Genomic DNA, 144179 nt, shown 5'->3' on the forward strand with positions numbered 1-144179 from the left:
TGGAATGGGTCACTGCAGCACAATTGTGAGTGATGGCCTTACAAGACAACTGTACTCTAATCTGAATCAGTATGAATGGGAAAGAGAGAGGGCACTTGTAGTGGGTCCAAAATATTATAGTAAATTTTCATTTGCTGCAAATAAAAAAAAAACTGAGTTTAAGTGCCTGTTATTCTTATGTTACAATAAGTTAGACCTTAGCCTGTGCCACACACACAAAAACAGTGAATGAATCTGTGCTGCTGTATTGCTAAAAAATTCCAATCTTTTTCCATTTGTTCTTCCTTTACTGGAATGTGGATTGTTAGCAGTGAAACATTTAGAAATTACTGACCAAATTATGATTATTATTATTATTATTGTTGTATAATAGACCACAAGAGCTGATTGCATCAAAAAATCTTTAGCATGCAAATTTTGCAGGGTTTTTTTTAAATAAAAGACCTGCATGTCGAGTTAATGTAATCTTATTGTGCTCTTGAAATGTTTATTCTCGTGGTGACTTGGCTCATTGTCCACAAGGTTGCATGCATTAGCATCAAGTTCACAGGTTTGATAACCACCAAATTAGTGTCACCTGAACTCTATTAACCCCATTCAGTGTGATGGCCTTGCTGGGTGACAGTTGGTATAGGAGTGCTGTTGATGGACCACAGTAAAACACTAAAATCTTAAATGTTTAATGTAAGCTGACCATGAAACTGTGAGGCTAAATAATATTCCTTCTGACTGTGTGCCCCTTTTCAGTTGTAGTTATTCATGCTGGAGGGCCAGGAGGTCCCATGATTGAATGAAATTATGAACCCTGAGGGTCAATTAAACTGTCAATTTGTTGATACTGTACTATAGCAGGAAACTGAACTGTGGTTTCATTCATATAACACATCTTAATTAGTGGATAATAAAAGTGGTTTTAGTTGAAGTCTGCTATAACATCTTAATGAATGGCTAATAATAATTGAAAGAAAGAAAGCATTGTAGCAAAACAGCAGCGTCTGGATTTATTTTGAGATTTTCTTTTTTCTTTTGTGATAAATAGTTAAATAATTTGTTGTCCAATAGCTTCATGGGGCCCACTTGCCTCTAACTACCCCCAAAATGTACCAAGAAATATCTTTTCAGCTAAGAGCAGGAAACTGCTCTTAGCTGCTCTGAGTGGTACCCAGCGTCTTCTGGTATCCTTGTTGCTGTAGCCCGTTTACTTCAAGATTTTATATGCTGTTGACAATGGTTACATGAGTTACTGTTTCATTCAGGTGCACATTGATTAATTGCCTTCAGCTTGAGAAAGTCTCTGCATATTTTCTCTTTTTCGGGTCATTTTAAGGATATGCTCATTCATTTTATACAAGTTTAATTTAATCCATTCAGAGTTTCATTTTATATATTTATGCTTTCTTTTTATTTGTTCATGTTTTACTTTATATTATACAACCTCTGCTTAAAGAAGTGTCTGCATGTTCAAGGACAGAAAAAAGCTGTGGTTAACAAATCATACAATGAGCTATTTATTAGTTATTATGGCTCTGTTGACTGTGTGAAAGTGCATGCTCATATGACCTCACAGACCAATATGAGGTCTCTTATCAGTGCTGTTTCCAGTAGCTGCAAGCAGATATGTTTTCTTTTCTTTCGTTTTTTTTGGGTTTTTTTTTTAAGAAATCCTCTGACAGAATCCATTGGACACCACATACCAACAGCCATCAAGGTCAGCAACAGTCTTGTGAACACAGTGGGGCATTTAGTAGGGAGAAAAAGAAAAAGAAATATCTCCCCTAAGAGTTGGAGCAGAGCAGGGTGAACATTGGGTTATATCATTCAGGTGGATACAAACAGGGCTTCCAGTGACTGGTAATGTGTCCCACATCTGTTAAGTGTAACAAAAGAGCGCTACCCAACGCAAGTTTTAGGTGTGATGTCTACTAGATAATAGAAACAGATGGTTAGGGGCTAGGAAAAGATGATGGTTACAATGATAGATGTAGTGTTGCTCTAACTGAGAATGTTTTTTTGTGAAATTCAGGTTGTTTACTAATCTTTTATTATTAAAAAGTTGCAGCATTTCCTTGTTCCTTGTCAGAACTTGTGATGTTTCTGTTAAGACGGAGAGTTTTTCAGAGTTTATCCGATGCTAGTGCTCCAAAACATTAATTGCTAGCTTTTTGTGTTATCAAAGATGTCAGTCCAAGGAAATGTGAAAATAAGAAACTGTATCAGTGGGAGACTGAACAAAATAGGAGAGTTCTAAGGTGAAAACCACTACTGACCAAAACGAACACAAAGAGTCATTTCATATTTGCCAAGACTTATTGGGGATCACAGAAAATATGATCCCCCCTAATAAATTAGAAAATACAAACAAATGTTTTGAAAGGTCCTGTTACATCTGACATAAAATTAACATGAAAAGAACATCATACCAACAGTCAAACATGTTTCTGGTAGTGTGATTGTCTGTGGAAGCTTTGCTCCATCAGGATCTGGATGATTTGCTGGAATTGATGGAACCTTGAATTCTGCTGTCTATCAGAAAATCCTGAAGGAGAATATCCAACCAATTTGTACCCTGAAGCTCAAATGTTCTTGTGTTATGCAGCAGAACAATACCAAAAATAAATACCAGCAAGTCCACCCTGAATGCTTTAAAAAGAACCATTCAGAGTGGAGTGGTAGAGTCGAAGTACAAAGAAGAGTGGGCCAAAATTCCTCCACAGCGATGTGAAAGACTCATGGCCAGTTATCACAAATGCTTGATTGCAGTTCTGGGTGCCAAAGGTGTCACAACCAGTTATTAGGTTTCAGGACCAGGTAGGTTTTGTCTAACATAAAAAAAATTATTTGATGATTTGAAAAATGTATTTGTGAAAAAAATTCGAAGAACTCAAGAAGGGAGCAATTACTGTTTCACAATGGTGTGCGTTTACAGCAAGCTACACAAACTCTGGAGAAGCAGTCTCCATCCAAACTCCTGGGTGGGAGATAACCAACATGCACATGCTCAATGTAATGTTTTAATTTCTGGTAACACAAAACTATTTGAATGTTGTAACTCTCCAGATAACATTTAAAAAGTTTTAGATAAAGTAAAACTTTATGTAATAGGTTATGTTTAAAAGCATGTTTCCACTGTGGCACTAACTATAGTTTAATAGATAAACATTTACACATCTTCTCACAACCCCCACCTTAACAACACCATGTTACATAAAGAGCAAACTTAATATGAATACTCATCTAATGTGAATATGATTACATAATACAGACTGCAGTCAGAAACCCTCTGAGACAGCCAAAATGCACAACTACAATCAAAGTCAACGCAGAAGTTGTATACCACATTGGGCAACAAGAGACTGAATTATTTGGACAATCTGAAGGAATATTGCTGCCTTTTGTAGAGTTTTACATTGTGTTCCATAAAGTTTACACCCTCTCAACAAATTAAGAGAAATCATAAATATTCAGTGTCATCTTGTCTGAACAAATGCTAAACAAAAACACTTTAAGTCACCACAGCAGGATGCAAATCCTCCCCTCCCTAAAGTATTCATTTAAAGATCATAAATTCAGCATTTAGTCAGAGGAAAGCAGCCAGCCAGTGGATCACGCTGTGCATTGTGGTAGGGGGGTGAAGACTGCACAGCGACAGCTTGTCGTTGTTTTTTCCTGCCTAATTGTGGTTTACTAACTGATATGTAGAACAGACATCTCTGCTCATCGCTGCTCAGCCCTGCTCTTGTTTTTCAAGGAGGTAAAGCAGAGCTGTAAATGCAGCTCTATAAATCAATTGATGGTGGCAAAAAGCTGCTCAGTGTCTCTTAATGGGAAAAAGAAATAAGTGATTTTGAGGTAACGTAATATTAAGAGCCGTATGAAGAAAACATGTTCACTTAAAGCAGCCATTCTGTTCTCTATACAGCAATCAGCCATTTATAGTTTGGACAGCAGGCTGTGTGATCTGAAGACATGGCACCGTGACGTGCTGTCAATATATGTCACTTGGGATTTCTGTGAAGGTTTTTATTATTATTAACAGCTAACAAGAATGCTATAAAATGTGAAGGGCTATAGAGCTCCAAGGCTTCAGATCTTCCTGGGTCCCCCTCAGGCAAAACAGAATGAAAGTCTGCACAGGCAAGCCAGCGTATGATCGCGGCAGTTTAAGGAACTGTCATCTATGTGATGATTAATCAGACAGGTTTAGCAGGTCTTTGAATATGCTCGAGAAGGAGCAAAACACGGCGGTAACAAATGCCAGCTTGCCTTTCCCCATCAGGCAGTGTGTTAAATTGTTTACAGTGAAAAATGCTAAAGGTTTATTTGAGGATGTTTATCTGAGTATGAATTCAGCCCTTTAATGAGGTTTATACCAAACCGTCATGTGACAGAGGAACAGAGCAGGATGCAGGCTTGGGCCCTAGGGTTTTACTTCCTTTTGTCATCTCTGCTCCTCTGATCTCTGAAGTCTGTGCCTGCAGAGCTTCCACCTTGTCTTTCGTCTTTGTGGCATTTTCAGCAAGAGGACTGATCGGTGAAGGATTGAATGTAATAATTGGAGCTTTTAGCTTATTTGCAGTAAAAACCTTCATACATAGCCCAATGCAAGACTGATTAGAATAACTTGTTTCCAAGGCTCACACTTGAAGAAACAATTTCGTGCCTATTGTGTGGAGGTGAGGGGGGTGGGAGTGTGGGTGTGTGCATGTGTGTGTGTGGGGCGGGGGTATTCTTCAAACGCTGTTGCTGAATGTGTCAGTATTTGAAAGTTAGCACAGCAGTATTCACTTGGAGAGGGAAATAATTGGCTGCACTGTGCAAAGGCGTACATGTCAGTCTTCCTTGGTGCAGCCATGGATTTGAAAATGCCTATGAACTGTGCCTATTTCAGCACGGACTTTGTTTAGATGCAGGTGTACTCAATATACAATGAATCTCTTAATGAAAATCTACAACCAAAGAGCAACTTTTTCATCGTTTCTCCTCAGTTGAACTTTCCTTTTAATCGCTACTTGATTTTGTTTATGCGTGCAACTGCTAATAGTCGCTGAGACTTCCATTAGTGCCATTTACATTTCTATGACGATAATTTGCCATGATTTAATGCCCATATGAGGACATCAAAGGACAATGTCAAAAGAGACGCTGATATGGGAAATGACAGGTTGCAGTATTTTGATCCCAGATGGTAAATCACCCTTTGCAGACTTGTCTCACTCGCTTCCTCTGATGTTTTTTCACGCTTCCTTGGTGCTTTTCACTGTAGGGGAGAAAAGAAGGGGAATAGTTGATAACATTTTTTTTTTGCTTTATGCAAAAGCAGAACGAAAACTGTATGAGAGTGAATGTGGACATTCTGTGTGAGCCCCTGGCTCCTGTTTTGCTTTAGAAGAGACAAAAGACAAATGCTTTTGAAGCATACATTAGTTTTGAAAAATGAAACTTTTCTCATTCTTATTATATCAACCTGAAATATGAATTCAACCAGCCTTTTCCTTCTCAGTGGCAAACTGTCAGCGGATACCGTTTTTAATATCCACCTACACATTAATAATACAAATTACAATCACCGCGGGTATTGAAGCATAAATGAAGATATGGCCCCCATAGGTTTCACTGAAAGCAGAATTTATTATTTTTCAACATAGTTCCAATTGCTCCTCAATGGCACTTTCTCACCTAAAAGTGCACGGTGGCTTTCCACAGCTTGTCATACTGTCATATAGGGAAAGTACTCACAGCAGCAGCAGCAGGACAGGAAGACACTAATAAGGTGACAAAATACAGAGCCAAGCATTTTCTAGGGGGAAAATGCTGCCACCATGATTTCTTATGGAAAAGAAAATTAATGTGCCGCACTACTCCAATCCTGAATCTTATCTGTCCCCTCAGAATTTTTCAATAGTTATTGCAAACGAAATTGTTGGATTTCTCCGGGCTTTTTAGCGACAACAACGACCAAAAAAAAGTCAATGTGATATGCACTCTGTTTGCAGCTAATGCATAATGATTGGGAAAAAATGCAAGCGCAGTAATATTCATCTTGTTTTGACCAATGGCTTTTTCGGAGGTTTATTTCTGAGAAGCGAATGCTCAGCCGTACGGAAAACTGTGTGCTCATTGTGCTAATGAACCTGTTTTCAGTGGCACCCATAACTGTCACTTTGATTCACAGCTGTCTCCAGCTTGGCACAGAAAATAAACATTCTATACAACGAAGGCGTAAGAGAGAACTTCTCTAAAGGGCCATATGAAACACCTGCGCAGCCCACTGCACCATCCATTAGATATAAACTAGTCTCAGATGGCCTATTCTCAATTGGACAAGATCATTAGTTTTGCTTGAGCCCCTATCACTACATAGACTTAACCGTTACCTCACAAGGGACTCCCACCTGCAGTCCTGTGCATTGCTTCCCGTAGCCTCCTTCGCTTTTTACATTTCTTCCCCCAGTCATCAAACTTTCATCCTTTGCCTCCCTTTTTAAAGCATTCTCTTCATTTCCACTATATATCCTGTCATCTCTTACCAAAAACCGACTAATTTGTCTTTCAGTTTCCTCATCCGTGTCTTTGTTGTCCTATTTTTTTTCTATGTACAGCTTTCTGCTCTACTCAATCCTCTTTCTCCACCCCTCATCCTGAATTCACTCTATTTGTTCCCCGCTCCATCATCTCTGCCTCACTGTTTCCTACCTCCCCCCTGTTCCCTTTTCAACCCATCCACTATTTTCTCCTGTCCTCTCCGCCTTGCTAAACAGAGTCCCACATTATCCCCCTCCTGCTTCTATCAGGGGTAGCTAGCCTGTCAGCCCCAAGCCTTAGTTAATCACTCAGGCAGTCGGGCAGCACGCTGCTAGCTCCCTGGACACTAATAGCAAGACAAGCAGAGAGCAAAAGAAGGGAGGGGGGTTGGGCAGACTCATTAGGAATACAGGTATTTAAGGAAATGGTCCATTTCGAATCAAAAGATAATTTGTCTTTTGCTCAAGCAAAGGCTTTTTTTTGTCATACAGACTGGAGTTATATTAGGTTAGATACAAATGTGTTGTGCTGCTGGCTATGCTGAGGCTGGCTGTTGACATTATCAATTTTAGGCTTGATAAATACTTCCTGTGTTTAGATGGCATATTTTATTCCCAAAAGAGAGGCTGGGTTTGCTACCCGAAAGCGTTTTTTTTGTGCTGACTCCATGTTGCTGCCGGACCGACGGGGCAGGACTCGATAAAGTTGAAATATGACCTCCATTTGCACAATGACATTGCTTCAAATAGAAAAAGGTTGCTGTCAGGTCTCTGAGCTGATCAATGCCTTTCAACAAATCCCTCATTGCCCATTTTGTGTTTGCATGGCCAAATCAATATGAGTACAAATAAAAAATTCATACCTAACAGGCAAATGAAACTAAGAGGTGGATGATAATATTTTAAATGCAATAAGACGAGGTCTACAAGATGACATCTCGTCTCACCTTTGATAGATATGTTCTTCAGTATCAAAGTTTGAAGCCATAACAAAGGATGCATTAAATAAAATCTTGAAGTAAAACACAGCTAGAGTCTTTCTGTCAAATTTGCAAGGCCGTTGATTGGTCATCTTGTATAAATCTTATTCATTTCAAACTATAATGTGTGCATGAGCTTTATTTCCACTAACTTTTAGCCATAAATTGATGCAAAGTACACTGTGTTGCATCATTTGCATTTTAAATTACTGTTTGCAACACAAGTCAATTAAGAGAAGCAAAACACAGCAAAAATGAAGAACCCAGCATGTGATGCGGAGCAGTGGAGGAAAGGCAATGTGTGTCATTTGGTGGTCTTAGTTCTAAAATCATGAAAAGAATTTATTCTGTACCAAAAAAGTAACTGCTAAATTGAAAAATAGCAAAGCCAATCTATTCGGTAAGGCCCAAGAAAAAGGCCCTTGTTGAGATTAAGAATGAGAAAAAATGAAATTGTCAAACTACAAAAGACAAGTAAAAGGAAAACTAATTCATACAACTAAAAGCAGACCATTATTCTCAATCCCACCTATGGCAATGCCAATAACAATAACACACACACACACACACACACACACACACACACAGATGTGATAGAAGATATTTTAAATGGTATGCTATGGGGGAGGGAGTGGAGGAGTGGAGAGTGAAGGACAAAACTACTGCTCCACTGCCACCCCAAATGCATAAAAAGCGAAGACCAAGGCTGTGAACTGTTCATTTCTCCAGCTTTTTTTAATATATATATATATATATATATATATATATATGTAACCCATGTGAAATACAGGGCTGCAAAATCCCTTTTTGTTATTTAAGGCTATAGCCTGTTATTATCACAAGGGGGTGCTGTGATGCAGTCTTGTGTTCTGACGACCTTGCGTCTAGTGCGCAGGAAGTATTACCTGTCTCTTCCTGTGAGATCTTCCCTCTGATGGCGATCAAGTACGTGTCGGAGCGCATGGAAAAAGTATCTTGGCGATGCTAGCTGCTAATAGCTGTTAGCCACCCCACCGCCCGAAGCCATATTCCGATCGGGGAGGTATTCAGATAGAAGCACTAGCTCTGTATATATTAGAATGGTTATGTCTTAATAGATATGAGCATATTACAAGTTTAATAGTATTTGCATTGTGAATTAAGTCACATTTGCTTGTAAGCCTTAAGGATCAATGTCACTTTCATTGCTATGTCTGTTTATATTACTGTTTAAGCTGCTGATGTTCTTTATTGTGATATAATTTTGATAAAATAGTTGATACTGGTACAAACAAGTTACTGTAACCCTTGTAACTTGGTAAAGCTAAAGAGAATGCCATTTGTTATTAATACATTTGGAAAAGAAGTTAATGAGCTCATGTTAAGTACACAAGATGGGAAAGAAATTCATTGTTCTGCACTGTTTGTGTAGATTGGTTTTTTGACTACCAGAAAGGATTCTGGAGAACCACTGACGGCGAGAACAGCCCAAATGAGATCCTGGATGATCGTGAAATGGTGTGGCCAGCCATGCGATCGGATTGTGGAACTTGCCTGAGAAACTGATTCAAGCAACCCTGGATTTCAGATAAGCCCTATGCACTACTTTTCCTACCCGGATAATAGGGTCTGCACACTGACAATTCCCCTACAGTACACCTGTTTGGGTTTCAACGACTTTAAAGGACAATTCAGACTGGACAATTCAAACTTCACAAGAGGAACACTTTAATCTGTTTCATTCATTCAAAAGAGCTCTGATACAATTCAGTATAAGTCTTCCATTTAATTGTCTTTATTTTATTTTGTTCTGTTTTACATCTATTCACCTTCAAAATGCACTGTTAGTGTGCAATTTGGTTTATTGTGTTGTACATGTTTACGGATGGTACTGAGGCAATAAAGGTCCCAGTTATTCACTTCCAAGCCAACTCCTTTTGTGAGTCTCCAAAACAAAACCTCCTTCTGAACCTAGAAAGATGTCTAGGGTCTCTATTTGAGGTGAAAGTGTACTGGTCCTGAGTAGAGGCGCTACATATATATATATATATATATATATATATATATATATATATATATATACTCGCCATACACACTACACCTGTTTACCTGCTCATTAACACAAATATCTAAACATCGAATAACAAGGCAGCAACCTAATGTGTTTAGAGATGTATACATGGTCAGAAAGATCTGTGGAAGTTCAAACCAAGCATCAGAATGGGCAACAAAAAAACCCAAAAGTGACTTTGAACCTGGCGTGGTTGTTGGTGGCAGACGGTGTGGTCAGAGTATTTCAGAAACTGCTGATCTGTTGGCATTTTCCCAGACAACCATCTCTAGGGTCTATAGCAAATGGTCTGAGACAGAGAAAATATCCAGTGAGCAGTAGTTTTGTGGGTGAAACTGCTGTGTTGATGTCAGAAGTCAGAGGAGAATGACGAGACAGCACTGAGCCCCATAGCAAGACAACAGTAACTCAAATCACCACTTGTTACAGCCAAGATATACAGAAGAGCATCCGTGAATGTGCAACACATCAAACGCTGAAGCAGCTAGGCTGGAGTAGTAGAAGAACATGTACTGGGTGCACCTTCTGACAGCCAAGAACAGGAAACTGAGGTTATAATTTTCACAGGCTCACCAAAATTGGAAAATAAAAGATTGAATAAAATATTGCCTGGTCTGATGAGTCTCGATTTCTGCTGTGACATTCAGATTGTAGGGTCAGAATTTGGTGTAAACAACATGAAAGCATGAATCCATATCCTGCCATTTATTAACAATTCAGGCTGCTGCTGATGGTGATGGTGTAGTAGTGTAGAACACTATTGCTAAAAATAGTAACACCATCACTAACGCCGGGTGATTTTTACCCAATATAATATACCCAACAAAAAGTACTTGTCATCAAAATATATAAAACATATGACAACACATGACGAATTAGAGTGGTTTTCTTTTATTTTCAGCTGTGCCATATCTAACAAAATGGAAAAAAAGTTTCATGGGGGGACCCTAAAAAATGCTCCAAAATTTCTGGAAAATTAGCAGTTGGAGAACAAAACAAATCCTAAACAAAAATATAATGATGCTGGAAACTTGGTCTTTGGTCCACCCATTCCTGGGATATTTGAGTCTTCCCTGGTGAAGGCACAGTCTCCTTGACACGCGAACAGCTGCAGGAGAGAGAAACAAAAAATGGCATTTTTTGAGTGGGTAAAAATGACCAGTTGACTAAAATATTTTTTTTTACCATATGAATTCCCTTGGAAATCACCACTTGTTGATATTTATTCATAACCACTGCACTAAATAAGGATAACATGCAAATTCCAGGACCACTCTTACTTACCTATTCCTTACATGCAGTCAGTACACACAGGGTAGTAATGGCGTGGACACACCGGTCGACGGCAGACATGGCACCTGTATCGTGTCTTCCTGTCCAAGCCTGAGGGGCAGTCAGCACACCTCACTAAGGGACCACTGCTTTCTGCTGCCACTGGTCCTGACGTGACAGATTTGAAGAGGGGAGCCTCTGCTCTGCCCATGGTTTGATGAGTGCCAATGCCAAAGCCTGCATGTAAGGCCTCCTCTGCATTTGGTTGTCACCTCTCTTCATTGCATTCTCATTGTGAATGATCCATGAGTTTATCACACCAGCATTCATCATGCCATAGAACACGCAAAGGGGCCATCTCTTAGATTTTCTTCCACAACCATAGTGAGCGCACATCAGGTCAAAAGTATCGACACCTCCCTTTGTTTTGTTGTAAAATTCAATCACTTCGGGCTTACGAGTGGGTCCTATGCTTGGTTGTGTATGCATAGATGACAGGAGTAGTACAACCTTCTTTTTTGAAGCTTTGTCAGGGAGGAAGGACACCAAGGTTAGTTCTTTGGTAAAGAGAAATGCACTGGAGCCTGGTGCATGATTTTCTTTAACTTTCATCACTTGTGGGATCTCCCTTTTGTTTGCTTTTATTGTCCCCACTAAGGTCATGCCACAGTTCTGCAGCAGATCAATCGCCAGTGGCACAGAAGTGAACCAATTATCAGTGGTCACATTCCTGTTTGTATGGTGATATTGTTTGGTCAGCTCCTTGGTGAAATGCTGGCCAAGACTTTGTCCATCCTGTCATTGTGTTACAAGTTTCTCCAGGTATGGTATTCCTGTCAGCAGGTACTTGCTTTGGGCATCATTGGCAAGGACAAGCTTGATACCATATTTGGCAGGTTTGTTGGGGATGTACATTCTAAATGGACACCTCCCTCTAAATCCAAGCAACTGTTTATCTACAGTTATGTTTTGACTGGACACATACAACTTTTTACAGTTGTCAATGAATATTTGCCATATATTTCTAATGGGAGCAAATTTGTCCATGGCCTGTCTTTCTTGCTGTGTGTCAGGGTCATCAAATCGGAGACAGCTAAGGAGGAATGAAAAGCGACCCTCAGACATAGCAGCATGGTACACAGGTGCAGCAGTAGCAGGGTTCCACATTTCTTTAGTAGACAAATGGTTGTCCATCTGGCAACCACTAAAGATAAAAATCCCTAGCATTGCACGCACCTCTGCTGGGGTTGTTCTCTGGAAAGTACCTGTTATCTTCCGATACTTCACAGCTTCATCATCAATACGGATGTTCGTCCATGTCACAATTTTGTCGATGATTTGGTCCTCAAAAAATAATGTGAAACACTTCTCAGGGGTGTCAGCATTTGATGCTTCTGGTGTTGGTCCTGGTGTAAAAGCAGGCATGATATTTCATGCAGCTGTCCTGGTAGCTGCCAATGTCTGAGGCCGAGAACTCCACTGAAAACCAGAAGTACTCCTGTAAGACTTGTTTTGGAGTCTCACAATATAGGCCATGTCATCATTCACATGGCGGTGTCCTCTCCCCCTGTGACCCACATCAGGCGTGGCAGGGACCGCATCAGGCGTGGCAGGGGGAGTAAGATGGGCAGTAAACCTAGAGGCAACAGGTCCTGAGGTGGGAATTTGTCTGGTGGTCAGTCTACTTGAATCATGATGTCACATTTTTTTCTCTGATGACTTGAAGTGCTAGGCTCAAAGCCATCACTATCACTGTCATCATCACCCGGTTTTGGAATGTAGTCCACGTCACTGTCGCTGTCATACATCTCTTCTGCTTCCACATGATCAACATCTTCATCACTGCTTTCCCTGAATAGAATCTCTTCTATTTCCTTTTGGGTCAAGTACTTCAGTGGTTTCCTTTTTGGCATTTTTTCCCCCTAGAGGAGTGCTAGAACTTCACCAGCTAGCTATCTTGCTAGCTATTTGCTGAAAGAAATAATGTGCACAGTTATCTAGCTAGCTACATAACATAGCTTTTAGATAAAAAAAAGAAATCTAATCAGCTAACAATTGCCAAGTTAAACAAACCTTACCTATGTGTTAATCACTAGCTGGGATGCCAAAGACACTGAACCTGCAACAGGGTGACAGCTGTAGTTGAAGAGGGACAGTAAATATGGTGAGCCTGAATGTAGTCACCCTTGAAATGCGGCAAGATCGCCTGACTTTATACACTAACACTATCACCAGGTGAAATCCACCCAAAACCTACTTTACCCTCTATCACTATTGCCGGGTGAAATTCACCCGAACACATGCCTGTAGGAAAAAGCGGGATTTGGGGTAGGGAAACACCCACGCCTTCAAAGACGTCAAAGACAATGCTGAAGCTACCCAGGGACCCACCACACTCAGACAAACGCAACATATTGAAAATTATGTAAATACATTTGCTCGGGTGAAAATCACCCAGCGATAGTGTTCTAGGGTTAAGGTCTCTTTTTACTGACTGACTATCATTTGAATGTCACAGCCTACCTGGATACTGCTGCTGATCATGTCCATCCTTCTTCTGACGACTGGTTCCAGCAGGATAACCCATCATCTCACAGAGCTCTAATCATCTCACATGGATTTCTTGAATATGATAGCGAGTTCACTGTACTCACATGACATCCACAGTCACCACATCTCAATTGATGCAAACTACTCTACATTTCGCTATTTGCATTTCAAATCACTGTTTGCAACACAAGTTATTATATGTACAGCAATTAAGAGAAGCAAAAACAGCAGGAATGAAGAACACAACATGTGATGCATAATCAGTGGAGGAAAGGAAGTCTGAAATGAACAAAATGTATATGTAAATATAATGTATGTAATGCATAATTAGTGTAGTTTATATAGTATGATGTACATAACATATATAATGTTAATGTGAACCAAGCCAGATCCAAGAAAGTCGGGGTTTGTTACAATATACGTATTGTGACTTTGTAGTAGGCTACTGGTAAGTTACTCAAAGTACGTTTTTATATCTTAATATTAAACTTTCATTTTAAAAAACTGCCATAAAAATGAAAAACACCATGCAGAGCCATACCACAATATTATGTGTGCAATGTGGAGATCAGCAAGCTCACCCAAAAAAGGACTCTTCCTATGCTAGAGCCCTGAAAGCATTGATGCCTGAAGAACTTTTTAAACACAAGGGTCCAGTGCATACCTGTCAGCAGATAGAAAGCACGGAGTGTTATATTGGGACATGATGTCCTGTTGTGGTCCCCGCTCCACACATGCATTGGTGACCTAATGATGACATCTTTACAGTAACTGACTCAATAAAATCATTGGAGACAAAGAGAATGTTTTGACAGTATTCTGGTGGGCACTGTCAGGCTGTACAGTCCCTCTCTCAACGTGTATAAATTCACACACTGAATAAAAAAACTTCTCAGAAATTAAAACTAGACTTGTTGCTTTGCTCAGGTGTTCTTGTTATTACGTCCAGCCTATTTACTCTTAAATAGATTAGTCCATTACCAATTAACAAAGGAAGACTTGCTTTACAAAAAAAACAAAAAACACACACAAAAAAAACACTGGTACAGTGAGTGCAGAGGAAGTGGACCTGTCACTGTGCTGACATCCTTGCTATTAGAGGAACATTCTCAGGTGCAGTGGCTGGCAGTCTCAAGTGTTTACCGGGGAGCATCATTAGCCTGGCGTCTCACAGCCTTAAAATGTCATATATCCACAGTAATGAACTGTGAGAGCACGCACTATTCCCAAACTTCCCCCTCTACAGCACCCACATTAATCCAAATGCTCAAACTCTGTAACTTGAGTCCCTCCACTCATTAACAGTGGCAGATATCAAGATAGGAATAATGAGGAAGTGCCCGCAAGTCAGGACATATATTAAAGAAATAGAAAGTGCAGGAGAGAGAGACAGACAAAGAGAGGGAGAGAAAGAGAAGGAGAGAAAATCCTGTCACAAATGGGAAAATACCCTGGGGAAATGGCCCAGGCTTGGATGACAAACAGCATGCATTCATATTGTTTGGTGATGGTGACAGCGTCTTCTTCCAGTGCCAGAAACATAATCATAAGAACGTATACAACCCATGTGTATGTCTAACAAAATGCACAGTTTTAACAATGTTCATAACATTCAGCTGTGGATACAGCAGCATTTCTCGCACTGGTTTTATAGAGAAAAACATATTTATTAAAAACAAATCTAGAAAAAAAGCATTTCTCATTTCCCAATATGGCGTGATAGAATAATACTGCTTATGCAGTATGTCAAAATTAAGGAGAACAGATACACATATACAATAGATAGAATTTCACCACTGCAGCACTTCTACATTTGAGCTCATTTTTATTTATTTGTATTTATTTTATATGTGCAGTTCTATTAAGAATGTAACTGTAGATTTCAAGGACACAAAGCCAATGCAGCAATGTGTGCACATGAATATAATTTCTAATGTCAAGAAGAGAAAGTGCAAATAGGTTTTAGGTCTATACCAAAGAATGAAATGTAATGTACATTTTAGCTATTTTCTTTAAGAACTAATTGTGCTATTATTTGTATAGTTTAAACCTAAGATTCAGTAATTACAGAAATTTTACATAAATGCAGTTTTATGGTCCTGATGATGAACTGTTGCTATTTTTGACCATTCACGTTTAGTTTAATGGACGTAATATGATAATTTATTTAAGTCTGACGTCATTAGCCATAATGCCAGGCCTAAACTGCGCTGCAGGTACCTATGTCAAACGAACACTGCAGCATCACTGAGACTTAAAAACTGTCTAAATTCTTTCATATCAATAAAATGATCAGTGTTGCTGCTCTACCAGGTGTAACAATTAAGTTTAACATCCAGGCATCCATGAAAACAGAATTTATGAAATTTAACGGAGTTGGAAGTTAGCAGGAATTTAGCTCGCTAGTTTCCACGTAAACATGATATACCATGTTCTGAATGAGAGATTTCTGAAAAATTCAAATGTACAGCTCTGCTATCACTTCTGACATAATCGAAGACAGAAAACTAAACAGCAGTGATGTTTGAAGGGTTACTGAAGTTTGTCTAGCTGGTATATAATGATGTGCTACGTGATCGCTAGCAGCACAGCTATGTTAGCATAACATAAACAGTGAAGCTGGAGGATGAGCGCTTTTTCCACTCGATAAAAGTTAACGTGAGGGTTCCCGGTGGTTAGGGACAAATGCAATCGCATGGCAGGATGCTGTAAACGGACCAAACTTCAGTCAGGAGAACAACTGAGATAATCCATCCACAATACGAGGTTAGTCATTAATATATATTGCTTGTTACCTGGAAGCATTTGGTTCTGTGTACTATACATGTATGAGGGCTTAGAAAATGCTAAACTACAGACCTCTGCTACATTCCATGGTGATTTTTTGCTAAACCCAAGAACCAAAGAAATATATATACAATACATATTTAATAATTGTGTTGTGTGAGTGTTGTGGCTCTTTTCACTGACACCACTGGAACTTTTTAGATGGTCATATAAAATGGCTCCATATACACTGTGGACACATTCAAAAACTGTATAGGGTAGCAAAAGCAAAGTGTCACCATAGTCTAACATCTTTAACTGTAGCTTAGTTTCTTCTCTCTAATTCACATTTTTTGGATCTTATATCATAAGCCTTTCTAATTAAGGTCATTACTTATAGTCTAGTAGTAAACTTCTAATGCGTTCACTAATACTGAAATAAGTGTTTGCAAAATCATTTGTGGAATGCAGCTTTCAGTCAGTTAATATATGTAGGCTGTAGTTTATACATTTCAGAAAAAGCAAGAAAACTCCCAAAACAATTTATGAATATATCATTAATCATCAAAGCAATATATCATCAAAGCATGAATTTCAAAGAACAGGGAACATTTGAATCTTACCCAAAACACACCTTTTTTGGTAGTATGATATGGTACCAATTTGAATTTTTAGGAACTTTCATGTGAAATGTGAAACTCATAAATATGACTTTATTTTCTTAATCGCAATCACTGTTTAATAATTTCATCATCAGCACTTTATCATAATGTTACTTAAATTTAGTGTAAATTATTTTTGCCAAGTTCATATTATTATTTTATTTATTACCTTGTTACATGCACTAATATTTAATTGATATTAATCAAATGAATTTAGCCAGACATATCCAGGTTAGTGATACTCTGGCGGACTACTAGGGGACTCCAGTCACACCCAGCAGGAAGGGAAGTGGGAGGAGTAATGTTCTAGTTCTAGGAGATGTTTTGCCACCTTGTGAAACCAGTTGAGTGAAGCTGAGATTAAAGTTGGAGTAAAATGTGTAAGCTCTCATGTGATCCTTACCTGCACAATACTGACTTTTTGCATTTGTTATTAATTCTTTTTATAGCTCTTTAACCAGCTTTTGATGATTGCCGTGTTATTTTTCCAAACTGTGATGTACAGTAAACAGCTTCCAGTTTCTCATTATTCAAAAATGCTCTTTCCTACTTTCCCATCTTGTAATATAAAATACATTGACGGAAAATTTATGATAATAAAAACAATATTTTGAGTAGAATACAAAAATATGTTGCTTTATCTACAACATTTTTTTCTCCAAGAGTCTAAATTTGTCTAAATGTAAAGAGTCCAACAGAATCTAGGCAGCCAGTTCAACCACACATCAATGCCAATGTATTTAATGCCTTCATGAATAATTGTCTCTGAATTTCAAAGTGTCATCAGTTCCACCGGCGAGTTCTTATTACACATCCATCCATCACCGGAGGAGATTATATCAATATGAAAACTTACCAAACCAATTAATATGCAGGTATTGACTGAATATTTATTTTTAGTTTTGCAGCTTCACAGTATATTGCAGCTCACTACAGTTCTCCAGATCGCATTTCGTGCTGCTCATTGTTTGACAGACATGAACGTCAAATTGCATTGACTCAAATAATAATAATGTATACTTTATTGATCCCCGTGGGGAAACTCCTATCTGCATTTAACCCATTCACTCAGTGAAGCAGTGGGCAGCCATTGGGCACCCGGGGAGCAGTGTGCAGGGATGGTACCTTGAGCAGGGGTACCTCAGGGTAGATGTGGAGTGGATTCGAACCTCCGGCCTTCTGATCATGGAGTCACCACTCTACCTACTGAGCTATCCCTGCCCCTGAACAGTCTTCTATGTGAAATAAATGTAACAATACTAGTTAAATTTGACTTGTTTCATTGTCACCTATTACAGAACGTTCAATCCTTTTTTGACTAATAACTGTACTCTAAGTTTGCCCTACCTATGTATATCAGAATCATGAGAAGAAAAAGTAGCCTTTTTGAGTAATCAGTTGAAGACTGAATAGTTTAAAAAAAAAAATTCCATTAATTTTAAAACAAGTTTTATGAAGAGACTTTTCCATTTGATTACATTTTGTATGATGGATTATGCAGAAAAAGTAGAATTGGGCTGAAAGATCTATCGTTTTATCACCTATTCAGGTTGTAAATTGTGTTTTTAAAAAGTAACTAAGTAATTAATTACTTTTGAAAATAAGTAATCAGTAAAGTAACGGGATTACTTTTTTGGGGAGGTAATCAGTAATTAGTAACTGATTACTTTTTTCAAGTAACTTGACCAACATTGCTGCAGAGGGTCATCAACACAGCCCAGAAGATCACTGGCTGCTCTCTGCCCAGCCTGGAGGTCATTGCAAACTCTCGGTACCTCAGCAGAGCTGGCAATATCATCAAGGACCATTCTCACCCCAGCAATCAAGTGTTTGAACTATTACCATCAGTCCGACGGTACAGGTCACATAAAACCAGGACAAACAGATTCAGGGATAGCTTCTTTCCCAGAGCTATCACCATAGTAAATAAGCACAAAAACAATTGAAACTGCTTAGCTACTCCATACTGTCACCGTCAATTATTATGCTGCTATTCTTACTGTCATTATATTAATGCTGCTATCCTGTATATATTGTACTTACTATTGTTTGTTTTATTGCACCTTTTATATTTTACATTTATATTTATTATTGTATTTTTGCACCAAGGGAGTGGCACTCCAATTTCGTTGTACCCTGTACAATGACAATAAAGGCTATTCTATTCTATTCTACATGTTAAGGAAAAAAGTACCAAAGTACTAATTGGTACATATAATTATAATGTCCAACTTTGAGTGACTGGAGAGAATAAATACAATGCATTGAGCATTACCCTGCCATCCTTACTATTACTTGCTGAAAATCATTCTCTTTTTCTATTTAATCATCTACATTTAGAAAACTCAAAAGAACATCACAATTTTGCTCAACTTGGAAACTTCTCAGCACAGGTATATAAAACCATTGTGCCAGCAATATCTCATTGAGTCTTTCCATTGAATTGTTTTGTTTTTGTACCTTCAAAACATTACTTTTCTCTTCTCAGTCACAAAGGGTCTCCTCCCTTATGCATTTAGTTGTTATGTGCAGAGATGTGTGCTCTGACATTTGGTTTTTTAATTTTCAGTACTAAATCATGGACTTGTGTGAAACTTTGATGGTGATACACTGTTTTGTTTATAGGAAATGAAGTGCAAGTTATCCATGATTCAGCAGGAAATGAATGCGCTCTATTCACGTATTACCAATGCATGAGAGAGCCCATTGTTCAGTAGAGTAACGATAAATGTAATTATACCAGTGAAATCAGTAAGTGCAACGTAGTTTGAATAGGAACAGTGGGACAAAGCAATTTGCATTATTTGGTTCATTTTGTGGGAGGTGTGCGTGTGTTGGGGGTGAGGGACTAGGTCTGGTAAGTCAGGCTGGGTTTAGATCAAATAGAGGTCTGATCGTTCAGCGTTTAAGTCAGAGCAGTCTTTAAATATGTGGGTTTGAGAATTGAGCTGGTACGAATCCAGGTAACTGGCACAATCCTACCCTGGGGCAAGATATTCATCCAACTGTTTCAGTGGTGATGTACTTCCAGGTTCCTGGAAATCAAGCTGGGAGGCTTGCCATCTGCTGGAACAGTCGATGGTTGAACCTTCTTCACTGGCTCTTCTCCCGTTAAAATAAAAGACCTGACCTGCATTTAAAGATATAGTCCCCATTCTGCTTTGTCTCCTATTTGATCTAATCTTTCTCTTTTGTTGTGCTGTATTATATTCAATTGTGACATTAAAATCAGTTAATGCTCAGTGTAAATACAAAGGTGGTACTTTTTAACTTAGCTACTAATTTCTCAAATTCTTTTATTGCATATTACATACTTGGCATATTGACAAAATAGACATGAGACATTAAAAAAGATTTTTAATGAAGCACTTAAGACATGCAAGATCTTTATATCCATCTCTTTTTGTTAGTGAATGTGTTTTTTTAGCTGTTTCATCAGATAAACAAAATAATTTTGACAATAAATTTGACATTATTTCACTACATTTTTCATACATTGTACTATTTTATTAAATACTGCTTCAGAAAAAAAAAATCACGTCTTTAAAATAGAAAAAGAAAACACTCCAATGCAGTCTCTTTTAAATAGCAAATAAAATGCCCATATTTTCTTGGCATAGTTATAAGGCAGATTAAACAAACAGATTAAACAACTGCACCTTAATTTAAAAAAAAAAGCTTCTCTCTTTGTCTTTCACCTTTTCATATGAAAAGTAGCACGTTGTCAGTACATACAATGTGTATGTTGATTATTTGTTGAGGCAGATAGTTCAATAGCTCATTTTTGAGAAGATCCAAGTTCAAAATTACTTGCCCAGAAATAAGAAAACCCAAAACCTGCTCTTTTTTTCCAATAATTCTCTTCCACAGATACCCCCAAACCCATACTCCCACCTACTTTCTTTACTTACATAGAAACTGAATGCAGTTCATTGTACCCAGCTGGATGAGCCACTTTTTTAACCACTGTTCTCTGCTGGAATTATGTTTCAACATTTTTAGGTTACATTCTATCCCATTTGCTATAGTTTCAGACAAAGGCCCACAGTTTATCTCACAGGTATGGGAGGCTTTCACTTGGCCTTAGGGGCACAAGCAAGCTTGACATCTGATTTTCACCCTCAGCCCATTTGGGGAAACAGAATGCAACCATAAGCAGCTCTCCATCCCTGTGTGGCCTCCGCAAACCCCACCCTGGACACATAATGCACTGATTCATTTGTCCGCCTTTGAGCCTTCTCTACGCGATCAGCCTCCTCTTTTCCCTGAGGTGAAATAGCTGGTCCCTCCATGCAGCTACAGCACTGTAACATCTGGAGAACCACTAATGCTGTCCTCCCGAGAAAGACTGAGCAAAGTAAATGTTTGGCTGACTGTCACTGACTCCCAGCCAACCAGTTTACCTATTCTCTAAGGATGCTAGTAAAAACTGATCTTAAACAAATGTCCCCCAGAATCATTGAGACTTTTGAGGTGGATCCTTAGAACTATGCAGATTCATGATATTGTCCACATGTCTCACGTCAAGCCAGTAACAAGCTTCTGCAAAAAATGTTTACATTTTTGACAGGATGACAGGATGTATGCAGGGCACAAATATGCCATACACAGAGGCAATGTCTGAAGGCACATATTGTTAATGTAATACATTAGTAAGCATAGGATATGAATGTGGAGAGCAGTATCTGCAAGACCACTGCTATAGGCGACGACAATGGAAAATATAGGGTGTATTTCACTGACTCTCTGACCCACTGTGGGTAGTGGGTAAATGTCAGAAGTGCGTGAGGGCAGGCTTAAAAAATGCCTTGTTTTATGCCCCCATACATATGCCAAGATCTTTGTCGTACACTACTCTCTGAGACAGAATTAATTTGTGGAGTGTTTTTCAAAACACCATAACTCCCATTTTATTTGTAACGAAGAAATGTGTCAGCGTGTGCAGCAGTATGCCATGGTGATGTTTTCTTAATGATTTCTGGATAACAGTGGAGCAGAGAAATAGTTTTAATTAGACTTTAGACATAGCCAGAAGATAAATTCATTATTATCCTTTGTCTTTTCATGGGTTTTGTTGACAAATGTGAAAAAATATCCATGTTTTTTTTTTTTTTAAGTGTGTGTGTATGTGTTTGTGAGGGAGATTTATCCCAGATTCATTAAAGTCAGTTTCTGATCATCATTATTGAATAGGAAATAACTGCCAGTCTTAGAATATCTGTTCTTTGTGAAGTCAGGATTACAGATATTTAGAGGATAACAGATATTATTAAAATACAAAGTCAGTGGGGTTTATGCAAGTTAAATCTGAAATGAACAAATTTTTAATTTGCTTGCCAAAGATAATGGTAATTATATTATTCATGCTTTATTTAGCAAGACCTCTGGTCTGAAATATGGCTGTCACAATTAGATGTCATGCTAAAGGCCACAAGGCTTTTGTGTGTGTGTGTGTGTGTGTGTGTGTGTGTGTGTGGTGAGGGGATGGGGGACTTTTGGATCTCTGTTCATGAAGTTGAACTGATTGTAAATGACATAAGCTACTTATGCAGACCATTTTTACACCCTATCTAGACTCCAATCAGTTTATCTCCCAGCCGCTCCTCACACTGACAAGTTGTTCTCTTATCTCTCCAATACTCAATCTCCTGTGTCTCATGTGGCTGGAGCAAAATAGACTAACATTAATTTACACTCAGGACAGCATTCATCAGTTAACTTACTTCGATCACCAAGCTGGATTATTGTAATGAGCAGAAAAACTAAATTAACAATAAGAAAAAAAATCTCTTCAAGTGATTTTTTTCTTCTTTTTTTTTTTTAAGAATTGCGGACACATGTCTTTGATGATGGAAAAGGTTCATTTTGATTGTGACACATTGCTTTTTTTTCTCATTAATCTGTTTAAATTCACCATACAGTGATTAACCAGCTGATTAAACCGCGTGTCATAAAAACATAAATATCTTAGAAATTTGCCAAAAACTTGCTTGTTGGTCAAATAATAAACAGAATTAATGTTTTTTATCTCCAAATTTGAACTGGCTCACCTAACTTCTCTGAGAAATCTAAAATTAATTATCTGTAACATTTAACCACTAAAACTAATTTTCTGTTCAGATATATAGATAAGGGTAACTTAAATTTTTTATTTAAAAAATATATGCTTTACTATTTTTCTGCTTTGGTGTTTGGTCTAATAAATTTGTACTATATGTTCCTAACGTAAGTTCCTGATCTTCTAGCTAATGGCAGTCTCGAGTGCTTGAAAAGAAAAGAAAAAGCATGCCCTGTGGTCTTGCATTTCATCCAAGTGGCTTCATCAATTTTAAAACAACTGATAGAGAGTCAAAGGTTTTAACCCCGAATGGTGGCTGTCCCTCCTGTGTTAGCAGCAGGTTTGCTGTCATGTTAAGTTTGTGTTCCATTGGTGGGAGTCAAAGCGTAAGGACTCGTGTCTGGGTTTTTGGTGAATGTTAATGCTGAGGCTTCTGTCCTCCTCAATAAGCACAACACATTCCAGGAATAATAACCTTTTTTCCTTGAACTTGATATTTCTATCGACTGTGTTCATGGTTTTATTAAAAGCCTCTACCTCCTGGGTTGACTTTGACCCATGTTATCTGAGCACCTGAGCCAGTGTCTTAGTGCTGTTCAGTCACTTTCCTGTCCAATTCCTCCACATAAAGGTTGACTACAGTAGCTGACACAATTAAACCCATGGCACATCCATGCTTTTGTCCGTATGCTGTCATGGTATTTAAAATAGGATTGCAAGGCTGAGTTCTAGCATCACACAAATCTGATCAAGGATGAAGCCGGTGCAGCTCTATGCGCAGCTTCATGCTGTAGGCATTTTCTGACAGTCTCCACTGCAACAGTTATTCAACTCTTAATCAGCTGAGTAGAGAACAATGGTGCACCTTTCTTTACCAGTTGGTAATAAGATGATCCTTTGGTCAATACTAAGGGAGGGATTAGCGTCCTTTTCCTGAATGGTGAGAATGGAAGGAGGTATTTTTACACTAGAGAAGAGCATTGATAACTTCATCCTACTTTGTTCTACTTCAGACTGTGCCAATTTATTCATTCTTATTGCTGTCTCTGTGCCTGTGATGAGGTCTACAATGGGCTGATGATACAAAGATATAGCATAATTGGATCATTTGGCTAGAATATCCCTATTTGATAAGTTGATAAGTACACGTATTTATCCTGGTGGTCTGTAGTGATGTGTCTGTAATGTCTTTTTGCTGTGATCCAGATAGTATGGTTGAACAGAAAATCCTTGATTGTGGCATTTTGAACTTGAAGTTTCTTTGCCTTATATATGATGTGCAAACTGTGCCCTTTCCATGAAGACAGAAACTTCTTGTAAGATGGAAGAAGGTTGTCTGTTCGAGCAGGGTTTGGTTGATCTAGTCCTGGAGTACATCTGTAGTAAAAGAGACCTGTCTTCTCCTTTTACTTTTAGAGCTGATTTTGTGCTCGTCATAAGATCTGCACAGCTCCATGTCTCTTGACTGTGGACTCGAGGCACAAGCTCTTGGAAACCAGTGTGGACCGTCTGTACTTTAGGTTAAAACAGAGCCAGCTTCCCTGATACCTTTTCATACTTCTACATGAATTGAACAGTGTTTCTCCCAAAGTACAACAGAATATGTCTGAGTAGGTTCTCAGTAATCCAGGGCACGGTAGTCTTGATAGCTTGAAAAAAGGGCAAGTTGACTTCGTTTTGGTTCACAACTATATTTCATCTCTTTAAGCTAACATAATGGGATGCTCTAAGAGCACTATATAGGGTACAGTAATATTGATGGTCCATTTAGAAAATTCTAAATGGCAAATAAATAAACAAGATGTGTTGAAGAATAAATAATTGAACAATTTCACTGTGGAAGTTTAAATTCATGTAACAATTTATATCTTACCTGTTCTCAATGTGACATTCAACCATATGATTTCATCATCAAACTGAGAATCTGAAGGAATGTGTGTACACAAGGTACAAGGCATAAAACCTCAGATAAGTAGCAGGCTGAAGCAGCAGGTATCACAACAGTGCATGGCTTCCTTTTGTGTTGTTGCCTAGCCACATCATCATTAGAAGCCGAGAGCTATCGGTGGGTTTCCACGTAATAGAGTCCTCATTAGAAAGCTGGAGGAGTGACTGTGTCTTAAGTTAGTTTCTGATCTCAGGGGCTGAGTGGTTCGTGTTTTTGAGTGCTTCATTTTTTCCCCTCCTTGCTGATTAGTTTTGTTTTCACACTCTTTTTACGTTCACTTTCACTCTATGATTAGTTAGGTTTAGGCACCAAGACTACTTGGTTAGGTTGTTGCAGAAAACAGAGCTGACTTCTCAAGGACTGAGCTCATTTAAGTTGGTCTGAGGCAAAGTGGAAAACTGTCCTGTGGTCTGAGAAATCAAAGAAGCAAGCGTGCATTTCAACTTCAAAACTGCACTGCTTGGTCTCCTCAGCTCCCAAACACTTCCAGGGAGTTATTAAAAGAATAAGTGATGAAACAAAGAAAACAAAACAAAAACAATCCCATATTGGTGTCATCAAATGAAAAATGAAATTCTCAAAATGATAAAATTTCTACATTTCATCGCTGAATCATTTTGGTTTTGACTTTGGAAAAGGGTTCATTTACTCAACAGGAGCTAAAAAGTTTCACTCTAGCTATGCTAGGTATTGTCATTTTCTTTTCCTAATCTTTCATCCAAGACAGTGGATGAACTGAAATTGTGTTTTTCTTTGAGCAGTTTTGAGCTTCTCAGAGTTAAGCAGTAGTAGGGCATCAGCTTTGATTGCTTCTCGGCCTGGAGTGGAGCTGCAGATCCACACTCGAGCCTGCAGTGGGCAGGTGCAGGAAAAGGCCCTGATAATTGGCTGGCTAGTGTGGCTAGGCCTCCGGTGGGGCTGGGCTGTGACTCCTGAGGAAGACACACAAAATGAGCTACTGCATCAAAAATTGAGGTTGGCAACCTCCGTGCACGTCCGGGCGATTTTTCAAATGAACATTTCTCAGCCCCAGAGGAAACCATGGCGCTCCTGCTATCATAAGCAATTTGAATAGAAATGGACACAAAATACTTTTTTTCCTGACATGCATTAGTAGGTTGGGCAAGAGGGCAAGCTGTGATATTCAAAGAGTTGTGGATAAGAGAGCAGGAACAAAAAGAGACGTGTTTTATTTTCTAAAGAAATGAGGTTAGCATATTTTGGTGACTGTAGTATCTCTTTTAAGCCTCACGTTTCCTTTTCCTCTTCTTTAAAGAATGAAAAGAGATCAGAGAAATGGGCTTTGAGTCCTAATAAGAACTATAAGGGCTGCGTGGAGCATTTTGCTGGCATTGACAAGGAGCTTTGAAAGCCCAGAGCAGAAATAGCTCAGTTTTAACATCAGAGGTTCTAAACCTCTTATTAAAGTTTGATAAATGTTGCGCTAGACATGTGTGTTATCAGCTTTCTTTAATCCAAAGCAGCTATAATAACACAAAGGTCTGCATTGTTTTTCTGCAGTTGCATATTTAAAGACAGAGTGAAATGGTAATTTAAGATATGAATATATTTCAGGTGGGAATTCATCACATTCTTCAGAGATTTGATTTAATGCCTCAATAGGGCGTGAGTTTGAGGTGACACGGACTCTATGGAGAACCACACTTTCACCAACACAACAGTGACACTAAAAAAGCAGGCGAAAGAGAATGAAGAAGACAAAACAGGATTTGTAAAAAGATTTTTGCCCCAACTTGAACAAATACTGTGTCTTACAAATTATGTTTCTGTAGAACTAAATAGCAAAAGCAAAAAGGGAGAAAAAAATAATTGTGGTCGATTTACAGTAGGACAACTCAGAAATATATCCGTTCTCGATGCATGAGTTATATAATCACTGTTATATGTTTGTATTCCACCAAAAAATATCTGAACTTTTAATACACTTGCATTTTGTATTGAATTGTACTGCTGCTTTATTGTACTGTAGTAATGAAAGGATTATTGTTCAAGACTTTGTGGCCAGCTTGTTACCTACGTTCATATTACCACCACAATTCCTGACTGAACCTGAACCTAAACCATAGATAAAAAGTCTAAATGTGAGAGCTAGCTTCTAGAATGAGAGTTAAGAGCTTTCTGTGTCTGCAGTCTGAGGTACCCCTTGCCCACTTCGAATGTGATGCTTGTTGAGTAAACCAATATTTTGCCCACTGATGTGACCTAACAAGTAATTCATATATTTAGACTCGGCAAGCTAGTATAGCAACTCCTCAGTGGAGTTAGATGGATGCCACACATCAGCTCGACTTGATTGGCTTGTGTATTTCTAAAAATTCCATCTGAAATTACTGTATTACACATAGACTTCTTAGTAGACTTCTTTGCTCCATAAACTTTTATATGTCGGCTAGAAAAGATTTTCAAAGCAAGCAACCCTGAGCAACCTAACAGACATTGGTGGGTGTAATGGATTCCAATGTATTGCATTGCTGTAATCACATTACATTTCTTTTCTTTCTGGAATGGAGCAATCCAAGACACAATGGTACTAAATTCAGTAACCACACCAATTAAATTATGTATTATGTAACATCTGCATGCTAGGTGGACAGAAAAAAAACTAAGAAATCAAACATGGAAAAAAAAGTGATGGTCAGTGGCCGGAGGCGAAAAAATAGTAAAATGATCTACACCTTTTGTGAAGTGGAGTTCTGAAAAAAAGGACAAAAATGTGGTGGTAAAGTAGAAACTGCACCTCAGTCAGAAACCCCCTGTTTTCTCCTGCTAACACATAGCATGTGCAAACCATTAACCCAAGGTTGATTTTCAGATAAGCATTTCTATCTATACACGTTTTTAAAGAAGAAATTTTTTGACTACAACATATTCTCTGTGAAGTGTTCTTTGAGCTGGTTTTCCACTGTTCTATCGGCCTTGTGTTGACAGTTAATTCAATTCAATTTCATTTCATTTATACAGCGCCAAATCACAACAACAGTGGCCTCAAGGCGCTTTATATTGTAAGGTAGACCCGACGATAATACATACAGAGAACAATCATATGACCCCCAATGAGCAAGCACTATGGCGACAGTGGGAAGGAAAAACTCCCTTTTAACAGGAAGAAACCTCCAGCAGAACCAGGCCAGGGAGGGGCAGGGCCATCTGCTGCGACCAGCTGGGGTGCTGTGGAAGAGAACCAGAGACTTAAACACTAAAAGAAATATCTTGTGTGTGTCCTCAATATGACAGAGATTTATGTCAGTGTGGGACTGTAGCCTAAAATTTATATTGATAAATGATAAAAGATTGATTTCAACTGGACGATTTTTTTTAAATTGGAAGACAGTGGAAACAATGCAAATGAGAGTGCTAGGAATAAACCAAACCAAAACAGTGACTGTGTTGCATCTCTTTAGGGGGTAGCTTCTAACTTTACCTTTTATAGCTAATTATTTGCTGGATTTATTAACACTTGTTAGTTCTAAACTCACTAGATTGCTGATATGAGAGCTTGTGAGACAAAACACAAACAACATCAACAATAAAAAGCAATGAGCTAAAAAGGCCAAACTTTTACATAGAAGAGGTGATTAACAATGCTCTGTGTGTCCATACAAGCAAACACTTGTACACATCACATTGATGCAGCTTCTATGAGGCAGAACAAATACAACTACAGTTTCTCAAAGCTGAAAGTTTAATTTTTCTACCCCATTATCCAAAATATTCTATTCTCCTCCAGGCTACCCTCAAATCTGATGATTTGGGGGAAAAAGTTTGCCTCAGATCCAGTTTGCATGTCACGCCTGGACAGAACTTGGCAGAGCTGATTGAGGAACACATTTGCATTTGGCCGACCAAATCAGTATTTTTATAGACCTCTTTCACAATTACATATTCTCAGTGTTAATGTTACTTTCAGATGGAATTAGTTCTTTATGTGCTCCGATGCTTGTAGTCCATTAATTTAGTTTTATTGCCGCTAAATTAGATTCACTTACTCCCTCTGGCAAGGAAGTGGAATGTGCATAAAAATAACTTATACCCCTAAACATTTGTTCTCAAAATATTCAGCTCAAGTGCAGTGTAGGTAGGCCACCTGCATGTCAATAACCTTCAAAACTCTTTCGTGTTTTTGACGTTTATTATATGAACCGAATTGCTCGCTTTCTCTTTTTTCTTCTTTTTTTCCATTTGCGTCTTTAAAGCAGTCACAGGCTGTCTCTTGCCAAGCTAGGACATCATGTCTCACCGCCCACTCAACTTTCCGAGGGAATGTTTCCTCTAAGGATCTGGCATCAAGATAATGATAATATTGTCACCTTCACCCACCACAGTCGGTGCAGATGGTGCTCTTTCCTTTTCATCCTTTAACATTATGCTTTAGTGCCACTATTAAGGCATTATGAGTTTGCAGTAGTGTTTTCTTTCTGCTGGAGAAAGGGCTGTGACTCTCAGGGTCACTTTGGGATTTGTTTCTGATTGCAGCTTGTGTGGTGAACTATGAAGTACATTTTCAAAGAGCAATGCAGATTGTTCTGGAGCCAGAAGTATGCCGAGGAGAAACTACATGACAGTGAACAACAAGCAAAGGAGAACAAGCTGGTGAGAATATTTCGAGTCTCGAAATCACAGAACACCTGCCTTTGGAGAAGAGAAATGCTGCTGTTTGAAAGTTGAAAGGGCATCATGTAAAGAATTTAACGTAAACCTTTGAGTTTGCAACAAACTTCATTTAATATGACAAAGAAGCTGTGGACCACAGTTTTGGGAAACAAAAGATGATTTGAATCTTGAAGGTATAATAATGAGTAATAATGTCAGTAATAATATGTAGATACTAGGCTACACTAAGGCCAGATAACATACCTGTCATCTTTACATAGTCTAAAGGGATCAACAAATTATAAATAAAATACATTTTTTCTTTGTAAACCCCAAACCAAGTGCACTAAACGATGGTAGTGCACAATATGTAATTCTGTTAATTAGACTATAAATATTAATGTTCAGGGTTTTTGCCAGAAGAGTTGTTAAGCCAGACGGCTACCCATCCACCTACTGTAACACAAATTGTGCAGCCCCGACGGCGGAACAGTGTTACGTATGTGCAACTCTTGCTACATTTGTAAAAATACAAAGAGACTAGGGACTTCATTTTCTACTCCTGGTTTGAAGACAATGTAGTGTAGTGTATACCAGCAAAAGAACAGTGAATCACAATTAACCTCCTTCACATACAGCAATTAATAATCTAATTAGAGGATATGCAGTAAATGAACAGCTATCATTACTTAGCATTACTGCTATATTTATGTACGGAAAAATGAGGATAATCAGGCAGGATACATAACCTTATTGGCCATACAATAAACCTTGACCTTGACCGTTAATCCTTTCAAACTATACCCCTGAATCAGGTGGCTGTTTTTCATGCCTGGCTACTACAGTCTGTGTGTCAAAGTATGCACTGAGCCCCAAGTTGGTCTTGATGCATTATTTGAGTGAGTGTCAAAAAGCTGTTGTATGAATGTGCAAGTAAAGAGGGGAATGAGGCTTTTCATAGTGCTTTTCTGCTCTGAGTAGAAAAGGACGATGAAAGTGCCGATCCATTTACCACATACTTGGAGGTATTGTAAAGTTGCTATAAGTGGTCAGACCTTTGTGTCTGAAAGCTGTATCACTAATGGTCTAGCAAAGCTAAATAAGTAGAAGACAGACAAGACATTTAACGTGTTTTTCACTAACAAGCATAAACTTAATTTACACGAAAAAAGAAAAATTAAAGTGAATCTTACTGTATTTTTCTAAACTGTTACTCAAGAAAAAAACAAGCCTCTTTACATGACATTTTAAACATTCCCCACATGCAGTTGCTTTTCATGAAACTTAAAACAGTCCTGAAAAGAATGCTCAGCTCATTTTTTTTACAACCTTCGTTCAAGAAGGCTGGAAAGCTATTTGCTTTGAGGACCTTTAGAATGTAGCTTTCAGGGCTCTTAAGCTGTGAGTTCATTCAAATGGACAAATTCTGAAGAACCTTGGAACAGCATGCAGCTTATATACTGGAACTTTTTCAATTTTTTTTATTAAATATCACTGCAGCTTTGTTAGCGCCTCAGAGTTGAGCTGTGGTGGAGCATCAAGTTATTGCTCTTTGAGCCTAGAGGGGAGCGCACCTTAACATTTCATACAGTCTGAACAGTTTTGTGGTGAGATAGTTGATTGTCTTATTTAATTATTGTTTTTTTTTTAAAGTTACAGTTTTTAAAATGATTATTCATTATAAATGCAAGTTTTTTCATGTCAGTGCTTCCTTAAATCTCTGTGGATATCCGAGATGACTGTGTGTGTTGTCTAAGTGACTAAGACCAAGACTCTTGTCTGACTCTTGTTAGCACAGACAGAAACACCATATCATCATGTCTCAAGTATCAAAGGACTGCTATCAGTAAGCTCCTGTTTGAATATCTCATGATCAAGTTGGAGAGAGTCCTTATCACATAACAGATTAAAAAAACGTAATTTGAAAGGTTTTCGTGGTCCAAAACACATCACAACAAAATCTTTATGATAATAATAAAAACATCTAAGTTCAATATAAGATAACAGCACACACTTAAAAGCACTTGGTTTACTGACCACCTGCCCTCAGCTCTCATGAACACTTGAAGTTCCTTAAAACTATTTTTCCAACTGGTTCTACATTTCTCACAATTACACTGATGCGACTTTGTTTCTGTCGAGAGAGAGAGAGAGAGAGAGAGAGAGAGAGAGAGAGAGAGATTTTCTGACACAGTCGTCTATCCGTCACAGTTTGGCTCTTTCAAACTCCAAAATCCTTATACTTGCCCATTTTTTCTGCTGCTAACACATCAACTTGAAAGACAAAATCTTCTTAATACATCCTTTACTAACAGGTGCCATGATGAAGAGATAATCAGTGTTATTCAGTTAACCTGTCAGTGACCATTATGCTGTAATTGCTTGAATTAGGTTAATTTGCCTATAAAGAAGTTCTGCAAAAGTAATAAAGGAGACTGGTGTGATTTATGGGTGTTCAAAGCCTGAGTTAAGGGTTTTGTGAGCCTAGATTTGGATGCAGCCATAAATAAATACTAGGTTGGTTTCAGAAAGTAAGCATAACTGTTTTTACCAACAAATTAAACTTAGAGCAATGGGTTCTGATATTCAAATCAAAAACTCTTTATTATTAACAGCTTGTAAATTGCAATGCCAACTACAGTTACCATATTTGTGAACAACTTATTTAAATGTGTATGTCATTTTGGAGTGATTCAATGGCCACTCATGGTACTTGAGAAAAGAAGTAACATTTAATCATGCATTCATGCAATGGTTGATTTTGAACACGTCAAGCATTTTATCTGGGTCACATCTAAAGTATGGCCAGTTTAGAATCACCAGTTCATCTAAAATGCAGATTTTTGAAATGTGGGAGCAAAACACATTATAAGTGTATAAGGGTATAAAACTGAGGACATGCAAAAGCTTTTCCTTTACTCTTCCTTAGAGATACAGTACAACTTTTCCACTTTTTTAAAACTTTGTTTTTCTTGATAGAAGCATTCTAATGATAGTCCGACGCATGAAAAAATTAGATTCATGCTATTGTCTCTTGGAGCTGCCGTTTGTGGAAAACACATCACTTTTATGTTAAACGAAATAGAAGTGGCTACATGGAGTAAGAGAACATTACACACAGGGGTTACTTTGATTGTTGTAATGCATGGATAATTTCAAGCCAAATAACTATGCAGAAAAATAATGACAAACGCAAAATACCAGACAGTCTGGTGCATGTTGGGGCTTACGCTATGTTCTATTAAATGTTGGAAAGCATAAATTCCCTGCTGCTATCGTATAATTACAGTATTAGTATGTTACAGGAGTTTAGCTCAGATATGAGAAAACAAACGCGTGAAGCATTTTATGCTTGTGAGATTTCATCTAACTAGCAAATATGTATTCTTTCCATGCAATGTTACCTTGTGTCAGGGTTATATCAGAGTGTTTTTGCAAGGTCCAATCATCCACTGATCTACTCTTTCTACCAGTGCAATCCATTATATAAGTAAAGCAATGCTAAGATTCATATATTGAGTAATTTATCACACATTATCGTTTGGTGGCATAGCTAAAAGTACGGCATTGTTAATTTTTTAAGCCGCCTTAAGCTTAAAAAGCTTTAAGTGGTGCGAAATGTGACAATCTTTAAAACTTGTGGTTGAAAAAATGTATTTAGTTTTTATCCTTCTGCTGTTCTAGCAGAAAGAAGTAGCTGAGACTTCTAGCATAAAAGCATCACTGCCATCTAAACGTGGGGAAAACTCATGCGTTCATCTTGTGAAATAGATACACACACACACACACACACACACACACACACACACACACACGCATACTACAGCATCTTTGTGTGTTGGGGTCAGAGCTGCAAACTACGCTAAGTACAAAGCATCTAAAGGATCTGGAGTGTGAGGCTTTTATTTCAGCTTGGAGTAAGACATAAACCCTGCAAATTACAATAGACTGCAAACCACAGGGAGAAACACCTGAGATATCAGGCTTTGATGCTGTGTCTTCCCCACTGCATCAAACATCAATGCATGAGAACAAATCTAAAGCCTAGAAGAGATCTTAAACCCAGAAATTTTCTCCTTATCACTACTGACTATTGCACATATTGTTGCATTTCTAAAATAAATCAAACAGTGGCACATCCTCACAGGAAAAACAATGCTGGACACTGCTTGCTTTTTCACCTATTTTCAAACTAGTCAGTCATTATCTGACCATTTTATTTGTTAAGCCACTTAAAACTGACCTATAAATCATTTCAGCATAATAAAAGACACCTAACTCAAGGTCTTAACCAGAGTGATGTTTACACTTAACAGAAAACTGTCATGTTTGCTAAATGAAGATTCTGAATTCAGACTCCATACACTGAAGGCAAATTTTAAAAGATTTAATGGGAGACAAGTTGTTTACCGAGGATGGGAGCAGAGCTTGAGTTATGCTTAACTCAGTGATGGACTGCTGGAAGCTCCATGGAGGGGAATAGAGGGTGGTCTAAGGCTGACATTAATGAGAACAATCTTACTTGTGAATGGGACTGGTTGGATCCAGGAAGGGGTTTTCTGAGGGCAGGTGGAATCCAGAGACTAAGAGTGCCTGTGGTGGAGAGTGTGTAGGTGGGTGAGTGTTCCAGGTGAGTCCTTCTCTTTCAGGTACCAACAGAATTGAAGCTGAAGGCAGTGTAGAACTCCTCAGAGCAGCAAACAGGGGAGTGGAGTAGGAATCCAAATGAGGGAAGAAATCACTAAAACAGATGGAGCAACAATATTAATTCTCAGGGAATTCAGATCTTTAGTGCAGAGAACCTGATTACTGCTGCTGAGGTGAATACGATCTGGTGGAGATCTGCTGTCCGTCCAACCTTAAAATACTGCACGGTTGATTGCATAACATAAATATAAAGGAATGACTCAAGACTTTTGCACAGGAATGTATGTTATTATAAATCTCACAATATTGAAGTTCAGGGCTGCAGTAGGTGTAAAAATGTATTTGTTACTCCTCTGATATGGAACTATTCCTGCAATGAGTGTTTCTCATCATGTAGTCATGTTAAAAATGTTGTTGTAATTTTGTTAATATATTTGTATATATATTCATTGAATAGAAATATTATGGGAGGCAGTGAATAGTTAGTGATTCCTAACTGGTAAATTCCAAACAATCTGTGTTTTTAGTGATTAGTTTTTTTTAAATTGATTAATATTATTATTTGATTAATTTTATGCTAAATGTTTTTCAACCCTGAAAATATCACGTTGCTATCTCCTGCACTCATGAAGTTGTGAGGGCTCCAAAATGCTGGAAAAATAACTCAATTTAATAATGGCCTGTAAATGGCCTGTATTTGTATAGCGCTTTACTAGTCCAAGGACCCCAAAGCGCTTTTACACGTTCAGTCATCCACCCATTCACACACACATTCACACACTGGTGATGGCAAGCTACATTGTAGCCACAGCCGCCCTGGGGCGCACTGACAGAGACTCAGTAATAGACTCAAAATTTACAAATTTGAAATACACAATTTGCTCTTCATGGGTCTGTAACGTGCTAAAAATAACTAAATAACTAAATAAATAAATAATGATCAGAATTGTATGAATATAAAATTTTGCAAGCTGTTATTAAATACAAGTATTTGTGGGTGATTGCAGATCATTGTGTGCGGCTCAGGTGGGAGGCGCTGACTGATTTATTTCATGCAATGAAACTGTAGTTTTGGAAACTGGCAGTCAGTTCAATTGCAATTGTTTCTTCAAGTCTTCTCAGATTATCACTATACTGTAGCTGTGTGAATTTAATTCATTTGCCAGTAAAGAAGTGCTGCAAAAGTAGGAAGGAGAATGGCGTTGATCAGGGTTTTGTCATAGGACAGATTTGATTTAGACAAATAGATAAATTATGAAATAAGCTTAATAAAGTTAATACTGAGCAATAATTAAACAACTTACCAACAAATGAAACTAGTATTATTATGTTTCTACTGTTCAAATCAAAAATGTTTTCTTGATAGCAGCACCAAGAGTAACTGTCACTAAATTTAATGATATCAATGTCCTATTTAGGTGACCTTTAAAATGAGTGATCATACATAAAATGAAGAAGTCATAGTGTAACAATATGTGGCTTTGTTTTGGAATGATTCTTTTAAAAAATGAATTGGAAATGTGGCCTTTAAGCCCCTTTTCCATTAGTACCTACTCGGATCGACTCACCATGGTTCGCCACTGTTTTCCATTGGTACCAAGGACATGGGGTTCCAAGCAATCTGAGCAGGTAATAAAATGTGATATCGTCACACTGCATGGCACTGATTGGCTGCTCAGTAACGTCACTTGTTGAGTCATGAGAGCATCAAAATCAAAAGTGACATTTTTTAAACTCGTTGAAACGTGACAACAGAAAGAATTATGTTGGTAACCCCTATAATAAATCTGATAGACTCATTATAAATGGCACTATCTTAGTTATTACAGTGCCATTTAGAAAGCCAAAAGGCATCTATGTACACAAGAACACCATGTACAGACCACACATAAAAATTTATTTTATTTAGTGTATTAACAAATCGTATTATACATTTTATAGACAGTGTTTTTGTAACTTTTGCTTCACAAACAACAGCATTATAAAAATAAAAGCACATGTAACATATATTGTGAACATGATACATTGTTTGTCAGCAAGTCCGGAGTAATACAGCATTTATTTATTCACTTTGTTTATGGCAATGACTATTTTCTTACAAAAATGTGAAGTAGAGCTTAAAAAAATGAGTGATTTTATCATGATATGAAAAGCAAAAAGAACACGGTGCCCATCATTTTCCATCTAAAGAAGGAGGACTGTGATATTAAAACAATTACTTATGTTGGGCTCTTTTTAGAAAGCAAATGTAGCGAGGAACATGCTGGTGATGAAATGAAATGTGTGAGGTGACTACATTGCTTGGGTAATATTTTATCAGCAAAAGCCTTTTGTTTACGTATGTGAGCAATTCAGATTTGTGCAATCTACAAACATCAGCACACTGGCAAAATATCAGTGATGGCAAATATTGAAATTCATATTAATAACTATTAAAGTTATTGTTTTCATCAGGAGAGAAAAAAATCAAACAATGAGGCAAGTATGGTGAAATCCTCCTTATTTCTAAGACGTAATACAAATTTATACCAAAAGCTGACATAAGAATCTCAAATGCACTCTTGAGACCCATGACAACAAATAACATGTCCCCCAAATGTCCCTTGCACTGCTCCAGATTTGCTCTTAACTATCGTCAGAGTTGTGTGGTAAATGTTCTTCCATCTGTGCGCCTGGCCACCTGCCCACTTCTTAGCTACATAATTTGGTTGTTTCGTATTCCATCGAGTTTGGCTGCTTGGCACTGAAAGTCTGCAACGCTGCCTGGATCCTGGCAACGTCTGTAGTGGACAGTTTGAGCCGGTGCCGCAGCAGACAGGAGAACAGGTCCAGTGGCTGAGCTCCTGGTGGGGAAAGCCTGTTGACCCGATCCCGGATCTCCAGCAGCTGCAGCAGGGCTGAGTCCTGCGATCCCTGAGTATATGGGTAGTCCAGCTGTAAAATCAAGTCCTGGATCGCTTCCGGGTCAAAGTGCATACTATAGCCGTACACCTGGATGCTGTTGATCTTCATGTAGCCTAGATTTCGTCCCTGTTCCAGGTACTCCAAGGGTTCATAATATACAGTTCCATTCCCATTGCTTGATGGGTCCCTGATCCGGCTCCGTAGATAAAAATGGACTGTCTCAAAAAATGTTTTCCACTTGTTGCCTAAAGTCAGAGTCCAATTATAACAGTCATAAGGAAGGTCTAATTTAGTCCTCTCCCAGTCTGGATAGTTCTTCTGCTCAATGGGCATGATCCAGCTCTCTGAGTGGCTCCCACCAAACGGATTGATATAAACAGACAGCATGGGGTCCAGAGTGCTGTTCTTGGTAAGGCAGATCTGTAGAGACATCCCCAGGAGCATGTGGACATGGTTTGACTTGTATTTGTTACTTTTCAGTGTCAGCAGCATTCTCTTCCTCCACGATGGGTCAAACCAATTATTCAGCCTGACATCATTGCTTACGAAGATGCCGTGAATGCTAATGCGGTTGTCACGTTTCTGGAGAAGATAGCGCAGCTCCATGTCCTGCAGGTCAGTCTCAAAGCCTATGTAGTGGTCAGTGGAGTCTGGCACTTCGTTGCGGCACACACCCTGGCTCAGCATGTAACCCTGGTTGCAGGTGGCGCAGCGGGAGCGATTCTCATAGGAGCATGACGCGCAGGAGGTGCCCTCCCCCACTGTGCATGGGATCAAGCCCTGGCAGGGAGGATGCTCATAAGGGCAGGAGCAGCTCCGAGTTTCCTCCAGGTAAGAGCCGATGTGATTGTTTTCGCTGCAGTACATGATGGAGAGGATGTAGTTCAGCCAGTAGCTAAAGGGCCTGCGACAGAGACGGAGCAGTGGGTAAGATTCATTGTTGATGCAGAGTACATAACACACGTAAGAATCACATGGCTTAAAACTTTAATTTCATTATTTCTAAACTGAACAATAAAAAAAAATATATATTGATGACGAACAAAATGCTCCTCTGTATGGAGAAAACCTGTGAACCACTTAGTTTGATAGTGATCATCATGTATGCTTTTCATCAATGTGAAGTCTCACAATCCCATTTACTGTCTTCACTCACATCTCTTTTCCCTTTCGAGTCATTCTGCTTACATCAGGTGTTTTCTCTTTTGATGGGTGTTGAGTTTCTACTTTATTGTCAAATATAATATTTATAAAAATGTTTCCGATAGCAGGTGAGCTGAGTAATTATTAGACGGTCATACAAATTTTTTAATAAATAAGAGTTGCAGTGGATATAGATGGGAAGTTGAACAATAAATATGTGAGCATGAAATGAAAATATGGCTATGGATATTGCAGTTATGCGGTACTTCACAATTAGGAAGCCATGAAATGTAAATGTCAAAGTCCCCCTGTCTTCTCCTGCTCTATATGATTTGTTAATGACACATGAAAATATGTTAAATGTAGTTTAGTGCAACCAACTCTTGCACTGTAAGGAGTAAAACTGAGTCATTATTTTAACTAACAGATTGAAACTATGGGTATTCATATGCATGGTTAAGTGCTTTTTGAAGAAACACAGCTAAGTAAAATTTTGTCTGCTTCCTGACCATACTCTGCAGGGGAGGGAAGGTGCATTATGGGGGAGATCAACAGTCATTGCTTGCTCTGTATCACTTCATAATCTCAAGAGACCAATGCCTGCTACGCAAGTCCCACATTTAAGCGATTCATTCGAATCCTTTAAGGTTTTCATGAAATCCTTGTAAAAAAGATTTAATGAATCCAGTCTAAAACGCATCCTACTAAAGATGGATCACTTGTCGTTTCACTAGAAATATGCAAGGTCAAAAAAGATGATGAGTTAGAAATACACCCATTTTATATTTAGTGCTAAGAAAACGAGCTAACTGGGTAATTGGAAAGTCTCCCTCTGTAATATAAGTTAATGCTAATTACATTACGATTTTTATGTTGTTTACTTTGAGCAGAGCTGAAAATACTAAACAGATACACTCTTGTTAAAAGCATAAACAACCAAAGCAACCAAAAAATACAGAAATGTAATCAAAACATAGCTTCAGCTTTGGCATCATATAAAATCTCCTATAAAACCAAATTAGGTTTAATAAGAGGCTGATAAAGATCACATTAGTAAAATACATCATTTAGTTAAGTTGGAAAGGTGCAGAGTCTAGTCTAGCCCTATGTATATCTAGAACCATACATATAGTATATGATTTGCAAAAGGCTCTATTTATTCCAAGCCACAAACTATATCGGTGAAGCAATATAGCGGAATTGTTTCTGAATGAAAGAGCAGATGGAATGCATGACAGGAATATAATGTGGTAAATTAGTCTGTCGCTTGCTATGTTCCACATCTGTCAGATTTTTTAATCCACTTTTGTTCTTTAGCAGAGTGGCAATTCTGTTGCTGTAGCCGTGTGCAGCTGGTAAATTAATTTAAGGGAAACAAAAGTGCATGTATAAGTAATTTACATCTAAAAAAACATAATTTTGAAGGGAAAAGTACCGTTTGTTCAAACAGTTGTTAGACTAAAGAAATTAAACTGCACTGTGTGTGTGCTGGTGAGTGTGTGTGTCACTGGGAATTTGAACCCATGATGAACAGTAGTGTTAGCCCTGCATCAGACTGGCCAGGCTGTAGCCCGCCTCTTGCCCTGTGATAGCTGGGATAGGCTCCAGACCCCCTGCGACAATGATAAGGAAAAGCAGAAGAGGATGGACAGATAGATGGATAAATATTAGATGTAAGTCCTGAATCAGGCTTTCTGACCATTTTCCAAAAATTATTTCAGCATTTTAATGTTTAATACATTGACTGGAAAAGTTTTTTATACATTCCTATATCGACACAAATACTAGGACAGTGATAAACTGCAGTGGATGGAGATTGCATGAGGGTGTACCCAACAAATAAATGCAGTAAATATATGCAAAACATTTTTAAAGAACATTTTGATATTTTGGATATGAAGCATTTTGATTATAAAAACAGGCTGTAATATGTGTAACGTTCTACTGAGTCAAATTTTAAACCAGCTATCAAACTGGATATGATCGAGTTGTGTTTGAACTTACACAACATATTTAAATGGATTTCGTTCACACAGTCCTACGTTTCTAGATTCTAGTTGGACTGGGTACAGACACACAAATACACACAAATGGTGAAGCTAAGCAAAGTGATGATAAGGGTGAAACTGGACTAAACAGCTTGATAAACTAACATACTTGAAGCTGCTGCAGATTTAGCAGTTATATGAAAAAAATGGAAACAAATGATTGTGAGTTCACTGATATTGTCAATTCTGTGCAAAAAGCAATATATTCAAATGTGGGGTTTTTTCAACTTTAATTGAGAAAACAATTATTTAAAAAGAAACATGGCTTAGAACACCTTCCAGTGGTAAAAATAACTAAATATATAAACTTGTGATTACGTTTTCTTTTCTTTTCTTTTCTTTTTGTTTTCCAGCTTCATAATTTGTTCCCTCCAGTGTACTGTACTTTTACTCACTAATGATGCATATCTTAGGCATGAAAAAATAATTATCATGCAGAGCTAAAGTCTATAGAAGGCTTCTGGTGTTTCTTAGTTTCGAGACCATTTTTTTGTTCTTCTTTTATAAGTGCTTTGAACCGGCAAGCCCCCTCTAGTATTCCAGCATCACAGTGAGCGCAGTCAGTGTGATGTGGAGAAAAACAGAAAGGAGCAAAAGACTTTTTCTTTTTCCTCAAATCAAATTTTAAATCTGGTGACATTTTGTCAAAAGACAGTCGATGTAATGCGTTAACAGTCTTAACGGCACCCAGCTTGTCTGAAACTCATCAGCGAGAGTCAGTTGTGCATATCTCACCTCCAGAGTGGAGACTGTGCACAGCAAGAGAGAGGAAGCTGTCTCGCCATCATAAGCACATTTTGTCAGCAGGACATGTAAACTGTCATGGAGACGCAGTGTGCAGTATGGGCAAAAGAGAAGCCGGGTGTTCACTCTGCAATCTGTTCATTGTCTGTCAGTTCATTTCACACAGATCAATGCCACACACGAACTTTCTCCTTCTGCCACAGAGTACATTTTGACTAGTGAAGAAAACTTTTTTTTCCCCCCTCCGCACTAGATACACTTCATTTTTTCCATTACAAGCCACATTTATTTACTTTGGAACCACAGAAAAAGCAGCCTATCAGTTGTTTTTGTGCAGCTCCATCACGGCTGCCGTGACACCTCTTGTATTCTCGGAAAAAAGAAAAGGAAAGGAAAAAAAATACTGTACATATTTCCAAAGACTGCGCTAGAAAGTTACAAAAGAAACTCCAAAATGGATTTACAATGTAAAAGCCTACTTTTTTTTATGTTTGCTTTGTCTTCATCTCACAAAGACCGTGAAGCTTTGGAACATGAATAATGGCTACAGAGATGTACAAATATTCCATATGAAAAACAAATCCTCCGTGAGCTGGGTCATTATGTACCAGGCGATATGAGTATGAGATGTAAGGTAAATGAGGATAAAATCTTTGTATGTGTATATATATATATATATATATATATATTTGTCTATTACATTGACAAAGGGGAGTATATTCTTCAGTGCTTGGCTTTGAACACCATTAAAATGAAACAACATACTTCTTTGTACCAGGTTACATCACAGCAGGATCCAAAATATGTGCTTTAATTATTTACTTTCAATACTCTGATTCTTCGTTATAGAATTTATAGAATTTAATGCTGTGCAGCTCGAGTTTGTAGACATTTTGCCGATTAGATTCAGTGTTCAGCGTTCTACAAATGTGAATGTGCCCTGTCTGAAGATTCATCTCAGCTCAAAGCACTGCAAGTCGCCTATTTCATCATTGTAATTTAGCTGTTTGCAAGCTTTTATACACAGATGGGAACATTTACTAAACCTGTCACCATTTTCCATCAGGGATGAACATTTTGCATCTCTTTAATTTTTTTGCATAGCACAGATATTACTAAGAATATAGCTGTAAATGACCTCGGTCGCACCTCATTTGCATAAATTGCTACTAAGGAACATCTGATTCTGCAGCATTATGATGCTATATGAGGAAACGGTGCTTAGGACTGGAGCTGAAAGCCATTAAAAATCAAGTTAATATGATATGAGGGACCATCTGGAAACAGAAATGCAAAATCATGCGAAAAAATAACCATTTGTTGTTGCGTTGAATCTTTTGTGGTATGATTAGTGCAGGACTGAGAGCTCAGTCACAGTGATTTTGATCCATCTTTTAATCTGCCTTTATCTCTCTTATACATTTCCCCTTATATATCAGAAATACACTTTCCCCTATAGCGATGCTCAGTCTATAATGGTAATAACTGGAATACATTTCTATTCCATTATAAGATCTTTGCAAATAAGTGTCAGTATAGCTCATTTGGTTGTATAGACAACCCATATACTAAAGGGGTGCAGTACCCTGAGTTTGAGTCTGCAAATAAAAATTTGGATTCCCTAAATATACTACTTTAGGTGAATTAACCAATTTTTGTGTTCTATTTTTAGGAAACAAAACCTTTTCTTTACCTTGCTTAAAAATGTAAGTAAACACAACTGTGCTTGTAGCTACTCCGAATTTAACACTGCATATATGTACAGTGCTGTGAAAAGGTATTTTTCCTCCATAACCCAAGTGTCCTTGAGCTTAAGGCCATGAACTGACAGACGGGCTTTAGGTTTTTCTAGTAGAATTCATGGATGCATCCATTTCAGCCATCAAGCTGTCCATTTCAAGTTGTCCAGCTGCTGAAACAGCAAAGCAGCGCCAGACCATCATACTACCACAACCATGTTTGACTGATGGTATAATCTTTCTATGAAATGCTATGTTTGTTTTTGCCAGATGTAACAGGACTCACACCTTGCAAAATTTCACTCTTGCCTTGTCAGTCCAAAGACTATTATCCTAAAAGTCTGGGGGATCATCAAGATCGTTTTTCACAAATGTGAGTTGAGCCTTTGTGTCCTTTTAGGTCATCAGTGGTCTTTGGAAATCTCACATGGTTGCACTCCTGGAGTAGTTTTAGTAGCCACTCCTGGGAATGTTCACCAATTTTCAGGTTTCTCCATTTGTGGAGAAACCTTTTATGTCTCTCAATCTGGTTCACTGGAATCCCAAACCATTAGAAATGGTTTTGTAACCCTATCCGTAGATGCCAATGACTTTGTTTTTCATCTGTTCTTGAGCTTCTTCAGATGCCAGTATAATGTATTTCTACAGGTTCATTTTAAGGGATTTCTTGATTTACTGTGTCTGGCAGTAATGAGGTCTGCGTGTTGCTAATAAAATAGAACCCAGCTTTCCAAAAAATTTGATTAATCAGAGTTAATTCAGGTAGGTTTGGAAAGCATTTTCTCCATTTAAAAGAACTGCAAGTAAGAAATCAGGAATGAGCTAAATACATGTCTTACAACACTGTATGTTCCCATAGATTTTATAGGTAAATATGTACAGTTTGAATGAACAGAGATGTATTCCCTCATTTTAGAGGAAATGAAGGAGGGGGCAATGGGAGACTCGAGCTCTATATTTAAAAAAAAAATCACATTGCAGAGGATGAATATTTGGTTCCTCACCTGAAATAGCTCCTAAAATAAACCTGGGTACTTCAGCTGCACTGACATAATCACATTTCTTTTTCATAAGCTTTTGTTGCAGACTATACGGCTGAACTTTGTGGAGAAAAACACAAAAATAGATGGAACGATCAACAGAAGATCCACGGCAGATTTTCTTTAGTATATGATTTCATTGCAGTCAAGTTAACCAACAGGAAAAATGGCCCAAACTTTGCATATTCCTTTGAAACACTGCAAACTTTAATTTCACAGGAGGATAACTTTGATTTCCTGAATGTAAAGGAGACCCGGGCTGGGAGTGCAGCCAAGTCATCAGGTGTGACACTATAGCTCACTTCAGTGAGACCTCGGTTGAATATCAAAGTGCTAATGTATTGTGTGTATTATTAGCATAATGCCTAGTTCAGGGGATAACAAAGCACTGCGCACAGAGGGGGCTGAGGAAAATAAATGAGCACTGCCGTTTGCAATGTGCTTGAAAGGACTTGCAATGTGGCTGCAGGCTTTGGAATTTTTGCTTATTTTCTCACAGTCATGCGCGCAAACACACGGCCTAACACATCTGTATCCACAGAAAGGTCAGCAGGAATACTTATATTTCTCACCTCTCTCTCAGCATAATAATTTTGGGCTGAGTTTGACACCTTTTGCTGAGGGTGAAGAGCTTGTTGATAATGCGTCGTGCTTTGCTCAGGAGCTGCTGGGTGTTGAGCTCCAGCTGTTTGTAGCGCTGGAGAATGGTCGGCTCCGTTTTCCAGAAATACTGAATGGCCGATGCGTTCAGAGCGTAGAATGTAGGAAGCCTTCGAACAAAGTTCTGGAACTCATCTGAAAAACAGGGGATATGCAAGATAGTTTAGTCTGTGTTTGAAAAGAAGTGGATGGTTCCTGTCTGACTTTGACTAACTGACTTGACTGCTTTCTCACTATATTTGTCTAATTTAGTCAAGCCAAAATGAGAAAATCAGTTTGCAGAGTCCACGTGGACTGAAGAGCTGCAGGGCAAACTGGAAGTGATATTGTTTGAAGCATAGGCTAATAGAAAAAGGCAGAGCTAAATACGGTGATGGGGTAAGATTCATTAATGAATAGCATACAGATTTTCAGCAGCAAGTCTGTCAGGGGGAAATCAGGATGGGCATGGAGCACAGAGGATAACATCTGTCAGCCCTTCAGAACTGCTGTTTGCCTCGTGTGCTAACAGATTACATTTCAATAACAATATCATCACAATCACGATTGGATGTATGGAAAATCGAAAACATGCTCACTTCTGATTAGAAAATGACCGTGCTGTTTGTCTGGATAATAAAGCATCAATTTAGGAAACCAATTAAGCCCCAGTGCCTTCCCTGCTGATTATGCAAGAAGCTTTACATGTTCCTGTGAAAATAATAACTTGATTAAACAAGTTGTAATAAAATACATTAAAGTATATTTGAGAGTGTTTTCCATGACCTTTATTTTGAAAACTAAAGAAAAATCACATGGTGCCACCTCCACCATCATTTTCTTTCTTTCTTCTAATCACACATTTAGCACATTGTGTGATATATTAATTTGTCTTATCTAAAATTAGTTTAACAGATGAGACCATTACTTGTGTCCAATGAGATGACATAATCCAAAAATGAGTCTGTCTTTTAAAACATCCCATGCGTGCCTTCATCGTAATAACCATCAGTGTGATTTACATTTTGAACAGTAACAGGATTCTGAGTCAAAGAAGAAAAAGAATATATCCCAGCGTATATAAATATTCTAGCATTGTGCTTGACTTATCGAAACATGAAACATCAGTCATGCAAACATGCAATAAAAAAAGCTTAGTAGCTTATATGCAAATCTGACAAGACAAAGCAAGTATAAGTGGCACTGGCTGTTAAAGGAGTCATATACAAATAAAAATACATCCAAAAAGGACTGGCTAATATCAGCTAAAACAATAAAATAGGATACTGTCAGATCATAATCCAGTTATAGAAAAAAAGAAAAAGAAAAAAAACATCCATAAAAGTAGCATGAGAAAATAATTGTTTATTCATGAGAATATTGTTTATATATATTTCACACATACTGAAACAAAACAACAAAGTTAACGCAGACTGACTATGCACACACTGTATGAAAGGATTGCTATATATATTATATTTCCTAATAAATTTAAATCTCGCTACTAGTTTAGGGTTAGGGTTACTATACTGGCAGACAAAAGGGGTTGTATTTTCATGACGTAAGTGGCTGACTATGAAAGTTTGATACCAGGATAGTATAAATGTGTTCAGTTTGCAAAAAATAACTGTGGGAGTGGTTCAATAGCCACGTGTTTAGCTATTACATCGACATAAATCCCTCTAGCATTGAGCATCTTTACTGCATCTTCCCCCTCTCCCTTTCTTCATTTCCTGCCTCCTTCCACTGTCTAATAAAATGCCCAGAAATGATGAAAAAATTAGCAGTAAATTGCTGATCTTTCAGCCACATTATCAAGATTACACATCGTGTAGTAGCAGCTGGATTTGTTTTGTCTCCAAACCATTCAACTAAAGTCTAGACTTTCCAATAAAGAGTTAATATTACTCACTTTTATTAAGGCCTATAAGTAGCCAATATTTTTACCTATGTTATAGATGCTAAATTTAGAAAAGGAATATTGTGAGGATACAATAAGTAATCAATACTTAGTCACACTCAGACTATCATTCTTGCTTTTATTTTCTCTTGGTTACAATATTGCAATGGCATTTTATGGGAACCGAGAAAAGTGAACGTATTACTCAACTTTATAGAGTCCATGACCCTATACAGGTTGCTCGTTACCTGTAGAGCTGATTTTAACATTTTACTTATTAGTTTTAAAGCCCTTCATGCCCTGACCCCATAATAAACAGTACTATTAGTACAGAGCCATTCCTCCTTTCTCTATTTCTTGCTATAATTTAATTGATATGTGCAGCCATACATGAACATACAATATATTAGGTAAAAGATATTCTTTCTTTCAGTAGTCCTCAGGGATAGCTGTAGAGGATTCTTGAAGAACATTGCAAAGCTCTTCTTTGGATGTTGGCTTCCTCCTGCTCACATGATGACAACAGTTTCAACCAAAGATTTTAAACTTGGATTCAAGTTTGAAATCTTTTTTCAAGATACCCTGCAAGACTTGTGGACACTGATTCTCAGTCCACATTCTTGTGTAATCTGGCATACCTCAGAGCCCTTTGCCCCATTTCCCTTCCTTCAAAATGGCTTCTCGCGACACCATCTAGGTTGCCCAACAAGAAAACTGAAGGGGAGGCTGGAATGGCACCGAAACCATTTGAACTGGTGGATGTAATTGTCAGGTATATTGCCCTGACAGTGGGAGCAGCTGTGAGATGACCCAAAACCCAACGTGAACATCTGTCGACCCATTTGGTGCACTCTATGCAGGATTTTGTATTGCATTAATTGCAGATTGGGGTTTGTAGTCATTTTAACAGAGAGTGTCCAGCATATTTTAGTATGCGGTATTCAGTAATTTGGGGATTTTGAGATTAAGGAATCGCACCATGTTTAAAAATAATCTGTCAAATGGAATAAAGTCTATTCTTTCGAATAGATGTTCCAATCTGGGAAGTTTATCATATTGTTGTTTTGTAGGATGTCAGGGTTGTTTCAGATGATGAAACATCACGAGATGAGAAATTCTTGACAGCCATCCTTCCATAGAGAGCATTGCTGTTGAGGCTTTGGTGAACAGTAGATGGAACTTAGGTTATCTTTATTTAATATTAAAGTTTGTTTGAAAAATGTGAGCGTGACAAACATGGTCAAAATCAGAAAGCAAGATGGGGGCAAATACTTTTTCACAGCACTGTATGGCAGGTTTTAAGCTAATATCTCTTTGGTGATGTAAAAACACTATTTGATGCCAGTCAGACTGCGTTACCGTTGCTATTTTTTCTAGATTCAACTAAAGAAATGGAAACAATTTATGGTACCTAATGTACCTGATGATGCAGTTTTAAATTTGTTTTCTATCTTGTATCTATGTGTTGGCACAACATTGGTTTATCCCTTGAGTAAGGCGCTGTTTCGATGTTTACATGATTAATCGATAAGTGTTATGTGGCTTAACAATAAAAAAAGTAAAAATGGTCAGGTACAAGGACTAGGCTTGACAATGAGTGAAAAAGCAGCAAATGTCCAAAGAAAAACTTTGAAAGACCGTCAGAAAGGATGAAGAACTATGTCTCAAGACTACTTAGGAGAAAAATTAAAAGAAGTCTGGCTCCTTGGAAGCAAATTAAAGGGTGTGAACTCACAGTACTACATACTGCACTACTTGGACAGTAATACCTCAGCCTCAAATCCTCAGGCAGAAACCTGTTAACAATTTCTTTGTCAGTCTTAAACACAAAATACAATCGAGCATTTGCTCTTAGGACTCCTTGTTTGTGGAATGACCTGCCTGAGGAAATCTGGCTCGCTTTGTCAGTGTTTTCTTTTAAATCACAGAGACTTATTTCTGTTGCAGTGCTTTTTGTATCTTTGACATTATTGGCATACTTCCATCTTATTTCTGTTTATGTTCATTCTTTACAATGGATTCACATTGTATCTTGTTCTTATTCTGACATTGCACTTGAGTTTTGACCTATTTTAGTGGATATGTAAATTGTTTTTGTATTTTCTTCCCAGTTTACTGATTCTGTGTTTCTGGGAGGAGTAGCAGATTTGATTTGAAAAATGGGCAAAAAAAATTGATACATTCACTTCTTACTACTATTCATTATTTTATACTGTCATTTGGCTCCTTAAGCAGGAAACATATAGAATAAATTTGTACTTACAGGATAAAAAAACAATACTGATTAATTAAATATAGTTAGCAACATGGCAAAATCATAATGTTGAATAACCATGAGAAGGTGGGAATGGCAAGTCACTTCTTAATCACACTATTATTTTATCACCAAGACAACAATACCTCATCCCTGGAAACTTGCTCTCCAATGACCATTATTATCTTGTCAGCTGCTGAACACAGGAAGGTAACAGCATTTTCCTTTTGTACAATTTTAAAAATAGAAGACACTGTCAGATTTTCAGGAACACAAATACAGACACAGTGTGGGTCTTATCAAAAATAACACAAGGAGGTTGAAGGGTAACGACGCGTGTAAGGAGGCTTATTTGGCAGGGTTTTCTTAAATTACTTAATTATGAGGTTGTAATTAATAAGTTATGCGTCTTAGTAGTCCAGTAACTTTAAGCATGTATTTGACTTACTGCAACATATTGCAGTTTATTTAGACTAAAGCCTCTTGGATCTCTCTTGGAAATGAAGTGCACTCTCTTATTTATGCTCCCCTGAGTCTAGTTTTTCACACTGTTTCAGTGCTCTGCTATGACTATGGTGTGTCTTAGCCAAACACTGAGATAAGATACTGATCCAGGTATAAAAGATATGATGTCTTAATTATTAAACAGTTACCACTCAGTGGGTGGTGGGACTTAAAACAAATCATGTCCACCATCCTCTGATGGTAGGAAGCTCATTTAACAATAAGAGTTATGATTATTAATCTCTCTGCTGCTGGTGCGAGTTGTCCTCTATTAGATTGACTATACAAGTAGATCCTCAGGGGTTTCAAGGAAACTTATTTTTCATTATTTAATACAGCAGTGTAACTGCAGTTCTCTGGGCACCTTGCTGCTTAAGTCATTGCCAACTGCGCACTAATCAAGTTGCCCTTAGTACAGAAGCATGTAGCCCGTAATAACACACAGCCAGCTAGGTGCACTGAAAACAGCTTAAGGCAGAGCTGGAAATGAGTGAAACAGCAAGATGCCCTTAGAGCCTGTGGATGCAGCACAGTTTTAATAATGACAGGGGAACACGGAGGCAGAGCTATGCTGCAAGATACAGTAAAACTCAAGACTGAGGAAGAAGAGTTTGACATAACGGTCAACGGGTACATTAGTGGAAAAAAATGCAAAAGCTAGTGAGACAGTGGTTAATACAACTGCAACATTATTGCTAGTGCTATTACAAAGCTATTAAATTTTATGCTGCTAACTGATTAGAACAACTGTATTGTGTTTCAAAAGGCAAGACAGCTCCTACTGCAGTGAAGAGCTTACTTCTGACTGAATCACTGTTGACCCAGTAATATTGCTGTAATTGCTCCTCTTTCATGTACTGGACTTTGTAAATCATCCATGCATTTTTGTTTCTAAAGACAGGTTCAAAGGTCATAAAAGAGTTACTCATCTGAATGTTCGAAAAGTGGTTCGATTTTCACCAGAGAAATTTTTATTAATTTCATTATTTTGCTGTTTCTACTACGTCAGCTATTCACTTAATACCACTGGCTGTATTAGGCCACTAAGACAAGTGTTACCGATCAATAATTAGTGCTGCTTTACGGCAGGATTGGATTTACAAGATTTTTACTTCAACACAATGAAGTACCTTCATTTGTTAAGTGCCTTAACTTAGCTGATATTTAATTGTTTTAAAATTGAACATATCATTAAATCATCGAGGCCATGAAGTCAAGCTCAGCCGCAACCCAGGAAGATCAGCTGCTCAAAGAGAAGTCCACATCAGCTGATGGATGGATAGCTTTTACCCTTTTACACATCCATCTTACAAATCTTATACAGTGATTGCCATTTTTGTACCCATGTTCATCCATAGAAAGACAGGGAGGTTCCACCCATGCTACTAGATAGATTTTACTGCAGACAATAGTTATCTGCAGATAATGCAAATAATGTTCTTACTGAATGTAAATCAAAGCCAATTAATGTAAACTGTTGCATGCAAGAATTCCAAATAATACAGAAATACAAGGTGTTGACTAATATGCACAACTGACAATTTGTTATGATCAGGAAATGGTTTAATAGTTTCTTTCTCTCAAAAAACCCACAAACAGATAAAAACTATAATAGTTGGATAAGCACATGTAGATTAGAAACATTATATGTGCTTGTGCATATATGTTACATGTGCAGAACAGTGAAAAAAATCTGCTGTGTTATTTGGCAGCATTCAGCATTCAGCATTAGTGCTGTTAAATGAACAGGGCTTCTAAGTTGCTTTCATAATCATCAGTGTCTGCAAGATCCTGTTCCAAAAAAGTATTACACTCTGTAATGTTGAATTTCTATTACATAGATTGGATGTAATAGTCCCTTTTTCAAAGATTGTCAGTTTGCTTTTTCCATCAGTGCCTCCAACAATAGGGTGTTATTTGCAGTCAGTGAGAGGGTCATTTAAAATGGCAAAAATAAATAAATAAATACAAATAATAAAACACTGACCTGACTCTTCAAATTCTTGGTTCGCCATGTTCCAGGAATCTCGGATTTGCAGCAAACTAGCTTCCATAGCCCTCAGATCCACCTCGGGGCAATTACACTGTGGATAGTCGACGGCACACTGGCACCAGCAGTCGTTGTTTCGGCACACAAACTGGCCCTCCTCATTACAGCCGATGTAGCTAAGAGCTGCTTGCACAAACCTGGCCCTCAGATACTCTGGCAGAATGGCCTGGAGGCCTAAGGCAAGGACAAAAACAGGGCACAAACATGGAAATGTCACATGGATGAATGAAGTGGGAGCTGTAAGCACTTTAGGTACTGCAAAAATTGTGTTTAGATAGCTTTTCTATGGTAGATCTGTAAATCACCGAAGACCGGCTCTCATTTTCTTTCATTTTTTTCTCTCCCATGCTTAACATACACTTGGCGTCAGATGCAATATGCTGAGATTCACTTTAAGTTTTATTTTTACTGTGTAGTTCTGCTACTTTTGTTCTGAATCATTACTGCCCAGGATTCACTTCAGAAGTCTGCAAGCAATGCATGGCCAAAAAAAAAAAAGCAAAAGAGTGATTGAAGCTAAATTCATTCTGACACTCTCGTGTTGCAGTTATAGGCCTGCCAGAGAACAGACACTGTGACAATTCCATCAGAAATTGGGGGAGTTCAATTATGGATGGCCAACCTTGCAAATGAATCTTGTTTTCAGGGCTCTGAACCAAAACGGAGCTGACAGAGTCGAGGTTGTCATAGTTACTGCATCCAAGAGGACCCGTCCTTGTTTCGGTCACCTAAAGGGAGGAAAACAGAGGGGCATAACAACAATTCATACTGTGAAAGTAACTCTCTAATGGCATTAAATATACAAACACATAAAGAGAGTGAGCTACGACAAAGTAGGATGGAAGGGAACGCAGATCATGCAGAATAAGATTAACAGTCATTCCCTCTACATCTCCTCTTCTGAGAAACACTAAATATATTACAGATTATTTAGACTTCTCCATTGAGCAAATCATATTTAGGATAATGACTCTGTGAGCCAGTGAGCTGGAAATTGAGTTGTGATCGGGTCCGCAGCGTAAGGCGTAATGAGTAAGTTGGGGTGTCATCTGTCAAATCCATCTCTACATTGTGTTTACCCAGTATAATACCCACTGACACCAATAACATGCTAAAATGCATTGTAAGCCCGTGTAAGCATGTCATCTTCAATTATACACCTGAGGGTTTGTGTAATTGCTTGGTTCAAACTTTTACAGGAGGCATGCAATATTGTTCCAAGACTACGTAGGTTGAAATATGATGAGAGGATTGGCAGCATACTCATCGCAGTAAACAGTGAAGCCATTTTTCAGACTCAATGTTGACAGATTCATTTTTACATGTTAATGTTTTACTGGAAAATGACAGACACAAATACACATTAGATCAGATGCAGTCGGAGGAATGATTTGGTAATCCTATAAATCCTCACAACAGTTCTATTTCTGACAAAACTAAGCAGCACACTAGAGGCTCTGTGCGACTGCAGGAACACAGCAGCGCTTTGAAGTGAATGCTAATATCAGCTTCCTCGCATGTTCGTGCTAACACGCTCGCCAGGTATAATGTTCAACCGTTTCATTTTTGCATGCTAACAGTTGCTAATTAGCACTAAAAACAAAAGATCATTAGCTTTACAGATATCTGATTCATGGTGTAGTCGCATAATAAAATCCTGTGGTGTGCCTCTCATCATAGAACAGACAGGATTTAACATAGACAAACACACAATAAATAAATATAAACAACAGAGAATTATTTTATACAATAAGATATGTAACAGGCAAACAATTAAAAAAAATATTGTAAAGTGCAGTTGTCTGCAGCATGTCCTCAGCTCTTGAAGGCATGACTGGTGGTTCTTGCTTTTAAACTCCTTTACCTTCTTCCAGATGGCAGAGAGACAAACAGTTAGTTTACTGGAAGGGTTAAGTCCGCAGCAATGCAGCTGGCCTTCTCCTGAACACGGTCAGCATACACTGAGTCTAGGTTTGGGAGAGGACTACCCACAATCCCGTGTGCTGTTTTCACTCCCTGGTCCAAGTCCTTCCTGTCCTATTTTGTGTAGCTGTCATTTGCTTATAGTGTCATACTGGTGGTAAATTAATACATATCTAGGATCAAAATATATTTACTTTGTGTATTTCATCATCAACATGAACATTTAAATGGCGTGACAAAATGATGAGGCAATTAGAACTAAGAGTAAGTGTGACTGACTGAATATAAATGCATAGTATAAAGCCATATTGGACTGACTTCTGTTTACACTGACACTTATGGTTGGCCCTTACTCTAAACGATGTTCTATATGACTGTTTGTCATTATGTCTCAGAAGGTAATGAAATTATAGTTCTAAAGAAATCTCATTTGTGATAGGCACATCTGTGACATACATTTTAAAGATACAATTGACTAACTACTGTACAACCTGGGAAAAAGGACTGAATTTGCACAAAAACTGCACAATTTTGGAAATCTAACTATTTCTGCTTGCTTGTTTGGCTCAACCATCTAGATTTTTCCACCAATTCAGCATTTGTCTATATCTAAAATCATGATTTATTTTAGTCATTAGTGCACAAAACCCGGTGGCATGTCACAACAAATACCTTGTTTTCGATGTTTTCTGTGGTGACCAACAGCTTTCGAGCTGTGTGGTGGTTTTAAATTTGACACAATTTTCCATCTTTGAGGCAAACAGATAAAATAAAGGAGAAAAAGAAACATTGAAACCGTAAACCACTGAAACGTTAATCAAACTAGTTATTCTTATGTAGGTTTCTTTAAAAAAGCAGTGACACACAAGACAATACTCTGTCATAGGTGTATAATGTGAGATTAACACGGTGTAACAAGCTTATTTTTGGCAACTTTTAGTCCACCTGTGGAGGCGCAGAAAACATAACTATAATTCTGGCAGTGGGTGTGTTTGCTTCAATCATGACCAATCAAGCAGCCCTTTTTTCATTCGCTCGAAACGAGCACAGTTGGCTGTGATGGTAGTTTGACAATTTGGTGACTGAGAGAAGAGAGTGGGGCAGGTTTCACAACGAAAAACTTTACCCAGAGGAAATTGATGTGGCTGTGTGGGAGGTGTAAAGTCTTGATGAAAGAATAAATTACAACTCGAGCAGGCTACTGACAGTTTGAGGAGATTACATTACTGCAGCTTGAGGGAAGTAACCGACTCGGTTTGCACAAGTTTCTCTTTCCCTGAGAGAACTCTTAGATAAGTCATGGAAACAGTTCAGTGACATGAAGCGAGACGCCAAACAAGTTGGCAGAAGTTGTTGATTTGGCACGGACAGCAGGTCATTTACCAGTTAGTCTATAGAGGAAATGGCAGCCTTACCCACATGCCATGCTTCATTATGAAATTATTATTTCTGTACATCTGACAATCTGTTATGTTATTTTCGCATATCTGACTATGTCCCACAGTTATAAGGATTACTAAAAGCTAGTGCAAGAAATTCTAGTGAAGTTAATATTAAAAAGCTACGGCAGACAAACATCACTGGAAACAAAATATGTTCATGAATTGTGAGCGTGGGAAGCGCCAGCTGGAGGAGTTTGTTTTACACACCTGCTCCAAGTCAGGTTAATTGACTCAACAGAAAAGGTTCAAGCAAGTGGGAGTTGGAAAGGAAAAAAATATGACAATTCACTAACATATAGACAAGTATGTGCAGGCTTTTCCTCGAAAATCGATATTTGGAGGATATCTATTTGGAGGAAAGTTGTATGAAAACTGTGCCGTGTGCAGTCACTATTGGTTTTCACACAATGTTAAACAGTGAGTCCTGTGTGTAAGCATCGTCCAGATTTTCAGAAATCTCCTGTTTGTTTGAATAAACAGTATGTGTTGTAATCATCACCGCATCCTTTTGTCTGAGCTGCAGACACAACTCAAGTGACCTTGCAGTTTGCTTGGTAAATTCACGAAAACGGCACCTGTTATTTGTACTCGGAGCTTTTCGCTTATCGCATCAAATCGGCGGTATAGGGAAAAAAAAGGAAAAAGCAAAGCTGATTCTATAACAGATGTGAAACTGATGAATGTGCGATGCTAATGCAGCATTTAGGAAAACAAGAACCAAGAAATAAATGACAGTAAATCTAACAGAGTGTAGAAGATTAGATAATGTTTCTTGCGCTGCATCTGTTGCTTGCTTGTATGAACAAGTTGAGTGAACCTGTCTTTGCCCTGTTTTTTCATTAATCTCCTCCTGTGTGTCAGGAGGAAATGATTCTCTGGGACAAATGAAGCTTTTGAAGTCATTTAGGCAGATAACTGATCCACAGCTCCACTCGAGCTGAATGTGTTTATTTCTATTACCGGTTGGGTGATCTATTAAAACTCTCTGCTTATTCTCTACTTTACAACAAATTCTCCATTTCTTTTTCACTCTAAATTAAAATGTTGTAATTTAATGAATGCTTCACTGAATATCATAAGAAAAAGAGAGCAAGACAAAAAGCAAACAATTTTTACAGCGACTGCTTCAATTTTCTAGCACCATTAGGCCATTCCTTGCTGTTAATCATAAATTGATGCATTAAGGTGCGTTGAAGAGAAATTGGTTTTAAAACACAGCGACTGAGTGCAAGAATGTGTGGCAGAGTGATTACACTAATAGTATTCCTTTTTGTGCACTGAACAGGGTGACCATCCAAAGCGAGTGTAGTCACTGCTGGCTTTCTCACCGTCCATTTGAAGAAGGTTGTCTTGACATTTTGGTTTAAAAACTTTTCTGTCCTTTGGAAATAAAAGGTTATTTTTAAAAATGGGTTTTGACTCAATTAATCACTTGCACTGTAACACACCACTCCACAGTTGGAAAGTAAATCTTTTCAGAGGCTTTTTTCTTATGTGCTCAGTCCGTTATAATGCAGGCTTGGATGAGAGCACCTAATATCTTCATATAAGAACATGAAAACATTCATGGGAGAAAAAAGTCAAAGAGAAAGTTTCTTTTTTTTAAAGCTGATGCTGCAGGTTTTTATTACACCCAGGTGTACTCAGAGGAGCTCTTAGTTGAAAATTGCAATACAAATTGGTGAAAACAGGGAGAAGCTGTTGCTATTATGCAAAAGCGTAAAAAGCCAGAAAATGGCATATGCCAGCATGCAGAGAAAGCAAACTTGCATGACCTACAACCTCACATTTGACTCAAAACAGTCAAGTACACAACTTAATAAATGTCTCAAGCCACCTAAATTAAGCACAAAATCTGAATAAACTGAGAGGTGTTACAGTTCAGAGATTTTTACACAAGATGTGATCCAGTGTGGAATTCTGCATAAATAGAACACCACTTCAGGCACATGTCGATGCTTTTTAAGGTTTTGGTATGTCCTTTAAGGCAGTAAAATGACACATGGAAAGGTTAGGTTCTACGTCAGGGTTAGGGCATCATTCTTATAAAAATGTGCAGTAAAAAGCCACAAAACGGCTTGCAGTGTTATTGATAATACTAGGTTGTGTGGTGATAAAGACGCTGAACTGAAAAATGGGCTTTTCGAAAAAGAATATTTTTATAGAGTGAATGTTAAATCTGCTAAAGAAGATGTGTTAAAAGTTGGACGTGAGAAAAGTAGGGGAACGAGAGAACAACTCTTGATAGGGTTGTAAAAAAAACTTTTCCAAGGAGCCTTGAAACATGCAAACTATATCCAAGTCTCTCCAAAACACCAGATTTGTGCTGACAAAACAGTCACCCATTTCTCCTGTCCTTTTGAGCTTATAGTTTGTGAGCAATCTCAGCTCAAACATTGTTGACAAAAGCTTGATTTAGCGCATGTGTATATGCATGCAGGATCCACAGGCACCAAAGATAAGCTGACAACCTGAAGGGAAATCCATCTCTGTCGCTGTCACTCGCGAATTATTGCCAAAAACCATGACGCTGTCTTCCTTTAATAATTTCCCAAGAGTCCAATAAAAGTAACTCCATCTCCTTGCCAGATTAATGACGGCAACTGTGGTATCCAGCCAGGAGGAAAAGGAAGACTTTTGCCGCTGTGGGCAGAAAAGTTGTCTCTTTTGACATCTGCTTTTGACAACTACAAGGTCAATGAATAACACAGAGTGCAAAGAGATGTGCAGAGGAATAATGGCTGGGAGCTCTGTATCTGCTGTATGCATGCACACACTGTATCAATATCCCATAAAATAAAAACCTTACTGAGCAAGTATTTTTCAATTTACAAAAAATATAGTCTATTGCTTATTAAAAAAATCATAATTTTCCCAGGACGGGGAGACAGCAGTAAAGCATTGGAGAGAGATGGACTTCCATTCTTCTTTTTGTTATGGATGCCTTAATACAATTAATTAAAATCCAAGCAGCCTATATTGTGACATACAAATTAATTTCTAACACAGACAGATGTCCAACTTAAAGTGGAAAATTGACCAAATGCAAATCTAAAGATGGCTTTTCTATGCATAGCAATGAGGCCATCTGCAAAAGGAACCCAGTGGAGCAGAGCATGTGTGCACAGTCAGCCTTCCCTATTAGAAAGCAACCCAAAAATGAAAAAGAAAAAAAGTTTTTTGCTAAAGGAGTGAAGACGTTTTTTGTTTTTTTTTTTCATTTTAGAACTGTGATCAGTAAAAGCCACGGATCAGTTGGCGGGGGAATTATTAATGCACCATAATTGTATACAAGATAATTGTGCTGACTATGTTTGAATAACTAACAGCTGCATTTAATGGAACATTTAATTGCACTTAAAGGCTTTTGTAGAATAAGCACTTTGTGATGCTCATACATGCTGTGGACGTGACACATTTCACTATGCCCTCAAGGCTTACCTTTTGATTTACTTATTACAAGCCAAGTACTCATTTAGAATTCACTAAACCTAAAAAAAAATATTGGTTCATGAGAGAAGTATTATTATCACAATTTTTAAAAGAATCAAGATCTAAATTTTGCTGAAAAAAGCAAAACCATAACACGATCATTGTAACAAAATCCCACAGAATTCAGATAAAGATTTGACAACTGAAATGAAAGCATTTTGTATTCTCCGGATGGCAACAATGAACAATACAAATATAATGAGAATGAAATTATACATAAAAAAAAAAAAAACACACACAAAAAAGCCCTCCACAAAAAAAAAAAAAAAAAATACTGGCAAAAATAATCAACCTACTGTTAGAGCAAATATGGCACATGAAAATATTCCACTCTAAAATTAATAGATAAATCCTGTTAAAATGATCCATTAACTTGTTATTACTGAATATTTAAATTACTGTCTCCTTCCCACGTTACATTCCTCTTTCTACCGCTTTGCACATAATTCATGAACTATCAACCTTTTTTGAGCTTGTTGGTGAAAAACAATGGTCCAATATTTTCTGAATACGAATCTACAAAAAGGGGTTTAAAAGCTAGGAATACCATGACGATAACCTCAGCATAATTTACCATGAAGAATTAACTGACCTCAAGCTAAAGCTCTGCCAGTGATCCTGACACATCTCCATGCCAACATCAAGATTGCTCCGTCGATTTCCTTTTGAGTTAACCTGCAGGCAAATATAAGTGGCCTACTTAAAATGCTTTAGCCAGCAGACAGTTAGTCTTGTTGCTAAAGCCACTTTGCAACCCTCTTCCAGCCTAAGTTTCCACCATTTCTTTTTGTTTCTTTCCCCCCTTGATTTTACTGGCTTTTTAAAAAATATATCATTTAATGTCCTGTGACATGGAAGAGCAGGGATGTGTGCTCTCCAATCAAGTGGCTGGCAGGTGTGAGAACAGAGACTTCTGGCAAATATGAATTAGTAGAGATGCAATAACAATCCTATTTGGACTAAAGAGGTTCTAACAGAAGTGTTGCTACAGTGCTATCTGGCTACTATAAGCTGCATCTGTGCAGAGGTGCCCTTATTTCCACCCACAGTCCAGTTGGGTATATGTTCTAATTTAGCTTTAGGTGTGGATTTGAACATGAATGGTTGCCTGTCTTTCTGAGTTGGTCATGTAATAGACTCTAGTTTCATGTTGAAACCTAGCTGGATGAGCGACTGAGAAAAATTGAGTGCTCTGGAAGTCTACTAAAAGAATTAATACCTCTCTTTCCAAAGATAATCTCTTATTTAGTGTCTCTAAAATCTCCAACAGGCATTTACCAAAACTAAGATCTGCAAATGCTGTTTATAACTCATTTTATTTTCATCACCCAGTGAGCTTTTCTACCCACACATTTGTTGTGGTACCTCACTTGTTTGTTCGTGTTTTTCCTTTAATTTGTCTGTATAGTCAAGCAAAGCAGGCATTCCCCAGTGACCCCTGAAGATATCCTCCTCAGCTTCTTCTCTCACACTTGTCTGTAAAATATGTAGGTCTGCTGCTGCCACACACATCCGTTCAGGGGAAACACTGCTGCTTGTAAAGTTAACATTGCTCCCCTCTGAGATGGCACAGTGGCCCAGCACACAAGTGAGCCATTTTGACTTTTGGAGCAGGTGAGAGCCAGAGCCAGTATTTGGCATCGTAACTGGACTAAGCACAGCACAGCTGCTTGTTTTCCTCAGTTTTCACAGTGGAAGAAGATAGATGGTGGATCTCACTTCTCCCACTGGAAAGGTTGTGCACACACAGAGTAAAGGACACCTCAATTTCTCCCTCTAGTTCAAATCAGTTTTATTTGGTAGAGCAGCAGTAAAGCTGTTTCACTGCAACCAGATAAACATGATAACAGAAAAGAAGAAAATAGAGCAGATTCCATAAGATTAGTCAATAGGAAGCACATGAAATCAAACAAATCTGACCAACCTCAAAATCAGCTCTTTTTTTGTTAACATAAAACAACTTAGTATAATCAATAAAGGCACACAAAATGTTGCCACAATAGAATGAATCTAAACTTTATCACCTTTTGTGACGCTGACCCTACAAGCATTGTAGCATTGTGACAAATGGAAGCTGTTTGATTAGTGTGATACTTTCAAAGTATTATCCAAAACGTGTGAACATCAATGTTATCTCTCTATTTCACACTCTCTGACGAGTAAAATGGAAACTTATTGACTGAGAATAATGGCTATAAAAGCCTGGCACTAAAACACTAATGATCAGAACACTGATGAAACAGAAGGGCACCAATGCTTACTTCTATTATGCTCCATCACAGATATTAAACTGATGCAGTTTCCAATAACAAATATGCTCAAAATTGGTTATGAAAACCAAATGCATAGAACAAATTTACATTTTGTCTTTTTGCAAGACTTGAGTGGAATTAAATTTTTTAGCTCCAGGTTCTTTTTTGCAGCACTTCATTGATTGAAACACAAACTCACAGTCTCATGTAGATATTTAATGTACTTACATTACTTACACTTTTAATTTAATATCCTGGAAAAATACATTTTAACCCACCCATATGTTCATACAAGGCCTTTAGCAAAGAATATTTTTATGGTACAAAGGCACACTTCTTTGTGCTTTCATTAAATACACTAAAGTTATTGTCTATATTATATATTATTCTAATTATTTTAAATATATATAAATATATATATATATATTACTTTAAAAAAAACAGTTTATCCTAACTGGAAGGCACTTGATTTTTCACAGACTGACTAAGAAATATTTTCTTACTGACAACTGACTGACACAAAATCATTAGAGATTCAGTTTTGTCTGATTTAATTGTAGATAGAACTGAAGCTAACAAATTAAATAAAATAGGCTTGATAAAAGGTAATTACACCACAAGTTGGCTGTTAAGATACCTGTCTTCTCTGAATCAGATTATGCAGTGTCTTGCAAGACAAGTAGATGGATGATAGCCTATGTGTTACTAGTGTGAAGCCTTGGCAGGGCAAAACAGCACTTAGCCCTTTAACATGTTCCACTGATACAGATGGCTTTGAGGCACATTCATTATTTAAAAATGTGGCTTTAATATTATTATAATACCAGTTAGGAGCATTTTACTGATGAACATTCATCACTGCTGCAAATCTCTCATATGAATAATTCCACAAAACAGCATAAAATGTCACTTAGTGAGCTTGTGTTGTCAGATGTTTGAGCAACAATGGACTTTAAATGGCTGCACTTTCTGCTTGCTGGAGAAAAAAAGTACAAGATGACATTAATGTTTCATGTTTTTAAAAAAAATCATCGCTCATCTCAAAATTGCCTCATTCTCTGCACCTTCAAGAATTGCTGTTCCCTTAATCACCACGGCGTAGTGGATGTGCAAATCCACATTTGCATCTGAGATACGTTTCCGCCTGTTTATTCAGTCTTTGAGGATTTCTGTGCATGTTTAAGACCACTTTGTTGCACTGGCTTACACTCTAATGTCAACCAAAGGGGGGGATAAGCTTATAAAGTATAAGCAAGAAAAAAGAGGAAGAGGAAGCAAATAGCATCAGAATGTGATTATTGTGTGGCTTTTGGAATGGAAAAAAAAAAGGCACGGGGGAACAGAGGGGGACCTCTGGTAGCAGAAAGTGCAATTTAAAACTGAATGTGCTGTTATGCTCACTAAGGGAAACTAAGCTATGCTTTTTTACTGCAAGTAGTGGAAGAGGGGCCGAGGGAGCAGATTTGACTCTGTGTTGTTTTAGCTCCTCGGGCCTCACCTCTGTTAACCTGCAGCACATGAAAAAGAGGAAGCTGGGAGAAGAGATCTCCCAGCTTCCTCTTGACATCTAAAGTCAGATTTCAGCTTTGCCATAATCAGCTTCTTCGTCTACAACATATCAAGGAAGGGAACTTATGTTAAAATTTGGTGAAAAACATGGTTAAGAGCCAAAAAGAAGAGCATTTATCTTCCTTTCTGAATAATGGCCATGAAAAAAAAAATCTGTCCATAATGAATTATTCATCCATGCTCATGATGACAAAGTACTTTGTCTTTTTTCATTTGGTTTTGTTTATCATCGCATCAAAACAGCCTCAAACTTTGGAAGCCCTGTGCTCTGAAATTGTTGCTCAGCAGCATTTATCTGATTTCAGATGCTCAAACTTTATTTGTGCGCTCCTTAACTTGGCCAAACTGAGTGTAATGGCTGAACAGCTAAGGCAGGCACAGCAGACTGGGTCAAGCATTCCTTATCACTTCCTGTCAGTGATATTCCCCTCACAAGCTCAGTTTAATGAATCTTCAATGTGGACGAGCTGGCGCAGCAAATAAAAGGTAAGTAGGATGACTATTACGATTTTTCCTGTGTACTTGGATCCTGGGCTAAAAGGCCCTCTAAATAAGGCTTTTCTGTCCTCGTCTCATCTCTTCTACTCACCCGCATATGACACCTTAACTCGTACCACAAAATGTTTGACAAATGACGGCGGCTCTCAAAGGAAATTACTGAAATGGAAGGGCTGATTCATCACACTATGTAACAGCAGAGGCTTTTTCTTTTTTTTTTTTTTTTGCACTCCTATCTCATTTTTCCCGTCTTTGATTATTTTCCAGAGCTGCTTCGCTCAGTCCTACAGGCCTTCAGGCCAAGCGTTTCCACCATTTAAATATGTTATCTCTTAAAACCAGGGGACCAATGCTCTTCTTAAAGGCAGCTTTGTTTTGGCATTCGTCTTCATTTGGGTGAGGTAAAAATCCATGTTTGAAATTAAAGGCTGGTGATGCTGTGAATATTTTACATCAGTCACCTGAAAATGCCTCACAAACAAACGTACCCTAGAGGGCTTTTTCTCTATTCATCTCAATCAGAGGGGTTTTTAGCAGCACTTTGGTTCAGTGGTGGCTGCCAAATCAGCTCAACGTCCTCTTGCCAATTCACTTTAGAGATTGTACAGTTTTATCTCTGATGGACTGCGTAGTGGGGCATCACTAAGGACAAGTCAATGAAGAATAGGCTGCATCTGAGGAAAAAAGCAAGCAGTTTGGCTTTTTTTTCTTTGTTACTGCAGCTACACAAGAAACCAGACCGAACAGTCAAGTTTTATTTATTTATTTTTTCCAAAGTGAACAGAGCTTTGCCCGTGTTTTCTCAAAACTGCTTAAAATTTGTTTATAAATGCTGTTTATTTGTGATTTGGATGGTATTCAGTTTTCAGTGTAGGTATTTAGATAATAATTTGATGTTTAATATGAAAAATTTCGACAATTTCAACTGGGGCACAATACATCTTGCTCACGCTCAGCAGTGATCATTACGCTTCCGTTCACCTCATTGTTGTGCTAATTAGCAACTTTGTCATCCAGAATTATCTCTTTCATACTCAGTGAAAAATCTATAGCTGATGTAGCTTCTGCTCTCCCGGTGCTCTCTTTCTCACTCTCTCTCTCTCCACAGCAGCTGCACCCACACGGAGGCTGTGAACTGTTTGAGAGAACAAAGTAAGACAACTTCTGTTGCTTCCAAGTTTCTCTCTCAGTGATAACTTTCAATGTAAAGACACACCACACCCATTAACATTTGTATATGGTGATCCTTTCAGACAATGTCGCAGTTATAAAACCACCCATCACTAAGGGTTTTCATTCACACTAACTACACACTGTATTTTTTTTTTAACGTGGAAATATTTAATCGCTGCTTATCCACTTCACCTAACATCCCTTTTACAAGAGGGTTAATAATGGTTCAGGTTTTCTTATCGCTACAAACACTGTTGCTAGATTTAGCAACGTATGTGGATGACCTGTAACTTTGTGAGGTTATGGTTTAAAAAAACTACCTCCGACCCCCCAAAGAAGAGCTTGCACACATAATTACTACTATGTTTTTGAACAGGCCCTGTCTACCATAAATGTCTGCCAACGTGTAGAGAATTAACATTGTATTGTAGTAATTTTGGATTGTTCATGTTTTGCTTCTTCCAAAAGTGCTGTCTTTATCATAAATAATCATAATAGATTATTTCAGTAGGTATACCCGGGTGTTAAAGTGGGCTGCAATGATTCGGACTCCACCATAAATGAAAAAAAAAAAAAGGCAGTTTAATACAAAGTACTGTGAAGTGACTTCATTTTTTATATGTTGCAGTCTGGCAGTACTTTCCATTGAAGACATGGACATAGTTAAATTACCACATAATCCCACCTGCACATTCTGCAAATCCTTTTTCCTACTGATCCCTAACATGTGTCCATGCTGTAAATGCCAATAAAGTTGTGGTCAGAGGACTTTAGTATCTAAAAAGCTCTTCTGAAGGCAAACGACCACAGTTATGGTAACGCTTTCTAAGATTAGGAAATTTACCAAACAAAAATGCTAGTACTAGCTCTGGAACCATCAGTGTGTAGGGTTGGGGAACTCCAGGCTTCAAGGGCCGGTGTCCTGCAGGTTTTAGATCTCACCCTGGGTCAACACACTTGAATCAAACGATTAGTTCATTACCAGGCCTCTGGAGAACTTCAAGAGATGTTGAAGAGGTTATTTAGCCATTTAAATCAGCTGTGTTGATTCAAAGACACATGTAAAACCTGCAGGACACCAGCTTTCACTTCTGTCTTAGACAGTAGTTACAAAGACACCAATTTGGACACATCACAACCCGATATTGTGCCAAAATGTATAATGGACACACATGCAAAAGCTGCATTACCATAAAATATTTAAAGGCAAGAAGGCGGTAGTGAACAAAAAAACTTATAGGATACATTTCAGTCATTTCACATTCAGTCCTTAATCATCAGAAACAATTAAGCTAGGCGGCTAATATGTATATATACATGTAAATGTGTTAATAACGTCTGATTAAATGCTTTTCTGCTGTTACTGCAGCTTCTGCATGTGTGTCTTTTTCATGCTTTGGAGGGACGAAGCGTGAAATAGATTGGTGAACTGGCGTGTCTATTACATGTTTGCTGTGATACTGGGTTGCACATCAGGCTTGTAGTTGTTATAAAAATTCAGTTTAATTTAAAAATGCATACATTTCCACATGTTTTTGTAAAACTGGTACTTTTTCAGTAGGTTTGTAATGCGCTCTTGTATTTTATGACACCACAATCAGATCCATTTACTGATGAATATCATTTTTTAAAATAACCTTGCAATAGTTTTTACTATTTATTTTCATTCACATGTTTTACTGTGTACTAATTTTCAGTTTGGCGTCATTCCTCACATATGCTCTGTTATCTAATCTGATCTCATTTTAAGTAATATCAGGTAATTTTACATTGCCTCCTCATTTTCAACTCAACACATCTTTAAAACATTCCAGACATGCTCTCACATGAAGCTTGTCTCTTAGTCAGTGGCACTGCAGGAAAACATCAAAGATCTATAAGCGGCAAACATTGATTTGTTAGTCAGGTCAGGTGTCTCTGTTTTTTAGCAGATCCAATCTCAAAACTATCACTGCAGAAGCAGGTGTAATCACATGACAAACAGACTGAAGAAGCTGACCGTGTCTCAGACTGGTGTTTTTACACATTGTTATTGTTACCCACATTCTTAGATGTTAATCTGTGGTTTACCAAAGGTAGGCGTAAACACATTAAAGCCACGTGAAGTAACATGAAAACTCTCTGAAAACATAGAGAATTCTAAGTGAAGGACAAACCCAGCCTATTCAGTTCATTCTGCTTGATAACAACTGACAGAGTGATGTATGAACACACCCTGGAGGTATTAAGCTGTAAATAATGCAGGGTGTTATTTACATAAGCCTATCTAGATATGCTCACAATGCTGCCTCATATGTAAGCTTGTGAATACACACATTAAAGTGAGAAGGCAAGTAAACAGTACTGCTCGCGTCATGTCTTCTCTTGGTCGCTCATTGAATGTGCATGTTTACTCAAATGTCACATCAAAGCAACACAACAATGCAATACTTGCAAGGAAACTGATATTTTCTTCTAATAACTCAGCTAAATAATATCAAGAAGATTATTAAGTTTAACAGTTTAACATTATGGCTTCTTTTAATAAAATAAATATTGTATTTGATGTTTCAGAGTTAGTTTTTTTTTTTTTCTATAAGCAACTGTTTTAATACCATAGACTATATATAAAAGATGTAATCAAATAACACAACATTCAGTACTACAGATGCCACGTTGGCTTTGTGGAGCCCAATAAAACATGTTTGGATGAGAAGGTGGAGTGCTGAGTTATCAGCTAGCACCACCTAGCTTAGTAAACAAGTTGCATATAAATGTGTATGGGTGTATTACAGACTTCATTGCTAATTAATGATGATAAGTAACATATGAAAAGAGTAGAAGTTTGAACACCAAAACTAGAGTATTAAAAATGCCTATATCCAGACGCTACAGCAGTAATTAGCTACCATTACAAGTATGAGACAAACTACCCTTTTTTATACGAATTTTTCAATTCAGTTCAATTCAATTTTATTTATATAGCACCAAATCACAATAACAGTTGCCTCAAGGTGCTTTATATTATAAGATAGACCCTACAATAATACATACAGGAAGAAACGTTTCCAGGAAGAAACCTCTGGCAGAACCAGGCTCAGGGAGGGGCGGAGCCATCTGCTGTGACCAGTCTCAAATTAGGGTTATAAACTTTACCAGACTGTGAGCATTTTTTTCTCTTGTAAAGCCGTTTGAATATGGACGTCTACGGGGATTGACTCACTTTTGAAAGTAGCCTCAAGTGACTATTTTAGGAATTACAGTATTTGGAGCTTCATAGTGGCTTCACAAGCCATTCAAGCTTTAACATTTATTATCATTATTATCACAGGGTTGTAGGAATAGCCTGCTACATTACTAAATAAAAAACTAAATCATTTACAAGAATTAAAAAAAATTAATTAAAAATTAATTAATTGATGATGGTGGTAAGCCAATATAATTTGTGCTTGGCTTACAATCACAAAAATTGAACACTTTAAGCAAAAGAAGGTAAATGGAAAAAAAAAACTATCTAAAATATTCTGTTACAATTGTGCCTTCTATAGAGAAGAAGAAAAATAAATATATTAAATACATTCAACCTGATATAATAGAGCATGTCTACTATGACTTAGTAATTACACTTATAAGCCCTGAGGAAGCTTATCTTAGTATAAAAAAATAATAATTATAAAATTAATTCCATAAAATAAAATGAAAGCTTGGCAACCACTGTTATAATACACATTTTGTCCAACAGTTTTGTAAGTAAAACTATTAAGCAATAAAGAGGTTGCTTCACTAATGGCTGCCGGTGGATTTTTGGCTAGAACATTAGGTAAGGTCTTAAGTGCATTTAGTCCTAATGGTTCATTAATTAAAAATGGTAAGAAAAATAGCTGTCATTTAACACTCCGCACAGAGGTTCCCTGTCCTTACATAGTTCTAATCCCCTCAACTACGGGCTTAAAAATATTTTAATATTTCTATTTTGCATTTGAAGCAGGGCACAGTTGCTCATCAAGGTCCTATCACAGGCTGTAAACTGCATAAAGTAAGTGGTAGTAAGTGGTTAGGACTTGGCAAGTACTGACCACTGGATGGGGTTTTCTTGATTTAGTCCAGTAGCTACTCTCTAAAGGGAGAGCAAGAATAACTATGCTTGCAACATCATGAGTACACACACAGCCACATCAGTGACACTATCTTTTAATAGGAAAGTAGCATTTGGAAATAAAAACCTTTTTTGTAATAATGTGTATTATTAAAGAAAATATATACAGCATTTAATGGGGTAGTTGGACTCCCTTTGTAGTTCACCTGAATGAATGAGTATAAAAAGGTAACAATGCCACGATGACCTCTTATCAATTTGTGTACTATTCAACCAATGGAAACTTGTATGTCAGCATATCAATGGGCTCTTAATATGCAGGTACAAATATAGCTGTTGAATGTGCGCATACTAAATCAATTTGGAAAAAACAAAACAATAAAAAAAGCAAAAACAATCACTGATTGTTGACACAAGCTCCACTTGTTAAAATTAGCCAAATCTGCTGATTGTGTGGTTATCATTGAAATACACCATACTGGCTGTGATTGAATTAATTCTTTAGTGAGGGGGCTAATCAAGACCACTTTGCCATGTTTTGAAAATACAATAATTATGTTTATCCAGTGAAGCAACATCCAAGTAAATTGGAACAATGACTCAATGAAATGGCTGCGTTCATAGATGGAATGCTATAACAATGGGAGCCATTTAAACGATTGGCAAATAATGTGATTCTGTTATTATGTGTGACTGAAGCGGACCTTACCTTGATGGCAGTGGAGGCGATCTGGATGTGGTGCAGCTTGTGCAGGGTGCTCTCCCTGTCAATGAAGTAGGAGGCGGCCAGCTGGTGCAGAGCTTCCAGCGTCACAGCTGTGCCATTTGATTCACTCGCTTCTGATGTTCGACTCAACTTTCGCTTGTCCACAAATATCATTAATGACTCTTCCCCTACAAAAACGCAGACGCAGTGACACATACAGATTTATTATTTATGACTCCTCCGTGCGAACATCATCATCATCAGTCGTGTAACTGCAAATCTTAACACATGAACACCTGTCAGGACTCATCATCATCTTTACATTAAACTCATAAAGATGGAAACCTGTTAAGAGAACAAACAGCCCTTGCTACTACGCCCTAATTTAGTGATGACTCTATTGCTGTATTGCACAAATTGAGATGCTTTGTAGAAGTCTTATTATTTATTATTTTTTCAGATAAAAGCTACATAAGCTACAATGACCCCGTAAGCACAGGTGCACAAGTTGATCCTGCTAAAAAAATTCCTCACCATTCCACTGATCTAAAGGTGGTGGGAAGGTCCCAGGAAACAAATGAACAGGGGAAATTAAGAAGACTGTGATGCAATAAAAACTGGTCATAGGCACTGAAGGATGTGCCGTTCAAAAATCAGCATTGCAAATTTTTTTGTACAAAGGTTGCAAAACACAATAGTTTTTGTTAGCCAACATAACTTTATATATTACAATATTTTTTACAGAGCACTACTAGCACAGGCTAAAGGTAATGCTGCGCGTTATCTTCGGCGTGCAGCTGTATTTTCTTTCCTTTTGTTTGCAAACAATAATGTGCAAGATTGTCTCTCCAATCTATTTGAATACTGTTGGTATTCAGAGTTTATGCACAAGAGACAAAAGATGAAAAGAGCCAAACAGAGCAGCTGGGAGGTGATTGAACACCAGATAGCTGGGGGCCTTGCTGCACATTACAGCACTCAGGCTAACTTAGATCTATTGTTATGGAAACAGATGATCTACTGACAGTTTCAAAGACAGATTTTATATGTTGAGTCAGAGAATCAGCATTTAAAAAAACATACAAATGATTCCACATTCTTGGCCAAAATTAACTTAAATATTTAGAGTAGTTGAACGAGCGCAAGGCGAAAAGCTTTTGAGCATTAAACATGTTTAACTGACAGTCCCTGCTGCTAGAGGTTTACTCTTATTCTGAAGATTACCCTTGATGCCAATTTGCTTATTTGATAGACTAAAGTCAAAAGCAACAAGAATAGGCAGACAGAGACACTGCGCCTGCATATGTACTTGGTTCTTTTCAATAGAATAGTTGTTGGAACACAAGTTACAGCGATAAAATTGGGAAGCTAAATAAAAAAATGAAAGTCCCTTTAGCATTTTTTATTTGGGTTTTGAAGTAGAGAAGAGAATTTTAAAGATGAAAGGGAACTGAAAATGCTCCAAAGTCTCAACAGACAAGCAAAACACGAGGCTTTTTTCCCCCCACTCTGTCAAATTCACTCTGGGTCTCAAGCTGAAATACTTGTAAAGATCCTAAAAAAGTTTCTTTAACCCTCTGTGGTCTAAGTCGTCACCGGTGGTTACTGGGCTAGGGACAGAGTTATGGTTGACACCTATGATGACTTAGACATCAGAGGGTTCAAATTTCTTGTTGTGTAAAAAAGGCTGTGTTCATCTGGCTTCCTAAAACATCACCTTGTTATTCGCATGTTTTAAGGCAAGTCAGTAAAAGCAAAGATAACCACAAGCTGTGTTCTTTATTTACCTCCCAGTGTAGCAGAGAGCAGGAAGTGGGTCCCGTATTTCCTGATAATGTTGTCTGTGATGGCGCTAAGACTGGGCCTCCTGCCCAGCTGCCTAATGGTCTGGAGGAACTCGGGGTCCAGAGGCAAGGAAAAGCCATTGTTCTCTTGTCTCTCCAGGGCCAAGCTGTTCACCTTCCATCGGCCAAACTCCCTGCAATGTCACACAAACACATGCTCGCTGTAAGCAAAGGAAAACAACAACATGAATGCTGCATTCATGCTCACTTGAAAACAGTCCAGCAGAAGCCAAATGTTATATGGACTCCTCCATAATAAGGTCTTGATTAGTCTTTCCTTTGCTGTCAATACGTGAGAAGAATCTCTGTTTTGGCTGTTTTGGGACATTTCCTCTAGACACACAATGCAAAGACTAAATCCACCACATTGATCTGAACAGTAGTTGCAAAGAAATGAAAATAGGGTCCCTTGCCGTTTTAAAGCAGGCAGAACACAGCTTACCCCTCACAATGAGGCCCATATTCAGAACTGTTCCTTGCTGGGCATAAAATGTGATGTATGCATAACCTCTAAGTGAATCATGTGTGCCACTCTTTAAAAGATGAATGATCTCATGCTGTTCCTACCTCCGGTTCACAGAATTGCTTTGCACCATGGTGTAAAAAATATTGTGTTTTTCCACCAATTTTAAATAATAGAGCAATCTTTTCACATCTCCAGTCACTGTTTGAGGAGCTGTGGCTGGACAGTCTGTAATCATGTGTGGAGTCTTGCTGCTTTTAGGACCTCTTTTGGAGAGAACAGGCTTCATCTGTAGTCGATTGATATTCAGCCTCGCCTTGGAGTATGCCAGCTGCCTTTATCTACCAAGTGCAGACAGAGTGCTGCGGCTTGATGCATAGATTAGTGCTATTCAAATACAGCTGGTAATAAATAAGGTTCTTCCCGCAAACTAGCAGGGGAGAAATCTAAGACCTTTCAGTCATATTGGGTAGTTGACTTGGCTTTTGGGAAATTTGCTCGAGGCGTTAGGGTAAAATAAAACTGTTATATCAAAGAATGGCTGCAACACAAGCATAACATGTCTTCTCAAAGATGGATTACAAAACCAAATGAACTTTAACCCTCTGAGATCTGATTTCTCCATTTGCAACAACCCCAACCTTAACCCTTCCTTTAATTGTAGGCAATCAGAATATGCATATATTGTTTTATTGAATATATCTCCAAAGTGTTAGCAATCAGGGAACAAAGAAATTAAATGTTCTCACTGGAAGACATCAAAAACTATTTAAATGTTTCCAGATAAGTCTTTTTTACCTTTCTCCAAAAATGTCTTTAGGGATAGGTTTATTACTTGCGATGAGTTGATTAAAGTAAATCATCAAGTTCTGGGAAATCATTTTAAAACAATAAACCTTTATTGCTTGTCCTTATATTCTTTTACGCATAAACTGTTCAAATTGTTATTACTCATAATGTCCAAAGTTTCAAAAAGTAAGTCAGCATAGGCTTTGTGAGGCAAAAGTCCAGGCTTCAGACAAGTTATCTGTCATTACACACCATCGGTTCAGAAAATTAAGCATTTTTTTTTGTTTTAATTTTAAATTTAAACTTCTAAATTCACTGCAGAGCCTGTTTAACTTTTACACCTATATATATTAATGTATAGATATATGTTACATGAAACCCAAACAGAACATCTAAGATTAAAATCGTCAACAAATATTACCAGAAATACTAGAATGATGAGAAAAAGATAACTATTTATTTTCCTTTGTTGCTGTTACTCAGCAGAGAATACTGAAAAACATCTCTACAGTATTTAATTGTGTCCAACATTATCCCTTTTTCAAAATTGATTGTGCAATGGTTCACTGTGCAAGATGCTCTAACACGGCAGCACCTCCTGTCAGTTCTTTTGCATTATAGACATCATTTTATATTACAATTTCCACAAAACCTTAACCACTGAAAAGGTGCTCACCAGTTTCCATGCTTACCTTCAATTAAATGGGGACCATAATTGCATACTATATTGTATTTTTAAGTCTTTATCAATATGACAATATCCGAAAACCTAGATGCTGTAGGTCGCCAGACTAATATACCACTGTCATTAAACAAACACTCAGAAACTCCAGAAGATTTTTAATTAGTAAACGAAAAAATAAATATATGAATAAATAAACAAACAAACAAATAAATAAATGCACTCTACGAAGTCCTACCTAACTTATTAAGCTTCATATTGTTTTACTACTATTCTGAGATGCAGAAGCCTTCTTTATTGCCCACAATATTAAAGCCAATGTTGAGATGATTTTTGTTACAAAATCTACTTTATCTGTTTAACTGTCATTTTCACAAATGTGTCCACACCCTGGTTTGTGTGTTAATTAGATCCAATATTCACATCACTGTACATGCACTTAATAACAAAATAATGTACTTCGATATTATACCTCATAACTGTTTTGGCTGTTCACTGTCAATTTGCACACTGTTGATTTTCACCTTTGATTTCACCTTTTTAATTTTGATTTTTAACTTTAATTTTTTTACTTGTATATGGTCGGAAATTGCACAGCATTAAGCATTTCACTGCATGTCGTACTCTGTATGATTGTGTATGTGGCAAATAAAAGTTGAATTTGAGATTTGAATATTCCTGAAAACTCCAGTATTACTAAAACAATATTCCTGTATTTTTATAATTTTTTCTTCTTTCTTTCTAAAACATAAACAAATATCCCTAACATATGGTCAGTGTAGTTATTTTTTTTACTCAACTCTGCTGGGATTAGCTGATTGTCGTCTTTGTAGTTTGCCAGTACGTGTGTTGCCAACAGGAAAGTTGCAGCGTGCCCTCTGATTGGTAAACTATGCACCACTCACATGGTTGAAGGTTGAAGGGTGTTTCTCCCATCTCTTCCTTATCTGCCTTTATAAATGTGGATACTGATAGAATGACAAATAGCTAATAATAAATGATAATACTGACCCGCTGATAAATCTGTCGGGCTCTAGTGTTGATTCTTTGTAGGTCTCTGTTGAAGGTTAAATAGCGTTCTGTTGTTACACACTGCTTTGCTAGGTATTTCTTTCAGGAAGACGTAATCTGTGTTGTAACTGAAGCTTCAGTATCTTTCAGAGGATTTCACAAGGAGATAAAAGATAACAGGATAATACTGACAACTTCCACATGCCTGAGCTACCAGCTTATGTGATATATATAAGAAGTAATCTATCAAACATTCAAAAAACAATTTTTGCTGTAGACTTCTTCACAGCTTGAAATGTCCTTACAAAGAACCCAGTGAAAACTGGGATTTATCACCTCCCTCTCGAGCAGACTCCCTACATTCCACACACACACGCCAGCTTCAAAATGCAAAGATAAATGCACGTGCATTCACACACCCTGCAGCTTCAAACATCTGAACAAAGCTGCCCTTGCTGCAACAACTTTGCTATCGCCCAGAACATCGCATAGTCCCCATGGGTGCGGGCCTGCTGCCAATCAATTTTCCACCAATAACAATGACCCCCTGAGAAAAATACAAAACAGAAAACAGCTCATTAAGTCCTGTTTCATGTCGGTGTTTCTCTATAACGAGCGGCCATTAGTGTTTCTTTCCATCCGCTGGGGCCATCTGAAGGAGGGAGCAATGGAGAGAGAAAGAAGGAGAGCGGTGCTGTGATCGGCACACTGCCTCGCTATCCTGCTCACTGATGGACATTTTCGAACGGCGTCACAGCTAAGCTGCAGAATAACAGTGTCTGCACACACGCGCACATGTTTGTTGACGAAGACTGCAATTCAATCTCACCATTTTGCACATAGACGCACAAAGAGATCTTGCATTTCATGGAAGAGTGCAAGTTTATTTCACCCCTTAGTCTTCTCAGTGAGACTGGAGTTTAGTAACTGGAATACCCTGTCACACACACACAAACACACACACACATAATAGGCAGGCTTATTTTACCCACAGCTCTGTGCAGCAGGGGGCTTCCTGCGCTTCTACCTGTCAGACCCCCCTCTGAGCAAGCTGGAGTGCTGTGTGAACCAATAGGTGGAGAGCGACACAGGTCATGATCAGAGCATGGGATTCGTACCCCGCTACTCGTCCATCACCAGATGTCTCAGATACATCACTCGGTATGGACTGCCTGAGGGCGTCTTAGTGTCCAATATAACAAACCACAGAATCAACTGAGCGAATAGCTTGCTGATACAGTTGAATTATGGCAACAAGCAAAGGAATGCACACTTCAGTCGGTTCACTATGTCACTGAGCACACAGTGTCTGCTTCTTCTGATCTTCCCCCAAGGTATGTTAATGTGGGAATTACTGCAAGGAAATTCAATATTTTAAAATATTCATTAAAGAATATGCAGTTTAAAAACATAAAAGTGTACTTTGTTGTGAATCAGTTTAAAGCAGCAGTAGGATTGGAGGGTTTTCTTTTTTTCAATCTCTTTTTTGTTTTTATTCAATCTGAAAATTACTGGACCTCAAGATATCTATCTGTCCTTTTCAGGTCCCAAAAATGCTATATCTATATATGAAATGTATATGTATATATATAATCACACCATCTGCTCCAGATTTTAAGCTGCAGTATCAGGAGACAGTCTATGTTTTGAAATATTTTTTAAAAATAGTAAAATGTTAATTTTATTCTTAGATTTTTAAGGTTTTACTGATTCTTTTAAGTGAATTGAAATGCATTTAAGTCATTTTTTTCTTCAAGTTTCATTCTGTATTTGTCGTGTAAATCTCAAGCAAGGTGGTGCAATGTTAGCACAGTCACCTTACAGCAAGAAAGTTCTGGGTTTAAACCTGCTGATGTTCTACTTGTGCCTAAGTGCAGATGTGAGATAAGCAAAGCTGAGAAGAGCCATATTACTGCCAGGCTGTTTCTAAGTGTATGACTGAAGAAAATGTAGAAACAACAACATACACACAAGTTTTTACTTTTATATTAAGGTACAAATTTGTTGCCAGAGATTCTGGTCTTTGTAAAAACCAGTACAGCTTGTTTAGAATAAAACTGTGGTAAAAGGTACGTCCCTAATGACAGGTAGAAAAGAGTACATTATCATTTGAAAGTTTATGACATTAAGGATTCAGACCTCATACACATTTTATTTAAAAAAAAAATGCATAAGAAATATACCATTGTGATGATACATCTGTTAAGATTTGCTCAGTAATCATATAAAACCAAGTCGGAATAATCTCAAATGGACCTGCACATCAGCTGATGTTGATCAATTAGCCTGAACGTGTCTTTGGCTCATTTACAAACTGCAACCCAGTCACACTCGATCAACATTGTGTGAATGCATCATGTAATTGATTAATAACACAAACCTCTGCCCTTGATCTGTATACAGTACTGAGACTAATGACACTTGAATCTGAACCTCTGCCATTTACGCACATGTGCACATTTTGCAAAAACAGATTTATTATACAGGGTTTTTTTCTCCTTTGGCTGTTTGTTTTTATAATATAATTTATTTAAAATTATTCTGTGTCTGTAAGTTAGGTTGGCATGAATAATCCTCATAGCTTCTACGGGTCTACGGCTCTTTTGGTGTCTCTTTCAAGTTAATTCTTGCGAGCTATAGTGCATTTTCATTTCCACCCACCAGAAGAACAATTAAATGTCACAAAGAAAGAAAAATAAGCTTGACTTGTCTTTGCAGGTGTTCTGCTTGTATTCGTACACTCTTTCCGGCAGCGAGGCAATTACTGTTAAAGACAGTTTTCCACCATCTCTCATTTCTTTGCTGTTTTACTCAGGTACTCTGTAATGACTTTACAGCAGTTAGGTCCACGCCAGTGCGCAACGAAACTCTGGATTCAAACTGTGATTCATGAAGAAAGAAAATTCCAATATTTAAACACTGGAGAGAACTTTGGCCTATTTGATAATTAATGCACATTTGCCAGTGGTATAAAGGGGATGACATTAATTAAATACTTTTCTTTCCCGATTGCTTCAGAAAAGTCTAATTTCACCTTTGACATCAGGCAGTACTGTACCTTTCTTTAATGATATACTTGTCTTTCCTTTCACATATGATTTTCCTCTCATACAGCTTATGTTTACTGTTTATATGATGGTGTATTCCAAATGCCAATTAGATCCTGTTCACACCGGTAAATGAGAGCCTCTCTTGCACAATTTTGTTATTGGTTAGGTTTGTTACTTTTTTACTCTTGCTAAAAAATTAAATTGCTGCAAGAAATAAAATTGAAATTCTTGACTGAGCTTGAGCAAATGGCCCTCACATGGCAGGTGTGTTGCAAGAGGAAGCAATAACTGATTCATTATGTAGAGCTTGTGTTCACTATTGGCATTTTATGGATGAACATGAAAATTTCATAGATATCTTCACTTTATTTGTTATATCTGTGCAGCAGTACATTCCATTAATAAGGTACAGCCCTGTGCAAAAGTCTTGAGCCACACTTCATTTCTTGATATTTTACTTCCAAAGAACTAAATTTGTATTGTTTTAAAAGTATTCTTGTGCAATAGTTTCCACTTAATATTGACCTATGAAGGAATCAAACATGAATAACACACCTAAATTAAGAGGTGTGTTTAATACACAACTTAGGAGAGAACCAGTTTTAAGTTACTATCCTTGGGAGCTTTATTACTGGCAGCCTGTGGCAAAAACACATAATTTGTGCCCATTTCTTTAGTTGAATCTACAAATTTCCAAAAATGATGCAGTATGACAGCCATAAATATATTTATATTTGCACCAAAAGTGATTCCAAAAGAGCTTTTAGCCAAAAACACAGCATATCTCAGCATGGGATATAGGGTGTCCTTAAAATATCAGAGGAAACTACACGAGTGGAGGACAAAACAAGAAGTGACAGGTCTAAAAACTATCTACCGCAGATGAACTGTATCTGAGAGTCAAGGCCTTATGAAACATAAAAAAAATCCAGTAAAGACCTCACACAGGACATGAGAGATGCATCGCGGTTCATCTATTGTTCACTGTTCAGATATTGTACCCATATCACAAATGGTCTCAGTGGGAGAGTGGCTGTTCCTGTGTTCCTTCCTTCAGGGCAACAAAGAGAAAGGGCTGAGGTAGGCCAAACTCCTCCACGACGATTGCTTGGAGAAGTACTCCTGAAGGCTACTTAAAGAAATTAAAGAAAGCCTGCCTAACAGCGTTCAGGATATGTTGAAGAATAAAGGTGGTCATACTAAATATTGACTTTCGAGCTCATTAGAAATGTGCAAACTCTGTTTTTACCTTATGTGCTGTATTTCCATGTACAGCATCTTTGCAGCCATTTATTGAAAGCAGCAATGAATCCCAGCAAAACCATAAAGAAATAAGGAGAGGCTCAAGACTTTTGCACAGTTCTGTATTTGTGACCTGGAACATAGCCATGGCAACATTAATCTGTAATTTCTTTTAAAAAAGACCTAAAAAGGACCTTTCATTCATAGTGATTAAAGCCGCTACAGGACTGTATTAAATTAAAAGAAAACAGGGCAAGAGACAAATAGTACTGCTAATAAATTTTGATGAATAGTAAATTGAAAAAACATTTTCATTTCACTATTTAAAACATTACTTAAAGGAGAACTAAAAACTTGCTAGCAGCACTTCATCATTATTATTTTATCACGATTAACAAACACATGCTTCTCATCAATAAGGGCTAAGTAAGAACATATTGTTGTGTTTTGTAGCTGGGTTACCCCAGATACCAAAATAACCCACTGTGCAAAACAGTTGCTTGATGTAGACTCAAAGTTATTTCAAGGACCTCCCTAAAGAGAATAGAGCAAAATGAGAGAAATGTCCTTCATGCTCCGTTCAGTAAGATAAACCAAATGTACATGTATTTAGAAAACCTTGCGAGCAAACCGCGGACACTCCGCCGCTTTCGATGTCACATTTTTTTTCCCTTTACTCCAGTTTGCTTCTCCCTCCTCATTTAATCTGATGTGACGTTGATCCTTCTCAATATGCATGCATCATTAGCAACAGGGAAATGGTTTTTAGAAATTAAGAATTACAAACAAAGAGGCTTTTCTTTTGAGTGACATCAAAAGAAATTCTACTCGTGCCAGTTGCGTAATGAGCGTATCCCAGAAAGACACCTTCATAGCGGCTCCCATCAACTTTGTTAATTGAGCTACTTATGATGCCGTCTTTAAAAAATGAGTTGGAGAGTGAAATGAGAGTGGGAGTGGGATGGGAGAGGAGAAAACAGACTCTCACCCTCCCCGTTTCTTTTCGTCATTGACGCACCAGATAAACAAACTAGGGAAGAAAGGAAGATCAAGACGGGGAAAGTGAGTGTAATGATGTAGTTAATAGCTGCTGGTTGTGAACGCTTTGCAGAATTGCCACAGTTTGTCCAACAACATCAAACAAACATTAGACCATTAATTTGTGAGAATCCTATTAAACCCGCTGAGAGGTCCTATAAACAAGGCAACATACTGCTTCCTGTTCATTTGGATTTTTCATGCCTTTGATACAACTAAGTGATACTCGAGTACACGTTTCCAACACTCGACTACCACCTAAGAGTGTGACCTGTGTCAGTGGGAATCTAAAACTCCTGTAGAGCGTATGTATGAATTGTGAATGCAAAATTATGCAGTGTAAGCTAAAATAATACTGTATGTATAATACTTTAATACTATTTTGTGTAATTATAGAATAATTATGGAATAGACATTATTAAATACAAACACAAAATGCTAAAAACAATTAGAATAAAATTATGACCAACTTAAAAAGATTAAAGACATTTTTTTTTAAAAAACAAGGAAATTATTTCCCTGTTGTTTTTCTTCCCGTCTCTCTCAGTTGTCATTGTCTAAAAGAGGCAAAATGCCCAATCAATAATAAAAGAAATGAGCTGTCGTGCTGATGTGTATCATTACTGTGTTATTAAAAATATTGCTAGTGACACTGCAGCAGCAGCTGGACACTAGTAGGGATATTTTCCAGTATTGTGCACCCTTGAAATCAAGAGTTATAATTACATACTTTTAAAGCCATCTAGCTGTATAATGTGTTTAGTTAGGTAGACTTGTTCAAGTTGGATACCCTTTAGTCAAAACATGGCTTTCAATATAATATTAACCAAGTGAGTTTAGATTTTTGCACCAGTTTTACTCTTCTCTTTTTTTCTTTTTTTCCCTGGACCATCAACAAAGGACCAAGTGAGGGCACATCTTTCTGTCCCTTCTGTCGGTTAGGCTTTAAAAATCCTACATCTCCACTGAGTTAACTAATGATGTGGCATGACATGAAACATTCTCTTGGTTATACCAAAAAACCCCCGCCAACTTTCTAATGAGGAGGACAAATGATTCACCAGTGAGGAGAGGAAAGAGCAGAAGGAGAAAACAGGTCCCTCACAAAAATCATGTAAGTCGAGTTCAACGAGTTGAGAATTTTTTTCTGATATTAGACAATTTCTACAATAGTTTTCCAAAAAACTTGCAGAATCCATGCAAAGCTGTGCATATGGCATCTCAGCTCGTTACAAAGACACTTTCTGGTGTTATTTCCTTTAATTTGACGCTTGCCTGTACTTTTGTTTCGTGGCTTCTCAGAGACAGCTGTCACTTCTAGCACACAAACAAGCCTGAAAGCAGAACTGTAACCCATACTGGCAATCCTCATTTTCACTGTCTTCATCAGAAAACAACCAATCGCTGTCTTTTTTTTCTCGGTTGTCTTCTAAAAGAATGTGTTATGGCCTTAGTGCCGCATGTTATGTTTTGTTTCGCTCTTTCTGTCTCCTGTGTCTCAGGTACCGCCTTTCCCCCGTGGAGCAGGTAATTGCGCACGGCTGTCTCCATTCGGCCGTCGGGGACAGAGTACAAAGGCTGGGAGAAAAGGTGCAGCATGGTGCCTGTGGACTCATTCTGTGGAATCGTGTTGCGCTTACTCCTTAGGAGAGTCTTTAGCTTACTTTTTTGTTCAGCTTTTATCCCAGTTCATTGCTTGTTTTGGTGGAAGCCACTTTTCTTTTCCCTTTTAAACATTAGTAACTTGTGTTGAATGGTTAATTTAATCACTCATGTTTCAACTTCCCTTATTATTTATGCCCAGAAAACTTTTAATGTGATTCTCCTCTAGCCGTAATTTGTCAGAAAACCTGACAGCAGAATGAAACTAATATTTGTGTATGACTTTAAAACAGCAGCCTACCTTTTTGTTTAAAAATAAAAGCGTTTATTAACTGCAGTAATAAAGCATTGTGTTAGAACTGTTTGGGCAGAGCATTAAAAAAAATCGCATTATCTTCGGCTCATTTTAAAGTTTCACAGCGAACAGCTGAATGGTAATAACCAACAGTGAATCCCACTCAGGGCGGCTGCATCGTAACTGATTGCACCCACTCAAGCAATTGCTTATCGTTCCTCCACAGCACGTTTCAGAAGGATCCCATAAGATGCTCAAAATTATGCACTGAGTCTATTTTTGTAGGAAATCATGTGAAGCTGCACAGAGCTCGTGAGGAGGTCAGGAAGTCAAGCACGGGACTGGGACAAAGCATCCGATCAAATTCCAAAATAGCAGATGCTGAGCAGAGAAAAAGCTCCACTTCTTAAAAGCTGTTAGTTTGATTTGAAGCCACGTAGGACAGAAAAGACACAGTGACGCAAATGTGCACCTTGTGTACTTCTGGAGTCACTAACACATTGATGCCATGCCAGTTTGCATTTACAGTCCACGTATGTGTGCATGCATGCGTGTGAAGGTGTGTCTGTGTGTTCTTGTTGCTCAGATTCCTTGAGAAGTCCCTAAAAGAACCAGAGAACAATATTTGAAAAAATGGTCATGTCCTTGACGTAAATGTATCTGACTAAACTTATTACTTGCTTTTATTACCAAAGAAAAACCATTTTTACAGCTCTACACAATATTAAATGAACAATTTGGATAAAATAGGCACTGTCAGTTTCATTTTTCATGTTCCCTTTTTAGCAGAGCTTTAACATTTAAAGTTTTCTTGGAAGAAAGAGGAAGCATTCGTTTTAACTTTTAATTTTTTAAAGACCAGTTTTGAGAAACTGTGAAATACTGCATACTGTAAGAAGCAAAAGCTTCCCCAAACAGGCAGCTGCCATTAATGATTTGTGGCTTCCTTGAATACAACTACACCTCTGATAATAGAAAGCAAGGGCAGCTCGAGAGAGCAAGATCATGATTGGCAGCAGGGTTTGCTGATATGGAAGCTGCTTATCCCTTTTGTGCTGCAGTTTGTCATAACATTGTTGACAAGGGACTACATGTCTCTCGCTCTCTCTCTCTCTCACACACAAAGCGCACACACACAAAATGCGGACTCACACAGGAATGCTTGGACTCACACTGTCTACATAATGAGGCATGCACACACTGTTAATAGGCCAATACACTGTGTATACACACTTAACCTCACAAATTCATACACAAATAAATCAAAGAGCTTGTTGAAGGGCGACCAGCTACAGTAAATCCTGCTCTTTGTGACAGTTTTGTCGACAGCATGCACGCAGCGGCTTTTACAAAGTATGACATACTGTAGCTCTGCACAATACATCTTCAGAACACAAGATTCAAACCCAAAACAAGTTGCAGATTTTGTTTTCTGGTCCGTTCTTTGCTGTGTAAGTAAAACACTTCTTTAACAGCTAATTCTTTGACAGCACGAACATCGGCCCGCTTGACAGGCAAGCTGGAAGCAATCGAAGCTGGGGGACTACAAACAATTAACAGTAACAGCCTGATTAAAAACATCATCAATTTTAAATATATTATCAAAGTCTTTCCATGTGTCAACCAAACAGTTATTTCTGGGTTTCCATGACAATCGTGTAGATCAGTCTGCCACAGAGCGAGACAAGATTCAAAGCCAGTCAAGCCATCAAAGTCAGTAACAGGCAGCAAAGACATTGTTTCCCTTCTTGTAACTGCTCATAACCATAATTTTCTTACAGTTTTAAAGGTTTTATTAGTCACATTCTTCCACTGACAGGTCCATATTTAGAACTTAAGAGTGGACACATAAAACTTTGCAAAATCACAGATTAAATTTCATTTTTTATTCTAAATAACATCCGATTGATTTTGTAAGTTTCAAATTTCTATCAAAATGCAGTTTTTAATGTCACTGACTGCAATCATTACATCCGAATCTTACAATACAGAGCTCTGAAAAAGTTTGATTTTTTGGCGTATTTGTCACATTTACATGTTTCACATCATCAAAAAAAAAAAAATAATTACACAAAGACAACCGAATAAATACAAAATGCAATCATTTATTAAGGTAAAAAAAAAAAAAGCTATCCAAACCTGCCTTTCCCTGTGTGAAAAAGTAACTGCCCCCCAAACCTAATAACTGGTTATGGCACCCTTGGCAGCAAGAAGTGCAATCAAGCGTTTTTGAGACCTGACAATGAGCCTTTCATATCAGTGTGGAGGAATTTTGGCCCACTGCTCTTTGCAGAGTCATATTCAGTCATTTTGGAGGTGTTTTGACCATGAACGGCCTGATAAGGTCATGCAAAAGAATCTTAATCTGATAAGTCTTTGTCTAAATCATCGTCCTGCTGCATAACCCTGATATATTGACACAAAATAATGGCCAAAAATCCTCATTTTTTGATAGGGAGCAGAATTAATGAATCTATTACAATACTGCCACCATGTTTGACTGTTGGTATGATGTCTTTTTTATGAAACGCTGTATTAGTTTTAACCCAGACATAATGGGCCTCAAACCTTCCAAAAACTTGTCAGTTGTATCATGTCAGTCCACGGAATATTTTCCCCAAAGTCTTGGGGATCATCAAATGTGAGACGAGCCTTTGTGTACTTTTGATCAGCAGTGGTTTTCGCCTTGGAGCTCCCCATATGCCCACTCTCTTTCTAAATCATGAACACTGACCTTACCCAACCATGTGTTGCTTTTTAAAATCTTTTAATCTTGTTCACTTTGTCACACAGGTTCAATATAAATGATTTCTTAATTCAAGGTGTCTGGCAGTATTCATCTGAAGGACGTGAACACCCATGCTCTTTCCAAAAATGTGGTTAATTCATGATTTAACAAGGGGGAAAATTACTTTTTCACATAGATCTGGTAGGTTTGGAAAGCTCTTATAACCTAATAAATGAAATCGTCTTTGCAAACTGCGGTGTGAGTTTGGTTCTTACTTGGGTCATTTTTGTCTAAAATTTGTGTGAAGATCTGAAACCTAAGTGTGACAAATATGCTAACAAAGTATGCTCACTAAGGGGGAAATACTTTTTCACACCACTGTACATCACCCAGGTGACCCTTGGGTAATTTGCCATAATGACTGTCAGATTCCCTGTTTTCTAATTTAAAAAATATCCAAGATGGCTGAGGAGATTGAAAACAGTAAATAGCTGCAGATGCTTGTGAATTCACCTGAATGACAGAAAGGACTGGAGGACCAACATTGATGCTGCATAGGAGAAGGAGATGAGGCGTGTTTGTGGGGAAGCTCAGATGCTGCACTGTGTACAGTAAGACCTAGAAATCTTCGACAAGTCTGTGTTAATGAGTGGCAGCAGCAATGCCAGATATGTCAGCAGGATCAGCAAACTAGCTGGAACCATTCTGGGCCAAAATCTGGAGGCGCGCGAGTCAGTAAGGGACAGAAGGTCATTTAAGAAAACTGCTCTCCATCACGGACAATCCATCACACCTGCTTCATTCCACACTACAGGGCCAGCAGAGATCATTCTCCCTTACACTTAAACCAAATTAATCAGTTGCCATAAAGAACGGTTCAGGACATTATTCCTACAATTCTCTATAAAACTGTACAACAGGTCTCCTTTTTTATGGGAAGTGAACAAATCTGTCAGGAGAAGATTAGAACTTTAGTTTTTCTTCACATTTTTTGATTAATTCATTATTTATTTATTTATTGTTCTGTCTTAACTTTGTAGTACAGTGGTCCCTCGCTATAACCCAGATTTTTTTGTGCAATTTTGCATGCTTTTTTTTTCTTTTAGTAGCGCATTGTGTTCTGCGTCCTGATTGGCTGTAGACCACTGTCAATCAATCTCGTGCCGTGTCTCCTGTACAGTACAGAATGTGTTCAGCTTGTCAGATTTACATAAATCTTCAACTGCTAGCAGTGTGACTCTGAAGTGCTGTACTGTATGTTTGTAAGTTTTCTCCCAATGTCGACGAAATATTTTGCACCGTCAAAGGCAGCTGCGGGTGCCTTTGGTTTTATTCTATAATACTGGACTTATTGTACTACGAAGGTTTGAACTTTGAGTGTTTAAACAAGAGAGAAAAGTGTGAACATGTTCATGCCTGTCTGAGAAAAGTGTATAAAGTGTGCAGTGAGGGGTTTTACAGCCTTAAAACATCTATAATAATTGTAAAAACTAAGATTGGCTACTTCGCGGATTTCATCTATCGCAGGTTATTTTTAGAACGTAACTCCCGCAATAAACGAGGGACCACTGTATATGAGATTTTGCTACCTTCACTATGGCCATATAACACTTTTACTAATGCCAATATTACAATGCTATCTGTCTAGTTATCGGTGCAACTTAGCATGGCATCCCGACATGTAAATAAGGATAGTGTGTGCATGCTGACAGCAGCTTCAGTAACTGTTTTCTTCTACACTGGTCAGCTGATATACATGAATTCCAGGTGTATGCAGTGGACTTCCCTGATCTTGGCAGATCAATGAACTGAAGTGAAAGGAACTGACTGTGTTGGTGCTTTTAGGTACTTTGATTACAAAATGATCATTTAGCATAATTTGTATCGAGGTACACGAGGAGAGAGACACGGCTTTAGTTTAAAATTCTATATTTAAAAAAATATTTTTAAAAAGTTTAGGTTTAATTAACTAAAACTAATCTTTAAAATTAAATTTAGGAGTGAAAAAAGTCTAAAACTAGGATTAAGCCACATCTGGAAACTGAGCCTAAAAGTTGTACATGTGCTGAGGCATGACATTAGCTGGACATTTAGGAAAACTGACTTTTCTGCTTTCAATCTACTAGTTGGTTTTTCCTAATATGAAAGTCTAGCTCACTGTTAGAGGGCCCAATAGTATGTTCAAGCAGGTTTATAAATCCTAAATTAGTGTTCAAAGCAATTCATACGTTTTTGACTCAAATACTAATACAGAGACATTTTCATAAAACCTGTTTCCATAGACTTCTAACCAATAAATCTCTGTTCTGTCCTTTATAACTCCCCAATCCCACACTTGTCAGAAGCCATAAGCTCTAGTTGAAGGAAGTACTTGTCACTATCATTGCCGCTGGTGATTAAGAAGGGGCTGCTCTACCTCTTTCCTGAGGATGTATTCGAAACTGAAGGATAATGAACATACTTCAATTCACCGGAATGAATAGAGGAAAAATGGAAGGAAATTTGAAGAACGTGAACACCCGTGATCTCCCTGGATATGTTCTGTAATAGTTTTTAAAGAAAGAAAGAAAAATAAAATGCAATGAAGTCAAATAAAATATGTAAAAAAGAAACTACTCCATACAATAATATATTGATTATAAACAAACAAGACCCTTGCAGTTAGGAGCCTCTGCGCGCAAATGCATTCTACGCTCACCAGCACAAGGTCAGATTTGATTAGGCCGTGTATGTCAGGCAAGCGGAGAGGCAGAGGGGAAGCACAGGAATGTGTTCGGAATTTAAAGAAATGGCAAAATAATGAAGCATGAAATGAACCAACTGTATTCATTCAGTTTTTGTTTTTCGTTTTTTCGTAACTATAAGACATAACAGGCAAAAGCTTGGATTTTTAATTTCCTGAAATTGCTCGAAATCTGTGATTTCATGACATTGAATGTCTTTGTTAGTAAAGTGCAATGATAGAGTATTGGTTTGGGTGTATGAAACACATTACATCAAACCTCAGTGCTTCTAAGTTTGGTCGGTCCTGCAATCCTAAAGGACAAAAATAGGTTATAGAAAAATGACGCATTTGAGCACTTTCTCACTTTCTCACTTTGCACCAGTTTTTAACAGGATATTGCAACTACTAATCATTTTTTTCTGATCTGCATGATGGCCCTGATCCCCATAAAAAGGGCTCATGGTGTAAAGAAAGCGAGGCTGAACTCCCACCTTTGACCTACACATCAGGGTTATCATTTTGCATGGCTAATGGGGATACATGGAAATAAGTGTTGTCTTTGAAAATACACTTTTTCTGTTTAGAATAATATTTAACAGTTTACTCTTTTGTTGGGGAGAATAAATATATTGCCACATAAACGTACTCGATGTTCTCCAATCTATAAACAAAGACAGTGGTTATATTGCCCCAAGCAACAGTAACTAAGTACAGCACATTATTTTATACCTGTCAAAGCGTCAAGATCAACTTTTGACCTTTATTTTTTTTACACAGTAAAGTTCAATTCTAATTTGCAAACAATAAGTTTTAAATTTGTAGATCTAACTGAAAAACTGAATAAAAAGATCTTTAATCATCAAAATTGAAAACGTAGTTTAAAGCAGGTTAATTCATTGTGGATACTCTATGAAATGTGAAAGCGAGTAAACATGCTTAAATGTGGAAATGATTAAACAGCATCAGTAAACAAGCTGACTACACTTCCACAGACGATGGGTTTTATATCATTATTGAAATGAAGTGTTTTGAAGCTACTTCTGATGGCTCACATGCTGACACAACTGATCCATGATTGCAAACCTCCACCAAGGCAGCTCACTCTCTGGGCAGTATTTACTTTTAAGGGAGTGGTATTGTATTTTCTATGTATTTACTTTGTAATCTTTGTTCTTTTTAAATATACTTTAAGAAGTTTCTGATGCAAAGTATGGGCTTTTGTTTTTTGCTGTGTTGAAACAATTTCAATATACCTGACATAACCAGCGGAGGTGAAATGTAAAATTAAGGACAAAGCTCAAATTTGACGTGATATATGGATGCAAACTATAATGTCACACTTGAGCATCGCCATATGCGAGTACCATTTCCTAAACGTTGCCACTACATTTGTTTGTAGTGTTTGTAGGCAGCAGAATTTGAAGCATAGGTTTAAAGACATTTTATAAAAATCTGACGTTTTTTGAGCTTGAATAAATGACCTCCAAAGAAACATGATATTTAGAATCTCCACATATTATTCCCTGTATGCTTATGTAAGAAAAAAAATTCAAATACCTCTTTACAGCATTATTTGTATTATTATCTATTGATCTTGAAGGAGAGTTCAGAAGTCAAATATGACCTGATATTTTAAATCTTTATATGATACTTTCCCAATGTTGGCAATACACACCACACTTGTAAAAATCTAAGGATCCAAGTAGTATAAATCATGAAGTTGTTCTTGAAGACCTGGGGGGATGTAAGGCAAACTTTACTGCAGTGTTACAATGACTCCACTCTGCACCCTTTTAAAGTTTTAACAAACTTAATGAAAAACTTTTTGAGCTATTATGTTTACAGACAGAATGACACACATGCACGGAAATACGTTTACGACCCCGGTGGAGGTCAAAGGCTGAAACGACTGAAAGCTGTTATTTATACTTTGAGTATTGCTGGAGCTTCAGCCTCTTTATATGCATACAAATGCCACGAAAAACATGAACTGCTCAGCCAATGTTAATTACACACTAACAATAAGATGACAACTATTGCTGTACCGTGCCAGTTTTATTTATAAAGCATTTTAATATAGCTGAAGCAGATATAAAGTGCTATTAACTAATGGCTACTATAGAAACAAATAACAAACCACACAAGAAATTGAAAAAAAATACAAGTAAAAGGCAAAACAGAAATTAATTATTACAGCATAATATTTGTTGAGGCAAAACAAATGAGAAGTGTCTCACCCTAGTAGACCTTAACCAGGTTATCAGTTTTTTGGAACTGTATGAAGAGGCAGAGATGCCATGATGACACCTCCATTGGTTAACAGTTGGTTAACAGGAAGTCTACTCGGTGTTTTGTGGCAGATCGGAATAATAGGTGTACAGCAATGCATTTGCTGCAATCATGATTCTAGAGAACACAATGGTTGGAGAGCGTAGTGTGACCAAAGTTAATGTGACAGTGCAATGAACTTGCAATCTCATTGCCTTTGAAATGGGGGCCAGGTCTGCAACCATTACAGTCACTTGGCATATTTAAAGCAACTTTGGTTTGTCAAGCAACAGCATGGAGTCAGTGGCTCCAGTCAGATATCGGTTTGGGTCAAGTTAGCAATTACACGTAATCTGTTTGTAATAAATCAGAGAAAATTACGACTCTGATGCTGAATCGATACGCTCAGAGGTTCTTACTCTGGCAGATTCTAAACCTTGATGCCGTTTCGTTTCATGGCAGATTCTACCATGCAGAGTATGAACCCCACAAAAGGGGATGCATTTTAATGTCGTATCACTGGTCAGAGGAAAATGATCAGACTCAAATAACCACTCAATACAACTACGGTATATAGAAGAGAATCTCTGAACATACAACACACCCAACCTTTAAATAGGATAACAGCAGCAGAGGACGACTCTGGGTGCCACCCTTGTCAGCTAAGAACAAGAAACTGAGGCTACAATTCACACAGGCTCACCAAAACTGGACAACAGCAGAATGAAAAGACGTTATTTGGTCTGAAGAGTCTCGATTTCTACTGCAAAACTGGAATGGGTGTCCATAGAGATATTAGTTTCTGGAAAAGTTATTGCGCTTTCTATGATTATAGGATATTTGGTTCCATGGATGAGTCATTAAACATTATTAAGATTTCTAACTGATTACAGAACATACAGACTGATAGATCAAGTGAAAAGAGCAAATATGATTAAAAGACAAAGTGCTTGGATACGAACTGCCGTATGAGTCAGTAACAGAAAAGATGAGCCCAGGAAAGCAGTAATAGATTCATAACAGTCCTTTTGTCCTCTGTAAGAGCTTTTTTATTTCCTCCAGTCTTTTTGGAGATGTCCCCAATAAGCACCTACATTCCAGGCAAAGGGAAAATTGTTTATGCTTCCTTTTAATTCTTAAGGTCGAACTTCTTCAAGATGATGGCTTAGAAATGGGTTTTGTTAAAGTGGGCATTATGGAGAGTCCCTTAAAATGCGGTTCTGACATTATGCATCCCGGTTCTTCATAGATTTTTAGTCCTGATATACGACCTGAGGAATGTAAGCTGCACCTTGGTTGCCCTAATGCACATTTTGATACTTTTATATTAAGGTGTGATGCAATTTAAAGCTACATGTGTCACTGTTCTGACAACTGATCTGTGTTTTTACCTTTCAAAAGGAATCCAGGGTCACATCTGACGTCTTGTCTTTATAAAAGAGAAGGTCTTAAGTTTGAAGACCTGGGTGACAGCTGATCAAAGGGTGCTCCGGAGCTGGCTGTCTCACTTTTGGTTGTAATTTGCATGTTCAATGTTTCTGATGTGATCCCACATAAATCATATTGCAGCTGGTCTACATTTTCTTCATAGAATAGTGTGTGTGAGGGGTAAAAATGTCTTAACTTTTTGAATCATTGGCATCTAACCCTCAAAAATTTGAAAAAAAAAAAAAACAGTTTCATAAATAAACAGCAGATATCTTGTAATAAATCATTATAGAAATGTTACAGCATGTCTGAAAAACTGCTATTAACAGTCTTGTTTATTTATTGAGTTGATTAAGTCATAAAACTACTTATTGAATTATTTTGCATTTAAATGTACTTTGAACAACGCACAAATGGCAATAATACCGTTGCACACAACCATCTATACTTTTACTGTATCTCCATTTTGAAGCATATTGAGGTGACTGGTGTTTTGATTTCATGCTATATAAAGAAAACTAAATTGAATTCAATTAGTACACTTGCATGTTACGCATTAAGAATATCTGTGCATGTTCTTGATATGACATTTACAATATTTGTGACTGTCATGCTAGCTGTTGTGAACAAACACATAACAGCACCAGAACATATGCATACGTCTGATTTTGCCTGAAATGGTAAAAAGAAAACCCAAAAACCAAACATCTGAGACCGTTAGCAAGATAGCTAGCTACAAAACCACTTTCTATCCTTTTTCTACTGGCAGAAAAAATTGTGATGATCTCTTTTCCATTACAGAGCCAAGATGGTTACCACTGAGGGTTCGAGGGGTACAGAATTTAATATTTAAGTTTCTCACTGCCATCTGGTTCCTTGCAACAGACTTCATCTGGCTGTATTTGATAGTGTGAAAACACTTACATACTAAAAATAGCAAGGGTAATTATCGAAGTATACAACTGGAGACACAGCATTTGATGCAGTACACTCTTCCACATCTTTGTTATAAAGTTAAATTGGTGACTTACTGAATGAAATCATAAATTTAGACTAATCAAATAGTAATTCTTGCCATCTAACATGGCCTCACACTGCATGGAAACAAGATTTTCATAGTAAGAACGTAACTTTACAGTTTAGCCTTTATCAGAGGCTTTAACCTCCTAAGACCCAAACTCTTTCATGGCATGCATTTTTAATTTCTCTTTGATATTTGGGCTGATTGTTTTTACATTCATCGGGTCCCAAAGAATTACCAGATTTTTTTTTTTACCTAATTTTTGTTTCTGAGAAAAATGAGATCCACATATGAGGATATTCGTTTAAAATTTCAATAGAACAGTGTCAGTATAATGTTCTCGTAACTGGATATCAGGCCCTTGCAGAGCAAAATGTAGTATTTTGGTCTAGACAACCCAAAATCTGATGTCCACATATGTGGATGCCAGGTCCTAGGAGGCTAAGAGAGTTATTTTTTTACTTTAAAATATTAGATAATCTTTTCAGGAGCACTGATAGTATTTAATGGCATTGTTTACTATAGTATTATGATGCATTGCACTGTGATATTACATTGCTTTGCTCTTTCTTCCTTTTGTTCTTCTCTTTTGTTCTCTGCTGTTCATTGCTTTTTCATTGCAGTTGTAAACCCATTTATTCCGTCCCATTTCATAATCTCTTTTAAATGTGCTTTCCCATCTAAAGCATTCAAAACACAATAGCAAAGTCATAAACACAACAATAGGCTAAGTCAAATGACAGGTATTGTGAACATCATGGCTTGGCAGCCTATCCTCTCCACAAACATGTCTGCATATAATTGAAACACTAATCACTCCATAATTACAAGAGACGACTCCTTATATCAAATGAAGTCACTGTAATAGCTACTAGGCTGACAGGAGAAAAGAGAGGAGAAAACACAGGAGATGAGGCGTGATATAAAAGTTATGGCCCATGAAGAAGAAGAAGGGAGGAGGTGACATTTTGACTAATATGCTACTGTCTGTGGATATGGCTCGACTGCACTCAAGAAATCATGGCGCAAGAGCTTCCCACATGTGCAGAGATGATTTCTCAACACCGAGAGCTGCTCAATAATTAATCTGAAGCATACTTTTGTTAATTTTACAGCCTCCCCTCCAGCAGTGATGCACATGTATTCAGCAACTGCACAGAAATATCTTAAAATTCCATCTCGCACTATCAGTGTGAACAAGGAGCAGTGAAAAGAAATGCTGTTTATTGCTTCACTTACTTTTCAAATAAACCAAGATGTACAAGCCGGACAAGGAAAGTTGGAATCATCCGACTGCCATCAGTAATAAAATAAAAGCCACAAAGCTGTTGCGAGATTTGCGACCCACGCCGGGAGAAGAGAAAGAGCGAGTGAATAAACGGGCATTTTAAAACCCCCATTATGCCTGACATAACAGGTGTATTTTTTTTTCTCCAATCACATTGCAAGTAATATCGTTAAGTGCCTCTATGCCTGTTTTTCACTGCTTTTGAATCCACTGAATCCATTATATTATTGCGTTTGATCAGACCTTGAAAAGAGAGAACTTCTTTCTTTCACTCAGAGGATTTGCAGTCTGAAAATCACATTTGTTACAATGTTTCACATTTACACTGCTGCGACATAAAGCTGTAAATCTCTAAGCTTTTTAATCTGCCTTTTAATGCACTCCAGGCAGGCGATGGGGGGAAAAAAGAAAAGAAAAGAAAAACCTTACAACTTTTACTCTGAATTATACTCAACTAAATTGTTAATTTTTGGAAAGAAAGAAAAAAAAAAAGCATACAATTGGAAAAGGCTACAAGCTGTTCTGGTGCGATGACCAGCCGGCAGGGGGGGGATAAAGCTGTGTTACCTCTCTTCTCTCTCTCTTTCGCTCTCTCTCTCTTTTTGTACTCCATCTCCTACAGCCTTCTCCCTCATTCCCTGACTCCCTCTCCCCTGCCCCCTGACGGGAAAGGCCAACTGAGCTCTGGAGAATATTTATGAGCAAGGGAGAGCAATTGGTTTGAGATCATTCGACAAGGGAGGAAGAAAAGGAGTAAGGGAGGTAGGGAGAGGGGGCAGGGAAAAAAAAGAACTTGACATAGACATGGAGATAAAGGAAGAGACGGGGTTTACATTTTAATGTTTAAATTTAACCTCCCTCATACCCGGTGAATACTGAGACTGAGTTCATATTGCTATGTCTCATCTGTCTTTAGGTGTGCGTGCCTGTATTGTACATATACTTTATACTTCGGAGGTGTGGAATCCGCACAAGCACTAAGGAAAGCGCTCCGAATTGAGGCCAGCTTCAGTTTTGGACTCACACACAGTGTTGGTGATTCAAGAGGCAATAAAGGGACTTTTACTGACCCATAATAGGCTGCAAAGTGTCTGCAAGGAGCAGGACGCTGTTGTCGGTCAATACAAAAGATTATTTTTGCCTAGATTTTTCTTTTTTTAAATAAAAAAGATTTAAAATTCATGAGTCTTTTATGAGCCACGCAACCCAAACAAACAGCACATCCCACTGCAGTTTGAAGGCACTTCTGATCTCTTCATTTCTCAGCATCCTCAGCTGCTCAGTGAAGGATGACAGTGCCAGGAGTGCAAGATATTTAAAGCTTCGAAAGAGTTGTGCTTTTTTCTTTTTCAGCCCAGGAAACTAAATGACAATGCAGGAACTCTATTCAACATGGTGATATTTCACCTTTTTCACTTGAGTTTCTATTGGATTTCTGCTCTAATTAGGTATCGTACTGTTCTAGAGCGAAACTGAAAAGGCCACTGTAGCCTGAGGGGAAAAGACGGTTATAGACCTGTCAAGTTTGCATTATCAGATATTCAACTGATGGTCAAAAAAAAGTCATACTGTCTGTAAGAGAATGTTGTCTAGAAGTTGGCAGAATCTGAGAGCATGTTTTAGCTGTGTGCAAATGTTAGATTTGCAGCACTTGGGTGGGGTGCAGAAAGGGCAGGAGGGCACAAGAGCAAGCAAGGAGAAAAGCAGATATGAAGACGTCCTGGGAAATGGAAAGACGATGCCAACAGAGAGGCAGTGAAGGAGGAAATGATGGATGTTGGGGAGCCAGCAGCGCTACATTCTCTGTCTTTGCCTGGCATTGTCGCCCCTGTCAGCTGCTAAATGCCAGTGTCAGTCAAACCTCTGTTCAGCTGGCAACAGCCCCTCTGCCACACGGCTGAGGACACCCCGGCATTATTCCCATCTCAGACTATCAAAGCACTTACCTGGCACACACCGGCGCAAATACAGACACTCAAGTAAGCACACCTAGTTGCACTCTCACATATCGTGGAGGATCTTCAGCCATTGTTGTTGGCACATCAGTTTTTCACAAAAGACGTGAAGTCAAGCATGTGATTTAAAAAAAAAACTGTTTATGTTTATGTACATCAAAAACAAGGATTTTTTTTATTCCAACCTCCAGAGGACATTCACACCCTGAAGTCAAAACAGGAATGCGCACACAGCCTACTTAGGATGGTGATTTATAGACTGCATAAGATGATATAGCCATCAAACAAACATACACCAGACCTTGCCCTTTCAGTCTGTGCTAAGTCACACCGACTGAACCCACAGCCTAACAGAATTTGATCAGTCTCGGTTTCAGTGCACACTCTGAATGCTGGAGGTACGTTTCTATTCCGAAGACAGTAAAACTTAGGGAAATATGAGAGCACGTACACTCACTTGTGTAAAAAACTTACAAAAAATCTGCTAAATGTGTTAACTCTGGTGACAGTGGCAAAATCGCCTTCCTTTCCTTTGTAACGCAAGCTGTGGAAATGGAGAAAAAAACCCCACATGGATGTTGTACACCATTTTATGCCATATATCCAAACCAAGAGACCGCTGAGTAATATTTTTAGCTTTCATCTCTGAAATTCTCAGTGTTTTCTACTCCTGTCGGGAAATAAAATAAAAACAACTAAAGAAAAATTACATCACAGCAAGCTTTGAAACAATACCCCGCTGCATCGAAAGCACACACCCACTACACTTCACACCGCACACTTTTTGAATCCATCCTGTCACACATCAGCGAGCTCAGCCAGATATCTCTTATGTCCCACTGCTTTGCCCAAACCCCCCTGCAGTATCTCCACTTTGAGTTCCCACTGATATGCAGCATTTTGAGAGTTTGTATCATACTCAAACCATATGTCTCTGCTACCAACAAAAAAAGGCAAGCAGTCGCACCCAAAGATGCTTGCATCTGTGCAAACTGCACGCAGTGCTTTTATTTGTATGCAAACCTGCAAGTAATCTTCTCAATACATCATCCCCCAGTTCACCACCCACTAAATCTGCATCTTTTAAAAACTAAAGAAAAGTATACCATAATCTCTTGTTTAGTATACCCTTAGGCTTAGTATACCCTTTTCTAAAGAAGAAGGAGAGGGGAAAACTCCAAACAAGACCACATGAATCAGAATAATTACATTTAGTCTATTTGACTTGACAAAAACAGCCTCTATTTCAGGTATGTAAGCTCTGCAGCAGTCACACAGCCACTGCCGTCTCTCACCTGTATATCTTGTACTTGGTGGTGAATCCCTGCTGGTAGCGCTCTGTGAAATCAACAAACTCCTGCGAGTTGTGAAAAGGACCCTTGTCCGAAAGGAGCCAGCCCAGGGGCCCAGTGGAGCCGCTGAAGCCTGACCCGGCAGGGTCCGCGGCACTGGCCCCTGCTACCAACCAGCTCTGGAGCAGGCTTAGTGATAACCACTTCCATAGAAACATGAGGGCCGTCAGTCTAATGGAGATGCACGGGCCACTCATGCTGTTTCCCCCGGCCCCGGTGACTCCTCATTCTCCCTGCACTGCTGACGAGTCCCGCTGGAAGGAGGAGAAAGAGGCAGACGGAGAGCAATTGAGACAACGTGGACACAGAGGGCACTAATTAGTAATTTTGGTTTGGGATGAGGGAAAAAAGGTGAACTGAGAGGGCTCATTTTTCAAGTAGCGCCGGAGCAGAGCAAATATTTTAGAGATTGCATTGTGGACAGTGAAGCTAATGAAAAGGGTGAGTTAACAATCTATTTAGGACGACGTAACCTACAAAAAAAAATTATAAATAGTGCATTTCGCTGCCTTAAGTCAGTTATTATTAAAAGGTTCAATGTTGTTGTTGTTTTTTTTTTCGTTTGTTTCTTTGTTTTGTTTTTTTGTTTTTTGTTTTTGTTGTTTTTTTACCTGATTCTGCAAGTACTGGAGTCCGTGACTGATTGGAATTAGTCTCCGCAAAATCCCCTGATAAGACCGTAAAGTTGGGCTCAGCTGGGCGTGCAGACTGGGTGGCATTTGAAAACAAAAATAAGATTTTTGTTGTTGTTGTAGAAAAGATTTCGCTCACAAATTCAAACTCGCGAACAATCTGGGGAACAAAACATCCAACCTCCTCAGAGCGCGGTCCTCTCTCTCACAGCGGTATCTCCAGCGGTGTGCGCTCCGCACTGTAGGTCCACTCCAGCGACCGCAACGCGTTTAAGATGAGGGGGTCAAAAATCTCACAGGCACACTGGTCACTTCAACACACCGCTGTGACTTGGATTCGGTGAATGCGCGGGTGGGAGAAGCGTGGCGAGCCGACGTCCTCTTAACTCATTTCTGCTCTCTGCTAGAGGGGCGCGCTCGGGGCGCATGCAGGGCGCAGGGAGAGCTGCTGATGATGCTGACAGTGGCTGGACTCCCAGCGCACGGAATGTGTGAATGGCATTACGGGTGCTCTCGCTCTCCTCTCTCTCTCCCTCCCTCCTGTACCATAGCGCCGCAATTTAATTTATTCCAGCATCTAGCACACACCCGGTTGGTTGGGACGTAACTGGAGGAAGTGAAAGTAGGAGGTGTTCAGGAGGGGTAGCGGGTGGAGGGGCAGGCTGGATGAGGGGATGGTCAGAGAAGGCTAGTGTGCTTGAGACAGATGCCTCATTTCAGAAAAAGCGATAGAAGTCACCTGCAGTTCGGATCAATACAAATTAGAGTGGAGGCGAAAAGAACAAAACAGGAGGAAATCCGGATAAAATGCCAGCTTTAAGAAGTCGAGTGGCCTCATGTTTGTGGTCTGATTCTGGCTGATGTATGGCAGGAGCAGTTTTCCATTTAAAACTGGGAAAATGATAACAACAGCTACGTTTCAGAAAAGTTGGGTTATGAAAGTGAAATTAGCTCAGTTCGAACTAAGATTTCATGAATATTCTAGAGTAAAACAGAGCCAATACACTAAATGTAAAATGCTCAAATAGGTATAATCATCACACTCCGGAAGCGAATGGAGGGGATGGATGATATTATTTTAGTAGCAAATGACTCCCGAAAATATTTGAATTATTTGAATAATGACTTTAATGATGGTGTCGGTGATCATCATCATCATCATGACGAAGAGGAAGGGGGAGATGAGGAGGAGAAGCGGGGAGGGTGTATTCACCCCCCCAACCCCACCCCTCAGTTATTCTCGTTATCTTCTCTGCCCTCTTCCTCACTCTCCCCCCTTTTTTCCTGCAGAATAATCATCACTTTCACCATCAGCAAACTTAATTAGATCTGCTCTATCCCCGCTCTATCCAAGCGCTTGTGCGTCGGACACTGAGCGCGGATCAGAGAGCGGGCGAAAGGAGGGAGGGATATGTGCTGCCTTTCAGATTTTCTGTAGACGTTCAAAGGGAGGTTTTATGCAGGGATTGGATTAGAGAAATGAACACCATTGAGTCGCGAGATTCGCTGGCTCCTAAACTCAAAGGGAAACTGAAATCCCGTGGCACAGCGACTCGCAGAATCTGGAGTGGAAGAATGAGTTGATTTGTCACAGTTTCATCATCATGTCTCGGGATTGGGTGCCTTTTCTTCTGACCCTGCCTTGCAGCCACGAAGACTTGTGAAGGACAACTACCTAATAGGAACAGACAGTCTTTTTGGTGTTTCTGGAAAGAGGGATTTTTCTGCTTGCCTGTTATAAGCAGCATTGTAGCTGACCATTTAAAGTTTGTGTGGAAGCACAGATTCAACTTTTCCTTTTTCGCAAGTTTTGAATAAAAGATGATTTTTTTAGTGGAGAGTGTCATGGCTTATTACCTCCGTGGGTTCAAACAGCATTTTAGGTTGTTTTTAGAACACGTGTTTCAATGCTCCAAAACTCACAGGCAGAGTGGAGTGGAAGTCCCCACAGCTTATATTTACAATTTCAAATAAATCATTCATCAATGTGAGTGCGGTTCTCTACAAGAGTAGGTGTGGCTATGAGTACTGCAGTGTAAAATAAGTTAGTGTGCATCTTTGTTGCTTTTGAGAAGACATGGGAAAGAAAACAGAATTGATTGCCAATTGATGCAGCGTAAGGATGTCCATGTGGACCAGATCTGAACCAGGCACACAAAGGAGGGTGAAAAAATCAAAGACGATGTCACAGTAAAGTGCTCATTAAAGCTAAAGGAAGATACATCAAATGTGTAGGTCACAGAGGCAGAGCACTGACCTGTAACAAGAAGTCATCCTTATGCTTTTCAAGGCTACAGTAACCAAAGACTGTAAAAGCAGAACCTTAGCAAGTGCACACAGCCAGACACCCTTGAGTATTAGCTTTGAAATGTCGAAATTATGATAAAACTACTTGAAAATCTTCAGTTTGTCCTGCAAGAAGTGTTCTATTCACAGCAAATACACTGCACCTAGAGATGGGATAAAAAAAGAAGAAGATCATAAACATGGATTTTAATTGAAATGCATCACAAAGAAATCCACAAGGTAGAGAGTAACAATCTGCTCAAACATAATGCTTAAACATTCATTACGATATGTATATTTAAAAAAAAACATATCCAAAATAATCAATTATTGTAGGTGAGGTCACTATTGGTGACAAACCCAAAAAGAATTATCACAAACCTCAGCTCTGCTAAGTATTTTGATCTCTTGCAGCTCATTAATTTGGTTTAACAGCCCACAACCTTACTGAGATATTTCCCTCAGGAGCTGGTGGAGACCAGAGCCGAAACAGTTTCACAGTGGTTCCTGACACAGTTCTGCATTGTGACGCTTATTTTGTGCTGCCGTAAGTGTAATGAACCAACAAGTAACTTGCCCCACTACAACATGTACATTTTTGAATCTTCACTTTGTTTTCACTGTTTTAATTAACATGAAATAGAGCTTTTAAATCGCAACGTGAATCACAGGCTCATTTTGTTCCAGTGGTTACTCCTACTAATACTAATAATCCCTGCCCTTGGAGGTGATTGATTGATTGATTGATTGATTGATTGATTGATTGATGTGACACAGGACTAGCCAACTTTTGGCCAGACACATATGAACTTGAGTAGGATCCCATTCTTAATCGATAGGGTTTAAAATGATGTTGTCCCACCCTTTGCTGCTACAAGAGCCTCAACACTTCAAGACTTCCATAAGGTGTGTTTATGGGAATTTTTAACCGTTCTTCCAGAAGTGTATTTATGAGGTCAGACACTCATGTTGCACGAGCTGCTCTGGCTCGCAGTTTCTGCTGTAATTCATTCCAAAGATGTTCTATTGGGTTGAGGGCAGGACTTTGTGGTGGGCACAAAAAACTAAGAAAATCTATCTGGATTGGAACTCGGAATTGTGGTTCCCCACTTTGATAAGGGGGACCAGAGAGTTTGTTCCTTTTATTTTAGGTTGCGTGGGAGTTTGTTCAACCAGGCACAACCAAAGTATCTGGTTCAGTAGCCATACTGCACCTCAAAGTCCAAGGTCAGAGTCCTCAGTTGGTGAAGGATAGAGTGACTACTTAGGGTCAGGAATGAGTTACTGCCCCAAGTAAAGGAATCCCTGGGGTCTTATCCACGAGTGAAGGAAGAGTTGAGCGGGAGACTTTCAGATAGATTGGTGCAGCGTCAGCAGTGACACAGACTGTTGTGGTCTCTTGTGGCAAAGAAAGAGCTGAGCGTGAAAGCAAAGCTGTCGAGTTGATCTTTGTTGCATGAGCTCTGGGTAGTGACAGAATGAACAAGATCGCAGATAAAAGTGGCAGAAATGAGTTTTCTCCAAAGGGTGGCTCGCAAATGAAGAGACTGGCCATTTGTCTCAGAGTGACAATCCTTCTCCTTCACATTGAAACAATCTAGTTGAGGTGATTTGGACAGCTGACAATGATGTCTCCTTGATGCTCCCTAGGTGAAATGTTCTGGGCATGCCCCAACAGGAGGAGGCCCTGGGGCAGACCCAGGACATGCTGGAGAGACACCTCAGTTTCCTGCATGAGGTGGAGGAGGTGGACAGAGGGAGCAGGTTTGGGTGACTCTGCTTAGCCTACTGACCTTGCAACCTGAACCTAGATAAGCAGCACAAAATGAATGTATGGATATTCATTTTAATTGGGTACTAATGTCAAATGTTCGACTATGCTGTCATGCCCGACTAACAATTTCACTTGTAAACCATTTTTAAATAATATTTTGGGTGAATGTAGTCCATTGAAGCTTGGTTTAAATTAGTAAACAAGAAATGACGCTAAGCAGGTCAATCACAGTGCAATCAGAAAAGAGACATCTGCTTTTACATTCTCAGACTCTTGTAGTTGAGATTCCTACATCCAACTGAATTGACTTTTTTTCTTATGTGGGAAATAACATGCAACTCAAAATAGAAAAAGGAGAGACGTGAAGCCCTAATATATTTATTCCTTGCGAACAATGTGCTACTGAGCTACTGAGCCTTCATGGTGTCCGGCAATCATTACACACAGCAAAATAATAACAACCTGCAAATAGTCTTGTGTCGTCAAACAGCCGGTACACAGACCTGGAGATGAGGTCTCATCTCTGCATGACTCAGTGTAACCCCAACGAGTGGTGGAAAGAACTGAGGCAGTCGCATTTACTCAGCACTGAGACAGATAGTCATTAGGGGAGGTAAACATTCACTTAAGCCTGAGCGTGCTCATTGATGCCACTCAAGGGTCTTTGTGAGGAGTGATCAGGGAACAGAGTGAAACTGAGGTTTTAATTAGCCTGAGAACCTGACAGCTTTTGTCAGTGCTTTGTCTGAGCACTGTTGGCTTTAGCACCATTTCAATGTTGGGCAATATAGGGTAGGAAAAGTACAGGCACGTCCTGCCACCTGACAAGTCTAGGACATGTCTAGGACATCTTCAATGCCTCTATGTCTCTATTAAGTCTAGTTTGTAACTCTGGTGCTGTATACGAAACATAACTTAGTTGGATCACAGACTCGCACAAATGTGGTCATTAAAGAATCCAATAGTCTGACAAAGCTTTAATCAGAATCTGGATTACTTATTGCTCATTTGGACCTCGATCTCACAATTAATCAACTTAAGAAAATCTCCTCCCTCCTGCCTGCTCTACTGGCTTTATCATCATCATCATGGTTTTGTTACTCTGGAGTTTTCAAGCTTGACTGCAGTATTCAGGATTTTTTTTTTTTTTTGCTTGAGTGCAATATACACACTGTTTCTAATTAAGTGCCTGGTTCACAGCGAGGTCTTGTGGTGTCTGCTCACTGTGTGAAAAACATTGTGCTATTGTGTACAAAAGGAGAGCAGTAGAAGACAGTGGATGTAGATAGTAGCTATGGCTTTGGTGCATTTTTGATGTCGTTCAAAAACTTTTCTTTTCTAGACTCATCTAAAAAACTTTCTTTAATATATCTTTATCAATCCCAATCATCCAATATTCTTATCCATTTTTTATTTTAGCATTTAGACTTATTATTCTCTTTGTAAGTTTTTTTTAATTATTTTTTTAAAGACTTGGTTTTCAAATAATTTTATAATTGTGTTTGGCCAAGTTGTTTCTTTCAGGCTACAGCATGTGCATACTTCTCTGATGTAGTTCATTAAGGAAAAGCTTCTATCAATTAAATTGTTAAGAATAAGCTACTTCCTGCTGTGTGAAAATACATAAAAATATCACCAGATGCCATCATCACCTGCCATCAGCTCAGAGAATAAGCGTTTAACAGTTTGATAAGATAATGGAAACCCACTGTGCAGAATACAACTGTACAACAGGTATGAACGTGTCTGCAGTCACATTACACATTAAATATGAGGTGTTTTTGCTTGCATATATATATATATATATATATATATATATATATATATATATATATATGCATCATTGTGTGATTCATTTCCAACATGAAGACAGATTTTATGTTGTTAGAACTGTTTTGCTTTGCTATATAATGAATGCTGTGCATATGTCTGTACTGTTTATCAACCATTTGACACCATTTTCAACATATGGGTGCTATAAGGGTGTTAAAGGGTGCAAATTACTTCTACATATGAAACCATTTATAGGGCAATTGCTCAGCGATAAAGTATATCTAATATTATTGTAGATTGTAAAAAGCATTTAAGAATACATTAATAGTATATTTATAGTTTATGTTCATATACATGATTTATATATTTTTATTTATATTATATATTATTAGATGGAAATTTGTGTATTGATTATACAATATTTGATGAATAGAATATGATAAAATGTTTACGCTGACCTTGCAAGTAGATTTATTATGTGATGTTAACGTATCATGTGTTCTTTTTTATTATTTTCTAATTTGCTACCTTAAAATTACCATTACAGACTCATGCTAATGCACTTTTTTTTATTTTTGCAGCAAGAGAGAGGCAGACAGAAAGAAACAGGCAGAGAAATAATAAACTGTGTCAGTCTAGCCAACGAAGGAGAAGCTCTTACCTCTCCTTACAGCCTCCCCAGATGCTCAGCATCTCCCTGTTGTTGCTTCTCTCATTGAACGATTCTGACATTCACATATTCAGTCATGAGTGCAGTGACAGCCGGTGTGTTTATGTGTGCTTGTGCTGGAGTGTGTATAAGATATGATAAGGAGCCTGTGCGAAATCATTCCCCACTGTCAAGGCTGGTAGACTTTTCACCTCATCAGGGAGTTGAGTTCATTTGCAGGAGCAAAATTGTTATTTGCAAATGTGGCCACTTCACTTGAAAAACCATTAACTCAAGAGATTGAAATATATACTGTGTTGAATAGTAAAGAGTAAACATTATTGTATTTTTATTGAGTGGCAAAACACAGGCCTAACAAGCAGATGGTGAACTCCAGTATATGCAGCCCTCAAGATGTTGTACTTCCAGCAATTATACCATATTTTGGCTTTCTTGTCAGTGAAACTTGGTATAATGGAGACACATGTATGTACACAGTCAGCCAAATTGTTGAAATGATGTTGTGCAACCAGCTAACAATTCACAAAGAGAAGGGGACTTAGGTGCATGTCCACCATGAGCATGCCATAACAAATACAGTATACATGCAGAAAAATGCCAACATCATCCTACAGAAGGTCAAGTTCATGTATATATAAAACCTCAAAACAGTGAGCTATAGCTCTATCAACTAATGGTGCTTTACAGAAATGTAAAAGACAAAAAATATTCCCAAATCATTCCTATCACAGACTGCAAGATTAGATAGCAGCAAGTGACTGATTAATTAAAAGTCTGTCTTATGCATTTTGTTGGTTATTAATAAATAACTCTTTTTTGGCTTAAAATAGAGTCTTGCCTTTAAAATGTCTTCTTATGCTGAATCTCATCATGGCAGTCTTTCTACTTAATGACCATGAAGAATTTAGACTGAAATTGTATTTAGTCATGGTGTAATTATTGCCGTGGGAACTGTCATTAATATTATTACATAGACAGGAGCTGGCGGTGGGAGTGGAAGGTGCTTGTATTAATACAAATCCACATATATGATGGAATCATAATATATCAATCACTTCACATTCACCTGGGTAAATGCTGATATACACTTTAAGCTATATCTTTGTACATATACATAAAAACACATAATGTGTATGTATGAATATACACACATATATATATATATATATATATATATATATAAATATCTCCAACAGGGACATTAGCTCTTCCTACCAACTATTTCCTTTCTGCTAGGCTGGTTTTAACGTGTTTAAGGATCACATAAAAAATGGTAAGAATGCTTATCTGACCAAACAGATTCCTTGGCTTGCACTACCTATTGTATAAACCTTGTTAGCATTATGTTTTCCTCTTTCTGTTTTTACATCTTTAGAGTTATTTCTTCTTGGTGCTGGTCTGAATTTGCAGGCTGGCCAAGGACAATTCATTCCCTCCAGGGAAAGAAAAGCAAACAATTCAGCAGTGATAGAGAGACTTTTTTTAGTGGAATAAAACCCAGCGTTAGTAGAACATTGTCTCAGTTTATAGAGAACATAGGTCAGGGATAGAAAGTGCCCAGCCTCCGCTTGTGGTAACTGGCTGCTGATAAATGACCTCAGCTAACAGTCCTCTGGCTGCAGCGTCCAGCTGAAATACCAAGAGCTCAGCTATAATCATGCAGTTCACACACGTAAAAGGAGTCAGTTTCTTACACTTTGTTTGTAATTGTCATCACAATATGCAATTCCCCCAAATAATAAGGAATATGACTCTGTTTTGACTGAACTTCCTATTACAAATGAGACTGAATGAAACAAATTTACAATACAGTGACAAAGATTTATGCATTTGCACACATCCCAAAATGACCTTGCATTAGTCATCGGTTTACCAGTGACTTGCAGCAACAGTAATCAGCTATTTTCATTTGTAAGTCAGCTATCAAATAAATCAAGAAAACTATGAATCTACAGCCAGAATTATACCTTTTACAGATATACCCCAAAAGGAGGTATACTGTTTTGGACTCTTTTGTCTTGGTGTTTGGTCAAGAGGTGGCAGCTTAAGTGAATGTTTACCTCTCCTAATAACATGGATACTAAAAATGAAAGCCTCAGCACAACATTTATTCTATTATTAGACTCAAATGGCTTCTCTTGTTCTAACATATGGTATGAAAACTGAACATTTAACAGTATTCCCCATTAATCCCCTATTGTCATCATTCTTATCATCATTTCCTAATAGTATTTAAATTTTATTTATTTTACAGTAATGGATTCCACAGAAATGGGAATACATTTTATTACAGTAGATGTATTTCTGAAAGTGCTGTAACTAAGTTATAGTTTTAGATATAATTCCTCCACTGTTATTATCTTCAATGCCACGTCCCAACACAGTGCATAGAAGCTACCTGGACTTTAATCCCACAGAAGTCTCTGATCTTGTTAATAATTTTATATCTTCTTATGACTCTGAATACTGTAGCTCCAATTAGAAGTACTTGACTCCCTGATATAATTCTCAAATGTGCACCTTAAATCAGATGACTTGTAAGCTGGAAAGGAAATGACACCTCACTAATTTTTTATCATCAGTTAGAAATAACTAAAAAATAGTTGTTGTTGAATTATAAAAAGCCCTCTGTAAAGCTACAACATCTTACTGTTAATTGAAGAACAACCTTATGGTTCTCTTCTGCACTGTAGCCAGGCTGATTAAAGGTCAGAGATCCGTTGAGCCAAGTATTCCTTTAACCTTAATTAGTAATGACTTCATTAATTTCTTTACAAAGAACATTTTTAACCATTAGAGAAGAAATATGCATAACCATCTCTATGACATTACATTATGTACAGCTACTTTCAATACCACTGATATTTATTTAGACTCTTTTTGTCGAATTGATCATTCTGAGTTAACTTCCTTTATTTCCTACAAACCATCATTGTGTCTTTTAGAACCCATTCCCATAAGACTGCTCAAAGATGTCCTAGTAATTAATGCTTCATTCTTAAATATGACCAATAACCAATAATAATTGATTCAATAACACAGGCCTTCAAATTGACAGTAGGTTAACTATCCTGTCTCAGAGTGATTCTGAAAAACCAGTTAATGCATTTATTACTTAGGCTGGACTGGTTTAATACATTATTATCAGGATGGGCTAAAAACTCCCTGAAAAACCGTCAGTTCCAAAATGCTGCAGCAAGAATACTGACAGGGACTAGAAAGAGAAAGCATATTTGTCATATACGGGTTTCTCTGTATTTGCTCCCTTTTGAATCCAGAATTAAATTTAAAATCCTCATCACACCCACAGTCTTGTATAATCAGGCCCTATCTTATCTTAAAGACCGTATAGTACTGTATCACCCCAATAGAGCACTTCACTCTCAGACTTGCTTGTGTTTCCTGGTTCTGAGGTTTCTTCCAGTTAAAAGGGAGTTTTTTCTTCCCACTGTCAGTAAAGTGCTTCCTCACAGGGGGCTATCTGGTTTTTGGAGTTTCTCTGTTCTATCTGTATTTTTGTAGGGTCTTTTCCTTACAATATACAGCGCGCTGAAGCACTTGTTCTTGTGATTTGATGCTACATTAAAAAAAAAATAGTGGAATTGAATTGAATGAGTTTTATTATTACTGTTATTGTTATATCCAAAGGATGCTGATGATCCTCATAGGTTTTCCTCTAACCCCATCATCAAGGCCACAGTTTACTTTGTTCTGGATTTAGGTTTAAGACCACATGTCTAATAAAACAATGATATTCAATCAGGATCTACTTTAAACGTTAAGTCTTAATTAGCAAATTATAGAATTCTTGGCTCAAACTGATGACAGTTGCAGGCTGGTGTTCAGATGGTGGACCACAACATACTTTTCTAGATATTACTCTTGGGGGTGATGGGATGGGAAAGGCGGACTTGATATGTTACCTGATTTCATGAAATCGTGCATGGATAAGGCACCTGTTTTTTTTTTTTATGATGTTCTACATCACAATGCTTTATTTGCTTTGGAAATGTGGACTAGACTAACAACTAGCCGTGTAAAGTTTTTTCACAGAGCATAGAAGTAGGCAGGTGGGGTGGCAGTGATGTAAGTCACTAGGCTGTGAACACGGATACATGGTTTCTATCCTATGTCACTCGTTATTTAGTTTTACTTTTACTAGCTGTTTGGTTAGGTTTAGACACCTAAAGCGTATGACATCATTTTGGGAGAGGTGGTGGTTTTGATTAAGATGCAAAGAGCTGGTAGCTTAGGCCCAACACTGAATGGCACCTTGTGTGCTTGCTGAAGGTCAATGAGTCTTGTGCATCTGGGATGTTGGGTGGAGAACTGGCCAGGTGTTAGGGTTAGGGTCAGGGTTAGGTTGTGGGTGGTTGGCTTGGGATTAGGACACACTGGGCCATGTAGATAGTCCATGTAAGCTGCAAGCACCGCTGTCTCACAGGAAGAAGGTCCTGGGTTCTAATCTACATTCTGACTGGGGCCTCTCTGTGGAGTTTACATGTTCTCACTGTGTTTGTATGGGCTAACCCTAGTGGGGTTAGGTTAACTGCTAATTCTAAATTGCCCATAGGTGTGGATGTGAGTGCAAATGGTTGTCTGTCTCTCTGTGTTAGACAGATGATCATTATAGAACATCTATAAACAAAAATTTTATTAAATCATTTCCAATTATAATTACAGCTATAATTATAGCTCCTAGTTTCATTCCAATGCCGCTGAGCATTTAATGCTGTGGGAATGAAATGGGGCTCACTGATCAGTAATAACACCTTTCATTATGTATTCTTTAATAATGACTAAATGAACCAGTTTAGTGTGTTAAGCACTGCATTGGTAACATGTGCCCATGTCATTTTGGAATACTGGAAGGACTCCCATACTCCCACACTCAAAAGGTGGAAACAAAGAATGATTGGGAACGTTGCTTGCGAAAAGATTTTGGGAGGGTTACATCACACGACTGACTCTTCGGTGGAACAACAGGACAGTTTTTGCACCTACATGTCGACCTGACTTGGACATTCGAGCTTAATGCAACAGACATTAAAACCTCATTGTTTTATGTTTTGGGTGTTTGTTTGTTTGTTTGCTTGTTTTCTTCTTTTCTTTTTTTGTTCCTTGGGTTGTTGTATTTTTGTATTTGTTGTTATAAAATGCAAAATCTAATAAATACTTAAATAAATAAAAAATGAATAAATTACATTGTGATTTCCCAATGTAGTATATTCTGTAATATACTGCTGTTTTAACAGTATAACTCATGAGCAATACTTTATTAATTTTTCAAATTAATTATTTCATTGTTTGCTAAGAGCAATTTAAGTATTTACAACATTTAATAAAATTAATGATTTATTAGGTTTTATAACAGAAAAAAATAAATGTTTGATAAAACATTTAAATTCTTACCAAAAGAAATGACACCTGAAAGCAGATATTTTATATATTCTTACTCATTTAGCAGATATAATGCAAACAAACTCAATATAGTCAAGCTTTCTTTGAGGTTTTATGTTTTGCCCAGCCAACTAATGTACTCGGAGATAAAGTATATCACTCTGGTTATCATGTATCGCTGTTTACTCACACTTTCTGGTTGGTTGTCCATAAAAGAAACTAGGTTAATCATGAGTCTTCAATGCAGTCTACAGCAACAATAGAGAGCAATAAGGAATATTAAACAATTATTATGGCAAAAAGTCACACTGGTGCTTTTTGCAAGGGAAGAACACTGTCACAAACCTGTAAATAAGCAGCATATTCAATGTACGACCACAGCACCCTCATTGCCTGCACTTCATTTGCAACATGACAGCTGCACACTAGAGCAATGACACTTTACTTTAATTTGCCCAGTGATTTTGACAAATCCATCATTATGGGACAGTTCAGATCAAAGTGAAGGAATTTAACTGATTAACTGCAGTATTTTCTGTGGTTCATGGAATCAAATTTCTGATGTGTGTTGGGTTAGCTGTAATACCAGCACAGGCTGACTTACTTTTGCCTTAGGGTTTCATTATTTTGTAATAATAAGAATTTTGTGTTTATGACCCTGAAATTGTGGAAATATATGCCTAGAAAGAAGGGATGAAGACAGCAGCAGCACTTTTTTGTGTGCAGCAGGGCCACGAGAGCACAGCGAGTGCAGAAAATCTACGATATAATTAGGTAAATATTGGACTTTTGAATAGTTGGATTGTGCAGCACAAGATGTTTGCAGTAATTTTATGGTCATTGTTTGCCCACAATAGATCTCAAATAACCTTGTTAAGGGTCGCCGCTATTTTGTGGGAGAAAAGGCACCAGCAAACTTGCTAGGTTATAATGATATGCAGACTTCTTCTGTGTTGAAAAGAGGATTTTTATTTGTGGATAAACTAATAACTTCACAGCTTTAAACCTTCTCTTCTCTTCTCTTCTCTTCTCTTCTCTTCTCTTCTCTTCTCTTCTCTTCGCTCACTAGTAAGATAAATTAAATAATAACATGAAATAATAATTTAAAAATTCCAGAGACTATTAACTTAACAAATTGTGGGTATAGCTCAGCCATTTGCTGCAGGCTGTATTTGAGATAATATGGTAGCTGAGGTAGAGAATCCATTAGCATCTTTACAGAATGGAAACTTGGGCTTAAAAGCTGAGTGCTGCACAAAAATCTCATCACAAATCTTGTGTTCTGCTCCAGCTTGTCTCATGCAGTGCTAATCATTTGCAGTTCTGTATATTTCACTGTTCTCATGTTGTGTGTATCTCTTTAGAAAGACAAATTCTTCACTGAGCGATATTTATGAATTGGTTTGGATTCCCCCTCTTGTGTGGCACAACATAATATCATTTTATCAGAGACCATATGTCCCCGCAATACTGAAATTACACGGCAGTGAGATTTTAAGCAGCAGACAACAGACTGCAGTGAAATTTAATGGAATGACTGCAGATGGATGAAGAGTTGGAGCAAATGCTGCAGTGAGAAGAACTGAACTAGTTAAATATAGTATATTCGGCGTGCATGTGGCAGTTTGTGTGACAGACTGTGAGTGTGTGTGTGCGTGTGTGTTTGGCTGTGAGGCATGGCCAGATGCTGTTTTGGGACATGATCTCAGGAGAATAAAAGGCTTGGCTCTCTAAGACCTCATCAGCTGCCATCAACACTGGGACAGTGCAGAGAAAACCAAATTACATGCGATCACAAACACTTACCGAATAAATGGAATGTTGTGATCTGAGGGTGTTTCTGGAAAATGACTGACATGCAGGGGGGACTGCAGGGACCTGAGCTGTCACAACTCAGGGCTGGGAGACATGAAAAAAAAGAGAGAGAGAGAAAGTCTCAAGAACTATGAGAAGTCAGAAAAAGGGTTTGGTTATTTGGAAAAACACACACTTTGATTTAGAGGATTATGAATGCACCTCAAGCCATTTTATGAAATGGAATCTAATTTAAGGTTAATTCAAAGTATTCATCATTTTAAATGGTATCGTGTTGACGTGCAAAGGGTATTTTAAGAAGAAAAGCAATGCTTTTCTTGAAATGGAATGTTTTTTTCTCACTGGTGTTTGTTTACCTTATGATATTCACTGACTCAAGGTCAGAATTTCTACACCTTTTTTTTGAATTTTATTCTGCATCATTACCCAGAGAGCAAGGCAATGGCCATATCCTTGCACTGGGTGATTATTCATGTTTTAAAAAGCATAACAAATGTGCACTTTAAATATTTTGGTTTTAACCACATTCACCTTCCCAGCATTAGGCTTTATTGCAGTAAGAAATTTTATTTATGAATACTAAAAGTGCCCAAAATCTCTTATTAATGTTATTAATATTTCCTTTACTTTTCCTTTATATGAATATCTGAAAGTTCTTGTTTGACCCGCATTAATCAATAATCAACAAGGGCAATTCATGGATGCACAGCATTAGAGATTTAACTGTTGTTCCTCAAGGAGGAAACATGTTTAATCACTAAAATGACAAAGTGAAAGTAGAAAAAAGGCTATATCTACTGCTACTAGAAGCCCATAAACTAGCATTTTCTGTCTTTGAATATTAGAGGATGTTCCTCTGAAGTGTAACAAGCAGATGTTTTGACACCCTTCAAACTCCTTCCTCTGCCTGCATATTCTCACATGGGTCCTCTCCTGGTTTTATTTTTAACTGTCATGAATAAATTAATTACTTCAGAAGGAGCAACAAATGAAGCTCTTCTGTGAAAATAATGGCATCTCACACACACTGTACTACGTTACCCCAGAGTAACGCGCACAAACACACACACACACACGCACACACACACACAGACACCTGCTCATAAATCTCTGTCCCACAGGGATCTACTGTTTCTAATTGCGGTCATGTAAGTGTGTGTAGCTATGTTGTTTAGCCTGAAAATAATCTTTGCAAATCATGCAACAATGTCACGAGTATTGCTTTCACACTTAACACCCAGAGGCATCATCTACTTTAACATTTGAACTTGGTTTAGGGCTAGCCCATCTGACACAGTTCAGCCTACAACCTTGGTAACTCCTCCTCTTCCTTATATCAAAATGCTGTATGCTTTCTGTTTATGCAAATAACTTCTGAAAAAGATGCTTTGTATCATTTATATGCTGATGACACTGTCTGTTGTTCTCGCCATTGATTACATGGCCACTACATTTTCTGAATTTTTTTTTTTTTTTTTTAACTTAGCTGCTTTTCATTCCATGGTCAGATAAATCAACAGTAACACTATTCCCCAGAAGACTACAGAGAGAGATTGTTTGGAGCGACAGGTTCTTTTCTAGGAGCAGTCCACCAATTGGAATCTTCAGATTTGAACAAGTTGTACATAACCACACAAAAGGCAGTATAAGTAACAAAGAACAAATGTACATCAAAAACAAACTATATCTTTTGCATTTTGTGGCCTTTAATTTATGAATCAAAAAACCTGTTTCATGTATCCTGACATCCTCCTACAGTTTGCTGCACTTTTCCAGGGTGTTTTCACTTAACTGGCTGAATGTCTTCCTAGCTCAAGAACTGTAAAATATTATTACTTCTATAGTGAATAAATTACTACAGAAGTCATTATAACCCATTATTTTCAGCCCATTCTCTCATCTTAAAATGAGGGGTCCTGGAGGAACTTTTTAGAACCAGTTCTTTAGCAAAAGTAATGATAAACTACTATGAAAACACCTCACTACAAATAAAACTGTACTACTGACAAATTGTACATAGACTGTCAAAAGTAGAAACTGAAGAGATAAGATATAATGGCTTTATTTTGCCATTTGAACACAAACAATAATCTGTGAAATCCTTATGCTGAGTTCAGTCAGAGATAAATAAATGTGCACACTAAAGTACCATTTAAATGTTTTTTTTAAACAGATAAACAAAAGGAAAACACTCAATTACTAATAAGCAATAAAATAAATCTAATAATAACATTTAGGTGTGCTCATAATATAAATTCTTCAGGACCAGCCCAACATAGTTTGATCTACCATCTCAGTAATATTACTCCATCAGATGTTTAAGGTTGAGTTGATTTTAAACACATATATATTCTGTTCAGTCTCATATTCTATAGAACATCTTTGTAGTTGCTGTCTTGTAAGGACCGCATTCCTAGAAATAAACACCTGTTAATGAACTCAAAAACACAGACCTACATCTTGATTTAAAAAGTTATATTAAATGTATTTGTATTTGTATTTAAAAGTTATCGTGTTGGCAAAATGACTCTTTAGGCTGGTTAAGTTTTTTTCTCATACCTGCCAGTCTCAAAGTGCAGGTTGATCTTGCACCTTTTCAGGTATGCGTTTTTTTTATTAAATTAGACACAACATGAGTCTGCTCTCCATCATCAACACTTTCTTTGCTAACATGCTAAAAGACTTTGATGAATTTCTTTCATCAGACATGTTTTCCTAGGTGGTTAGTACTAGGAAACTGCTCTGTTAAGATGATAAATCATAGAACTATGTTTACTGAGCTTATGCTAAAGACCGTAACTGATCTCAGAGAAGTGAACATAGAGCCAGTGGCATCTTGTCTCATGGGAGATTCAGGTTTCACTACAATGCTGATGTGCAAACAACCAGAAAAAAGTGGATGGCCTTTCAGCTTGACAAGCTCAATCCACTGTTACAGCTATATGCCCATGAAAACAACTACAAATTTTAGTGGAGCAGAGTTAAACGGGCTTCCAGAGACTGTGGCCACAAGATGCAATTTGCAAAAAAAGATGCAAACAGGCATGAAAGTTTATGACACAATGAAGTATGAGATGAAAGGAGATCACTTTCATTTTCTTACATTTTAACTGATGTTTTTTCTTGTCTAATTTTTAGCTTTCACTAGATAAGCACCGCTTTCCTTGGTTCTCCTGATGGAACACCACTGGTTAGGTAATTTCTTAAGGTTTCCATCCAAACGTCATCTTTGCACTTCATTGTTTAGAGTTTCATCAGTGCAAAAGCATCTATACTATTGTGTGCAAAACAAGCAAAGAAAAAAGACATTTCCTCCGTCTTTACCAGCCTTAATCTAAACTGCTTGGAACTATTCCCCTGACTTTCAACAGAGAAACTGCATGGATCTATCATCATATCCACGCAGGCTTTACTGCACTGATGAGATGTAAAGTGAGACATCTGTAAAAGCTGTTTTCTTTGTCTCTCTGTATTTCTTTAAGCCCTTGCTGTTTTATTCTTAAAGGTGCTCTCCGGTCTATCACTTTCCCCTATATCAGTACAGTACTTATTGGTCCTATTTCAAAAGCACAATACTAACAATTGCTATTGATTTCTAAATAGATACCTGGTGCTTGGCATCTGTGCGACAATCCGCATCTCCCAATATTTTGTGGCGATCTGTTATTTATGCTTTTCCAGCTACCAATCTGTTATATTTATTGTAGCAGAAAATGTTTGTAAATGCTTTACCTCTGAGGTTACTCTGAAATTACGCATCAGCCATTTTCTCGGTCTCATTTCTACCCAACAATGAAATACAATTCACACCAAGCTGCTCCAGCATTTATCTGTTCCCTGATCAGTTCAGCAGGTGAATGATTTGAGAACTCATTTATATGTATGGGTAAGGATAGCTTGTGTTAATGTAAAGACAAACAATTGTCTTTGCAGTTCATTCATGTCTTTGTATTTGCGTCATTGACTGTACTGTATAGCTGTTTATACATATGCACAAAGCTCTAATGTCTGAAAAGGATTGAGTCTCATGTAGTAAAAAAAATGTAATAAGCTGGTAATCAGAGATGCATATGACTTGGTAGGTTGAAACAAACCCATTTCAGAAGCTTGTTTGTTTTTCTGACAAAGTTGTATTTTTGCTCAGTTGTATAAAGCATTTGCATTCTATTTTTATCCTATTGTATATTTTATTCTATTTATTCTACTGTATATAGTATTTTATTTTATTCTATTCTTTACAGTTGTATACAGTATTTTATTCTTATTGTATTCTAATTTTGCTATATAACTTTTGCACTGTCCACTTCCTGCTGTGACAAAACAAATTTCCCACGTGTGGGACTAATAAAGGCTATCTTATCTTATCTTGTTTATAATGTTACAGAATAATATATTTTTTCTTTTAAGATTTTTTAAAGCTCATTTGTATACTCAACATTGCTATACTCTCTTTTCAGCCATTGTATCAGAAGTTCACATGAAGTCAGAATAGGATGAAGTATGAACTGAGCACACTGGAGCAATTTTTTTTTAAAGCATACACAGTGCAAGGCATTGCTGTTTGAAACTACAGCTAATGCTTTAAAGCAAGATAAGATATGCCTCTGTCAGCACCATCTTCTACAGTGCAAAAACACTTTTAAGCAGATTTGATTGTGTTTCATTATTAAGGAGTGCATTACGAATTCATCCTCTATCACTCAAAGGCACTTAGTCACCCTTGACATAAAAATCTAAGACACAGTCCATTCACTGAAGGATTGTTCAGTAAATTAACCAAATCCCCCACTGCAGAAGTGTCAGGTAATGATTTCCCTAATTACACTTTAATTCAATTTTGTACTATATTGACACCCTTCAGTGCATCTCCGATTCTCAGCCTGTCTCCCAGCATTGCTCGCTACTCCCTAAAGAGGCAGGAAGCAGCTCTGTACTGATGTCTTCCATTCACTCTTGCTTTGTGGCTGCTGCAGTCAGCTTTGGTTTTGAATGAGAACTCCCTTAAAGGAATTGATTTTTGAAGCATTGTAAGATTGTATGCAGCAACCGTGTCCCAGCTCAATTTGTTTCTTTAGTACTCCACCCAAAACACTAAAAACATTTATTACCACAACTTCCACCTTTGTTTCAAGCCTGGAGCTTATGTGGTTTTCACAGCTTGTAAATGCTGATTCTTTTTCTCTTTTTTCTCATCACTTGTTTTAAACGTACTAAGTTATTATTGAACATGTTGGCAATTGCTGAAGTTACATGCAAACACATTTTCAAAGTCTGCTTGAAATGTTCATACTAGCTTTTTACATATAATATGATTTAACATTGTCTGGCTGTTACACGAATGTAATCATTACAGTGCAAAAGTTATCCTGTCCTCTACTTTAAGAATTTTCATCAAAAAGTCCTCCAAAATGTTTTGAAAGGTTAGAAATTTACATCTTTATGGATTTATGCCAACATGGCAGGTATGCACTGAAAGAAAGCAAAGTAGAGAACATGTACAACCACATGTACAATAATCAAGTGAAATTTTTAAAAGGTAGAACATTTACCAATTTGTTTATTTTTGACTTGTTTAATATTCAGGTGTTTATATGGAGCACCTCAATAATAAAGAGGGGGGTTTAAAGCAGATTTTCCTCTTTCTTAGTAATTTTTTACAGTTGTTTGTATTTAAAATTGTGACTACAGTGCTTTGAAAAACTATTTGCCCCTTTCCCAGTTTCTTATTTTGTTGCATATTTGTCACATTTAAAATTTTCAGATCATCAAATTTTTAAAGCTAACCCGAGTAAATACAAAATGCAGTTCTTCAATGATGAGTTCATTTAACTGGTTGCACCGCCTTTGGCAGCAAGAACTGCAATCATGCATTAGCGATAACTGGCAAGTATTTCACATCACTGTGGAAGAATTTTGGCCCACTCATCTTTGCAAATTTGCCATCATGCAATGACACCAAATTGTTCAAAATGCACCAGTCCTTACATGTATGTGGAAAGACACCTCATGTCTCCCAGTTCAATATATCTAGTGCCAATAACCCAGTTAGAACTCTCGGGTCACCAGAAGCAGAACTTTGATCTAATTCTGGGAAAAGTTAAAGTGTGCCAGGGTGCTTTCAGTTAGGGGTGGGAGGATCAATCTAAATATTTACAATATTAATATCAACATTGGTATTGGTATCAGATTAATACCAATAAGTTGCCGACCCCTGCTGTAAATGAAAAACAATTCTGCAAACCACCAATTTACAACGACGTGAAAAATAAAACTTTTTTTCCCATCAGAAACAACAGCAAAAGAAATAAGGTAAGGAGGAGGGAAATCCCTCAGACAGAAACAGACCCCTACACAGAGGTCAGAGGTCACTGAGCCCTTTCAGAGAGGCAAGCAATATCCAGGTAGCTTATTAAGTGATGAAATGACATTTCAGTCATGACTTCCACTGGATCTTCCACATTAGTTAATTTTAATTTTCAGTAAGATGTACAACTATTTTGTTACTTCTCATCACAAGTTGTCATATCAGCAGACCTGTAAACTACATGCAGACATTCCAACAATATATTGAAACACATTAAATGAATTATTTTATTGGAATTGACAAACAATACCTCAAACATGATGCATGAAACTGTCTTAATAAATCCTTTGCCCTGACTGTCAAGTCATTCTTATTTGTGCAGCGGATTTAAAACAACAGAAGTTGATCCAAATTGGTTTTAAGGCAAACACATTTACATTACGGTAAAAGCTGTTTTTGGTTGTACTAACAAAACAAAACCCACTGTGGAGAGCAAAAGTCACAGACATCTACTTAAAATGTATCCAGATTAAGCATATTGATGATTCAAACTTCATAAATCATGACACACTCTCTGCCCTACATAAGTTGCAATTAGAAGTCAAAAGTATTGTCATCTGTATTTTGAAAGCAGTGGTGTGTAAACCAACTAAATACAGGCACCGATATAGTTACTCTGTTCATTCTATTCTTTGGAACAAGCTGCCTGCTGACCTGAGGTCAATTACAACAGTGTCTACATTCAAAACAAACTGCTAGGTGTGTGTGTGTGTATACAGTGGCTTGCAAAAGTATTCGGCCCCCTTGAACTTTTCCACATTTTGTCACATTACAGCCACAAACATGAATCAATTTTATTGGAATTCCACGTGAAAGACCAATACAAAGTGGTGCACACGTGAGAAGTGGAACGAAAATCATACATGATTCCAAACATTTTATACAAATAAATAACTGAAAAGTGGGGTGTGCGTAATTATTCAGCCCCCTGAGTCAATACTTTGTAGAACCACCTTTTGCTGCAATTCCAGCTGCCAGTCTTTTAGGGTATGTCTCTACCAGCTTTGCACATCTACAGACTGAAATTCTTGCCCATTCTTCTTTGCAAAACAGCTCCAGCTCAATCAGATTAGATGGACAGCGTTTGTGAACAGCAGTTGTCAGATCTTGCCACAGATCCTCGATTGGATTTAGACACCAGACAGGTCAGGGATGAAGTTATTGAGAAATTTAAAGCAGGCTTAGGCTACAAAAAGATTTCCCAAGCCTTGAACATCCCACGGAGCACTGTTCAAGCGATCATTCAGAAATGGAAGGAGTATGGCACAACTGTAAACCTACCAAGATAAGGCCGTCCACCTAAACTCACAGGCCGAACAAGGAGAGCGCTGATCAGAAATGCAGCCAAGAGGCCCATGGTGACTCTGGACGAGCTGCAGAGATCTACAGCTCAGGTGGGGGAATCTGTCCATAGGACAACTATTAGTCGTGCACTGCACAAAGTTGGCCTTTATGGAAGAGTGGCAAGAAGAAAGCCATTGTTAACAGAAAACCATAAGAAGTCCTGTTTGCAGTTTGCCACAAGCCATGTGGGGGACACAGCAAACATGTGGAAGAAGGTGCTCTGGTCAGATGAGACCAAAATGGAACTTTTTGGCCAAAATGCAAAACGCTATGTGTGGCAGAAAACTAACACTGCACATCACTCTGAACACACCATCCCCACTGTCAAATATGGTGGTGGCAGCATCTTGCTCTGGGGGTGCTTCTCTTCAGCAGGGACAGGGAAGCTGGTCAGAGTTGATGAGAAGATGGATGGAGCCAAATACAGGGCAATCTTGGAAGAAAACCTCTTGGAGTCTGCAAAAGACTTGAGACTGGGGCGGAGGTTCACCTTCCAGCAGGACAACCACCCTAAACATAAAGCCAGGGCAACAATGGAATGATTTAAAACAAAAGATATCCATGTGTTAGAATGGCCCAGTCAAAGTCCAGATCTAAATCCAATCGAGAATCTGTGGCAAGATCTGAAAACTGCTGTTCACAAACGCTGTCCATCTAATCTGACTGAGCTGGAGCTGTTTTGCAAAGAAGAATGGGCAAGGATTTCAGTCTCTAGATGTGCAAAGCTGGTAGAGACATACCCTAAAAGACTGGCAGCTGGAATTGCAGCAAAAGGTGGTTCAACAAAGTATTGACTCAGGGGGCTGAATAATTACGCACACCCCACTTTGCAGTTATTTATTTGTAAAAAATGTTTGGAAAAGTTTTTCCAAGGTCCTTTCTGAAATTCAGAAAATAAACATCACGATGACTGAAAGGTTTGACGGTCTTGAAGCGTCTCTGGCTACAGCACAGGCTTCTTTGACGAATATCTGCGGTCGGCTACAGGAGGTTGAAAACGCTAGTTCTGATCACGACCATCGTCTTTCTCTGGTTGAGAAAACATGTTTAAAATTGCAAGCGGATAACGAGGCGCTTCGTCTAAAAGTATTAGATCTGGAGGGTCGGTCCAGACGGCAGAATATTAAAATTGTTGGTCTGCCCGAAAAAATTGAAAATGGTCGTATGGTGGAATTTTTGTCTAAATTTCTCCCGAAGCTTTTGGGCGCGGACAATTTTGACAAGCCTTTGGACATTGACCGAGCACATCGTTTGGGCGGCCGTACTCCCGGGGAAAGAGATCGTCCCCGGGTAACTATAGCGCGGATTCATCACGTTCAAGTGAGAGAGAAGATACTACAGCTTGCTCGGGAGCAGTTTCCCTTGAACTATAATGGTAAAGCGATTCACATCTTCCCTGACTTCCCGACGGAGGTGGTGAAACAACGGCAGGTCTTCCAGGATGTGCGTAAACGCCTAATGGATGCTGGAGCTCGGTGTAGCTTTTACTATCCAGCGCGTTTACGAGTAATGCATGGTTCCATGGTCAAAGTGTTTTCAACGCTACACGAGGCTGAGGATTTTCTGGGAACTATACAGGAAGGCAGTGACTAATTTACAATCTTTGACATCTTATTTGAAACTCATTGCATTGGGATGTAAGTGACTATTTCATTTTTTTCTCAACTATGGTGGCATTGAGGGTATATATATATTTTTTTTTTTTCTCCCTTTTGTGAGGGGAGGTTGGAAAGCTCGTCACCTTGGACCGTTTATTTCGTGATGGTCATGCGGACCCTCTGTGAGTATGCGGGGTTTCTTTTTTGTTTGGGAAAGTGGGATGATGGGGAAGAGGGTTATGTTTTTTGTGTTGTCGGTATGTTGTACTTCTTAATGTTATACAAGGGCAATTTATGTGTACACTGCTATTTATTATTTCTGGAGTGAATCCTAACTTATCATCGCTAAGTGGTGGCATTAGATTTGTGAGTTGGAATGTGCGAGGACTTGGACATGTGCACAAACGAGCTAAGGTTTTTTCTCACTTAAAATCGCTAGCTGCTGATGTTCACTCAAAAAAATAACTCTTTAAATGAACATAAAAAAATCATGGAAAGAATTTCCACGTGATTGAATTGCTTTATTTTAGCATTATACAATTCTGTAATTCCAACTTAATGTACTCAAGTTGGACCAACTTAATTAATGATTGATGAATCAACGTATTTACTGCATTTGAATCCAATATAAGATAATAGTGTTGATCCAACTTTAAGGGTTTTGTTCCAACTCAATTCAGTAGGTTTTCTCCAACTAATGTACTGAATTTGGTTCCAGCTTAAGTTAATTGAGTTGAACCAACTCATACAAATTATGTTAGTCCAACACAAGTGTTTAATGCTAATAGAAAGCCATTTAATAATGTGGAAATTCTTTCCATGATTATTTTAAGTTCATTTAAAGAGAAATTTTTTTGGAGTATTTAACAAAGTCTAGAGTCTGGATAACATGCATTGCACTATTACAATATCTAAAACTTAAATAAAAAAAAATGTCATACAGATCTTTTTGTTTTCTCCAATTTATTGGATTTATAGCAAATTTCACATAACGTGTGAAGAATACATGTAATGCAAGTTATATCACAGAAAAACAAAAAAGTAGTGGACATGGTGGCAACTTAACCTGTTCAAACCATTTTTTAACCACAATGAACGGCTGAATCAAGTGATTTTGAAGGTCAAAGAGATGCACTTTCAAAAAAACAAATATCACCAATTTTGTGTATCTCAAAATGAATAAAAAATGCATGGTATCATCTGTCTGCAGTTCTTTCTGGTTCATGTTCCAGATACATGGTGTAGCTGTTGTATTGGCAACATTTCTCAACGAGAAAGAAGAGTTTTGAGAACCTGTACTTTGTTGGATAGTTTGTGTGCATCCAACTCCATAAGAATCTTCTGCAGAACCTCAAAGGTGTACCTGAGTTCCGGAGGGTAGCTCAGGTTTAGTGAGTAGACCAGACCAAGCAACATTGGCACTGCAAAAGCTACATTGCCCAACTCACCCATCACTTCCACCCCCTCTAGAACAATCATAACATCCTGAGGGTCATCGCCAGGCTCTGCACCCTCCGATCGAATGACACAGATTCCAAAGACTGTCTCTGCTATGGCAGTGGCGATGCTTTTATCAACGTCCTGTGACAATTAAAAAAAAAAGAAGAGAGAGAGAGATAATTAATGTAAAATACCTAAAAGCTTTATTCATTCAAACTTTATAATAATGTAAATGTAATCAAAAATGACTGCCTGATATTTTTTCTGACTCAAGACAATCTAATTCAATACCTCAACAAAGTCCTGTCTTTTAAAATATTGAGATGTGATAGGGGTGGCTGTGGCTCAGGAGGTAGAGCAAGTCGTGTACTGGATTAATCCTTGGGTTCTCCAGTCTGAATACCAGAACTAACCATGGGTAAAATACTGAACCCCAAGTTGCTCCTGATACATCCATCAAAGTGTGAATGCTACATAGAAATACTTGTATGAATGTGTGCGTGAATGGGTGAATCATTATATGATATTAGTTCTGTGATGATATTATTTTATGAGGTTAGTATAAAACACTCAAGAATGGTGCGTGCAGTACCTAGTGAGAAAAATAAAGCCCTTCCTTTTCCTATTTTTAAAAGGTAATTTTTAAAGCCACAAACTTCTTGTATGTAACTTTTTATATGTAGTTTGAGCCTATCTTTGATCATCTCCTTAGATAAGGATAAATGCAAATTAACATACCAGGTAATCCTTCACCAGCTTCTCTGGATCTTCATTCAGGTACACGCAAAGACCTTTGAGGATGCATTCTCTTCTGACTTCAACAGCAGCAGTCTTAATACACAGAGGAAAAATACATAAATTACACAAATATACTCTCTCTCACTCTCCACACATACATATATACACACACACATACATATATACACACATATATACATATACACATATATACACAGATATATACACACACACACACACATACACACATATATATGGAAATCCATTTCAACAACCTAGCAGTGGGGTTAAAGAACATTTTGTGAGAAATTTAGAGGCTATTGTTTTGCAATCCTTACCCCTTTGGAATAGTCTTTACGCATTTTAGACAAATCTGTCATTGTAATATTATTTATTACTTTGTCTATGAATTTAATCATGCCATACCATCCCCAATTCAAGAAAGTTTGGATGATGTGTAAATGTACATACAATCAGAATGCAATGATTTCCTAGTCTCAAAACTACATGTCACTTACAAATGAACATATTAAATTTTTAATCTGGGAAAATTTTAAAATTTTAAAGAAAAATATTAGCTCATCTTGAATTTGATGAACTGGCCTGCCAGCTCTCCAGACCTCTGACCACCCCATAACATTTGGCACGTGATAAAATGAAAAAAAAAAAAAAAATGACAAAAGAGGACCCCAGGCTGAGAGGTTTTATCGGTTTTTAGCTTTCCCTGTGTGTTATGAATACATTTTTTTGGGTACTGGTACTGGTTTTATTTATTTGTGACACCTTAAAGGCTGGTCCGTGAATATATTGTCAGACACAAACCCGTCCGTGGAGCAAAAATGGGTTGGGGACCGCTGCTGTACATGCTGTCCTCATATCAAATTTGTATGTAGTTTAAGCCTATGTTTGCATTCTTTTTCTGCTGTATTTACTCTCAAACTCGCTGTTGAACCCATTTCCTAGTATAGGCCTCTGTAGAGCAGCTAGAATTGTGTATCAGACAAGAATGAGACGACATTCTTCTCCCAAAAGTCGAGCAACAGAGGCCTATACTATGAAGCGAGTTCAACATACCCAGGGTATCTTTCCCTTATCTGGATTAACACTGGTGATCAGGATGTGCACTCACACGAAGTTGGTTATTAACTCATTAACTTAACCTAGGATTTCCCCGGCTCGTTTCCATAAAAAGGATGGTGTTAGCAATATCTAACCAATCTAAAGGAGCGTTTCACGGGTCATATGACTCTTCTTCCATGAAATAATCCCTATAAGTGTACTCTAGGGACGTTATGAGATAGGGATTAACAATCTATAAAGAAGACTAAAACATAACAGTAAAAAGCACCCATGCTGTTTAGGGACTAGTGATGAATGGTGCAGCAAATGTTGAATCTGATGTTTTAATAAACAGAGCAGTAAAATAAACATTGTAGTTCCAGTAAATTATTTGCTTAAAGTGCTGTTGTTTATTTGTAAGGTGATATCAGCACATTAGAGTCTGAAAATTTAAACTGGACTCACTTAAACACTAAAGCTTACCATCCCGCAGCCTGATAAAGGAGACATGGAAATCACATTAGCTTGTCTCCATATCAAAGTGAAATCAATGTCACTGAACAGATATTTTAGGTGAATTACAAATTTAACTGATTAGTTTTCAGCTGCAGTTCAAGCAGAATAAAAATTAGCAGATTAGAATCAAATACAAAAACATTTACAAATGTTTCTAACTCACCAAATTTCTATGTTTATTTGTAAGTAAAAGATGGTTTTGAAATGCAAATCACTGCATTCTGGTTTTAGTTACACTTTACACAATATCCAAACTTTCTTCAATTGGGCTTGTATAAATATATCTTGTCATACCTGGGTTGCAGGTGCCATGATGGTCTTAATTTTTCGCCCTTGTACTCCACCCTTCTTGGCATATATCTTGATAAGGTTTGCCGAATAACTATCCAGCTGGGAGAAGAACTTGGACTGCAAATGGATTGTTGTAATCCTCTTGAATTCTGCACTCACCTGCAAAAGGCAGAATAATAATCCAACAGACAAAACTCAGTTTGACTAATAATAAGAATACATTTATAACTGAGATTTACACAGCACCTTTCAAAAAAAACCCAGGATACTTAACAAAGGAAAATACAACCACAAATAATTAACAGAGGATTGTGTTGTCATTATTCAGTCCACAGTCAAGTCTGTTCAATACATGTGAATGCATAATCCATTAATTTCTTGTATATTAGGTTCCTGCATTCATATTTGTAGCTAAGCTAAGACAGGCTGCTTTAGCTGACCTTCAGTAAATCCCATGTGGTCACAAGTTACTTTTATATAATAATCCAATGGAAGCAAAATATTGCTGTTTTGTTAAACCCATTCAATTACCTCACACACATGGAAGAGAGCTGGCCACCTCATTTTGAAATCAGCGATCATCGGTGCTTCACGTACCACCTCTTGCCTTCTGAGAGCAAAGGTCTTCTCCATCATTGCAGCCACCCTATGGTCATTGTTTTTTTTCTTAACTTCTGACAGGAGGTCCACTCTGATTTCTTCTAGTGTCTCTGCAGTTTCACCAGCTGGATAAGTGGGGCAGTAATTCACTTCAGCTTTTTTTGGCTTCTTCACGCCATACGCAGGAGTACATTTGCCATCAGGTTTATGTTTTAAGGAATTCACAGTAACTTCAGGGCATCCAAGCCGTCTAAGCTTAGTTCGGTAGTTAGCAAGTTTATACTTCAAGCTTGTTTTCCATCCGCCATATCCAGTGACTGAACCAGGCTCTTTCAAACATGGATGGGTTGTTACAAGAGCTTCTGCGACCTCATCAAACTCCCTGTCAGAGAGGTAGACCTTGTACTGAACAATTGTTTCAGCTAAACCATCAAGAATGGCAGACTTAATTTTATGATCAGGATTCAACAAAGCTCCAGTTTCTTTGAAAGTAGCATTGGCCCTGTCCAGCTGTAGTTGAGTATCATAAGAGAACCGGGGAATGGGGAAGACATCGGGCCATGCAGTGGCTCTTGAGGACGTAGATTCAGGAGAAGACAATATGTCTGTATCAAATGAGTTCCCAGGAGATGAAAGGGATGAGGAGTCATCTAGAGTGCGGGAAGTGGCAGCAGATGAGTAAAGAGGGAGCAGTGGCTCACCAGGCTCGACAGGTGCAACTGAGCTAAAGATGACCTTGATGGTACTTTTGTCCTGGATGTCCGACATTGACTCCAAGTTGGTGAATTCATTCCCAAATTCTGCATCCATGAACTGAAGCCTGAAGTCCCCATTAACTCCACACTGTCCCTTTATCTGCTGAACTAGCTCATTGACAGACTCTGGCATCCCATTTGGAAAGATCAATCTCCGGGAATCATTTTCGGAGAAAATGATTCTGAGTTTCACCATTGCAGCCATTTCACAACAGCCTAAAAGAGGAAATTAAGATAACGTTAACTGTTTCAACAAGGGTAAATCTGATTTCAACAAAGCAATTCGATAAAGGTGTGGCAGGCTATGTCCATTAAAATTGATGTAAATAAAATAATGCCACATTAATTTTCAATACATTTTAGATTTATTAGACTGCCTGTCATAAAAATTAGTTAATTCCTGTAATTTGGACTCTTTCCTTTTCAGTGAGTTCAACATTTTACCATGTTGAACAGGAATGAAGAATTTCAAAATGAATTATTCACATTTTTATAATCAAATTTAAACTGGAATTCTCTCAGGAGTAAAATTAATAAAGCATAACATTCTCTTCAGGAATTAAAATAAATAATTGTAAATTGGCATCTTAATAAGAATTTGCTTTACCATTTATTTCTAGTTCTGCAAGATAATATATTGAAAATTAAATGCATAACAACATTAATTGTACTTTAGCAATAAAAATATTTAGATTATAGAGCTTGTCCACACTGCAAGTCTCTAAGTTTATTAAGTAGACAAATATTTTATTTCAAAAAAATTAAAAAAAACAGAAAAAAATATCTGTTCATGTTTGGTCTTTCCTCCTCAGTGTACTAAAAACATATATCAATTGTTAAGGAAACTACTGTGCAATAGTTGCAACTTACAAACTTACACATTTCAACAACCCATACATAAAATACATAAAATGTGTATTTATCACAACAGTTTCTGTGGTAGAGCCCAACTAGCCTATTTGCAGATGTTAAGTTATAAACAATATCTACATTTGAAGTAGCTATGTCTTTCATATTAGGCTTTTATACTTGTGCTAGCTTGACATTGTCCTATATTGTTGTACGTGCTAGCTAGCACAAATGGCATAAACAGACAGATTTTTAAAAAAACCAAAAAAAACCAAATGTGAATAAATATCACTGAAAAGAATAGACAAACTAATGATATCTTTACGCAAAAAGTATTTTCATCTGGATGGATGAAGACAGATTCACTCTTACCTTTCCAAGATGACCGCGAAGCAAACCATGCGCTTTCCTGTCTCCTGTGGTTAAAATCACGTGTGATCTTGTGATATCGCGAGTCTTTAAGGCAGCTAACCACTCTTGTTAGATTTTATCATGTCATATCAACAAGAATAAATTTAAGAGGTGCTAAATTGGTAAATTTCATGCAGATCATATATGATTTAATTACGTTCACCTTGGAAACACAAATTAATTTTGTTCAAATCACATGTTAGAGACTTGTAAATGCAATAACCACACAATTTCACTTTTTTGAGTGTTGTGTATCTTCAGGAAACTCATATGAAACCGACTAAAGAGAGGTTGCTCAGGTGCTCCTGGGCTAATCAGATTTTTCAGTCGACATTCTCTAGTAAAGCTCGTGGAGTGGCTATATTGATCCGTAGAACAGTTCCATTTAGACATGAGTCCACGGTTAGTGATCCGAATGGTCGATTTATCCTGGTGACGGGCCATATTCATGCAACCCACGTTACTTTATTGAATTTATATGGTCCTAATTTTGATAGCCCAACTTTCTTTCGACAAATATTTAATTTATTATCTAGTCTCGCTGATACTCATGTAATTTTAGGAGGCGATTTTAATTGTGTACTTGATAAACACTTGGATAGATCCACTCAAAGCTCCCAGTTGTTTAACGCTTCGACTGTTCTGAATAATATGTTGAGCTCTACTAACCTAGTTGATGTTTGGAGACTGTGTAACCCTACTGGTAGAGATTACTCTTATTTTTCACAAGTGCACAAATCGTACTCCAGAATAGATTATTTTTTGCTTGACTCTAAATTGATGTCTAAAGTTGTATGCTCATCTTATCATAATATTTTGATCTCGGATCACTCTCCAACCTCTTTAGTCCTGGACTTCTGTGGTACGAAACAACAGGGTAATTGGCGTTTTCACCCGTCACTCCTGTCTGAGTCATCCTTTTGCCAATTTATGACAACTAAAATATCAGAATTCTTGGAAACTAATGATAAACAAGACGTTTCTGATTCGATTCTATGGGAAACATTTAAAGTGGTAATGCGAGGAGAAATTATTTCATTTGAATCTTCGTTAAAAAAAGAACGACGGAAACGCCTGTTCGAAATAGAAACTGAATTAACACAGTTAGAACAGGACCATAAGGTTTCTTCTTGTCCCTCTTTGTTTCAAGATATCATTAAAAGGAAGTTTGAATATAACACAATTTTATCTAGTCAAGTAACAGATCAGCTATTTAGGATCAGACAGAAGCATTTTGAGTTTGGAGATAAGCCCCATAAGCTTCTTTCTCGGCAGCTGAGAGGCCTACAGGCCAGTAGGGCTATACACAAAATTAAATCAAGATCAGGTTAAATTTTAATTAGCCCTAAAGCTATTAATGAGCGATTTAGAGAATATTATGAAGAGCTCTATATGTCAAAATCTTGGGGCAATATTTCTGATTGGTTAGGGAAGTTGGATCTCCCGAAAATGAATGATGCTGCACGAGAGGCTTTAAACTCAGATATTACTATTGAAGAAGTTTCGAAAGCTATTAAGTCATTCCCCAATGGAAAGTCTCCAGGCCCAGATGGGTTTGGCATTGAATTGTATAAAAAATACTCTGAAAAGGTGGCCCCGCTTTTATTGAGAATGTTTAAGCATTCTTTCCATACTCAAGCATTTCCTCGTACGCTATATGAAGCTAATATTTCTTTGTTATTGAAAGAAGGAAAGGATGAAACAGAATGTTCCTCTTATCGACCTATTGCTTTGTTGAATTTGGATATGAAAATTTTCACTAAAATTTTGGCAAACCGATTAAATGGACATGTTGGATCAATTATCCATCCGGATCAAACTGGGTTTATTCCTCAGAGGTTTTCCTTCTTTAATGTTCGAAGATTGATGAATATTATGTATCATAGGCACTGGGGAGCTTCCAAGATCGCAGTACTGAGCTTAGATGCCGAAAAGGCGTTTGACCAGGTCGAGTGGGCCTATATGCTCCGGGTACTGGAGAAGTTCGGTTTAGGCGAACAGTTTATATCATGGGTTGATATGATATATAGGCATCCCTCTTCTTCCATTCTTACTAACCAAGATAGATCTGCGCCTTTTTTTTTACACCGCGGGACACGACAAGGCTGCCCTTTGAGCCCTTTGCTCTTTGCAATTTCTATTGAACCTCTTGCAATAGCCATTAGGAATGAGCCCTCTATTGACCCTGTCAGATTGGGGAATATCAAGCACTACATTTCCTTATATGCGGATGATGTTGTTTTGTTTTTGTCAAATCCTGAGCGATCTGTTCCTGTACTCTTAGATGTGGTGAGGTCATTTGGGGAAATCTCAGGTTATACAATTAATTGGCAGAAGAGTGAGTTTGTGGCTTTAACTACAAATTTGGATGTTGATTTTTTAAAAGTTTTGCCTTTTAAAATCACAGACAGATTGAAATACTTGGGTGTCACTTTGCCTAAGGATCCTAAATTGATTTTTAAGTTGAATTATCTTGAACAAGTAGAAAAATTGAAAATAGATGTTGAGAAATGGAGGGCTCTCCCTATCTCCATGGTAGGTCGCATTAACGTAATTAAAATGGTTTCCCTTCCTAAATTTTTATACTTATTTTTAAACTTACCTATTTTTCTGAATAAGCAATTTTTTAAAGTGATCGACTCAGTAGTATTACCATTTGTCTGGGGCTTTAAAACTCACAGGATATCAAAAGTTCATCTATGTAAGTCAAAACTTAAGGGTGGATTTGCTTTGCCAGTGTTTCAGTTTTATTACTGGGCTGCAAATGCTAGAACTCTTGCTTATTGGCAGGAAGGGTACAAAAAATTAAGTCTGCCGATACCCCACCTTGGGTGGTCATAGAGAGTGGTGGGGTTGAGAATAGTTCCCTCCCTGCTCTTCTTTTTTCATCCTCTAATTCGCGAACCAAGGTCAGTAATTTTATAGTTTCGAACTGTGTTAAAATCTTTAGTCAGATCAAAAAAGGTTGTGGTCTACCAGACACTTCAATCCATACTCCAACATACGGTAATCATGCATTCCCACCCTCATGTTTAGACGCCTCTTTTGATATCTGGACACAGAAAGGTATTATTACTCTCAAAGATTTATATATTGACAGGCAGTTTGCATCATTTACTCAGTTGCAGAACAAGTTCTCTCTCCCTGCGTCACATTTTTTTCATTATTTACAGATAAGAAACTATGTCCGTCAGAGTATTGCTAATTTTCCATCTCTTCCAGAAGAGGCGTCAATTTTTACACTTCTTCTGAGTTCCCCGGATTCTAAAAAGTTGGTTTCTGGTTTTGTGAAAGCCTTTTCTGAGTATTTAAATTCTAAATCTGACTTTTTGAAGATGGCATGGGAGGAAGAGCTTGGTTTGCTGATTGGAGATGAGGTGTGGGAGAGGAGTCTGTGTATGATCCATTCTTGCTCTATAAATGCAAGGCATCAGTTAATTCAATTTAAAGTGCTTCACAGACTTCATTATTCAAAAACTAAACTGCACAGGATTTTTCCTTCTATCAGTTCGATATGCGATCGTTGTAAACTTGGAGAAGGCTCTCTTACTCATTTGTTTTGGACTTGTCCCAAATTGTATAACTATTGGTTGAATATTTTTAACTGTTTTTCTGATATCTATAATTGCACATTAGAGCCGGACCCAATAATTGCATTGTTTGGATCTTCCTCTTCCCTTTTACACCTTAGCTCTGCTGCACAAACCACAGTTTTGTTCGGAATGGTAATTGCTAAAAAAATTATTTTGACTCTTTGGAAGACGGATATTGTACCTCAATTCAAAATGTGGCTCACAGAACTGACTGCTCTACTACATATGGAGAGAATTAGGTATACATTAGCAGACAAACTTAGTAATTTCTTTGATGTGTGGCAACCATTTTTAGATCATGTATTAAAACAAAGTCCTATTTGATCGATCACCAATAACTTAGCCTTCCACCTTAGCGTTTTATTTTTGTTTATTGCCAGTGTTGAAGCAATATTTTCGTTGTTGCAGTGTAAACTTTTGTCTTATTTGTGTGTTTTAGCCCTTGCTGTTGTGTTGTCTGTTGTTTTTTCGTTTGTTTTGTTTGTTTGTTTTTTCTTATATCAAAAAATCTCAATAAATATATATATTAAAAAAAAAAAAAAAATGTTTGGAATCATGTATGATTTTCGTTCCACTTCTCACGTGTACACCACTTTGTGTTGGTCTTTCACTTGGAATTTCAATAAAATTGATTCATGTTTGTGGCTGTAATGTGACAAAATGTGGGAAAGTTCAAGGGGGCCGAATACTTTTGCAAGCCACTGTATATACGTGTGTGCCTGTGTTTGTTAAATTGTGTTTTATTAATTTGTGAAGTTAAGGTTTTTTTGTTTTTTTCAATGGCCTTAAGGCATTGTAGGCCTACATAGTTTTTTGTTGTTGTATTTATATCTTTTATGGTAAACAACTTGAGTTTATGTGTAATGAAATATGTACTGATATTGACAGCGTGTGTCCTACGTTAGCAGGCAATATAAAGTATCTTTAAAGAAATGGATGTGTTGGTTTTGGTATGTTGCCTTAGGTACTGTTGAAGCATGTTGAAATATGATCCAAGAAGTCCAGTTTAAGTAAGCATAGCAGACATGTGATTAAAAGCTTATCAATTGTGTTTACACCACACACACGTCTTTGTTTACTAAATGTCCCATGGATTATTTACTTAATCTCATCAAATTAAAGTATTTATCAACACTGTTAGGCTTTTGGCAAATGCTTATCAGTATGCAGTGCACTTAGGATAAATTAAATAAATCAGTTTCAGCTGAGCTGACATATTTAGGTATAGTTCAGTCTCTTTAACAATAGAAATGTTTTAACGTTTGTAACAAATTTAACAAGTTAAATCCTTCATTAGAACTACACTATGTTACTAAAAGTATTCACTCATCTGAATCATTTAATCGAGGTGTTCCAATCACTTAGGCACGCATGCAGACTGCTTCTACAAACATTTGTGAAAGAAGGGGACTCTTCTCACTACTAAGTATTGTATAGTCAGTTGTTAGTGGAATTATAACAAAGTCAAAGTGACTGGGAACGAGAGCAACTCTGCCACAAAGTTGAGTAAAATCACAGAGCAGTCAGTGAATGATGAAGCACACAGTGCACAAAGGCTAACATTAATAATACTAATAATAATAATAATGCATTGGATTTATATAGCGCTTTTCAAGGCACCCAAAGCGCTTTACAATGACATTATTCATTCATGCTCACATTCACACACTGGTGGAGGCAAGCTACGGTTGTAGCCACAGCTGCCCTGGGGCAGACTGACAGAGTCAATCGGTACAGACCTCCTAACTTCATATGGCCTTTAGATTAGCTCAAGAACAGAGCGTAGAGATCTCCATCGTATCAGTTTCCATGACCAAGCAGCTGCATCCAAGTCTTACATTACCAAGCACAATATAAAGTGTTGGATCCAGTGGTGTAAAGCATGCCGCCACTGGACTCTAGAGCAGTGGAAAAATGTTCTCTGGAGTGATGAATCACTCTGTTTGAGTTTGGTGATTGCCAAGAGAACAGTATTTGTCTGATGAAATTGGGCCAAGTGTAAAGTTTGGTAGAGGAGGATTATGGTCTGGGGTTGTTGTTCAGGAGCTGGGCTCAACCTCTTAGTTCTAGTGAAAAAACAGTTCATGCTTCAGCATACCAAGACATTTTGGACAATTTTATGCTCCCAACTTTGTGGGAACAGTTTATAGATGGCCCCTTTGTGTTCCAACATGACTGCGCACCAGTGCACAAAGCAAGGTCCTTAAAGACATGGACGAGGGAGTTTGGTGTGGAAAAACTTGACTGGCCTGCAACAATCAAGTTCAGTTAAAACCTCAAACCGATAGAACATATGTGGGATGAATTATAGGGTAGAGATAGGCCTTCTTGTTTAACATCAGTATCTGTCCATGTGATTCTAGAAAAATGGTAAAAAAAAGGTTTCCCAGAAGAGCTGAAATTGTTATAGCTACAAAGGGTGGACTGACATCCTATTAAAACCTATGGATTTAGAATGGGGTCTCACTCAAGTCGCGCAAAGGTAGACGAGCAAATACTTTTGGCAATAAAGTCCGTCTGGCCATTCTGGGCCATTTAACTTTAATATTTAATGTGAAATAATCTCAGATCTTAAGAGCACAAAATGCTGTTTAATTTTTTTAAAAAGTAATAATATTCTGCCATACTAGATTCCTGCTCATGAGTCTTTGAACAGTCTGCTTTGCTGATAGGCTTTTCCTACTGGCCTCAGACCATTGTGTGCAGCATCCTGCCTTCTTTTATTGACATCTGAAAACAGGGAAGGAAGCAACTCTGTTACATCTATTGAAAACATCTCCAAAAAATGTCTCCAGTTTTAAAAGTTAATAAATATTTGATCACCAGATTTTAACTTGTGAATGATGGTCAGATTAGTGATGATCTTTTTACACAGGATGGTGGCAGGTTCTTTCTATCAGCCCATCATATCAACTACATCATCACTTGCAAAGCCAACAAACCATGTGACTAATTTGTTCAGAGATGCCCTTCATGGCAAGAGTTTCCAACTGCAGTATGTTGCAGAAATCTGTCCTGATACATTATGATGGCAATAATCTCTCTCTCTCTCTCTCTCTCTCTCTCTCCCTACATATATGTGTATATATATATATATACACGCCTTTGGAGCAGAGGATCGCAAGTTCGATTCCTGTATGGGGCGTCTGTATCCAGTAAGGGTCCGAAGGCTAGATCCCCTATGCTAAGCGAGCCTACCGCAGACATGAGCGAGACAGATAATTATGAAGGCATGCCGGCTCGGACGTCACCCAGATCAACAAGGTCCGCGTCAGGTGTTGAGGAACCAGGGCACCCTGACGAGAAGTGGGCTACTGGAACAAGAAGGCATCGGTGGGCAAGAGACGAAAATAGGGCGTTGTTGGAATGCTCCTACGCAAGTAACCCTGGCGGAAGGGGTTACATGAATAGGATGAGGAACCTATGGATTCTTCGATACCCAACATCCACAATGACGGCGAAACAACTAGTAGCTCAGTGTTCCAACATTCGAAAGAAGGGACTGCTCTCACAGCTAGAGATTAACGAGGTACAACATAAATGCTACGGCAAGGGGGAGCCAGGACGCCAGGTCAGGGGGGAGATATCATCACCCCCATCTGAGATTGGGTACAAAGCCCCAAGTGCGATAGGAGAAGGATCGAGAGGAGTGCGAGAGGAACTGACCTGAAAGATAGGATCATGGCCAAGCTTGAAACCTGGATCCCCCGTAGCCGGTTACCAAGAATACCAAGGGCTCAGAGAAGAGCTTGAGAGGATGTGGAGGGTGAAGGTAACGGTGGTCCCCGTGGTAATCGGAGCACTAGGTGCGGTGACTCCCAAGCTAGGCGAGTGGCTCCAGCAGATCCCGGGAACAACATCGGAGATCTCTGTCCAGAAGAGCGCAGTCCTGGAAATTCATGCCCCACAGGGGTGTGCCGGGCGGTTTTTGAATAATGGAAGCTCCTGTCAGGCATCATAGCGGCTAAGATGAATAGGAACATGGCTCAATACATAAGTGGGGCACAGAAAGGAATTGGCAAGAGGCGCCAAACACCAGCTACTGGTAGCCCGAGCAGTTGCCCGAAACTGCAAGACTAGGCTGACCAACCTGTGAACTGCCTGGACTGACTACAAGAAGGCCAATGCCCCACACCTGTATCCTGGAATGCCTGGAACTATACAAGATCAACAGGACCCTAAGAACCTTCATCAGGAACTCATTGGGGATGTGGCGTATAACACTAGATGCCAATAGCACAAGTCACCATCAAGTGCGGGATCTACCAAGGAGATGCTCTGTCCCCACTGCTGTTCTGCATAGGCCTGAACCTCCTCAGTGAGATCATTAACAAGACTGGCTATGGATACTGACTACGGAATAGCACAATCGTCAGCCACCTCCTCTACATGGATGACATCAAGCAGAATGTCAAGCGTGAACAGGACATCCTGAGGAGTCAGCTGAATGGTAAGAACAAGATCCGGGCTATCAACACCTACGCCCTGCCAGTGATCAGGAACTCTGCTGGGATAATAAGCTGGCCAAAGGAGATAGAAGCCACTGACATCAAGACCAGGAAGCTCCTTAACATGCATGGAGGGTTTCACCCCAAGTCCAGTTCACTGAGGCTGTATGCTAAGTGGAAGGAAGGAGGCCGGGGACTGGTGAGCGTCAGTACCACAGTCCGAGATGAGACAACAAACATCCACAAATATATCAGGAGGATGGCTCCAACCGACCGTGTGCTCAGTGAATACCTCAGGCAGCAGGAACCCAAGAAAGAGGAGGAAGAGGAGGAACCATCATGGAAGGACAGGCCACTGGCAGATAGAGGAAGTGGCTGACATCCAGAAGTCCCAACAATGGCTGGAAGACAGCACAGAGGCACTAATCATGGGAGCATAAGAACAAGCTCTGAGCACAAGATCCACACAGGCTGGGGTCTATCACACCAGGCAAGACCCCAGGTACAGGCTGTGTAAAGATACCCCTGAGACTGTCCAGCACATAACAGCAGGGTGCAAGATGCTAACATGCAGGACATACATGGAACACCATAACCAAGTGGCATAGTATACAGAATCATCTGTGCTGAGTATGACCTCAAAGTCCTGAGATCTAAGTGGGAGATGCCCCCGAGGGTGGTCAAAAATGACCGAGCTAAGATCCTTTAGGACTTCCAGATACAGACGGACAAAATGGTGGTGGCTAACCAAACGGACACAGTGGTGGTGGACAAGCAGAAGAAGAGCTTGAGACGATGTGGAGGGTGAAGGTAACAGTGGTCCCAGTGGTAATCGGAGCACTAGGTGCAGTGACTCCCAAGCTAGGTGAGTGGCTCCAGCAGATCCCAGGAACAACATCTGAGATCTCTGTCCAGAAGACCGCAGACCAAGCTTGAAGGATAGACTGCCCACAGGGGTGAGAGGGGAATTTTTATATATATATATATATATATATATCAGGGCTGTCAATTTAAATATTTAATCAGGTTTAATCTTATGATTGTCCATAGTTAACTTGTTCTGAATGTATCTTATAGCATGTATATGGCATGGAAATGGACAAATATACTTGCTATATTTAAATGTATGTTTATTTTTGCAACAGTCCAAAACAATGACAGCTAATGTCTAGCATATTATCCAGAAAAACCTTTTGTATTCTCATAAAGTCCAACAAAAGTGCACTTAAGCATATATTACCACACAGTGGAACTACAGTTCCTGCAAGCTGTAGCCACCCATTTAGCTCTGGCTGTTGAAATTTTTTTCCTTGTAGAATTGTCCAAACGTCTCAGTGGAAAGTGAGCACGGTCTGCAGGGGAGAGCTCTTCCCATCACCTGTGTAGCCAGCTAGCAAGTGGTTTTTGAGTGGTTTTTAACTGAGTTCATATCGACAGTAAATTCAAATAACTTTCCTCTTGTTGAGGAAACCATCTGGCAGAGCTTTAAATCTTTTTCTTCAAAAGACCCTTTTCTTTATCCATTTCTGCCATTTAGAACGTTACTGATGCCAGATATCATGCTTTAAAATATCCCGAACTACAGTGGCAGTCCAAAGGTCAAAACTAAGCATGCATGTGTCAGCAGCGTAACAATATACATATATATGTAGGCCCGTCAAAGCTATGTTGACAATAACGACAACATGCCCTCTGCAGGACATCCCTGTCTTTAAAAAAAGGTCTGCAGAAAGCACCATGTCTGGCCCCACTAGCAGTACGGTTTTTTGAATAATGCTCTATCATATGAGCCCTAATACACTGTAACTTAGGTGATCTTGGACTACTATGCAGAACACATTTACATAGAGAATGGGAAGAAGAGGCACACATTCTAACATATGCATGCCCACACAAGTGTACGCATGGTGTTGTGTACCCACACTTCCACCATAACAGGCAATATGTTTTCTTCACCCACACTTGCTATTGTTGGTGAAATTAGCATAGCTCCCACAGCAAGTTTTCACTGGATTTCCCTGAGACACACAGAGGCAGAGAAAAGAAACAAAACACACACAAAAAAAGAAAAAGCAGCATGTTGGGCAGAGAGACGGATGGAACAGGTGCAAATATTGCACACAAAGAGGCCAAACAGAGAAGCCAGTGTCAAGCACATGGAGGCGCTTGTGCGAGAGCAGAAATATTTAGAAGGATAAAAACAGTGGTGGCACTTAGACTCCACATCCATCACAGAGGAGACTGCTGTGTTTGTCCAAAGGAGAAGGCTTTGAGGGTGTGAGCAGACTGCAAAGTTAGCTGACTAGGTGGCTGGCTAGGAGACGGAAATCTTCTGGATTATACACACACACACACACACACACACACACACACACACACACACACACACAGAAAACATGGCATTAGGCTTTCCAGTATTGTGGCTAAAACTTAACAGTTAGTGAGCCAGAATTGACTCAAACTACTAATCATTTAAGACATTTTAAATTATTGAAACAACGGCAGAGCCTGTTACAATAAAAGTAGGAGAAGAATAATCTGGTGTGAATGAAGCAGTGATGGTTCACAGACCTAGTTAGTCAGTCCCATAAATTTAAACTGCCTAAAGATTAAGATAGTCAAGATGCAAAATGTTTATAGTGGCTCTTTCTGAAAAGGTATACAGCAAGTATACTTTCTTCTGTTCTGTAGCAGTGAACCTTTTTTTAGGTGACTCAGAAACAATGATCCTTTGTGGACTTCTATCTGTTACAATCTAACTTCACTGATTCTATTAATAACATTGTTAGTTACTACAGTAAACAACTGGGTGACAGAAAGAGTTTCGTTATTTGCTTGAGATCGTCTTACCACGTTCCCATTTATGTGGTATTTTGCGCTGTCACAGTCATTTTTTCTACCTGAGTGCTGCCCAAAATATGTTACCAATTGAGTGCTTTTTGATTTTTTTTTTTAATCCTGTGCTCCTGTGTTTTGTGTTATACACTTTTGGTCATGAAGGCATTCTTTTTTAAGTGCAGGCCCGACCTGCTGCTTCAATTCATAGGTCTTTGAAATGTCAATGCCTTCTGTGTTGAATGGCTTTTTTTTTTTCATTGCAAGATCATTTTTTAAGCCACAACAGTTCACCCGCAAAGGTTTCTGCTTCTCTGGATCTTTTCCAAAATTACAAATTCTAACAGAAAAAGCCAAAAGCTTTTCCACCTGCTGGTTGACACCCACAGGGGATTTCAAACCCTGCAGGACTGACAAGTCAGATAGATTTTAAACCCCTTTCTTTGTATGTTTTGGCCTTATTGATCAGAATAGTTGAAAGACTTCATTTTCTATGTTTTTGGATCTACAGTGTCATGAAAAAGCTTTTACCTTACTCCTGAATTTTCTTTTGCATATCTTTCACACTGATAGGTTTCAGCTCATTAAATTCATTTTAATATTAGAAAGAGACTCAGATAACCTGAGTAAATACAAAATGCTGTTTCTAAATGATGATTTAGTTTATTAAGTGGAAAAAAAGTCATCCAAACCTATTTGGCTCTGTGTGGAAAAATGACTGCCCCCCCTTGTTAAAATTATGAATTACTGGTGATGGATCACATTTTTTGGAAAGCTGAGTTCAATTTCACTAGTCACACCCGGCCTGATTACTGCCACACCTGCAGAATCAAGAAATCACTTGTGGCCTAATCAAAGTCGACGCTGAACTCCAATTGAGATGCTTTGGCATGACCTTAAACAGGCCGTTCATGCTTGAACATGTGAAAGACTCAGTTATCGTAAATGGTTGAGTTCTTTCAAGGATGACACAACCAGTTATTAGGTATAGTGAGCAATTACTTGTTCACATTAGGCCAGATAGGTTTGGATCAACTTTTGCCCTTGAAAAATTAAATGACCATTTAAAAACTACATTTTGTCATTTTTGTCAAGTGTTAATTTTTGATTATCTGAGACCTTTAAGTGTAACAAATATGCAAAAATAAAATAAGAAAACAGAAAACTGTCAAATACTTTTTCACGATACTGTATATTTATTTAAGATGAGCTATTTTGATCATTCCCTGATTCTTACTTTGATACTTGAACTCTAACAGCTAGCTCTGCATGAACCAAAATGACCTTTTATCCATATTTACCTTATAAGAGGCAATGTCCACTGTCTTTACTCCAGATTTCTTTTACTTGTCTGCTCCTCAGAAAAAAATAACGATTTGACCAGGAGGTGGGTGGGGCTTTAGGGATAACCGCTCTCACTTACATCATGAGCCAATAATAGAAAATAAAACCGTGTCAAACTGGATCTCTCAAACCTGAGATTTTGGCTTACTTATTTGAAACTTCAGCAATGATTAATATGAACATCTACTAGTGTAACAGTGATAGACAAAGGCATAGCACCCATTTAAATATCATTATAACATCAAGGCGCATGCCAAACCCAGAAGGTTTGGGTGGGTGTAAAACAAATAGTAGAGGCACTACCTCAGTAAAAAATCACTTTGAAAAGAGCTGTGTTGACATTTAAAAATTCAGCTATTGAAAGATTAAACAAAAGATGTGACTAACCATATACAGTATTTGTTTGTTTTGGGGGGTTTTATGGGGGTTGTTTGTAAAAAACAAAACAAAAACGATAATGAAAACAGCTTTTTAGCAGTATCACAAAGGATTCATGAAATTTGTAGTGTAATATATGTTATACTGTGAGTCATTTAAAATGTATGTGCTCTGGTATCCCCTACATGGTATGAAAAGACCCTAGTGATAATGCCCATGGTATTATAAATGTATTATAAAGTAAAACTCTATCATTTGAAATCTTTTTATTTTTCCTTGTAGTATTTGGCATTAGAGGTATTAGTAGTTTAGCAATCCCTCTCTACACCTCACTCTTCTGCATAATGGTACATGCTTCAGACAGATGTGTTTATCTGGGGGAAAAAAGAAAGAAGAAGAAGGTCTGATGTGACCATAATTGAATGAAAAATGCTTTGAAAGCCATTGGACCTGATGTTGTTATATTTTGTCCCTTTTCACTGTTTTGGCATGAATAATGTCATTAGATATTGTCTGTGTATTATTTCTATAATTTCACTGAGTTCTTTTAAATCCTCCTCATCACCTTGTGTCTGCACATCAAATTCCTTTTTAATCCAGATTTGCCTGCACAGAGAAATTCACATCAGCTCTAATGTCATTACCTTTAAGTGTTATTTTGCTAAAATCCATAGGAGGGAGAATGGCTCATTGTCACTGAGCTTCCAGGATCCCTTAAGGAGGGAAGGGGGACAATATCCCTTCTTGACATTCGATGAATAATCTACTCTCCCTGAACAGGGCGTCCTCGCTAGATAACAAAATGCCACCCATGTCAGATTGGTGAGAAAATGACTGTCCAGCAGAGCACAACAGGCTAACAGCCAACACCACCACAAGCTTTCTATCAGCTTCCCCATAAAAAGACACCTCCCGCCTGGCTGAGGAACTGTGTGCCAACACTTCTGTTTTCTTCGAAGGTTCTTGGAGAGCAGCGGGAGGATGAGAAACTGTGAGCCTCTCATAATGATGGTGTTAATGGCGTGCATTATTTTAAAGTCATTTTCAAAGCACATGTCACAGTGAACTGTCAGATGTGACGACTACACTAGACTAGATGTAAGGGGCATGCATGCCTTTGAGTCTGGTATTACTGTAAAATATTAAATACTAACTAAAGATCTTTTTTTTTCTGGACATGAAGATATGATCTGAATTTCAGGAGTGGGACCACACCTCATTCATGCCCCTTCCGGCCTCAGTCTATATAGCCCCCTTCACCAATACCTGCTGTTCTCATTTTCATGCCCCACCCTGCCCCCATTTTTCTTTTCTTCTCCTTTTCCTTTCATTTACTTCTCGTTAGTACATGGGGATCTTGTGTCTTAAAGATACATTGAATATAACTATAAGAAAATATATTTGGTTGGAGCCTTGACTGAGTTCCACCTGGTAATTTCAACTCTATACCAAGTTAAATTTAAATTTATAAGGCAAAAGTACCTTAGAGAAACACAAAAGGAGAAACAAGACCTTTCCTGTGACAATAAATAAATAGGTTCCTGTTCATTCTGGACCTCGTCACCTTGATATGCTTTGCCCTGGTAGTTTTAGCATTCGTTTTGACATGGTGCATTTCAGGAACGACTATCCAGGGAAGGGGGCTTAACGAGCTCTTTGTCTTACTCAATTTTCAAGTCATACAGACTGCCTTTTTTCCACCCTGTAAGTTTCTTATTTGTTGCATTGTAAAGTGGTTCTGCTTTTTACCTCGCCACTTCTACAAATAAACAAATAAATGCTGCACAATCCCCTCAGGAAAATGAACTGTTTGTTTTCTAAATAGAGCATAGTCATTATTTATTGTGTTATTTATTTGTTCTGTGCTGTTATCGCTTCATACTGCTGGTGTATAGTAGTAAATAAAAATGGGTGAATAATGACCATCACAAGGGAAAGAAACAAATTTGAACTTAACTAAGAAGCAAAGATTTAACTATTTTTTTCAGGTCACTTTTTTTCCTTTAAAGATGCATTTTCATGTGCCTTAAAAATGATCATCCTATCTGACCTCATTTCTTATAGCCTTAATATCCACTACTACAAAAATAATCCATCTAAAGTGGAGATGCATAGCATTTTTTTTTCACAGCTTTATTCATTTAAAAAATTACACAGCATGTATTATTAACATTCTCTAGCTCATGTAAAAACTTACATTCATCTGATGTGACTCTAAGGGTATAAAGAACAACGCATGAATGTGAGACTAGACTTTGAAGAGATTTTTGGTACAGCTGTCACAGTCAGTAATACAAGTTCAGTGACCATCACTGCCCTGCAGAATTTCTTTTGTCCACAGGTCAGGCTTTTGTTCTGGGTCTCCACAAAAACCACGATTTTGAGAAATTTTAAGAAAATTCTCTATCAATGGAAACAAAAAGCTTTGATTCAGAAAGATGAGGGCACGGGCATTAAGCCCAAGAACATGGAAGTCTTGTGGAAGGCAAGCAAAAAAACAGAAAAATTAAAATGGAAAAAAAAATGTTTAGATAAAAGAAAAGTTCACTGTTGTCCTTTTTATTGCTGTGGTGTGAATGCATCATCATTGCTGTGTGACACTGGAAACTGGCTGGGTAATTATTTTTCACCTCAGCTGAAGCTCACTTTGAGTTGTAACTACCTTGTTTTTTAAATGGGTGCTAAAAGAAAATCTTTGTGTGTTGCTCTAAGAAATGAGAACTGTTGAGTGCTGTAGAACTATTACGAAAGAGTCGAGCATTTCAGCTTCCCTGATTTTTTCTGTTTCCTTAGAGATCAGAATTGCCATCATTACCAAAGTCAAAAGCAGCTGTAATCATCTATGCACAATGTACTGTTTCTGAAAATTTAAGTTATGTATTTGACTTTTAAAAATACAATTTTACCAACAACATATTCAATCTTTGGATTTCGTTAATTGATTGAAGAAGAAGAAAATAGTTTTGGCTGTTCCCTTACCTACAAGTGGTCACCAAAGCAGATATTTGATTTGTTCAGTTTTACTCTTAATGTACTTCCCCCAAGGGGATTTGTGGGATGTCCTCACAGGACTGAACTGAGATCTTTCACTTCTTAGGTGAATGTCTAAATAGTGGGAGCATGTTGCCAGGGGAAATGTGGAAGTCATCCCCCGCTTCGTCTACATGTCAGCGATAAGCACTGAGTGGAAAACTATGCTGAGTTAAATAAAAGAGAAATTAACTGAATTCTCTCATCTCTCACAGCTGTACATAGCTAGATAGCATAGTGGTAATACTATCTGCATTTGACTTTTACTTCAAACTTCTCTGGGGCGTGTTCTGATTTTAAGATACTGGCCTCTCAACTGGTACGAGAAATAAGGACTTATGGTAGTGCTGTATTGGTAAGGTTACTGCAACTTACACAGAAAAAAACCCCATAAATTCTTTTTCGCCGTTCCGGTTTGCTCTCATCACTTGGACCAAGATGTAAGACCAAGATGTTAAAGTCAGCCAGCAAAAGGGCATGTATTTATGTTGCGATCTCCTTCATTGTTGTGTGTCTCTCCCTGTGTTTCCCCATTTGTTTCGATTTCCCAGTTTAGTTTTGTATGGTTTTGCCATTCAGCAAATAAAGCTGGTTTTGAGTTTAAGTCCCGTTTCCGTGAGTCTGCATTTCAGTCCTGCACACAGCCAGATCATGACAGTGGCACTAAGTTACCACTCAAAACAAACCAAATGTACATAAGTAAATGACCATTACTTCAGTTTTTAACCTTAGAATGGATTACACCTTCAGCTGACATGTAAGGTGCTGTTTGGGAGTAACTTGTAGTTTGGTGTCTTGCTCTCAGACATTTTGGCAGTTTGAGGGTCAACCCTGTGATTAGTGACTACCTCAGCCACGAAGGAGTTATGGAAAAAACTAGTTTACTGGTCTTGTTTCCATAGTCACAGTGACCGTGTGCTGATTGCTTTCACAAGCGAGGTTGCCTTCAGCTCAGGTGTCCTTTCGCTGTGCTTCAACCTCTTCTGTATAGTTTCTGCTGTCGAGACAGTTTAAGAGGTTGATTTAAAATCCAAAGATGTGTTGCATTGCACTGCAGTTCTATTGGTAAATTTTTCCACATAAATTTCACCACATGAGGTGCTGACCCTGTATGCCTGCAACAACACTAAGCTCCTGCTTAATGCCTACCGCCTCTGACACATTAGCCTCCAGGGGTTTGACATCTTCCACACTAGACCTATATAAAACTGCAGAAAGAGATAGGTCGGCAGTCTTTGTCCTTTTTCCTCAGCACACACTGTGTTCAAAGCTTCATGATACCTTGGTTTTATGAAATACAGATACTCATTTCTATTATATATACAGCATCTTATGAAGTGCAGCTTGAAGAAACAGTAATCTTCTTTACTGAACATTCAATGAAATTATATGCTGTTATAGATAGAGCAGGAGAGTTTTTTCCTTCTTTTTTATTGCATTTTTCTCCACCATCAAATAATGCATTTTATTTGGCTTCCTTGAGTGCTTCCCTTTGCTGTCGTTTCTCTTCATATTAAATGAAATCAAAATGTCATGTCTTTGCCGCAGTCATTACTTTGTAAACTATTTGGTCTTCAAAAGTAAATAAAAGTATCTCTCCGCTGCATTTATACGTCTCGTATTTTCTTTCTTTTATTTTTCACTTTTACAAGCCGTTCTCTTGGATTAATGTCCTGCTTGGGGGAAAAAAAGACATTTGGAAGCACATTTTCAACATTTAAAGGCACATGCAATCGATGAGAATGATTCAGCTTACGTAAAGACAAAAAACATTTTACAGCAGAAATTCAAAGCATGCGTCTGAGAATGTACAGACTGCAGTGAATACAGTATTTCATGCCCAGGCACGTCCGCTGCAGATCTGAAAGGGGACGGATAGACTTGACACCGAGAGCCTTGACACTTAACATTTAGCAGCATGAAGCAGTTGTCATCTCGGAGAAAGATTTACTTTATGATGGCGCATGTGCATCTTTCTATAGGGCCTTCTGTATATAGAAGGAGCTGACAGTCAAAGCACCAACTTTTCAAACGCTAAATGACTGTGAAACAGGAATCTATGTGACTTTTGTGTACCATCGTTACACCATCACTCTCTGTGTTAGTATCACAGGCACTGTTGTCTTCATTCGAGCTTACATGATTGCTCTGGACACCTGTTACAAACTGAACCGTCCCGCTCTGTATATCTGCTTTCCGACTCCAGCCTAGTAGAGATGTTTAAATGTTTCACCAGCCCCGCCCGGCCTGCGCCCAGCCAAATCCATTTCATCCTCTCTGCAAGCTCAGTTACAGACAGATAGATCCTTTCATCCCCCAAAGAGGTGCCCTGCGCTTCAGTGTAACAGCGTGACAGACAAAAGCTTGGGGGGGATGCCCGTGGCCAGCCCCCAGCCTCATCTCCTATCCATAATTTCGCCTGCCTCTGCCATTGCAGATTACCTCCATGGAAATCAGTGGTGCTTGGCTGTGCTGGTGAGCTGCTGGCAGCAATGGTACCAGCATATGTAATGACACTGTCTGTCTCACAGTGACAGAAGAAGATAAACATTGTCGCCTCTGCAGCCACATGTGTGACAAACATGCCGCTATGTCACCCTGGGTTTTTCTTTCTTTTCTTTTTTTCATGTCTGGGGAATCATGAAGTTGGAGGTGAAAGATTATCGTGCTTCCATATGGAAGAAAACTTGACTCCACCATACGTGGACGTAATCCGCTCTTCTAAAGAGAAAAGGGATTAGTGCAGATGAAAGGATTCCGAACACGGGATTTTAAAAGGGCTATTAATGCCACCTTATGCACAGAAATGCACACAGGCACACACGGCCACGTGCACACACACAAAAAAGAATTTTAGGTTTTTTACACTTTAGATTTGACTTCACGTGTCGCAGCAAGTGTCTACAACATTTCTGGAACTATTTGTCCTCCAGCTTCTCCTTGTCTTTGTCTTATTTTTCCCCATTCCTGCTCCTACTGCCTTCATCTCCTCATTGTTTCCTTCTCATCCTTAATTACTTCTCCCTCCTCAATCCCATTGCCTCCTTCTTCTTCTCCTTGTCCTGCTTTGTCCTCTTTTACAGTAGTTTGTCCTCCACCCTCTTCTACTCCTTTGCTTTTTCCTGGCCATCCTTCATCCATCATTTTGCCTTTTTCACTTTCTTTTCCCTCTCATCTTTTGTTTTCTTTATCCTCTTTTCTCTTACTGTTGTTTTTTGCTTTCTCTATAGCTTCTTCACTTCCTCCTCCTCATCTCCTTGTTTCCTTCCGTTCTTGTTAGTTTCGTCCCTTTTTT

General features: G+C 38.1%; 2 protein-coding genes and 1 long non-coding RNA gene across 5 annotated transcripts; all 3 read right to left on the reverse strand.

Moving 5' to 3' along the window:
• Nucleotides 1–35941: 35941 nt before the first annotated feature.
• Nucleotides 35942–96164, reverse strand: brinp3a.1 (bone morphogenetic protein/retinoic acid inducible neural-specific 3a, tandem duplicate 1). 2 transcript variants are annotated; one of them, XM_005458274.4, is made up of 9 exons: nt 95755–96164; nt 95553–95649; nt 94885–95195; nt 69948–70138; nt 68164–68348; nt 51653–51758; nt 50968–51204; nt 44256–44478; nt 36757–37873 (listed from the first exon to the last, which is right to left on the reverse strand). In XM_005458274.4, exons 3-9 carry the CDS (start codon nt 95136–95138, stop codon nt 36757–36759), a joined length of 2313 nt encoding a protein of 770 aa, XP_005458331.1. In that variant the 5' UTR covers nt 95139–95195; nt 95553–95649; nt 95755–96164. The 2 variants fall into 2 exon arrangements, with proteins under 2 accessions (XP_019202550.1, XP_005458331.1); XM_019347005.2 differs by having other exon boundaries at nt 35942–37873; nt 95553–96162.
• Nucleotides 96165–106748: 10584 nt separating this feature from the next.
• LOC112842630 (uncharacterized) lies at nt 106749–129381 on the reverse strand. Its single transcript, XR_003214491.1, has 3 exons — nt 128498–129381; nt 124505–124511; nt 106749–106759 (listed from the first exon to the last, which is right to left on the reverse strand). It is a non-coding gene; the product is annotated as an uncharacterized LOC112842630 (long non-coding RNA).
• LOC109195214 (sterile alpha motif domain-containing protein 3) lies at nt 119559–125404 on the reverse strand. 2 transcript variants are annotated; one of them, XM_019347006.2, is made up of 6 exons: nt 125218–125404; nt 123173–124212; nt 122645–122800; nt 120776–120868; nt 120046–120178; nt 119559–119960 (listed from the first exon to the last, which is right to left on the reverse strand). In XM_019347006.2, exons 2-6 carry the CDS (start codon nt 124199–124201, stop codon nt 119794–119796), a joined length of 1578 nt encoding a protein of 525 aa, XP_019202551.1. In that variant the 5' UTR covers nt 124202–124212; nt 125218–125404; the 3' UTR covers nt 119559–119793. The 2 variants fall into 2 exon arrangements, with proteins under 2 accessions (XP_019202551.1, XP_025755285.1); XM_025899500.1 differs by having other exon boundaries at nt 119559–120178.
• Nucleotides 129382–144179: the final 14798 nt, after the last annotated feature.

The sequence above is a fragment of the Oreochromis niloticus genome, linkage group LG17 (genome assembly GCF_001858045.2).
Source record: "Oreochromis niloticus isolate F11D_XX linkage group LG17, O_niloticus_UMD_NMBU, whole genome shotgun sequence".
Classification (NCBI taxonomy): Eukaryota; Metazoa; Chordata; class Actinopteri; order Cichliformes; family Cichlidae; genus Oreochromis; species Oreochromis niloticus.

What these genes read in the sequence shown, in the direction of transcription:
- brinp3a.1 (XM_019347005.2), bottom strand. Translation starts at nt 95,138, where the DNA reads ATGAGTGGCCCGTGCATCTCCATTAGACTGACGGCCCTCATGTTTCTA. An exon ending in GCTCTCTGCTACACTGGGAG is followed by an intron (nt 68,349 to 69,947) that starts GTAAATAAAGAA and finishes GCGTTTTTGTAG; the next exon opens with GGGAAGAGTCATTAATGATA. An exon ending in TCGCCTCCACTGCCATCAAG is followed by an intron (nt 51,759 to 68,163) that starts GTAAGGTCCGCT and finishes TCCTCCCTTTAG; the next exon opens with GTGACCGAAACAAGGACGGG.
- LOC109195214 (XM_025899500.1), bottom strand. Translation starts at nt 124,201, where the DNA reads ATGGCTGCAATGGTGAAACTCAGAATCATTTTCTCCGAAAATGATTCC. An exon ending in CTCTCTTCCATGTGTGTGAG is followed by an intron (nt 122,801 to 123,172) that starts GTAATTGAATGG and finishes TGCCTTTTGCAG; the next exon opens with GTGAGTGCAGAATTCAAGAG. An exon ending in TCATGGCACCTGCAACCCAG is followed by an intron (nt 120,869 to 122,644) that starts GTATGACAAGAT and finishes CTGTGTATTAAG; the next exon opens with ACTGCTGCTGTTGAAGTCAG.